General features: G+C 40.8%; 7 protein-coding genes across 10 annotated transcripts; 4 read left to right on the top strand and 3 right to left on the bottom strand.

Moving 5' to 3' along the window:
• Nucleotides 1-41,584: 41,584 nt before the first annotated feature.
• LOC137298145 (uncharacterized) lies at nucleotides 41,585-47,638 on the top strand. The gene is made up of 3 exons (XM_067830256.1): nucleotides 41,585-41,674; nucleotides 45,677-45,726; nucleotides 46,689-47,638. Exons 2-3 carry the CDS (start codon nucleotides 45,685-45,687, stop codon nucleotides 47,538-47,540), a joined length of 894 nt encoding a protein of 297 aa, XP_067686357.1. The 5' UTR covers nucleotides 41,585-41,674; nucleotides 45,677-45,684; the 3' UTR covers nucleotides 47,541-47,638.
• An 8,476-nt stretch (nucleotides 47,639-56,114) lies between these two features.
• LOC137298707 (uncharacterized) lies at nucleotides 56,115-56,711 on the bottom strand. Its single transcript, XM_067830988.1, has one exon. It carries the CDS (start codon nucleotides 56,709-56,711, stop codon nucleotides 56,115-56,117), a length of 597 nt encoding a protein of 198 aa, XP_067687089.1.
• Nucleotides 56,712-57,345: 634 nt separating this feature from the next.
• LOC137298706 (uncharacterized) lies at nucleotides 57,346-60,607 on the bottom strand. The gene is made up of 3 exons (XM_067830986.1): nucleotides 60,592-60,607; nucleotides 57,981-58,220; nucleotides 57,346-57,890 (listed from the first exon to the last, which is right to left on the bottom strand). Exons 1-3 carry the CDS (start codon nucleotides 60,605-60,607, stop codon nucleotides 57,346-57,348), a joined length of 801 nt encoding a protein of 266 aa, XP_067687087.1.
• Nucleotides 60,608-71,403: 10,796 nt separating this feature from the next.
• On the bottom strand, nucleotides 71,404-89,240 carry LOC137297914 (EGF-like domain-containing protein 2). 2 transcript variants are annotated; one of them, XM_067829906.1, is made up of 11 exons: nucleotides 89,154-89,240; nucleotides 83,821-83,891; nucleotides 83,150-83,275; nucleotides 81,672-81,800; nucleotides 81,084-81,292; nucleotides 78,964-79,106; nucleotides 78,054-78,202; nucleotides 77,532-77,619; nucleotides 76,703-76,865; nucleotides 73,798-73,942; nucleotides 71,404-73,107 (listed from the first exon to the last, which is right to left on the bottom strand). In XM_067829906.1, exons 1-11 carry the CDS (start codon nucleotides 89,165-89,167, stop codon nucleotides 72,989-72,991), a joined length of 1,356 nt encoding a protein of 451 aa, XP_067686007.1. In that variant the 5' UTR covers nucleotides 89,168-89,240; the 3' UTR covers nucleotides 71,404-72,988. The 2 variants fall into 2 exon arrangements, with proteins under 2 accessions (XP_067686007.1, XP_067686008.1); XM_067829907.1 differs by lacking the exon at nucleotides 89,154-89,240 and adding an exon at nucleotides 85,123-85,200 and having other exon boundaries at nucleotides 83,821-83,880.
• A 2,510-nt stretch (nucleotides 89,241-91,750) lies between these two features.
• Nucleotides 91,751-95,802, top strand: LOC137298470 (uncharacterized). Its single transcript, XM_067830748.1, has 5 exons — nucleotides 91,751-91,883; nucleotides 92,546-92,917; nucleotides 94,205-94,386; nucleotides 94,806-94,931; nucleotides 95,636-95,802. The coding sequence occupies exons 1-5, from the start codon at nucleotides 91,814-91,816 to the stop codon at nucleotides 95,762-95,764; spliced, it is 879 nt and encodes a 292-aa protein (XP_067686849.1). The 5' UTR covers nucleotides 91,751-91,813; the 3' UTR covers nucleotides 95,765-95,802.
• A 591-nt stretch (nucleotides 95,803-96,393) lies between these two features.
• LOC137297913 (uncharacterized) lies at nucleotides 96,394-101,362 on the top strand. Of its 2 annotated transcripts, none has more exons than XM_067829905.1 (5): nucleotides 96,394-96,552; nucleotides 98,552-98,929; nucleotides 99,187-99,368; nucleotides 100,015-100,140; nucleotides 101,156-101,362. In XM_067829905.1, the coding sequence occupies exons 1-5, from the start codon at nucleotides 96,492-96,494 to the stop codon at nucleotides 101,285-101,287; spliced, it is 879 nt and encodes a 292-aa protein (XP_067686006.1). In that variant the 5' UTR covers nucleotides 96,394-96,491; the 3' UTR covers nucleotides 101,288-101,362. The 2 variants fall into 2 exon arrangements, with proteins under 2 accessions (XP_067686006.1, XP_067686005.1); XM_067829904.1 differs by having other exon boundaries at nucleotides 96,439-96,552; nucleotides 100,950-101,360.
• Nucleotides 101,363-108,153: 6,791 nt separating this feature from the next.
• Nucleotides 108,154-141,369, top strand: LOC137297639 (programmed cell death 6-interacting protein-like). Of its 2 annotated transcripts, XM_067829532.1 has the most exons (18): nucleotides 108,154-108,371; nucleotides 117,042-117,096; nucleotides 117,262-117,331; nucleotides 118,709-118,836; nucleotides 119,562-119,715; nucleotides 120,444-120,553; nucleotides 120,957-121,073; nucleotides 121,890-122,112; nucleotides 124,068-124,191; nucleotides 125,075-125,252; nucleotides 125,858-126,079; nucleotides 130,117-130,276; nucleotides 130,530-130,678; nucleotides 131,645-131,779; nucleotides 132,582-132,771; nucleotides 134,589-134,711; nucleotides 136,867-136,965; nucleotides 139,146-141,369. In XM_067829532.1, the coding sequence occupies exons 1-18, from the start codon at nucleotides 108,169-108,171 to the stop codon at nucleotides 139,442-139,444; spliced, it is 2,739 nt and encodes a 912-aa protein (XP_067685633.1). In that variant the 5' UTR covers nucleotides 108,154-108,168; the 3' UTR covers nucleotides 139,445-141,369. The 2 variants fall into 2 exon arrangements, with proteins under 2 accessions (XP_067685633.1, XP_067685634.1); XM_067829533.1 differs by lacking the exon at nucleotides 136,867-136,965 and having other exon boundaries at nucleotides 108,159-108,371.
• The last annotated feature ends 1,410 nt before the right edge of the window (nucleotides 141,370-142,779 follow it).

The following is a 142,779-nucleotide window of genomic DNA, read 5'->3' as shown; positions in this document are numbered from 1 at the left end:
TGGCTGGAATATTGCTGAGTGCGGCGTAAAACTAAAATCATTTACATATCCTTAAACATATCCCTCTGTCTGTGTCCGTGTGTGTCTGTGAGTGTACATATATATGTCTCTATGTCTGCATCTATGTCTGTGTCCGTGTGTGTATATGTGTTTGTCTATGTCGGCGAGTCTCTCTCTATGTCTTCATATGTGTCTGGGTCCGTGTGTGTGTATATGTGTATGTCTGTGTCGGTGTGTGTCTCTTTCTGTGCCTGCATATGTGTTTGTCTGTGTCCATGTGTGTCTGTGGATATGTGTATGTCAGTGTGTGTATCTCTCCATGCCTTCATATGTGTCTGTGTCCTTGTGTATACGAGTAAACCGGTATGTGTCTCTAAGTCTGTATATGTGTCTGTGTCCGTCTGTGTCTATATGAGAGTGTATCTCTGTGCTGTCTTCGTGCTTAAATCTTTGTATGCGTGTGTCGGTTTTTTGTTGGGGTATTAAGGGCATGAGCAAGTGATATACTTGAACGTTCATTGCCTCAATACCCTCACCGGTAAGTAGGATCGATATACGTATTTGCTAACTGCTTCAAACAGTTTATAGCATCGAGACCACTTTACCTTGCGCCAATTCATATCAGACTGAAAACTGAACAAACGGATAATCCACACCAGACACAGTCTTTTAAAAAGTGTAGCAAAGTGCTTTGAAACCTATTCAGTGCACAACGGAAAGTCACACAAAGAGGAACGCCTTCTATCGAGAGAGGCTTTCTCTCAGGTGTTCACATATGTTCTCGGGGATTGTTTAGGAATCCTCGACTTTGTTGGGGAATTTCCGGAGAGTGTTCAGACTTTCTCGGGGAGAGTGGGCAATCACGGTCAGTGAATACTCTTCACTTGCCTGGCACAGCGTGAACATACGCCGTCATTTCCCACAAGGCAGTTGATGCTGAGTTTAATTTTGGTCTGCAGCAGGCAAACGGAGTATACTACTCGGCATTCATAAAAAATGAACAAGAAAAACAGCAGTGAAAGTTGTAATCATATTCGATATCGCACGAGATGTGCATCATCCAAAATGAAATATGTCAAATATGCACTGCGCAATAGGTATGTGTAACACATGGCAAGTCTATTGCATAATATATAATACATTGAATAATGGTCATGCAGTATGTACAATATACAATACGTTACATGGAACACGGAATGAAATGGGGTTGACATTAACAGAACAAGTGCATTATGACAGATACTTATATACAATTGTAATTCGGCATGAGTCAGTGGGTGGGGTTATGAATACCTCACTCAAAAACAGTATAGTCCTAGTCAGATATAATTATTCATTTATTACCTAACGCTTACACCGTGGCAGAAAACCCTGGCAGGAATAAGAAACTTTATTCTCATGTTTTACTGATTAAGATGAAAAATGCAGAACTCAAGAACTCAAACATAACAGACTCGTAAGAACACATGATCAGAAACGCCAGTCAGACCATCACTTGAGATGACACTGACATTGTGTTAAAGTCACCGATTGGTGGATAAGAAAATTGCTGGAGGTCATCTGTATCCACCGTGCGAAACCTGGAATCAGCAAGAATCATGGTGCTTTTCTGTCAAATGCTTGGTGCATTAGAAAATAGACTTTTACTGGCATTTTATCGTTGTAAGCTTCCAGTTAACTGTACATGTTTACCCATGTTTACGTTACTCCTAAGCACTGTACATGATTTGATGAGTGTCTTCCTTTTGACCGTTTCCATAAGTGACTTCCAGTCAATCTATATACTTTTCGTTGCATGAAATTTCTGTACGTACCAATCTTTAATGTGCCAATACCAGTCTATTGCATAAATATGCTACTAAACGCGGTACTCAATCTTCAACTCCATCTCAGTGGTTTTCTGCATACACTATACATGTTGTTTGTAAATCATATTCTATCATTCAGCTGACGAAGGGACAAGAAGTAGCCGAGAAGTGTCACACATGATCAGAAACGCCAGTCAGACCATCACTTGAGATGACACTGACATTGTGTTAAAGTCACCGATCGGTGGAAAAGAAAATTGCTGGAGGTCATCTGTATCCACCGTGCGAAACCTGGAATCAGCAAGAATCATGGTGCTTTTCTGTCAAATGCGGTACTCAATCTTCAACTCCATCTGAGTGGTTTTCTGCATACACTATACATGTTGTTTGTAAATCATATTCTATCATTCAGCTGACGAAGGGACAAGAAGTAGCCGAGAAGTGTCGTGTCGTACGCTGTTATGCGTAGAGTTACCGCAATACCTATTACCAAAAACGTACCGTCAAATTATTTTGTTTCAAATTCACACGATTTGTCAACAGACAAAAATTGTGTTCCATGCCGTGTGGGCAAAAATGAGTTTGAAAGCCCTATCCAAATATGTAATGAAAAATACGTGCTAAACTCCACACCATATAAGTTGATACCAGAGGCTTGTTCTTTGTTTACTATTCAGAAGGAATCATGAGAATTACGATGTCAAATGGACCATATACATTTCTGTCTCTTTTATGATCACGATATGGCTGAGATATTGCCCATGTGACGTTAAATATTAACTTAACTCACTCTTTTATGAAATGGTGTTTTTGTTGTTTTTTTGCTTACGGCTACCAACGAACATAATCTAACCAAACATGACTTATGTTTCAGGACAATCAAACTATTGACGGGCTTTTGTCAAATATTCAAACCTCCTGCCATTAAATCGTGAACATTTAATTAATAATTTGCTAATGTTTTGGCGATAACCCTAAGTGAAGGAGTGTGCGTGCATTATGTTCCAGCAATATAACTGCGGGGAAACCAGAGATGGGCTTCACATACTGTGCCCACGTTGGGAATCGAACCCGGGTCTTTCGCGTGACGAACAAGCGCTGTAGCCACGAGGCTATCCAACCGTCTCTCTGATAACGGAAGGTACACCTTTGTTTGTACCGAGAAAACTTGGCACGACGTTCCATAAGGGCATTAGTTTCCTTGTCTGTTTTCTACCGCCGCACTCATTCAATATTTAAGCAATATAGAGGCGGTCCGTAAATATTAGTCAGGACCACACAATCTAGTTATCGATGTACGCAACTGGAATACGATAACATGCGTCAACCAAGTCAGAACACCCTCTTTGCGATAAGTACGGTTTGCTGAAGACCATCCTGATCGGGATCTTCATCAGTCCAGTATTTGACCTGGTTAACATTTATCAGAAACAGGTTAAATAGGAGAATGAATACGATAACATATTGGTGGACACATGACATCAGAAAAATGGTCTAATATATATACATATATACTAAAAGGTATTGCTCAGTATATTGGCTTCGCCACAACGTTCTCCAGAAATGAACTCGATGGAACTCTGGAATCATTTTGTTCATCGGACCCGTGAAGGTCACGAGGTAGAATAGGCCTTCAGCAACCCATGCTTGCCATAAAAGGCGACTGTGCTTGTCGTAAGAGGCGACTAACGGGATCGGGCGGTCAGGCTCGCTGACTCAGTTGATACATGTCATCGGTTCCCAATTGCGCATATCGATGCTCATGTTGTTGACCGCTTGATTGTCTGGTCCAGACTCGATTATTTACAGACCGCCGCCATATAGCTGGAATATTGCTGAGTGTGGCGTAAAACTAAACTCACTCACTCACTTTTGATCATCGTCTGCGGAGACAGCGTGAACTGCATGTTCCCGTGAACCGACAGGAACTTGACACAGACGTTTTTGGACTTAGGGACAGTGTTCCTGCTGACGTTATCCTGTTCGACGTCAGTGACGTGCGTTGGTGTCTTTTGATGTCCACGGTGGTCACACTCGTTATTGATGACGTCCCCTGACTCTTCTCATTATGTGACCAGTTGTTGGAATGAACTCTAATTTGTGAAATTTGGACCTCATCAGTCTTTCTTAATGAGTTGTGGGAAAACACAAGACCAGTATTACAATCAATAGGTTGATATTCCGGGGCGTGAGGAGTATTCGGATGCTTGGTGAATGGATTATGTGTTTTTCCGCACACCTGGTCTTCAGGTGCATGAGATGTATTCGGTACAAGTATTTGGTCTGTGTTGTGGTAATGCGAGGTATTTTGAAAGTGTGAAGCGGTATCCGAGTACATGGAGTGGCATTTGAATGTGTGAAGTGGCATTCAAGTACATGGAGTGGTATTTGAATAGATGGTGTGGTATTCGAGTACATGGAGTGGTATTTGAATGGATGGTGTGGTATTCGACTACATGGAGTGGTATTGGAATGACTGTGGTGGTATACAGGTTGCTGTGTGGGCCGTATCTTTGTATAACGAAAGTTGTAAATGTACCTCCCAGAACAACCTGACTCTCTCAGAGTGACTGAGTGAGTGAGTTAACATTTAACGTCACATCGGCAGTATCTCAGCCATATCGTGACGAGAACATTTAATTCTGAAATGAAATATATGCCTATTATAAAACCTGTCAACCAAGGACAGTAAAACAACTAGACTATCACAGAGTAGAATATAAAACTAGTAACTATACCTAAAACAATTTATCTATAGAGGACAATACAATATAAAAATGGGCTATAGATTGCTAACAACTGAAGGTAGATCACCATACTAGGGACCATGGGGACTTACAGTACCTTTGCTACCTGCATGGACCCTAGCTGGATTTACATCATCCCCTCAGGCGTCAGCAATTCGGGAAATCTAGCCATTCAGTAAAAAGACACTTATTCTACGATTAAAAACATGGAAAGTTTGAATTTACTTTGAATGTTTGTGGACTTACGTACCCTCTCAGGAGGACAATAGTTTTACAGTACTTCAACCCCCTTTGAGGATACACCCACTAACAAGCACAGTTACCAATTTAAACTTCCGATAATAAAAAAATATATATTTACAATTCATTTGATAAATCTAATTCTTTTAAAAATCCAAAAATGAAATGAGAACTGATATTAGTAAAAAGGTCCTTCATACTACGTGATTTATAATAGGTATCCCTTGTGATGGAATATTCCACGCAGTCAAGCAAGACATGCTTGACCGTGATTCTTTCATCACAAGGGATACAAAATGGAGGATCCTCACCTTTCAAAAGGTATTTATGCGTATATCTGGTGTGACCAATACGACATCGTCGCATAATGACCTCTTCAAATCTGGACTGACAGCCCAAGTAGGTGTAACCAATATACGGGTTTATTTCATGTAATTTATTTATACCTACTTGGGTGTCCCACTTCTTTTGCATCAGATCACGTATATAAGTTCTAATGTTCGCTTTGTAATCTGAGTATGGAATAAGAAGTGGTGTCACAGATTTGTTGAGTGCTGCCTTGGCAGCAAGATTGGCCATTGTGTTCCCTGAAATGCCTACATGGCTGGGTAACCAACAGAAGACGATGTCGTATTGGCCAGTAGCAAGATTATTATACAATTCAATAATGTCAATTAAAAGTGGATGTTTACATTTTTTAATCGCCTGAAGGCAAGAAAGAGAGTCTGAATAGATTATATATTGCTTACGTTTAGGGTGTCTTTGAATATATTTAAGAGCTGTTAATATGGCGTTAGCTCCTGCTGTAAAAATAGAACTATTATCTGGTAATCTAGAAGATATTGTTCTGGATCCAATGACAGTAGCACAAGCAACTGCGCCACCGTCCTTGGACCCATCTGTAAATAAGGATTTATAATTGTTATATTTATGTTTCAATTGATTATATTCTTGTTTATACTGTAATTCATTCGTTTCTGATTTTTTAAATGTAGTTAATGTTAGGTCAACCTGTGGTCTAACCAACTGCCAAGGGGGAGAAGAAAGAAGACGGAAGGGAGCTATACTGTCCAGCTCAATACCACCAGCAGCAATAAACGGTTTTATTCTGAGCCCAAGAGGTGGAACATGAGAAGACTTTTTGCTATATAAATCCTCATAAAGAGGATTGAAGACACAGTTATATGCAGGGTTAGATTCGTTAGAGTATAGTTTTGTGGTATATAGTAAAGATAATTTGATACGGCGTGGTGCAAGAGATGGTTCATCGGCCTCAACGTAAAGACTGTCAATAGGTGAAGTTCTGAGGGACCCAAGACAAAGTCTTAGACCTTGATGGTGGACAGAATCAAGAAGTTTAAGATTGCTTTTGCAGGCTCCACCATAGACGATGGAGCCATAATCAAGTTTAGAACGAACGAGTGATCGATATAGATGGAGAAGGGTAGCTTGATCCCCTCCCCAGTTTGAATTTGAAACAACTTTCAACAAGTCAAGTGCTTTCAGACATTTAGTTTTAAGTGATTTAATATGTGGTAAAAAAGTTAAATGTGAATCAAAGATTAGCCCCAAAAATTTGGCTTGCTTCACAACTTTAATGGGCGTCCCATCTAGAGACAGTTCAGAGTCTTTATGTGGTTTGTATTTACGACAAAAATGTATGCAGTTAGTTTTCGATTTGGAAAATTTAAAGCCGTTTTCAAGACACCATTTATTAATCTTGTTTAAACACAACTGCAATTGCCGCTCAATGGTATGCATATTTTTACCACGACAAGAAATATTAAAATCATCCACAAATAACGATTCAGTTGAATCTGATGCTAAAAGGAGTGACAGATAAAATACTGCCTTGTGGAACACCCTGATCCTGATTGTAATGATCAGACAGGGTAGAACCCACACGGACCTGGAATTGTCTGTTATTTAAAAAGTTGGCTATAAATTCAGGCAAACGGCCTCGCAACCCTAAGTCATGTAAATCTCTTAAAATGCCATATTTCCAAGTAGTGTCATATGCTTTTTCAAGATCAAAAAAGATGGACACAGCGTGTTGGTTGTTAATTAGTGCCTTTTTAACAAATGATTCTAAACGCACTAAGTGATCGACAGTACTTCTGTTTTTCCGGAAGCCACATTGTATATCTGTGATAAGGTTATTTGTTTCCAAGTACCAAACAAGTCGATTATTTATCATGCGTTCCATGGTCTTGCAAACACAGCTAGTTAATGAAATCGGACGATAATTGGATGGATCGGTATCATCACGCCCAGGTTTAGGTATTGGTACTACTATGGCGTCACGCCATGAAGGAGGAAAGTTGCCCGATGTCCAAATATCATCAAAAATATTTAGGAGACTTTCCAGACAGGATTCTGGTAAATGTTTCAGGAGTTGATAATGTATGTTGTCAGTGTCATGAGCTTGGTCAAGAGCAGTATGGAGTTCATGAATAGAAAACGTTTCATTATAATCTTCCCCATTATCAGAATTGAAATTAATAGTTTTCTTTTCTTGTTGTTTTTGATATTGCTGAAATTGAGGTATATAATTAGAAGAGGAAGAATGTTTAGCAAGGGTTTCACCTAGTTTATTAGCAATATCTGATTTATCAGTAAGCAATTGATCTCCATGTTTAAGATGATGGACAGTAGATTTAGTACCTTTACCTTTGATTTTCTGGACCATGTTCCATACCTTGGACATGGGTGTCCGAGAATTGATTTTGGATACATAATTTTGCCAAGATTGGCGTTTGTTCTGTTTAAAAGTTCTGTTTAGCATTTAAAATCTTAAATTTATTTAAATTATGCACCATAGGATGGCGACGGAAATAATGTTCTGCCTTCTTCCTTGCCTTTCTAGCTTGTTTGCACTCATCGCTGAACCATGGCTTTCTTATGTGTGGAACTACAGAGGAATTTGGTATACACTCATCACCTATGGAGTTCAGTTGATCAGAAAAGCATTTAATAGCATCTGGAACGTCAATAAAACGTTCAGGTTTAAGCTTTTCAGCACACAGTGTTTCATATAAAGCCCAGTTAGCCTTTTTAAAATTGAGTATATACTGCAGGTGAAAAAATCAGAGGAGCTTCTGATGTTGTCCAAGTCAAGTCAGTTTGACAGCTTGCGGTTGATTTTGTAGTTGCTTCCGACGATGTTCTAGTAATGGAAGCATAGCTTTCTTTAGGTTCAGAACTTTGGACCAGTTTTTTGGCATCTGCAAAACTAATGTTTCGGGTGAATTTTAGTTTGTTGATCTCCATGTGATACTTCCAGACAGGACATTCTTTGGAAAACGATGAATGGGCACCAGTGCAGTTCGTACATTTCTTAACGTTACTGTCACAATCTTCTGTTGTATGTGACTTTTCACTACAGTGAGCACAAACAACAGACTATGTGCAGTTATTAACCCCATGGCCGAACTTTTGGCATTTGAAGCATCGAAGAGGGAATAGAATGTACATTTCAACGTTGATGTTACAGTATCCTGCTTTCAGTGATTTTGGAACATTTGGAGAAGAGAAAGAGAACAGATATGTATTTGTGTTTGCAGTAGCATCATTTCTACGGGTTGCAAAACGTTTGACATATAGGACACCTTGATCCTTCATCTCTGAGGCGATGTCAAGTTCTGACACGTCAGCAAACAAACGTTCACGGTCCCTGACAATTACTTTGCTCGTGTTAAGTGTTTTGTGAGCCGAGATCCTAACTGGAATACCGACAAAAGATTTAGTACTCATAAGATTGGTGGCTTGCTCTCTTTTTGCACACTCAACCAAAAGGGCACCGGAACGTAATCGCCTAATGTTTTTAACATCACCAGCGATGCCTTGTATACCTTTAGCTACGGCAAGAGGATTCAACTTTAAAGGGGTCTTGTCAATAGTCTCAACAACAAGAAAACGTGGCCAGTAATCAATTGAGTTGGGCAGTCTGTGGTCAGTTTCAATGGGATCAGTATCAAGATGACGTTTGCTCTTTTTTTAGGGGTTTCGTAAGCCATGTTTAGTTAGTTAGATTTCATCATCTGAGCTCCCCACCCGCCACGAGGTATCACAAGGACAATGCTGAATGCAAGTGGGTCTCCGACTTGCAGCACCAAGGATACCCGGATGATATACTCCAGCAGAAAAATTAAATATAACTAATCCACCAGTTTGGCCCATGAGCCATCGCCTTCTGGCATAAGACTCTAGGCAAAGGTAATACGATCATAATTCAGAATTTTAAAAAAGTTACAAATCAACAGTAGTGCCAAGACCGAATTTCAAAACAATTCCAAATGTCAAAATTGTGCAATGACACATACACAGTCCATGCACAGGGCTCGGCATGACCAGCCGATTGGTTGAACCGGGCCCATTCAACCACCCGTCTAGGTGAAGTAAGGGCCGAAGTGGTGTGTTGGGCAAATGGAACACAGTTAAAAGCCCAACTGCCCTCAACCACCAGGATCCCGTCCTCCACCGACACGGGACGCAACCCACGGCAAACAGGTTGCCCAATTTAGTCGCCTCTTACGACAAGCAATGGGGTGCTGTGGACACATTCTGTCCCGGGTCCACACGGGACCTCTCTCCGAGATTATGATCAGTCACAACCAATATTCCCTGACAGTCCATTGGTTATAGAGTTACAATGAATGCATGTGTAACTACTTACCGCTTGAATAACTGTGTGGTCCAATTTGACTAGAAGAAACGACGGTTGGATTATTCAGTCAAACTATGCATGAATAATCTCTGTTCATATCTCAATGAACCGGAAAAACACAGTCAGTCTTCATAGAATTTTCAATCCGCTTCGAAGTTTACGTTCATGTTGAGACCGCTCTAGAGAGAGGACACGACAAACTTGCAACAAAAAGGTTAGTACACCATGTATTTAGTTACGCAACATCTCAGTGTGGCTTCTTGTACGGTTTCCAAGCTGGTACGGTGTTAGTGTAGTGGTTTAGTATGAAGTGTAGTGTAGTATTACAGATAGAACCGGCACTCCACTACACTATCACCATAACCATGACCTAGAGCCTATTACTTCATATATACAGTTGTAACCATGACCCAGTGTCCATTGCTTCATATAGAAAATTGTCACCATGACCTAGTGCCTATTACTTCATATATACAGTTGTCACCATGACCCAGTGTCCATTGCTTCATATAGAAAACTGTGACCGTGACCTAGTGCCTATTACTTCATATATACAGTTGTCACCATGACCCAATGTCCATTGCTTCATATAGAAAATTGTCACCAGGACCTAGTGCCTATTACTTCATATATACAGTTGTCACTATGACCCAATGTCCATTGCTTCATATGGAAAATTGTCACCATGACCTAGTGCCTATTACTTCATATATACAGTTGTCACCATGACCCAATGTCCATTGCTTCATATAGAAAATTGTCACCATGACCTAGTGCCCATTACTTCATATATACAGTTGTCACCATGACCCAATGTCCATTGCTTCATATAGAAAATTGTCACCAGGACCTAGTGCCCATTACTTCATATATACAGTTGTCACCATGACATAATGTCCATTGCTTCATATAGAAAATTGTCACCATGACCTAGTGCCTATTACTTCATATATACAGTTGTCACCATGACCCAATGTCCATTGCTTCATATAGAAAATTGTCACCATGACCTAGTGCCTATTACTTCATATATACAGTTGTCACCATGACCCAATGTCCATTGCTTCATATAGAAAATTGTCACCAGGACCTAGTGCCCATTACTTCATATATACAGTTGTCACCATGACATAATGTCCATTGCTTCATATAGAAAATTGTCACCATGACCTAGCTTCCATTGCTTCATATATACAATTGTCAACATGAACCACTGCCCATTGCTTCACATATACAATTGTCAACACGATCTTTTGCCCACTTCTTCATGTATGCAATTGTCAACCTGAATTAGTGCCTACTTCACACATACTGCAAGGAAGGAGTTCACCGTACGACAATGTCCTGGTTTCAAAGCCTTTGTTTTCACATCAACGCACTTAAGGCCAAGAGGGACTAAAATTAAATGCGTGCGTGCTTGCTTGCTAGCTAGCTTGCGTGCGTGCGTGCGTCCGATTTCTAAATATGTCAAGATGATTGTATCGATTACATTGTGACTAGTAAATTAATAATATGAATAATAATGTTAACAAAATCTTCCCAAACATGTTTTTGTGTCAAGGGATAAACACATCTTCAGTGAGAAAAAAGATACTTGTTTACAGATGTCTTCTGAGAACTCTGGGCCCGGGACAACTGAAGGAACGGTATGTTTCAAAATTAAACTAGATGAAATGTCTGCTACGGGAAAACGTGGCCACAAAGACACCCCCTAAGCGTGTTAGAGCTTTATAAAGAAACATCAATATCGGGTGACCACAATTATTGCGAAGAGACTAGGGAATGTTATTCCAAATGTCTGCCAAGAAACCGGCTCTCTGCCTGTCGCAGGCATCGACCCATTTAATATTCCAAACATGTCCTGTTGGTGAGAGGACAGGAGAAACAGACGCTAAACGTTCTATTGGACCACTGTAGAGCCATGCAAGAGCATCGTAAAAATAGAATTTACAGTGTAATTTACAGTGGGGTGTATTCATTACAATGTATTAAGAAGGGAGTATTTGATGTTAGAATAAGTATATTGTTAGACGAATGAAACAAATACTCGTACTTGCAGAATCCTGAAGGTGGTCATCTCTTGCCAACACAGGTATGTTTTAATATCCTTAAACTTGTTAACGGAATAAAATACCCACCATATGCTTTGATACAGGCGGGGGAGCCATATCATTGTAAACTGTATAGGGAATGTTGAGTCAAATGTCAACCAATAGATCAGTCCAGTCATCACCAGCTGGTCCTGGACCAGTCACAGGCGTCTCGCCATTTATTCTCCAAAATGTTCTGTGGGAGAGAGGATTGGAAAAATGGACGCCCAAACTTCTCCCGTAAAGCCGTGCAAAAACATCCTGAGTCGTCACCTTAGAGCTGCAGAGTTGACCTCATAAATACGCATTGGGTTATTTTATGTCAGATTAACTTTATTGTTGAGTGAATGATTACAAATATTTGTGTTGCAGAATGATGCTCCAAACGCGGCTGTTCAACAGGTATGTTTCGAAGGTCCTTAAATTGAACATATCTTAATCTAACAAAACAAAATAAATGTGATTCTCATAAACGTTTGTGAATTTTATTGAAAACAATAACATAATATCAGGTCATTCGTCGATGTTTCATCAAAATAGACTTTTGTCAGATAATCCGTACCTGGAAACAAAACATCGACACTCCCTGAAAGAGGAGTACCTCAGTAAACATTGTCAACAATTACAAGCCTGCTGACTGTAATTAGCCACGGGAATGTCGTTTCAAATGTCAGCAAAGAGATTGGTCTAAGCGGTGCTGGTTTTGTCTGGTTCGCTTGTAGAGGTCCCTCCATTTAATCCCAAACATGTTCTGTTGGGGAGCAAACAGCAGAAATTGTCGCCAAAGCTTCTAAACGTCCTCATAAACCCCATAGTGCATGAAAATCGTGAATCGAGACGTTATCGTTATGAAGATTACTTCATAAATACGTTTTGAAAGATGCATTATTTCTTGTCAGATTACCTTTATTGTTGAGTGACTAATCACAAATATTTGTGTTGTAGAATTCTGGTCAAAACGCTGCTAAGCAACAGGTATGTTTCTTTAGCTGAACATACCTTACGCTAACGGAGAGAAATATATGTGTTCCTCAAAAAATGGTGTGAATGTTATTGAAAATAGTTACATCATATTAGGTAATTCGTCAAGTCAATATCTCATCAAAATGTATTCTTTCGCATACTGGGAAACACGATACAGACACTACCTAAAGAGGGGAAGTGTCATGTGTCAATAAATGTATGAACATGTGACCAGATTAACCTTTCTGTTGAATAAATAAAACGATTAGTTGTTTTGCAGAGGGGTATTTAAAATAGGGATAGCCCTGGGTCTCGTCTCGTCGTAGGCAATCTTGGTAACTAATACCATACATGTTCTGTCGTCACAGCGGTCTCTGGGACCCGTGTGTTACCGTGCAAGAGCACGGTGAAGCAGTCCTCTGATGTCCTCTTGATTTATAGTGTTACATTCATCAATAATAGCCGCCCAGAGGTTATTGAGGATGCAATGTGACGTTGAAACGTCTGGCAATGACATCACAGACGAATTCACCTGGTGAAGATTCTGTTGTGGCCATGACATGGCCTGGAACAGACGTGTTCACTTGAGGAAAGTTCAAGGGCTCTGTTGTGGCCATGGCATGGCCTGGAACAGACGTGTTCACCTAAGGAAAGTTCAGGACTCTGCTGTGGCCATGACATGACCTGGAGCAGACGTGTTCACCTGGTGAAAGGTCGGGACAAGCCATGTCCATGAACAACGGTTAATACGAACTGAGATCAGTGGTCCCTAGATTAGGCTGTAAAGGAAATATTGTGCAAAATAAACCAAATCTGTTCCGCAACTTAAAAACAGATACTATACTGCGGATATTTACAACAGATAACATACCTAAAAGTGTTGATTTATTTGTCAACGGACGCAAAAAATAACGAATTAACATCGACGTCTATTTCCAGGTGAGATTTTTTCTGAAGCTCGCCGATGTCGTTGGCAATGCTCTGATCCTTGTTGCATTTGCTTGCCTGTTCCAAAAGGGTTGGGTTAAAATTACAGACTACGTGGCAATGCTGGGTTCGGCAGTCTCACTCCTGGCTAGTACTGGATTCCTGATAGTAGATCGCAAACAACACTACACCGGTCAGCCCAGTGGTTCAATACTGAAAGAACTCTTGGAAAAATGTTCTCAGGATAGCGACAGCGAATGGATGAGGTTCGTTACTGCGGATTTCTTTGAAACGACGTTCCACGTCGTCACTGCCGGCTGGGTGATGAGCAGCTGCATCAAATCTCGGGCTGATCAGATGGAGGACGACATGACAAGTATGTCCACTTTAGGACAGTGTAGCGAAACACTGGAAGCCCTCATGGCTTGTGTATCACTTGTGACATCTGCAGCGTTCTGCATTCGTCATTGCTTGAAAGGAAATTCTGAAAGACACTCCAGAAGTGGGGAAATGAGTAGTAATGGATAAAAAGTTCCTATAACGACAGTTTCAGGACAGCCAGCTTCAAATATTTCCAAAGGTGAAAACCGTTTTCTCAAGACAAGTGAGACTTAACGCATTAATATTTATTGTGACGCTAATCTCCGTTCTTAACCTTCATCACCGTCGCTTTGTGTAGCGACTTTTGAGCAAACCCGTACTGCTAGTACTGTCATTTAGTCCTGTGTATGATATTTCTATCAACCTTTATTGGTCATCCCCGTGGTCGCGTCTACCATCACATCAGTTAGTCCAAGTGCTATTGGTTCTTTATCTGTCAATTGTTGTTTCTCCAGCTATTAACTGTTGTCTGCAACTATATACATGTTCTCATCTATATTTAGTGCTATAAACTTTTTATGCATAGTTTATGTTTTATGAATGTGTATTATGTAAACAATAGTAATTACCGTCCCTGTGAATGCTTAAATAAAAATGACATATAGATTCTGTTATGTTGTAAAAACATTGACTGTCCATTGCGTACAAACGGTTGACCTTCAAGAAAAACTTCTGCAAACCGACTAGTTTGTTTTTACACCCACCCAAAGGCCGGAGTTACGAGACATAGCCCCGGCAACTCAGCTCATGGCTACCTCGAGAGTATGCTTCTATGGTCATCTACAGAAGTTTTGCTCGTCTTTACGAGTCAGTTCCCCAGTCGACTTTTACCCGTTGACTACTAGTATATTAAGAATGCATGACGAGGGGTACCTAACAACGGACACGTGACGATGGTGTATTTCAGCACATTACATTCATGCTCAATTGCTTATCTCCACTTCCTGGCGAAGGTAGTGGAACACCTGAAATCCCTTGAAGTTCCCTTCTAAAAGTAGCGGACATAAAAATACACTCGCCCACGAGTAGCCTCCCTGTACCCGCGCACATGTTCAGCTGATCGGCCATGATTGTCACTCTCTCCTTAATAATCACCTGACACGAGAATTATAGGAATTCGGAGTGTCTGTGAGGGGCGGCTGGGAGGGCTTTCGTCATGAGTCAGGATAAGTATAAAATATCAATTTTATTCAGAAAATTACATTATTGCCCTCACACTAGCTTCGCACATGTCGTATGACACACTTGCTTGTGTAATAATCCCAATTTGCATTCAAGCAAATTATAAGCAAAACGTTTAGTGAAATTTAAGAGCTTGTCAGTTGTTTGTCTGGCAGTCTTCCTGTTTACCCTTGTTTAAAGGTTGTAAAATCTGGGTCCCGCTCCACAAAGCTTACGAATGAGTGACGAGAGTCCTCTGGACAAGGACCCTGAGTGACAAGATCCAAGACATGTCGATCCTCACTCATGCTTAATTCCTTACAGAATCCGACGGAAACTGCGGTTGGTCAGGCCACGCTGGATTCTGCTGGCTGTCAAAAATACGTCCAATAATTTTCCCCCTTAACGGGTGGATTAACGATAATTCGTGATGATATCCAAAATAACTAGCGTTCTGCTAGTGTCTGATGTAACTGAATGTCAAGATATTCCCATCAAGACTAGTTCCGACCCTTCTTCATGTACACGTATCTCCATGACGAGTACAGGGTCATAATCACTCATGCTAGTCTATTCAAGACGTGCGTATGGACTCTCCACCACTGAACTCCGCAGAGCGTCTGGCTACCACAAGTCACATGACAAATCGGGTGAGTGAACTCAGCGCCTTCGGGGAGCCGTTACCTACAAGAGGCCCAAATTGGTGAATGCCAGTGACGTCCTCCGTGACTATGTCACATAGGTAATGGTTGGCAAACACCGTGTTTGATTTCCAAAAGCAGCCCTCCATTATAGTTGATAGCGTGTAATTCCCATGTAGCTCCAGTGTAGAGGCCAAGGCTCTGACTTCATGTGGGTTTGGGGCTCGCGGAGGTTCCAATCCTGCTGCTTTGTAGGCTCTCAATGTAACAGCTCTGATCCATACTGAGATAGTGTTGCGGAATACTCCTGCAGGTGTCTCAGTAGATATAGGGATTAACAGGCGCTTGAAACGTTGTCTTCTAGACTTGGTACGTGCGATGTATATCTTCAATGCTCTGACTGGACATAATAAGTTTTGCGTATCATGAGGTCCAAGGATTGAAGACATGGCCGGTATGCGGAACTGTCTGTCCAGTTTACCTGGCAGTTGATTTTTCGCAATAAAATCCCATCATAGACCCAGATGAGCTGACTCTTGGTGACTTGCATCAAACTTCGTTCGATTGAAGTCTAGAGCATGAATTTCTGACATTCGTGCAGCTCTAGCCAAGGCAAGTAAAAACAGCGTCTTCTGAGTCAGCAGTTCATTTGTGGTCCGGTCGAGCGGCACATACGCATCACTTGTGAAATGTTGGAACACAACGTTTAGTTTAGATCCCATGCTGGAGCTCTAAATCTATACTGTTGATCTTCCAACTTGAAGGAGCATAACAAAGCAAGTAGCTCGAGTATTTTAGTCTGCTTGGTTCCCGTTTCCATGGTGACGACTGAGCTGAGAGCTGCCAAGTATGTAGATAATGTTTCGGACCTCTTGAATGGCGTAGATGGTATCCATAATGTGCTATCTGAAGATGTGTCGCCTTCATCGCCATGAATCCTTCCTTCCTGGCGTATGCCTCAAACCGTTTCCACTTGACATCATACAGGGTGCGAGTGGATTTCCGTAAGGCTAAAGTAACTGCTTTCAATGCTTTCATCAAGTATCCTCTGTGCTTTATACGGGTCTTGATAAAGTCCATAAGTTGGAATGTAGATGGTTTGCCATGCGCCTGTTTTGTGTGAGGATGGACGAGAAGATTCTTCTAATGTGGTAATTGTAGCATTGGTTGTCCTAACTCTTCTAGTGTTGGAAACCAATGTCTCTTTGGCCAGTAAGGCGAGACCAAGATCAGTTGTAGCCCCTCGAAGATCTTTTGGTAGCAACACTGGAGGGGGAAACGCAAGCGCGTCTACTCCTTCCCACAGGATGCTGAGAGCGTCCCAGACTAAGGGATCTGGTACCAGTGACACAAAGATTGTTGTCTGTTTGTTGAACCTTGTTGCAAATAAGTCTGTTTGCGGCGATCCGAATGTCTGGCTGATTAGCTGAACGCTTCTCGATCTACTCTGTTGGTGCTGGACTAAGAAGGCGAGATAATGCGTCTGCCATGATGTTGCAGATTCCTGGTATGTGACATGCTTTATTTGGAGATTTAGATTGTCGACCATGTCGAAGAACTGAAACGTCAGGTGTAGTAAAGACAGAGATCTTATTGACCCTGGCTTGCTTATGTAGAAAGCCACTGCTGGGATGTCTGTGTAGATCATCCGTAGCTTGTCTGTCAGTGTTGTCGTCCAGTGATAGATAACATGCATCACTACTTTCATCTCCAACTGGTTGAAATAAAGGGTTAGATCGTCCTTCTTCCTGATTCCTGCTGCAACCTCGTTGTTTAGATGGGCACCCCATCCATGGTGAGACCTGTCTACATAGAGATGGTTGTTGAATGCCAACTGAAACATATAGGTTCCTGCACAAACATTCGACAGGCGAGTCCCCTATTGCAGATGTCTCAAGATATCCAACGCCCTAAACCGATCAGGACGTAAAACCGTGACTCAGGAACCGCTGTCATAGACGTAGTTGTAGGTGTCTTCGGCTGTTCATAATCTGAGGTGACATGAGGAGACCGAGTAGACATTGTCACTGTCGTAGTGGTAACGGAGAGAGTAGGACTTGTTCTAATATCGGCTTGAACTCTTCTGGGACAGCGATGTATTTCAAACTAGTGATGAATCAGATCCCAAGGAATTTAGATTTACAAGTCATCCAAGCTGAGTTACTAGCCTGATAGTGACGTCCAACTGTAGAGTGAGCTGACTTCTCTCATGATGAGCGTGTATGCCGTGAAGATGTGTCATTCTTCGCCTTCAGGTCATCCACGCTGTTCATTATGAACGAGCTGACATTTGAAGGAAGTCTGCCTGTCCGATCAGAAACCGTCATTCATTGTTGCAAGCCTTGAAATAGGCAAACGTTGAATCTGCTGCTAGAAGACCTCTATGCCGTCTGAAGAGTCGAATGACGCCGTAAACTACTAATCTAGTGTGTAATCAACATCTCTCCATCGTCGAAAGCCTGTAACCGCATGTAAACCACTTCCTTACACTGGAACAATAACACCACATTCTGCGCAGGCCGTTGTCTCTCAGAGACCAATTGGATTGTAGACGTCACCGGTGTAGCAACCAACTGATCATCGTGATATCTTCTTCAGATGGTGATACCGTTGTTAGCATTCAGGTTTGGCAAGGAGGTGTCTAGATGAGTAAAAGTGCGCGAAAAAACTCTTAACTTAAAGCTGATGCAGACAGACTGTCTTCCAGGTCCATATGTCAGAACTTTTCCACTGCAGATAATATTGTCATCTCTTGTGATCGGAGGTGTAATTTGCAATGGTATGTTGTAGCCGTCTTCATAAATCTCCATGACGCATTTGTCATTGAAAATTCCCCAAATCTTCCAGTAGAGTTGAAGACGACCACCCACTTGAGATGATTGTATGGGAACGGCTGGGGGTAAAACCTCCAGTCGTTCCGAACCTGATCTTTCATGTTTCCTCCTCCTCCTCCGTCCCTAGACGAACGACCCGACATCTCAGGGCGCTTGTTTCCTCCATAAGGGCAATGAAGGGAAGAAAATGACTTCTCCCCTCGAGCGTTAAACTTCTTATCCCTCGCTCTCTGTACCCTGGAGACCTTGGACTTGCTAGTGTAACATTGATTTGTCTGCTTAAGTACTGAAGTCAAAGTGTCGATGGATTTGATCATCTTCTTGAGCAACCGTCCTTGCTACCTCTTCAATCTTCCCATCAAACACAGCAGATGCAGGCCACAGGGCTTGATACAAAGACTTCGTGAAGTTCTCACTCCATGACGAGGCAGACAAGAGTCATTAGATTTAGATTTAGACCCGCAGTAGTAGAGGCTAGAGATGTTCGGACATAAACAGCTGATCTTTCTTCTGAGTGGCAAGTGCTGACATGATCATTCTCTCTTCCTTGTTGGCAGGATTGCTGAACTATCTAATTAGAGTTTCGTTTATTGCTCAAGATAGAGCTAATCCGATGAATGTTCGTCTCATAGTAATGTCGAGTTGAGCAAGCCTCTTGTTTTCTACCTTGTAGGATCTCCTGCGGGCTGTGCTGATTATCTTGTAACCTTCGTCTACATCAGGTGCTCTGATGAATGGCTCCATGTGATGAAGAGCGAAACGACGAACGTTGAACGGCAGCACATGTTGTTGTTGAAACTTGGTTGCTGATTTAAACGCCATAGATGATGTCTCAGGGGTCGTAGATATGGGAGCTATCGGCAGGAACATTAACGTATCGATGTCATCATTCGTCATCTTGTATGTTAAGTTCATCGGAGTTCTTAGATGGTGATGGTAAGCCATCCGTGATCAACGATGTGACTTCCGAATCCGAGAAGAGGGCAGGCTCCGGTGACGACTCTTGGTAGTGTCTATCTTCATCCCTCCTAGACTGAGACGAATTCATTGAATGCTGACGATCCCTTCTATGTCAGTCCAAGTCTGAAAGGGACAGTGACTGCACACGGCGCCTTCTATGAGCTGGGGAGAAAGAAGAAGATCTTCTGCGTTGACGAGTAGATCCGCGAATGCACTCTCTATTTCGTTTACAGGTCTGTACAAACCTGAAATCGCGACCGCTGTTATGAAAACTGAAAGCTCTATGTTCTCACAATCTACTATCATTTAGGTTTGTCTCCTGCTTTGCCTAGTTTCCGAGTTACAACCCTTCTTTTCATAGACGATTTTGTCAAAATCACTTGGTGTCGCTAGGTTGTAATCCGTGTTAGGTGGTATTAACCTACACGTTATTTGTCATCATTCACTTGATGCTCACTTAATGAATTTATAACAGGTATAATTAGTGGTAACGCCACTTACCCGACAAAGGTCCTCATTTGGCATTTATTGTGTCTTGATCGATCAAAGGATTAACCGATAACACGCTGATTAATTACTTTTATACGGATTTCAGTGGGGATTATCAAAAGGTAGTGTTTATGTATGTACTTTTACAAACCTATACTGAATACACTCTGTCGTGCATGTGTCTATGTAAAAACAACACCCAATAAATTAATTGATTGCTCATTATTGGCTAACTAAATTACTTTTTTTAAAAGAATGACGCACATTATGCAATTAGTTGCCAAGTGTGCTATCTTGGGTGACCAATGAGACTATACAGCAATGTGAAACACCTGAAACGATACAATTCGTATATTAGATTGTTCAAAGACACATCACTTGGGAAATCTGCAGATGATATACATATCACTCGTTTTTGTGGATATTGATGGATACATTCCTCGAACAAGGTAAGAGCCTAACATTGCTCCTATAACTTTAATTTGTTTTAATTTTAATGTTTGCATTTTGTTTTTACTAAGTTGTCGTAGCTTTCAACAGAATCATTGTTTTCGTCGTGAAGTGTAATGATACAGACGACATACACTAGGGCGTGCGTGCGAATTATGATTCATATAGGCAAACCATAAAATGTCATGATATTACGTTCCTGTTATACATTCGCAGATCGCTTCTTTTTGTTAAGTTTCAAAATGCATACAAGTATGATATTAAAGTAATTAGGATTATGAGACCAAATATAAAGACGTATATTGACAAGTGTCTACATACTGGTGAGTGAACGTTATGCAGTATTCAGACTGTCCATTTTGTTGAAGAATATTATGATTGAGTAGGTGCATGTTTGAAACGATACAAGTATATAAGTATCACTGGAAATAGTATTCATATGAGAAAAGTATGAGATATATTGTGAATCATCCCATGTGCAAGGTTAATAACAGTGAGTGAATGAGTGAGTTTGGTTTTACGCCGCTTTTAGCGATATTACAGCGATATCACTTCGGGGGATACCAGAAAATGGGCCTCACACATTGTACCCATGTGGGGAATCGAACCCGGGTCTTCAGCGTGACCAGCGAACGCTTTAACCACTTGGCTACCCCCGCCCCAGGGTTAATAAGACAGGATTCAAATAGAACTAAAAAGAGGCATCTCATTATTGTAATGAAATACCTCGCTAATTTCCGAAGCTTCCTAAACCTGCGGCGGGAGAGTCTACTTTACTTTCCGAAATTGGCATTCGTTTTAAAGGCGTTTCAAGGTCAGATCACTACGTCACGTCTTGACTCGACAAGGAACATCGCCATTGAGAGATGCTGGAGATTACCAATCTTCTGTTGCCAGGCGTCTGAATGTTAGTCTGAGCAAGATGTAATGACTTGCAGCTCGTTGCAGCCAAACAGGTATAAGAAATCACCGGCCCCGTGCAGGCAGACCTCGAGTTACTACTACAGCTCAAGATCGGTACATAAGGTACTACAGTTGAGTGATCGTACTCCCATGGGTGAGAGCTCAACAGCCAGGGCACCTGGACTTCAGACGATGTCAGGTCAAACTTACGGGACAGGTTGAAAGAGATTCGTTTGAGAGAAAACCCGACGTCAGGGTCGTGCTACGTCACCACGTCAGCTACGTCATCACCGTGCTCAACGTCTTCGCTATCTAGAAGTGTAACATTTGTTTTATAGACACTGCCTTCTTCTAAGCTCATGCACTCATTCATCATGTAAAATGTCATGCACTATTCATCATGTAAAAAGTCTATTTATGGACGAGTTATACATGTTTGAAAATTTTCGCAACAGATTTCTCGTGTATGCGTTTATTTATTGGGATAGTGTATCACAATGATAACAGTCCATTTGTATGACGTTTTCCCATTATCACGTTCAAAGCCGACCTAAACTGTCTTTGGGTTGTCGGGTGGTTAAGTGATATCTCATTCTACTTGGTATCCATCCACTGTTGGCTGAACAGAGGCAGATCTCGAACAAATTCATCAGCGTCGGATAGGACTGTACCATGAAACTGTCAGGAGCCATACTATGGAACATAGTGATGACCCATTCGAGGACATCACCTAATGTTTCTGCCGATGTGGCTTGAATTGTAACAATATTTCAGTTTCTCACAACCTCTCATCTTGATATGGGCGAAATGTCCTAAGTGATTAATGTGTATGGTGCTGGGATTCGAACTTAGGATAATTGTTATCTGGTGTGACTAAGAGACTAACTCTGAACAGCAAATTGCCCCGCCTTGAATGACAGGGCTACCGTGTGCCGTGATTACAATGAAAAGTTGCGCAAATAATTGTCTTGCTGCTAAAACACACTTCATTGGCTAAATACATTTATATATAAAATAATTCTCAAACCAACAATGAAGATTTGCATTAAGTTCAAGAAAAGCAGCCAGACTGCCATTTCGAGCACTACTTCATTTTAAAAACCATTGGAAGTAGCAAAAAGACAATTGAAGTATGAAATAGACTTCAACTTTTCCTGCGCATGCGTAGATTAATTGGCTTTCTACGCATGCGCACCGGTAATCGAAAAGGGCGACAACGCTACAAAGCGACAATGCGACATTTCAATATGTCGCATTGTCGCGTGTCGCGTTTTAGTAAATGTTTAGTCTTTTCTTTACACATCTTAGATAGGGCGACAATGCGACAACGCGACATATTTTGACCTTGAAAAGTGTCGCTATTTTGCGTGTCGCACTTTGGAGGAACGGAGAAAATGTTATTCAAAACACGACACGCGACATCGCGACAATGCGACAAATGGGCGAAATGTCGCGTTGTCGCGTTGTCGCGTTGTCGCGTTGTCGCATTGTCGCATTGTCGCGCTTTGATTAATTTTCGCCTCATTTTGCTTGTTTCTGAGAAGGCGACAACGCGACAATGCCCCTTCTCGGATTCCATACGTCACTGTAGGGCTCTGGCGACAGAGTTACGTAACCTGTCTGTGGTTTCGTTTGCGGGTGAGAGAAAAGCAGACGGCTTTTCAGCAACTTTTAAGCGCTTGGTATTAATTAACCACAAGTTTTTTTTAGAAAAAAAAGAATGGTGTTCCGTTTATGTTTAACCAGAAATCTTTCATATGCGGTGGTAAAAAGAGTTTAGTTGTTCTTTACCACACCCACAATAAAAAGGTACATTCAGGCTACATTGCGTTTAATATAGTGGCTGATTCGGGCCATCGCTATATCGCCCTGTGAATTCTGCGATAGTACGACACGACATTGCGATATGGCGGCACGATATAACGATAAAGTGATAAAACCAAAAGCGATATCACAACACGAAGTGACGATAATAAGACATGATATAGCGATAACAAGACACGAAATTCCAACAACTCGACACGACATTGCGGTAACTAGACACGAAATGGCGATAACACGACACGAAATGACGATAAAACTGGGCGACATTGCGATACGACGATAACGCGAAAAGGAGATATTGCGATATAGAGACGCGATATGGCGACATTGCGATAACGCGAAGAGGAGATATTGCGATATAGAGACACGATATGGCGATATTGCGATAACGCGAAGAGGAGATATTGCGATATAGAGACGCGATATGGCGATACAGCGATATGGCTATATTGCAAAAAAGCGATACAACGACGTTACGATATAGCGATACACTGCGATATGGCAAAATTGCTCCCTTTCCATTTGTGAAATGTGGAAAAGCGGATAACTTTATTCGATTTTAGAATCTAATATGTGGAGTATGTAATGAAACATCTAGTTAATAAAACATAATGTATATGATTAATGTACTTGGGTTTCAGTCTATCTCTATAGATATTTATAGATAAAGAAAGTCTGGGTCTTGCAGTTGTTATAGCATGATGCCTCTGGAAGACGATTTGGAAAGAAACAGTTAAAAACATGTGTGGCCATGGTAATGTACACCAAAGGATTAATGAAGCTGATTTTCCGTTTTTCGAAAGTCTACGTCTTGCCGTGTCAAGTTAATATTTAGTAGTAATGTCATCTTTTATATCAGTTCAGAATGCACAAAGTGCAATTTTGAAATTTACTAGTATACCTCAACGGGCTGGGCTCGTTCACAGCACATCATCCTGCCGCCCACTTGTGTCTATTGAATGAAGAACGTGGCTTTACGTGTGCATTCTAGTAATATCTCATCTTTGAAAGTTGTAAACTTGCCCCTAGAGTCAGATGGTGCTTAAGGAACGCTCGTGTGTGCATTTAGTTACAACACATATACGCGCTACCGATGTTAATCAACCGTTTGTCATATGCCTGAAAACACATGCACAATGTAACTCCCAAAATGGCATGACAGCTTACAGCTTAGAAAAAAAACTGAATTTATTTATTTATTTATTTATTTATTTATTTATTTATTTATTTATTTATTTATTTATTTATTTATTTATTTATTTATTTAAAATCAGAACCTTATCTTTTACTTGTAAAGTTAACACTTTCTCGATTTGGTTGTAGCTTACACGTTCGTTTTAAAGTAGGACAATGATAAATTTGTGGGCGTGGCCGATAATACCGCTTATACGGTATGTTGCCATTCCAACTTCACAGTACTGTATACTGCGGTACCCCTTTCGCAAACCGGTTCACCCGATACGATCAGTGGTCATATTCGTGATGTAGCCCAAACTACTAATAATATTCGTATTTCCTTTATATCATTACATATTAATAGACTCCGTACTGGGTCACCGTATGTTCCTAGTTTAGATAAATGATTCACTTGATGGTATCAAGCAACATACTTTTACTTGCTGATGATACCTCCCCACTGATGGTTCAGCCATAGCGGTTCATAGAGTGTTTTCTGAAAATCACCTGGGTTCATTTTAAAAGAAGATCTGTATTTCTTCCGTGCCTGAAAAACATCTTGCCAGTAGAGGTTATCTACTTTCTTAAACAGGTCAATATTAGCTCCTAACTGGAGATCCCATAGGAATGTTGCAGGGGTTGTTACAGTTAACTCTAGATAGACATCTTTTTGGGGCGGCTATTTTAAGTGAATCAATAAAGGAGTGAATATCTGTCATCCTACGTCCTCCTTCCTTATAGTCTTTTTTCAATGTTACTCTCCTGATTTTATCTGGCTTTCCATTGCATATAAATGAGAAGAACGTTTGCTCCAAGTCTTTAAATAACGTAAAAATACGAACCAGAGTAGAAAGAGCTAGAGTTTTATAACAGTAATTTTCCCCATACGAGTCAAATTCCTTCTTTGTCAATTTCTTAAAATCTTCGATATTGAAGTCATTCTTTTTTAATATTCATGACCCATAAATCCTTCAGATTGACATTCAAAACTATACCCAAAACCTCAAAATTTTCAGAAGCTAACGTGTCTTCCCTGCAGATAATATCCTTACTGTTGATCACAGCCACTAGCCATATTGCTTTAGTCTTTTCCACATTCATTTTCAAACCTGAAATTTTATTTTAAAAAAGAGAGAGAGTGTGTCTATAGCAGCCTTGAGACAAGTATCAGTGCCATCGAAGAAAAGTTGAGTGTCGTTTGCGTACTGGACTAATTTATATTCCTTATAATTCAGCACAATACCCTTGATATCTCTGTTCTCACGAACGAATGCCTAAAATTTCAGTATTAAAGAGGAAGGAGTACCGTGAAATTGGATCACCTTGACGACAGCTCTTGAACTAGAGAAGAAGTCGGATAGGTGGCCGTTTTGAATGACACATGAAGTCGCATAACTTGTCAAAAGTGTGATCTATTTTAGTATATTTGCGCCAGATCCAAACTTCTTCATGGCAGCGTAAATAAATGGTTTTGAAACGGTACCGAAGGCCTTTTCAAAATCAATTAATAACAAGAGACCTTTGATATTTTGTTTTCTTGTCTCAAAAATGATGTTATATAGAAGTCTAATATTTTCGCTAATGCACCTACCTGGAATAAAACCAGTCTGGTTTCCTGTATTAAGTAGCCTAGAGTACATCTCAGTCTATCAGTAATACAAGCACTAATCAATTTATACACAGAATTTAGGAGAGGTATAGGGCACCAATTTTTTAGCAGTTTTCTATCCTTTCCTTGCTTGGGTATACAGGTTATTATCTCCCTGTTCATAGTTAAAGCTAGATGGCTACTTTTAAATGTTTGATGTATATAACGGAGGATCCATTTACCCAAATCATTCCAGAAAAAAATTTAAAATTCTATTGGATATCCATCGATACCAGGACTTTTATTATCATTTTTATGGACTTCAGAGCCTTCAGTATTTCACTCCTATTAATCGGTTTTTCTAATTTCTCCGTCAAGGTTGCCGGAAGACTTGGAACATTAAGTGTAGCTAGAACTATATAGCTGAGAGAAGAGAGTTCATTGATTTACTGATAAAATTTCTATTTTTAAGATTACAAAAATATTTTGTGGGTTTTTCCCCATCTTCCTGCTACAATTTTCTATTTCTGATCTGAATACCTTTGATACATTTGTTCCTTAATTTTCTTAAGTTCTAACTTATATTTAGATAGCACTGACAAAAGAGCTTCATTACGTTTTTGGAAGTCATTACAAATAGTATCTTCAATATCAATTATTTTAGCTTCCAGATTTTTTGTACTGTCTTTGTTCTGTGTCTTTAAGAAGGTACTGTAGGAAATTGATCTAACATTCATCAACAATGTTTCTAGAAAAAGGCAGTCGTCAATAGTTAGAACTAGATTATTATCGCCAATATTCTTTATATCTTCAGTGTTTAGCCTCTTCTATCGCGGTCCTAACTATATTTATATAGTCTTTATCTCGAAGGAGAGAGGTGTTAAATTTCCAGTAATCTTTTCCTCTTGTATTATTATTATTCGTAAAAGTAAATGTTATAGCTGAATGATCAGATTTGTATCCAGGAAGAATTTTAGCACCTATAGTCATATTACTTACGTTTAGGGAGACCAGAAAGAAGTCCAGTCTGGCTTGCTGTCTATGATTTCTTTTCCACTAAGTATATTTCTTCGTATTATCATTTAGGTCACACCAGACGTCTATCAAACTGAACTGCTCAAATTTCTCTAAAATTATATTTCTAGCATTTGGGTTGTTAATGTGTTTATACTTCTCAAGATCTACAGTTGGGTCAAGTACAACATTGCATTCGCCTCTGAGAACGATAGATTCGTTGTCAAATGCATCAGTTTGCTCAAATATATTTCTGTAAAAGCTTGGTTCATCTTTATTTGGGGCGTAAAGAGTGGCCTGAGGCCTAAGGTTAGCCTGATACCATCAGTTCTAATATCAACCACAATAAAATTACCATTTTCATCTTTCTTACATTTACGTACATCAATTTCCGTCATTATTAAACAAAATTGCAACACCTCTAGCGTTTGACCGAAAAGAAGCTATGATACAGTTTAATCCCAATCCATTTCTCATAGTATTTTCATCCTTCTCAGAAATATGGATATCCTGCTGATATACAGCTGATGCTTTACGCTTTCTCCAGATGTTCATGGTCCTTCTTCTGTTTTGCTTGTCGGCTAGTCCCCTACAGTTTGCTGTTACCATTTTGATTCTGTCATCCAGTGTCAAGGTGAATCATAATGTTTGAGAAAGAGAGAGTACTTAGTTCTGCTATGCTAAATCGACGTACAAAACATCCGAACTGTATTTGTATCTGCCTACTGAAATGCTTTTTAAGTTTATTTGAAAGTGAAAGAAATAAACTTTGTAAAACAATTAAATTATTACCCCAGAAGCAATAGGTTTAACTACCAACCTGTGCTCTTAATAAATTAAAAGTAAAAGATAATTAGTTAATACAAGAACAAATAGTTTTGAAAAAAAAACAGTAAAACTGTTCTCGTATCTTGGGCCTGACTTCATATAATCATTCAAAAACGTGAACCAAATATTGTGTATCAGTGCATTTCAATTCTACAGAGATTACTCGATATTATCTATCAGTGCATTCCACCTTGACATGAATTAATCAGTACCATGTCTGTAAAAGTGAACCAGATATGATACATCAGTACACTTCACTTCTACAAAGACTGGCCATTCTACAGATTTATCATATTTTGTCACAAAGAGTAAATAATTAAAAGACAATCCATAATGAATAACACAGTAATTTTGTAACATCTCGTATTGTAAATAAAGCAATGTGCAAATTTGAGAACATCAAGTAGAACAATCACGAAACTATTGTGTTGTATTCACTAAGAGATTAAAGGTGCAGGATAATTTCAAGTGAGATGCTTAACAGCACTTATTGCTCTTGGACCCTTAAAGAGCAGTGAAATTATACTGTCTACAGTAGGGAAACATCAACTTAATTACCCACTCATGGGCCTCGTTATAGTCAAGAATAAATAAAAGAGTCTCTACATGACCATCATATGCCAAATCGGACATAACTTCCAATATTAATCCTGTATGAACCGTGTTAAATAAAGTAAACTCTAAAGAGGTGTAGAGTTGACTGCTGCGATGCCCGAGGTTGCTGACGAAGTCTACGAGTGAGTGAGTGAGTGAGTTTAGTTTTACGCCGCACTCAGCAATATTACAGCTATATGGCGGCGGTCTGTAAATAATCGAGTCTGGACCAGACAATCCAGTGATCAACAGCATGAGCATCGATCTGTGCAATTGGGAACCGATGACATGTGTCAACCAAGTCAGCGAGCCTGACCACCCGATCCCGTTAGTCGCCTCTTACGACAAGCATAGTCGCCTTTTATGACAAGCATGGGTTGCTGATGGCCAGTTCTACCCCGTGACCTTCACGGGTCTCGAAGTCTACGAGTGAGTGAGTGAGTGAGTGAGTTAATATTTAACGTCACATCGGCAATATCTCAGCCATATCGTGACGAGAACATTCAATACTAAAATGAAATATATGTCTATTATAAAATCTGTCAGCGAAGGACAGTAAAACAACTAGGATATCACAGATTATAATATAAAACTAGTAACTATACCTAAAACAATTTATCTATACAGGACAATACAATGTAAAAATGGGCTATAGATTGCTAACAACTGAAGGTAGATCACCATACTAGGGACCATGGGGACTTACAGTACTTTTGCTACCTGCATGGACCCTAGCTGGATTTACTTCATTCCCTCAGCCGTCAGCAATTTGTGAAATCTAGCCATACAATAAAAAGACATTTATTCTACGATTAAAAACCTGGAAATTTAGAATTTACTTTCACTGTTTGTGGACTTACGTACCCTCTCAGGAGGACAATAATTTTACAATACTTCAACCCCCTTTGAGGGTACAGCCACTAACAATTCTAGTTACAAATCTAAACAACCAAGAATTAAAATACATCTATTTACAGAACATGTTATTCAAAATTCAATCAAAAAATCAATTTCTTTTAAAAAAACTATAATTAAATGAGAATTAATGTTTGTAAAAAGATCCTTTACAGTTTTGACATTGAAATATTTATCCCTTGTGATGGAGAATTCAACACAGTCAAGCAGAATATGCTTGACCGTGACTCTCTCATCACAAGGGATACAAAATGGAGGATCCTCACCTTTTAAAAGATATGAATGAGTATATCTACTATGGCCAATACGACATCGTCGTAAAATAACCTCTTCAAATCTGGACTGACAGCCCAAGTGGGTATAACCAATGTAAGGCTTTATCTCATGTAATTTATTTATACCCACTTGGGTGTCCCACTTCTGCATCAGATCACGGATATAAGATCTAATGCTCGCTTTGTAATCACTGTAAGGAATAAGCAATGCTGTCACAGATTTGTTGAGTGCTGCCTTAGCAGCAAGGTCAGCCAATGTGTTACCAGAGATCCCTACATGGCTGGGTAACCAACAGAAGACGATGTCGTATTGGCCAGTTGCAAGATCATTATACAATTCAATAATTTCAATTAAAAGTGGATGTTTGCAAGAAATGTTTTTAATAGCCTGAAGGCAAGAAAGAGAATCGGAATAGACTATATACTGTTTACGTTTAGGGTGTCTTTGAATATATTTGAGAGCTGTTAATATGGCGTTAGCTTCTGCTGTAAAAATAGAACTATTATCTGGTAATCTATACATATGGAAATTAATTAAGCAACACCAAATTCAAAGACACATAAAAACTTAACAAAGTTTAACGAAGTAATTTTGATGATTGATTATTCAATTTTGATGTATTGACATACAGCATGAGCTTTTCATGGGTTGATATGACGCGCGTGAAGCTTGCACAGCGCACGTGCATTGCTTTAACCTCAACTTTCGAAAAATGCACTTTATCCCTGGGGTGTTTACAAGCGCAGGTTGTCGATTGCATTCGGTTTTTCATTCATTTCAATGTCATGGCACGTAGGAAATTATCAGAGGCCACTCGTTGGCAAATAATCGGCATGAGGAATGCTGGTATGTCTCTAAGACAAATCGGGACTCAAATCGGACGACATCATTCCATAATTTCAAAACTTTTGAAAAAATACCGGGCCACTAATGAAGTTAAAGACCTGCCTAGACCAGGAAGACCCAGGAAGACCACAGTCCGGGAGGACAGAGCTTTACTGAGACTTGTACGGCGCAGGTCCTTCGACTCGAGCTCTCGGTTGAGACAGGAGTGGCTTCCAGGGAGACCCATCTCGAACAGGACTGTTCGGAATCGTCTGAAAGCTGCAGGATACCGGGCAAGGAGGCCAATCAAGCGACCCAGACTGTCTCCAGCCCATAAGGCAGCCCGACTGGCCTGGTGTAATGACCGTTTGCACTGGAACATTGCCTCTTGGAGGAAGGTCCATTTCTCAGATGAGAGCCGGTTCTTGCTGCACATGGTGGACGGTCGTACTCGGGTCTGGAGGCAGAGGAACACAGCAATGGCTCCACGGAACATCCAGGAGACTGTGGCCTTTGGGGGAGGTTCCGTTATGGTATGGGGGTGCATTTCCATGAACTGCAAGTTGGATATCATTACCATCCGTGGCAACCTTAACGGTGTTCGTTACCAACAGGAGGTTCTTGACAGGGCTGTGGTACCTCATTTTGAGAACCATCCTCTGGCAACGAGACCCATATTTATGGACGACAATGCTAGACCTCACAGGGCGCATGCTGTAAATGATTTTTTGCGGCAAAATGCAATTGACAGAATTCCATGGCCTGCCATGAGCCCTGACCTCAACCCCATTGAACATTTGTGGGACTTTATTGGCCGTCGTGTGAGGCAGAGAGACCCACCAGTCCATAATCTCAACGAATTGACGGCTGCCCTGCATGAGGAGTGGAACAGGATCCCCCAGAATCAGATCCGGAGACTCATCCAAGGAATGAGGAGGCGTCTGGAATCGGTGGTGCGTGCGCAGGGAGGACACACTAGATATTGATGAAAGTCGGTGTGCAGACTCTCAGATGACTGTTCTTTCTTTCCATGTGACATTTGTGTTAATACACCTGACAACAACGTCTGTGGATGAATAGTAAATTGTGTCCATTTTTTCATGAATTTAAGACAGTTTTAAGAATTTGGATTTCGTTGCAATAAAGCAAAGTCTTGATACTTTTTCCCTTTAAGTTGTTTGTCAGAGATCGTCTGTTGAATAAAAAAGTGTCAAACTATATCAACCCGGCATATTTTGATTGTCAGAACACTTCAAAGTTGCTCCAATAGAAAAAATTGGGGTGTTGCTTGATTAATTTCCAGGTGTATAGAAGATATTGTTCTGGATCCAGTGACAGTGGCACAAGCAACTGCACCACCGTCCTTGGATCCATCTGTAAATAAGGGTTTGTAATTGTTATATTTATGTTTTAATTGATGATATTCTTGTTTATATTGTAAGTCATTTGTTTCTGATTTTTTAAATGACGTTAATGTTAGGTCCACTTGTGGCCTAACCAATTGCCAAGGAGGAGAAGAAAGAAGACGGAAAGGCGATATACTTTCCAGCTCAATGCCGGCAGAAGAAATAAATGGTTTAATTCTGTGCCCAAGAGGTGGAACAAGAGAAGATTTTTTGTTATACAAATCCTCATAAAGGGGATTGAACACACAGTTAAAGGCAGGGTTAGATTCATTAGAATATAATTTAGTAATGTATTGTAAAGACAATTTTATACGACGTTGAGCAAGAGATGGTTCATCGGCCTCAACGTACAGACTATCAATAGGTGAAGTTCTGAAAGACCCAATACAAAGTCTTAAGCCTTGATGGTGGACAGAATCAAGAAGTTTAAGGTTGCTTTTGCAGGCTCCACCATATACGATGGAGCCATAATCGAGTTTCGAACGCACGAGTGATCGATATAGATGTAAGAGGGTTGCTTGATCCCCTCCCCACTTTGAGTTGGAAACAACTTTCAACAAGTCAAGAGCCTTCAGGCATTTAGTTTTAAGGGACTTAATATGAGGTAGAAATGTTAAGTGGGAGTCAAAGATTAGTCCCAGGAACTTGGCCTCCTTTACAACTTTGATGGGAGTGTCATCTAGAGAAAGTTTAGGGTCCTTATGTGGTTTATATTTTCTGCAGAAATGTATACAATTAGTTTTGGATTTAGAAAATTTAAAGCCGTTTTCAAGACACCATTTATTTATTTTGTTTAAACACAACTGCAGTTGCCGTTCAATAGTATGCATGTTTTTCCCACGACAAGAAATATTAAAATCATCCACAAATAACGATCCATCAATTGAATCGTTTAAAACTTTTGATAAACTATTTATCTTTATGCTAAAAAGTGTAACAGACAAAATACTGCCTTGTGGAACACCCTGATCCTGATTGTAATGATCAGACAGGGTAGAACCCACTCGAACTTGAAACTGTCTATCATTTAAAAAGTTGGCTATAAATTGAGGTAAACGACCTCGCAAACCGAAGTCATGTAAATCTCTTAAAATACCATATTTCCAGGTTGTGTCATATGCATTTTCTAGATCAAAAAAGATAGACACAGCCTGTTGTTAATTAATTAGCGCATTTTTAACAAATGATTCTAAACGCACTAAGTGATCAACAGTACTTCTGTTTTTGCGGAAACCACACTGTATATCAGTTATAAGGTTATTTGTTTCCAAGTACCAAACTAGTCGATTATTTATCATGCGTTCCATGGTCTTGCAAACACAACTAGTTAATGAAATCGGACGATAATTGGATGGATCCGTATGATCACGTCCAGGTTTAGGTATTGGTACTACTATGGCGTCACGCCATGAAGGAGGAAAGTTGCCCGATGTCCAAATATCATCAAAAATATTTAGGAGAGTTTCCAGACAGGATTCTGGTAAATGTTTCAGGAGTTGATAATGTATGTTATCAGCAATTGATCTCCATGTTTAAGATGCTGGACAGTAGATTTAGTACCTTTACCTTTGATTTTCTGGACCATGTTCCATACCTTTGACATAGGTGTCCGACAATTAATTTTGGATACATAATTTTGCCAAGATTGGCGTTTGTTCTGTTTAAAAGTACGCCGTGCTTTAGCATTTAAAATTTTAAATTTATCTAAATTATGCACCATAGGAAAGCGACGGAAATAATGTTCTGCCTTTTTCCTTGCCTTCCTAGCTTGTTTGCACTCATCGTTGAACCATGGTTTCCTTATGTGTGGAACTACAGAGGACTTTGGTATACACTCATCAGCTATGGAATTCAGTTCATCAGAAAAGCATTTAATAGCATCGGAAACGTCAATAAAACTTTCAGGTGTAAGTTTTTCAGCACACAGTGTTTCATATAAAGCCCAGTTAGCCTTTTTAAAATTTCGTCTTGATGATGGAGGAACATCAGATGGAGTTACAGCTTTTAATATAGTAGGAAAATGGTCACTTCCACATAGGTCATCGTGGACTGACCATTCGAATTCATTTAGTAGCTCAGAATTTGTCAGTGACAAGTCGAGAGCAGAATAAGTCCCTGTACCAGGATGTAAATATGTACTGGAACCATCATTATAAATACATAAATCATTTTCCCTTTAGTGTTTATATTTACACTACCCCAGAGTGGGTTGTGCCCATTTAAATCTCCCATTATAATACAGGGTTTTGGGAGATGGTCATAGAGAGCTTGAAGATCAGTTTTGGCAAACGTTGAAGACGGCGAAATATAGAGCGAGCATAGTGTAAACGCTACATGTAAAGTAATTCTCACAGCAGCAGCCTGCATATTAGTATTTAGTGAATCAGGGCTTTGAATAACGTTTTGTCTGACTAGAACGGATGACCCACCAGTGGCTCTATCACCCGGAGGTGAAAAAGAATGATATGCATTAAAATGACGAAGGTCAAATGTATCTGTTTGTTTTAAATATGTCTCTTGGAGACATATCGCTGAAGGTGTAAAATCTTGGACTAATAGCTGTAATTCATGTAAATTAGTCCTCAGTCCTCTACAGTTCCACTGTACAATATTAGTGGAATAAACTATCTTTTGGGGGGATTTATTGGGGATCTACCCCGCACTCTTTTGGAGGGCGACAAGCTATGTGCCTTGGCATGGGCATTTTCAGAAACGTCCATGTCCTCAAGAGACCCGTACTTATTGAACAACTGAATTTTGTTCTGTGACCCTTTAGGAGCTCTGCCACTTTGTTGTTTTGGAGCATCAGGCTTTGACTTCGGTTTACCTTTTCCAGCTTGCTGACTATCAGCTGTCCACTGAGACTTTGAGTGTGACTGAGATGATGATTTGTTATCAGAAGAAGACTTTGAAGTACTGGGAAGTGATTCTTCGGTCTGTGATGATATAGCAGGGTACAAAAGCTGTGGAGAATCGCAATTTACCCAAGTCAAAGTAGTTTGGCATCCTGTGGTTGATGTTGTTTTAGAACTAGATCCCGATGATGTTTTTGTTATTGTAGCATAACTTTCTGAAAGTTCAGATCTCTTTACCAGTGTTTTGGCCTCCGAAAAAGAGATATTTTGGGTAAATTTTATTTTATTGATCTCCATTTGCTCTTTCCAAATAGGACACTGTTTAGAAAATGAAGAATGGTTGCCTGAGCAATTGGTGCATTTTTTATAATCACTGTCACAATCTTCTGTTGTGTGTGTCTTCTCACCACAGTGAGCACACACAACAGACAATGTGCAAGTATTCACACCGTGTCCATATTTCTGGCATTTAAAACACCTGAGCGGGTTGGGAATGTACGTATCAACTGGAATGTTACAGTAGCCTGCCTTCACTGATTTGGGTGCATTTGGAGATGAAAACGTAAACAGGTACGTATTCGTTTTGATGGTTTCATTGTTTCTCCGCGTTGAAAAGCGCTTGACATAGAGCACACCTTGATCCTTCATTTCAGATCCTATATCAAGTTCCGACATATCATCCAACAATCGATCACGATCTCTCACAATACCTTTACTTGTATTCAAGGTCTTGTGGGCAGAGACCGTGACCGGAATGCCCACGAAAGATTTCATGTTCATCAGGTTCGTTGCTTGTTGTTTTTTCCCACATTCAACTGGCAGGGCACCCGAACGCAAGCGTCTAATGTTTTTCACCTCCCCTGCAATACCCTGAATACCCTTGGACACAGTAAAGGGGTTCAGTTTTAACGGTGTCTTGTCAGGTGTCTCAATCACAATGAAACGTGGCCAATATTCAATCGATGCAGATGGTCTCAGGTCAGTATCAACAGGGTCAATATCAAGTGGACGTTTTGTTTTTTTAAGAAGCATTTCGTAGGCCTTGGTTAAGGTAATATGGTTCATCATCCGAGCTCCCCACCCACCACGGAGTATCACAAGGACAATGCTAAAGCAAGCGGGCCTCCAGCTTGCAGCACCAAGGATACCCGGATGATATACTCCAGCAGAAGAATTAAAAGATTAATAATTCTACCAGATTGGCCCATGAGCCACCGCCTTCTGGCATAGGACTCTAGGCAAAATACAGAACAACATATTTCAAATTCAAAAATGTTTTAGATTATAAAGCCAAGTCCAAATTTACAACAATTCCAAATGGTATATGTGCATTGATAAATATAATAATACCCCATGCACAGGGCTTGGGATGACCAGCCGATTGGTCGAACCGGGCCCATTCGACCACCCGTCTAGGCGAAGTCAGGGCCAAAGTGGTGTATTGAGCAACAGGAACACGGTTGCAAGCTCCTATTGCCCTCAACCACCAGGATCCCTTCCTCCGCCGACACAGGGCCGCAACCCACGGCAAACGGGTTGGTGGACCAAATATACTCCCGGGTCCACTACGGGGGTGTCGGCGAGCTCTTGGCGTTACCCAGCACCCACCACGAGGAGGTGGCTCGCCACGGGTGCCTCGAAGTCTACGATGTCTGATGATGCTCATAAGGGTTCTGAGGCGTTGATGATGCCGTGAGGGTCGATCTAGATGACGTTGACTACGTCCATATCTTGCTCTGTGTTGTTCTTGTAGGGGGGCGATCTCGTCCCCAAACGGTTCCTTCATCGAAGAATGTTGATTCTGCAATGATTTGAAAGACGAGGACTTCGACTTCGACGACCTAGATTTCACTCGCCAAACTCGGAGATACGGCTGGCATATCATTGGAAAGAATATCATCAGAAATAGACAAACGCTTACCCGAATTTATATCACCAGATTTTGACATGGCTAAAGCAACCTGACTTTGCCTGTCCCTAGCACGTCTATGAACAGACCGTATGTATGAGGTAAATTCTGATTCACATAAATTTCTGCAAAATTTACACCGAGTATGAGAAGAACACATGGGCTTACACGCCGCACAAATTATGTGCGGGTCAACCACCGACAGCTGTAATCTACACTGTAGACACGAGTTCATCAACTGAGTTTAAGTCTCAGTTGATGAAATACGTGTTAAATAAAGTCATAATAATCACAAAATTGATAATGATGATGCGTATACAAAAGCCAAACTCCCCATACAACACAAATGTAGTTAAAGAACCAAAGGAATGAAAAAATTATCGCCATATGCAGGACCCCAGGTGCCTTCAGACGCCCTCGTCGGGCGATAGGGAGAGAGTGACAATCATAGCCGATCAGCTGACCATGTGCGTGGGTACAGGGAGGCTATTCGTAGGTGAGTGTATTGTTTCTTTTAGAAGGGGAACTTCAAGGGATTTCACGTGTTTCACTACCTTCGCCAGGAAGAGGAGATAATTAACTAAGCGTTAATCAGGACAAGGGAAAAAATCATGATTTTGCAAGAATTTCGTATAATTTCCAGCAATACTTTAGCCATATCGTGACTAATGAACATTTCGCTGTATGAAAACAGCACTCGATACACAACCTTGATGAAAATTCTACATTGTATAGTCTTCTTACATATGAAAGGGTGTTTTATTATGACTTTATTCTGGTCATGTCTTCATACTGTAAGTCTGAAAAGGAGTTGCCGATAAGTTTCCTGGTCTGGTATTGATACATGAAACTTCAAGCTATTTGGTGTCATTAATTGTGAACACCACAAATAAAACTCACGTCCAGAAATATTCATGGAACACTTTAGGAATATGAAAGGCTTAATGTAACAATTGTGTTTGTATTTTCAGTACATGGGGGCCGACAATAGCGAGTCGCAACGAGAACTTGAAGGTCTCATCCAGCAATCATCACCACCTGAACAGAGTCAAGAAGGTGAAGAACAATTTTCCCCACAAGTAGGGTTTAATGAATATCGCCTGCATCTTGTTACCTGTTTCATGTTGTTATCTACCGAATTGTAAACTATGGGAATGCCAGGTTTTACTGACATACTTCATCATGTATCCAAACCTCAGGACAGCAGAATCTAATTGTACACGGGCCCTTTTCTAGTTGTAGTTGAGACTTAATCTGGAGCTTCAACGAGGAGGGAATCGAATGATCCTCCGACCACGGTAAGTGCTTTGTATATGGGTGGAGACTACGTTTTGCCAACATTACCAGTGTATGTTCAACCACCAATCAACTTTGGCAATTACCTAATTTATCCAGTATTGTGAACTATGGGAATGCCACATATTGAACATTGAGATATGTCTTTTGTCAGTTCTTATTTGACACCTCTATCAATCATATTAAATGGATCATCATATAGTACAGTGATATACTACATAAAATACCGTGGCGTTTAAATTAACAACTTCTGTAATCATTTCCGCAAGTATTTGTGGGTAACAGGGAAAACCGTCGAGAAAAACCGTAAGTTCTGCCTGGTCTAGTTGCGCCTCGTGTCGACGTTTCATTATACTACTCTATATTTTGAAACCTCGTCAATCAAACAATTGAAAAGTTGTGGTGAAAGTGACTTTCGTTGTTATAAAGAATACAAATAGATGCAAATAAGCGTGCATTCCACTTCGTTCAAAAGATATTTCATGCTAACATTTGGTTTGGTTGTGCATGTGTTTGTGATGGGTGTCGCAGAGTCGGGATAATCACCGGAATTATGGCTGCATATTAGTCATTTGGAACCACGGTTTTTGTTAAAATATTTACAATTGGTGGTTGTTGTATATATATTCTCCTATGTGAGATCGGTTTACTCTTCCGTGACAAAATGACAACACGTCCGATTGGGTAGCAGGTTCTGGTGCACCTCCTGGTATCCTTCCTTGCAAATGGCAGCTTAATACTTATCCACCGCAAGATGAGATACGAGACCAAAACGTGTATCAAGAATCTTTATGAAAAGTATGAAGAAAGGCGGATTATGCATGTGGAAGAAGTTCTAAAGACGATCACTCCCCTATCACTGCATCACTAAGTTTCAGTATTGTTACGTTTGAATGATCATCGCAAATATTGTCAAAACTCTGGTCTCCAAGGTGAGCAATTTGATCCCGTGTGTACGATCGACCAATACAACTGTGGGTGCTGAACAGGCTGTTCTCAAACGCACGAATATAAGAGGAGTACCAGTATTTCCAATCATTTCTTCTCTAGTTTAAACTTCCTATTGTCGCGTGAGTTCTTGGAGGGTACTTACAACATGGTGTGCAGGTTGGGCAGGTTATCAGGCAACGTCAGGGCAATTTCTGATCGCATTCACAACAGGATCCCATCCACATTTTACAGTATGAGTTCATGGAAGCAATTGTAAGCACGTGTTGATGTGACAATTGCAAGCGTCTTTTTGATAAAGAGTTGTGTCCTTGTCATTGACGCTTGCAAAAAACATTGAAAAGGCGTGACAATTTAAAATCAGACGTGTATTCAGCTTTGTGCTGAAACTTTAGAGTAATGCTGCTGGGGAAACAATGTATATATTTCATCACGGGTAATTTGTATGCGTGTCACGAATTAGTTCATATTGTAACTATTAAAACTTCTCCTCCCTGGTCCGCAAACGTTTTTTCTAAGTGCAAGTTATGTTTATTTGTTGTTTAACGCCGTCCTCAAATATATGACTTTCTGCAGATAATTAAAGCTTGGGGTGAGAGTCCACTGACTGACATCATGAACTCGGGCGATCTGTGCGGTTGAGATGATGATGTGCATTCAACTGGCACTCTAACCGATTTAAGTATCACCTCTTACAGCAGGCACAGGGAGCAGGGGACAAACTGGAATCTGGAGGCCAGAGAGCCTAAGGTTCCGCAATGTCCTGTGCAGAGTCGGTCTCACGCACTGCCATAGAAGACTTAGTATATGAAGTTACGTTGGTTTCATATAAATATTAACACACTTCCGGCACCTTCGTTTTGTTGGGATCTTATATAACATCCTCTCTCAGAATTTAAAAAGATTATTACTTGCCTCTACAGAGATACTGTCAGTGCAAATAATGCATAACGTCCATCACTTTCCACACTTTAGACGGTCTAAACGTTAGACTTTTTAGATACCCATGTAGAACATTTTGATATTGCTAATCATATTCTAAACATGTAAACTAGTATCACGGAAAAGGTATTGTACTTCTCTCTCTCTCTCTCTTTTAACACACATCGGTGGTTGATAATTACCAAGTACTGAATTAGTTTCTTGAGATCCTCGCACTCAGTATCCATAGAATTCGATAAGAAATTCATTACAGAACAAAATAACAGTATATAAACCGTTCCCATTATTATCCACCGTTCCGATGTACCATCCACCTGGTTCTGCAGGTATTCCCAGCATTAGCTATCAGCTATCAGAGTGATACCATGTCTGATCAGTTCATCAGATCTATACTTCAGTTATGAAACCTAATTCGGCATTGAATTTCAGTTAACAATTAACTGCTTCAATGATTTCTAAAAGTATTATTACAGTATTTGGGTCTCATACATCATATTACAGAAACCACTGAGTATAATAGGAATAGAGTTGAACTAATGGATGGATGGATGGATGGGTGGATGGAGGGAAGGATGGATGAACTGTTTATCGCCGCTCTAAGCAATAGTCGAGCTATGTGACGGTTGTTTGTAAATAATCGAGTCTGGACAAGACAATCCAGAGATCAAAAGCAAGAGCATCGCTCTACTCCTTCAACTGGAGAATGCTTAGGAACAGCAACGTCTGCTGACGTGCATGTCTTTTCAGAATTGTGGCAAATAGCCTTTTGGAATTTGAGCCAGTTGAAATCAGACAATGAAAATTATAAACTTTGAAATGTTCCGGATGGCGGATCTGACACCAACCTAACCAGTATTATTCCAACAATTATCTAATTGATCCAGCTGGATTACATATAGATGGACTGATATTTCTAACAATATCAGTGTCCTTACTTCGCATGTTCAGGAAGGTCACTCGTGTTTGAGTCTTTCAGCTGCAATAGTTTTCTCCGGTACTTGAAGGAAAAGTGTAGTAACCGAAGCTTGTACGGGAGCATGAAGTTAGAAACGGATTCAAATGTGAATATTTTTTCAGATTGCGAATTCGAATCCCGATTGTGAATATTTTTTCATGAATCGGATTATATACCTACCTCCTCTTACATTCCTGAACATGCGAAGTAAGGCCACTAATATTGTTAGAACTATCAGTCCATCTGTATGTAAAGCAAATGAAACCGTAACTATAATCCCAGTGTTACGCGTGTTGGTCAGGAGGCCTATTCTGGGAAAACGTCTGTCATGTTACTCATTCGTCACAATAAGCTTGTAACTATCACAGACCGTTGGTAAGCATTGTGTGTCAACAAGTATGGTTACATGGTGCCTGTCATCGCAAGCACCCTTGTGAAAAACAATTTCTTTCAACGGTTTTGTTGGAAGATCTCAGTTTCACTAGGCATATCCGAAACATGTGAATGATATTTAGCAATGTTTAGCAAAATGTATGTATGTATGTATGTATGTATGTATGTATGTATGTATATGTATATATGTATGTGTGTATGTGTGTATGTATGTACGTACGAATGTATGAATGTATATATGTATGTATCTATCTGTCTGTCTATCTATCTGTATGTGTGTATGAACGTACGTACGTATGTATCTATCTATCTATCCATCTATGTATCTGTGCGTATGTATGTATGTATGTATGTATCTATCTATCATATATATATATATATATATATATATATATATATATATATGTGTATGTATCTGCCGCCTATGTATGTATGTATCCATCTATCTATCTATCTATCTATTTGTCAGAGAGAGAGAGAGAGAGAGAGAGAGAGAGAAGGGTCTATTCCTCAGTGTACGCTTTATGCAGCTGGCATCACATTTCCAAACATCCTGTGACGTCACATAAGCGGTGGGCAAGGCTCATTCCACTCAACGTCTCTGTCTTCTGTTCTGTGTACTGCGCCAGGCAAATCCACTGTTTTCACCGTTAAACTCTACTTCTTACAGGTATGTTGCTAATTACATTCTACTCACACATTTGTACCTACAACTGTTTCTGTACTTCATGCATCAACCACTAACTGAATTAACAAGAGTTATATTTAGTCAGATTGAACAATAATAAAACTAACCCAGTGTCACCACGACCTGAATATTTTGGGTCAAGGCTAAAACGCTTTTATCCTTTGCTGAAATGTGCTCCGTTGTGAACACATCGGTGCCAAGAAAGGCAAAGAAACACATCAATGTATGTTTCGAAATAGGACAGTTTTTGTTGTATGTATATTGTGCACTCTGAAATACAGAAATGTGTTGCACAAAAAACCTATTCGCTTGGTTGGCTACAAGTCGATAAGCGACATCCACAGCGTGCACCCCAGCTGCCTCCTGTGCATGTCAGCCCTTATACGGCACAACAGTGTTGATTCCCACCGTCAGGAAAACGACAATTTTGGGCAATTACCTCAACATTACCTAGTGACCTGAATAGCAATCCAACAAAACACCATTATTACCATGACATATTATTTGTGATTATGTTGTCACAGGCTCGCAAAACCGATTTGTTACGGTCTTTTCAGACCGCACCGTCTTCTCTCAATTGTTTGTCTTTCGTCGCTGTTCGGCAAAGTCCGACGGTAGTCGTCCGGTGTTATCACGTTCATTGCTGGAGAATTGATGACCCGTAAATTTGATACCGTAGCTCTTCAAGTCAAATACCCGCTATGGTTCTAGTAAGAATATGTCTGTGTTATTTATTCCAGCTCTAACGGCTTTTACATTGTCTGTACAGCATATTACCTTGAACCCTTTTCAATTGTCCATGTCTGTATATACATGTCAAATGCACCTCTTTTAAATATTTGAAGAAACTTTAATTCGTTACCAACACCAACCAACATAACCAAATCCATATGAAAACAGTAAATTACGCTGATATGAAAAACATAGTTATCACAACCACATTTATCGTAACACATTAATATACCACAAGCCTTTTTGGAATTCTTTGTTGATGTTTGTCACAAGTTTAAGCTAGTATTTTATGAAACGACACTGTGCATTTATATACAGTGGGTAACGTCCACTTTCACCATAAACAATCACATTTGGTGTTTGGGGACCAACGTTTAAGAACTTCTCAATCTTGTAATATTTATTGTTACCGCACACTTCGGCATCGTACAAAAGGATTGGTTGAATTTGAGTATCAAATATTTTGAAAAACACAGAATAGTCAACATTATCCAGTTTTTGTAAGTGATGTAATACTTTTACTTTTGATAAAATAAAACAATAGGATATAGCGTGAAAATGTTATCTACTGCTGAATATCCGTTTCTAAAGCCAGCCTGGGTTTCTGTAATTTTGTCAATCATGCATTAAGTATAGATGCATATATTTTATAGAAAGTGCCAAGAATAGGTATTCCTCTATATTTGTCGGGATTATCTCAGTCTGTTGCCCTTTTTATTAAGAGGGATGATAACTGCCTTTGACCACTGGCACCGAAAAAGCCATCATTGAACAACTTGTTGAATAATTTGCTCCAATCTGCATAATAACTGCTTCTGAACATTTCAACATTCAAATTATGATGTGACCATTTCCCAGGGGCTTTACCATTCTTTAAGTGCTGGATTGAATTATGAATTTCTAAATCAGTTATGGATGATTCGAGAATATCTAAATCAAGATCTTCAAGTAGTTTATCATCTGGGACAGATGTATCATTATTAGTGGCAGGTAAATCTATGCTTTGCAATACATTCTGATCAGACCAGCTGTCAAGTTGAATGTTATAGCTTCCGCTGTCACGTCTAGAAATATCCCTCAACTCCTTGAATTATTAACGGTATCTTTAAGAATCTTTCTTTTTCTGTTGTGGTAATCATTTTTTTTATATTCGACAAACATTTTTATAATTGTTCCTCATCTTGCAGTAGGCACGTTTACTTTCACATGATTTATGACGCCTAAATCGTCTCGGATGTTGTCGTACTTAGCTTTTTTATATTTCAGATTATAAAATCCTATTTTAACAAAAGCTGGCCAACTTTTAAAAGATTTTGTCATACCTTCAGATGCAGAAAGAACTGCTTTCACAAACATATCTAAATTGTTGTTAAGGTTATCGTCAACGCCATCAACCAAATCTTGTAGTGAAGTACATGAGTTACGAAGGGAAATAAACAAATCCGAAGCCATATTATCATTCCACGTGCAAGTAAAGCTTCCCTCGTTACGTGATGTGGGTTTCAGAGATACTAGTATATCATCCATATGCAGTATATCACAGGCATATGTTTAGATTTGACTCTAGAATCGACTATAAGACTATCGACATGTTGCATATAGAATAATTGAGCAGTACCAAAAAAAGAAGTCAACTACACTACAACCTTGTCGCGATATGTAAGTAAACTGCCCTGTATTGTCACTAGGGGTTCTGCCATCAAAAATATACAAATTATGAGAAAAGCATAAGTCAATCAGTTTACGACCAAGGGTGCTTAGATAAGTGTCCCATGATTGTCTCTCATTTACTGGCACAAAGGCTTTCTCTGAGAATGCAGCTTCATCTAGACCGTGATGGTCGAGTGAGTGTGGTAGGTTGTTACGCCCCCTTACACGAGCGTTCAAATAGCCTCAAATTATGACGTCACATCAGTGGTCCGAATGGTCTATCATCCACTGGTCAATAATCTCGATAGTGGTTGTATCTTCGGCTGCAACATGAAAGGTTGAGCCGATGGGTGGTACATATGTTGCAAGTACAATATCTTTATTGTCGCCAACTGAAATTTTAGCTAGCTTGATACAGACAACATTGTCAATATCTACAGGAATGTGTTGGCATTTCCTAGCCGGAGTGTTTTTCAACAAAATGATCGCTCCGCCAGATAATCTTCCAGCCTTTGCCATTGTATGTGCTTTAGACATGTACATGTCGCAAGAAGAGAAGTGGGTTATTGCGGTTAAACTATCGAGAAATGTTTCCACAACACAAATGAACTCAACGTTGTGTATAAGCAACAAAATCTGGGTTATCGACCTTTGACAGAAACCCTCTACATTCCACATTAGGAATTTAAAGTTAAAACTGCAGCTGGAACGTAGAATGCATGCAGTACATCGTCATTCTCTGCCGGACCGGCTCCTTAGATCCCATCCATTGGGACGTTGTGGTCAGCAGAGGATCTCCCGGTGACAGAGTGGGGGCAAGTCTCCAGGTCGATGCCGTGACTCCGGTACTGGTGTAGGTACTGGCTATCGAACACATCATGTACATCGATATCTAAATATCGATCGATAATCGATAAGTATAAGAGACGTATCTTTGAACAAGATAGATGCGAAAAATGAATATATTACACATCATAGGTGAGTGGTGACATGAGTTCCCATGGATTATTGACAAACTGCGTCCTGAACATAATTTGGCTGCAGACCATGAATAATGTCTTACGCTTTATTGAGTAAAATTTCATATCGATAATACTGGCAATATTCCAACAATATCAGGGATCCGGACACCAGAAATGACTTCAGACAGTGTACCCATGTCGGGAATCGAACCCGGATCTTCGGCGTAGTGTGACATGGTTCAGTATATACTTCAATTTGCCCGTACTCTTAGAAGACATATCTGTGACGTGGTCAGACTATGGATGGACTTATATGAAATAACAACTCCACTGGTTCGCGGGTGGTGCTTAGAACTCCATGTCCTTTGCAGATTGTATTCTGTGAATGTCTTGTACGATCGAGTTTCAGAGTCTGTGTATTCTATAACCCATGGGGCATTCTGTAAGGACATGCTTTATGGATGATCAGCTGCTTTATTCAGGTGGTGCATGCGACGTTCGGACACAGATTCTTGTGCCGTTTTCAATCAGGTGACACGTCGCATCACCCGAATAAAGAAGTTGTTCATCCATAAACTTTGTCCTTATCTGACTCTCCATCTTGGAACATCCTGCTTAATCGTTGCATATGTCTTTTCAGCTGGAGCTATGGCTGCACCCGAAGAGGTATCGCTTGAAACAGTTCAACAGGTAAGTGATTTGTGCAATTTGTTGTCCTTTCAATATTCCTACTTCAAAATACTCATGAGGAATTGATTTCAACAACCCATCTTGTCGAAAGAGGCAACTAACAGGCTTGTCACTGTATCCCACTTGCGTAGATGTGTGCTCTTGACGTCAATCACTTGATTGATCCAGGCTGACCTACACTCGATTATTTCCAGATTATCGTCATTTTGTCGGAAAGCTGTAAACAACAAACAAAGCCTAAATAACTACAACAAACCATTGAGGCATTAATCCAAATAATACACACCGGCAATACATATTAGAGCAACGTCCCACATATTGATTAGAACAAGTGGAGGCAAGTCAGCTGTTTACCTGAAAATGAAGTACGGGGACTTATGGTACTAGTAGACGTTAAGTTTGCCGTACATGTGCATCAAAGTTTGAAATATGGTCCATATGTCTTGGACCTTGTCAGTCTGGGCCCTTGTCCTTGTCCCAGCACTCGTAGCGCCACGTCATTCGTGAACTTTTGTGAGTGTGAGGGCAATACCTGATTTTGCAAGAATCTGTCTTATGACACACTTGCTCGACAGTAGTAATTTTCTTATTATCCATTTTATTCATGTAACTTTTTACAGTAAAACACAATAAGCAAGTGTGACAGGCCACTTCAATGACGCCAGACACAGTTGTTTAATGGAGTCACAGACGAAATACAGCACCAGGGGTTACTAGGCAAAAAGTGATCTGACCACATACGATATTTAAGACAACTGGTTATGATTGAACATATGAGTAATAATGTTTAGCTGCCATACAAACAAACCTCCACAGTGTACATGTATTAATATCAAGCGATCCTTCTACAATGACTTGCACCACAACGCCTGGCAGATGATAGTGAAGTCAGGTTACCAGGTTGAAGAAAAACAACAATGAGAAGTATGCTAATCTGTTACAATCTATTTTAAATATTTCAGAATCAAGATACAGTACCTCATCTCCAGGCATGTGCAGATGACCTGCATGACAAGCATCAGTGTAGCAGATGCTGCGATATCATCTTCAGGTTACTTGGTTCCCTTGGAAACGTGCTCGTCATCATAGCGTTTGCATTTCTGTTCGAGGAAGACAAATTCAAGATATCTGATAATCTAGCTATTGGTGGTGCAGCTGTATCACTGCTGGCAAATATTGGAAAACTAGTTACCGAACGCAAGCGGAGGAGCGACAACAGGAGATGCATCAAGAATAACGTCCTTCCAGTGGTTCCTGTACAAAGAGTTGCTCTTGATGAAATCACACTCATGGCATTGCAATCTGAAGAGTCGGCACTGTCGTTTTTGATGACGTACTGCAGATGCATCTGTTGTCGTTCTGTATGCTCCGCGTGTTGTTGCCAAGAGCCTTGTCTCAGGGATGATCCGCTGGAGCCTCTGTGTACGACGGATCCGTGTAAGTGTCTGTGCTGTCGATGTACATGCCCATGCGCACCCTGCCCAAGTTGCTGTCAGTATCTGTGTTCCTGTCTCGCCTTCCTACCGACGTTTGAATTCATGGAGAGTACCTACAACATTGTATCGTCCGGCTGGGTGTTATGCAGCAATGTTAGAGCCATAAGTGATCGGGCTCAAAATAAGAAATCACCCACATCGTTCCAACAACTAAGTGTGGGGAACCAAATCTTAGAAAGTATTGACGTCTCATTTGCCATCTTTTCTTTTCTATTATCTCTTGTCATTGTCGTCTTGACGTGTTATAAGTGTTGTAGAGGAACAAACGAGCGCCCTGTTGTGCAGATCCGACATTTGTCAACAGAACTTATGCGATGATCTGTTCCTTTTAGCAGATTTTTTTCTACCTGCCCGCAGATGATTTAGCTGTTTGTGGGGATACAGTGCATAGATCAGTAGATGAGCATTTAGTACTGAGCACCTGTAATTTGACTGCACAAATAGAAAGTGGTAAAATGTAACACACGTTATATTTGGAATTTGGGAAAGTGCAGATTCTAGCACTTGTGTTTGCTTGAGTCCCATCCGGGAATCAAACCTATACCCTTGGAGTCAGTCATGCACCTAATCGCCAACACACAAGTGACTGAGTGCGTTAGACGGCTGACAATGTGTCCTGGCGATTAGGTGTCTGGCTCTGAGGGTGTGGTAGCTTAATGCCTACAATTTCTCCTCATGTACCAACCGTACAAACTAAGCTTCACCTCCATCAGTCGTTACTACAGTTTCTTTTTCCACGCCAGCTGTACGTACTGCAGGTACTTCACATTCACCATCTGTCCTTACTACAGTTTCTCCCATACACCATCTGTACGTACTACAGTTAGTTCCCATACAACATCTCTACTTAGTACAGTTACTCCCATACGACAGTTTCTTCACATACACCACTTGTGGTTACTGTAGTTTCTTCTCCTGCACTAGCAAATCTTACTCCTATACCAGCTCTATCTACTTCAGTTTCTTCTCTTATAACAGGTGTACTCTTATACCTGCTGGAAAGCATTTAAGCGAATGTGGCTTTGCTTAACATGCGTGTATGTAAAGTAAAGTAATCCCCATTTGCTAGCAGTTGAGCTTGGACGATCCAACTTCTGTAGGCGTTTAGGTCAAGAGACATTATACTGAATAAAATATCTATCATTTTATTCATCCCTCGCAATGAAGTTTTAACAAACACATAACTTTGATCTGCGTTGTTTGTTAATGGGTGTGGTTGACGACATGCCGCCTGTCACACTGTGACCATCCTGGTTGAAAAACAGATTGTCAACAGGCTCGTTTTAAATGGTGAATAGCATCAATTTAGCATCACTAGCTATTTCAGAAAGTAATTTACGATCCACTAATTCACCAAGCCCCTAATCCTTTAATTCCTTAATCTATCAACCCTTTATTCACTCAATCCAGTATTTGTTCCTGTCAGTATTACTTAAAATCCCTACACAAGCCGATATTTATCGACTACTGTCAGTTAAGATTTTGTGACTTAAAGACTTGTTCACTCCACGATTCCAGATACAACTTGACAAGTATGTGCACACTGAAGCTGTCACTCTTCAAACTGACAAACCTCTCTGTGTGAAAAGAACATTATCATTCTTAGTCTTTCAGTTTGGCCCTGAAATGGTAACAGTTCAAAATACGGACCCAAGGGCTATCATTAGTAGAAAGGCCCGGACTTATCCACGAGTGTTGCTAAAGAAGTCCTCAATGCTATCTTAATGTGCGTGCGTGCGTGGGTGCGTGCGTGTGAATCATGTACACAAGAAGTATGATTAACAGTTCAATGAAACTTTAACGTCGGGATTCAATATTTCTTCTTCATCACTATCCATTTCGTATTTACAAACAGTGTTTTGCAACATGGCCTGCTGCCTGAACAAATTCATAGGACGATGTCTGTTCTCTCTGGAGCTGATCCTGCAAACAGCGAAGGCGAGCTTCTAAATCTCTGTAGGTTCTTTCCCTTCGGTGGTGCAGGAGCTCCATGTTCCAGCTGGGCAATTCATCTTCTGTTCATGGCATCGATTTCCTATATAGCTAATGAACTCAAAGATGTTAGGGTGACTGTGTCTGATCCTCTGGTTTGAGTGAGTGGTTAAAACCTTCGAGATGATTATTCGTTTGTGGGTCATCTGTTTCCGAATGGTTCCTCACAGGGATAGGGATGTCTGCTAGTTGGTTCATGGCCTCCAGTCAGGTGTCTTGGACAAGTTCAGGAGCTCGAGGTTAAAGGGAAAGGCCAAAAAAGTCCTCATTCTGCTTGTATGTTATCACAAGTCCTGAGTCCTGAATTTCGTTTAACAAGCACTGCGCGTAATGAAAATAACAGCCTCTCACAGATCTGTTATGGAGCTCACCAAAGATAGCCTTGTGAACAATGTCCTCAGTGTCCACCTGGATAGTCAGAGGTTGAAGAGGTCTGCCACTTGTTTGTTGAACAGTGTCCTTCAGCACACGACAAAGTCTACAGTGTGTAGCTCGTTGACGATCAGGCAGAAACCTAATAGAATCATAGTATTGCCGGTAAGAGAGTGAATCACGTGCAAATGATGGCAAAGTCTTGAACACGAATAGAAAGTTCTATCCATAAAGAGGACATCCGCCTGCTGCAAGGTTGAGGGTGCTTCCTCTATAGAAAACACCAGCAACTTGTCACCGTCTCCGTCTTAAACAGCAAAGAAAGCGACGACCATCAGATGTAGTAGTCCAGTCCGATGTTTGGGCAATGCGGTCTTCCTTCTGTGTCTGCACAATGAGGACATTACACTGGGCATGTACAATAAGTTTACAAAGTTTTAACCTCCAAATATCAAAAGAAACAATGAATACAAGAGCCCACTTGGTTTCTAATCGTCATAGGTATTTGAAAGAGTAGACCATTCGTGACCAACTTATTCCGGGACAGCCCGAATAGCGATGGTGACCGTGTGGAAGGATTTAATATTGGCGCATGAACATCAGAACTACTTTAAACAGGAACGATAACTCTATTTCTGTTTGATGTTTGGATGGTACTTAATATCAATGAAGTACTAATAGGTTGTATTGCTGTGTTTGTTTTTGCTTATTTATTTTAAAGAATTAAACCTCCTTGATACAACTAAAAGAAGGACACAAACATATCTCTTAATGACAGATACTGAGGTAGTTATCAGATATTAACCTTATATTTCCAATGATATTTCTGAAGAGGACGTATTAATCACAGATGGTATTTGTTTTATTGAATATGCAAATGAAATATATATTTAAAAAATGCCTTTTACCAAAGCAGATACTCAAAAATAACTTATTTGGTCAAACTGAATATTCGAGTAAATTTGTTGTCATACCCCAAGTGGAATATTAACTGAATTCACTGAAAAATATGTAAATGACCAAAGAAGATATCATAAAATATTCACACAGATGGGAAATTTATGCCCAGTGTTAAAGATTACTTACATGTAGATTTAACATCAGTGTTTTGAAACGCACAGCGATGAATAAGTACTTTTCCGAAAACTGTTGGAAGCGCACGTACAATCACCAAAAACATCCCTTCAATATCATCCTAAAGACACTCACTTGGACCAGTGGGAGCCGTTATGTCAACAGATACTCGTGAGTGTATTTGAATCCCTCACAGTCAATTGCATGATTTTTATCAAATACCTCACATTTGACAGTTCAATTATGTTAGCTGCGTTCATTGTACTTTCAATATGGCGATATATTTTTTATGATTTTTTAAACAATAACATCATGACATAAACGAGTTAAGTAGTCGGGATTATTTTTTGAAAGCACCGCATCCATTAGTCCAATGCGTGTGTTCTGATTGGTTCGTTGTATTTTCGTACATAACAACCATGGAGTAGAGGACGAGTCTTCTTGGTGGTTACGGAAAGGAGCGACTGGTGACGAGTGAGACTAGACAAGCAGATAAAATGCAGGGGTGCTACATTATGTGTGTACATGTATTTGGATTAGGAGTCAAACTGGGAGTAGTCATAATGGGAGTACATGTCGGCATAATGGGAAGATACCCGATATACAGGAAGTTTAGGATGGTGAATTACACCAGTTGGGCGATTGTTACTTCCGATTGAATAAAAGCATACACTTTGTTGGAAAAATATTGGGTAATTAGGTTTGAGGGCCGCTTACCCTAAAACTTCAACTTTTTTTCATTTTCATTTTCAAGCCCTAGTTTCAGGAAGCCACTGGCCACAATTCAGAAAAGACATGCATGTCGGCGCAGGATACTGCTCCTTCAGTTTCAACCAATTAAGAAGGTCGATGCCCAAGGTGTTAATTACTTATCTGGTCCAACCCCGATTTTTTACCGACCGAAGCCATATTGCTAAACTAGTGCTGAGTGCGGCGTTAAACAACACCCAGTCAATATTTAGTTCAACTTTTTCTCACTATACTCAGTGCTTTCAGTAGTTTATTTGATGCATGAGCTCCAATTTCTATAATAATGTTGTAAGAATGTATTAAATGAAATACTGCAGTAAAATCTTCACATTGAAATGTATTTTTTCCACTAGTGTAATTTAGGTTTCATAAATTGTTGCATAGATTTGATGAATTAATAAAACATGGTTGTTGACTAGATTACTTATTTTGAAAGCTGTGTGGCTGTAACATCTTCACCTCTGATATAGGGGAATGGGTGGCTCAGATGCATAAAACATCATGGGTTTGAATTCAGGATATGCCAGCGCCACCTGTGTCCACTAGTCTCATTGTAGACCTATAAGAGTGAATGAGTTTAGTTTTACGCCGCTTTTAGCAATATTCCTTCAATATCACGGCTGGGGACACCAGAAAAAGGGCTTCACACATTGTAACCATATGGGAAATCGAACCCAGGTCTTCAGCGTGACGAGCGAATATTCTAAAAATGATGTTAGATTTATATCTCCTAGTACTTTTAGGTGCCTTAATATGCCAAGTAGAACCCTACGTGCTTGCACAGATGCATATTTTGCATGAGTCGACAGTGAAAGAATATTTGTAAAATATACTCCAAGGTATTTGTATGATGTAGTTGTCTCTGTGACATTGCCCTTATAATACCATATTTCCTTTTTTATAGTTTACCTCCCTTTTTGAATGCAATTATTTTTGCTTTATCCGTATTTACAGTCAGAAAATAATTTTGGCAATAGGTTTGTAATTCGTTTATTTGTTTCTGTAGGTCATTTATGGTGCTAGAAATGAGTACAATGTCATCTGCAAATAATAAGAGAAAAGGTGGAACATATCGGGATGCAACTGGATCCCATATGAGCAATTTCTCTCAATCTGGGCGGCTACCTCGTTCATGAACACTCAGTCATTGATGGCCAGGTGTTCTAAAATTCACTGCATTAACAAGGGATTAGGTCTTGTGGCGTACAAAAGAGCAATCATTTACCATCACCCACCAGTTATCTGCCCTTGTGGATATTTCCAAACTTTGAAATTTTGGGAAATCTCATATTTATGATGTCTAGTTGCTTATGGTGTCTATTTTCACTTTCACACGACAAATTTCGGATAAGCCAAAAAATATGTCATTGTCTGAATAGGTTAATGAGACTGATGGTAAAGTGACAAAGAGCAAAGCTTGCCTTTCTTTTTCTGGTCAGTCTAGTTGTGAATTATGCTCGTAAACAGTTAGAAGTCCAGCCCCACTCAACCAAGAAAAGTGAGTGAGTTTAGTTTTACGCTGCATTCTGTAATATTCCAGCCATATGGAGGCGGTCAGTAGTGAGTGAGTGATTTGAATTTTACGTCGCACACCGAAAATGTGTGTCGGGCAGTATTAACTGGGAATCACGACCTTATTGTCTAGGAAATATCTTTCAGAATTAACATATTATCATATAAAGAACACTTTTCCACGTACTGTATTTGTTATAACTATGTACTATGTGCTATGTCTTCATTATAACAGACATTTAGCGATACACTCATTGAAGTCATGTTCGATGGTGTTCTAACAGTGTGGCATCGATATACTTAATACAGTCATACTCGATGGTGTTCTAACCGTGTGGCAGTGGCAGACTCATTCCAGTCATACTCGATGGTGTTCTAACAGTGTTGCAGCGATAGACTCAACACAGTCATACTCGATGGTGTTCTAACAGTGTTGCAGCGATAGACTCTTTCCAGTCATACTCGATGGTGTTCTAACTGTGTGACAGTGACAGACTCTTTCCAGTCATACTCGATGATGTTCTAACAGTGTGGCAGTGACAGACTCAATACAGTCATACTCGATGATGTTCTAACAGTGTTGCAGCGATAGACTCAATACAGTCATACTCGATGGTGTTCTAACAGTGTGCCAGCGATAGACTCAATACAGTCATACTCGATGGTGTTCTAACAGTGTTGCAGCGATAGACTCAATACAGTCATACTCGATGGTGTTCTAACAGTGTGGCAGTGACAGACTCTTTCCAGTCATACTCGATGGTGTTCTAACTGTGTGACAGTGACAGACTCTTTCCAGTCATACTGGCTTTTAGACGTTACTCAAGAATTCAATATCCATGGAGTTTCCTACGTTAACTGGGGCGGTGGAGTAGCCCAGTTGTTAACGTGTCTGCTCGTCATGCCGAAGATCAGGGTTCAATTCCCTTCGAGTAGTATGTGTGAAGCCGATATCCCCGTGTCCCCGCGTCCCCCGTGGTAACACCAAACTCACTCACTCGCTCACTCTTACGGTAAAAAAAAATGTTCGATATCTATTATTTGCATAAGACCTCGCTTTGAGAGACCGTTATCGTAACATGCACTGGCGTAATCAGTAACCATTCACAACACACGATCACAGATATATATAGTACAGAACAACCTGTAAAACATCATCAGTATCAACAGTTTCTCAGCCAAACTGTGTCAACAAGAGCACCGACGAAGCAGCCTTTGGTGAGGTAGGTGAGTGTGATTGTAAATATGGAAAAACTTTGCCTTATATTTATGAAGGCTGTAAGTCTCAGATAATACCTTTGAACACCCCTCTCCTTACTAAATCGTTAAACCAAGCTTATACATAGCCAGTAAGATGTAATTAAGCGTTTTATGTTTGAGAAAGACACTTTGAACATTAAAGTCCTCGCCTTCAAAAGAAACGACCCATTGTGGTTCATACGCACAAAACCACACCACCTCTCCAAACGCTCTAGCTTTTCTTTTTATGTAGCTCCTTTTGTCATTATCATGCACCATTTCTCCATACGTTGTTGCCTTTCCGCAGGTTATCTGGTGGCTCCTGTTCGTATGTTGTAGCTTTGCTCTTTACGTTGTAGCTTACTGTCATTATGCTGTAGCTTTAACACCCTTTGTTGTAGCTTTACATGTTTGCTTTCTATCCCTATGGTATAACTTTTTAACTCTAATTGTAGGTTTTTGTCCTATTGTACTTCTTTACTGTAGATTCCTTTCTCTCCATCTTTTAGGCTACTGTCTTTAGGCTTTCGCTCCTATATATTACTTATGTTGTCGCTTTCATTCCCCTTCTCTGTCTGTTGTAGGATGTTCTTCTTTGCAGTTTTCTGTCCTGTTATGGTTTCCCCCTTACATAATGGATTTCTATCCTACACGTGAAATCTTTTCTGTCACTAGTGTAGCTTTCTCTGGTGTAACTATGCAACTGAGCTTGTCTCTTTGTCTCCTTATCGTACAGAGGTCGTATTCTCGAAACGGTCGTAGCCCTCAAAATATTTAACTTTTGTCGTAGGCAGTGTTTTAGGAATGGGCTTAAGAAATCCGTAGGGCTACGAACGTTTCGAGAATATCTAGCCAGCTTTTTTATTTTTGTTGAAGCTTTCTCTCCTCATGCTCGGAATTTGTCTCCACCTCTTGTATCTGTAATTACACCTTTCTCCCCTTATGCTGTAGCCTTTTATTGTTAAACTGACTCTCACAAAGGAAGAAGAATGCGCATTCATATGAAAACATGTGCATATCATACTGGTATCAGTGTATCCACGTAGCAGAACAAATAACGAAAAATGAACTGTGGAAAAATAACGCATGACGTTACATGGCCACCACCGCGGATTTCACGCTGTCTGTGAATCGGGTCCCTAATTCGTACGTCTTGGTGTAACGTGATGCGTGGCACCCCAGCCAATGTCCGTCTGTTTCACGCACTCAAACTCATTGTGTGATGTCTGACCACTACAACCCGTGAAGACTCGGGTTAGACTTGTCTTCAGCAACCCATGCGATTTGTAAGAGGCGATATATCGAACCCCAAGAGTGTATATTGTCTGGTTATAACTCGTACACAAACCACAAACAGAGAAACAAACAGCCAAAACATAATTGATAACTCCATTTCTGATATATAGAAATGTCCAGGTTAATATGAAAATGCCAGAAAGCCACAACTCATACATTAGCAGTTAACTCTCCACTCGTTACCATAACCACAGGATACCGAAGGGACACATATGATAAGGCGACATTGCCACAATGAGACATAATAAATTTGTCGCATGACTACGTTGTCGTTTTCTCGTCGCCCATTTCGATTACCGGTGCGCATGTGTAGAAAGTCAATTAGCCTACGCATGCGCAGAAAATGTTGTACTCTATTTCAGATTGCACTGGATTTACATGTGAAATTTTTCAAAGGCATTTAGAAGTTGGTGAGGTAATACTAGACACTATTATGGATGACAACTTCTTTAATTCTTTTAACACGACGTTTCAAGGCTAATTCTTGCCCCTTCGTCAGGTGGATAATGAGCATAGGTAACATTGCAGAATATATATAGGTATACGTGAAGCCAGAGAGGTAAGATGTATATACAAGCACATAAATGTAATTAGGTATGTACAATTAGGTATGTTTTAACAGTACATGGTTGTTTACACAACTGATAGATTGAGAGTCTATGAGTCCTTGTTGACACACCAGGCAGAGGGTAGGTACACGCCTTGATCTCTATTGATCTGAGGTTCTAATCTTCTGATGTTGATTGCTTCCCAAAGGTTGGGGTTGGTTTGGCCACTGCCACCTCTTCCATTTGCTCTAAGGATGTTTTTCAATGTCTCATCAGAATAAAAGGTCACATCAACACTGACAGTTTTTCTGAGGAGTCGACTGATTTGATGACTTATCTTGCCTTGGTATGGAATGTTGACTCGGATGGGTGCTGGTTCAGGCTTAGGGAGGCGGTCGTTCTGATGCTCTAGAGTTGTGGCTATGGTCTGGTCAACGAGTTGTTTTTGGGTATCCATTGAGGGTGATGAAAGTTCTCTTGAGGTGGTCAATTCGTCTTGGAGGTGGGCTAGGTCACAGATGGCTTTCGCACGTCTGGCTAGGGTGGAGAGTATGGCTTGCTTTATTTGTGGATGGTGGTTGGATAGGTAGTGGATATACTGGTCAGTGTGGATGGGCTTTCGATAGACAGTGGGAACGATTCTTTCAGATGAGTTGTCAAGGGATACGTCTAGGAATGGCAGCTTGTGTTGGGCTTCTACTTCCATCGTGAACTGGATGCGGGCGTGTTGTTTGTTAAGGTGGTCAAGGAGTTCTGCAGGGTTGTGGTTGGGACCAAGGATAGTGAAAGTGTCATCAACTTTTCTATACCAACATAACGGTTGGAATGGCGATTTAGATAGGGCAGATTCTTTAAAGCAGGTCATGAAGATTTCAGTTATCAGCGGAGAGAGAGGTGAGCCCATGGGTAGGCCATGGATCTTCTGTTAGATGTTGTTCTGCCATGTGAAGTACGAGATCTGGAAACAGCTAGACACAAGGTTGATGATACTGTCAATGGTGAGTTTGGTGTCAAGGGTGTCAATACAACTAGTTACCTCAGCACGGAGAACATCAAGAGCTTCAGGTAGAGGGATGTTTGTGAACAAATCAACAACATCATAGCTGACTATACGGCCAGATAACTTAGCGTCCAAGAGTTTTTGCACAAAGGAAGAGGAGTCACTGATGAAGGATTTACCTTCCTTCCCCAAAGGGGCAAGCAGTCTGGCAAAGAATTGGGCAGTGTTATAGAAGACAGACCCCGTGGAACACACAAGGATTCTCGTTTTTACAGGTTGTTTGTGAATCTTAACGGTTGCACGAGCACATGGAGATTGGCAGTTGATAGGACTTAACTTATTATACACAATTAATCTGGTTGCTGTCATGGAGAGTCTTGAGAGTTTTCTTGTGCTGGCGTTCAAGTTTGGCGGTGGGATCTTTGGGCAGGATCTTGTAAGTCGAAGTGTCACTGAGAGTTTTGTTCACAAGGTCATGGAAATCAGGAGTGTCCATGATAACGGCTGCCTTGCCCTTGTCTGCCTCGGTGATGGTGATATTCTTGTCGTTGCGGAGCTCGTTGATGGCTTTCCTCTCTTGTGGTGACAGGTTGCTGCGTTGCTTAGGAGACTGCTTGATGAGGTCTGCTATCTGGTGCCGGAGGTAGTCAATGTTGCCGTTGGGAGCCAGTTGTTGTAGGCCGCTCTCGATGCCGATGATGTACTCGTCAGTCTTGATGTTACTGCAGGTGGGGACGAACTTCAGGCCTTTACAGAGGAGGGATGTCTGGGCAGTGGTCAGTTGTTTGGAGCTCAGGTTGATGACAGTTTTCTTGGTGTAGGTTTCATGCCTGATGGTTTTGCCGATGGGTTTGTCTGCTGCTGGAGGTTGTTGAACTTCGTAGTCTGGCGTTGTTTAATCTTGTCATTGAGGGAAGCGTAGTCAGGGACTGGACTTTCTACAGGAGGTCAGGGCTGAGGTCTGGTGAAGGTTACTCTCCAGGGATGCTTTCTTCCGTCTGAGTTGTTGCACTTGGACCTTGAGTATTCTGCTACTGGCTTGATGTAGGATCTTGAAGATAAATGGGTTGTCGGTATGGATGGGAGATCGGCGTTTGAGTCCATTAGGTACGGTGTTGTCGTCTCTGCAGCGGAGTAGGAAGGTGTGGTGGTTCTTGGTCTTGACGATCTTAGAGTTGACAGAGGAGTTGAAGTTGAGGAGTCGGACTGCTTCATCTGTAGATTTACATATGGTTTTCAGGTATTGATGTCCTATTTCGGTTGCAGCTGCATCAGAAATGTGTGTTTTGATGGTTGTAAGAAGGGGATGTGCGGGAAGAACGCTGGTGGTGAGATGTGTTTATACAAGAACTTATTGACTTAAATCAAGCTATTTATTTCACTACTCCCGGTCTTTTGTACATACAGGTATAAAAATAAGTTGTAATAGACATAAAACAATGTATTTGGTTTGATTTTTCGTTTTCTTTAGAGTGTGTTTATATTATCGGTAACCGTACACCCAAAGCGGAAATTGGCCAGTATATATTATTACACGTTCTGCGCATGCGCACAGCGAGTCTGAAATTAATGTGAAACCAATGAATCGAGGCTGCTTCTTTTCACTTAATGCAAATCTGTTGTTGTTTGCTTTGAAAATTATTTCATATATTGTAAATATATGTGTCCAGTCGAGTCTGGTTTAGCAGCAAGACAAATTATTACCGCTACCATTTATTGAAAGCATAGTAATACAGAACTGAAAACTGAAAGCATAGTTGAGCACAACTTGGATCTGTTGAGGTCAATATGTTCCTGACGCGGAGTATTTCCCTTATGACTTTTTTAAAAGGGAGAGATGTTAAATGAACGTACCGCTGTAATAATCGCTGTTTATAATATTGCTGTTTACCATGTATTAAATAACTAGCTGCCCATCAATCACAGGGACTTGCATCGCTTGGAAACGGAAGGAAATATATAGTGGGAATGGCCAGTTATGGCCGACCAGTGAGTAGGATTGGTGAAAATGCTTGCTTGCTGTCGAGAAAATGACATGTAGATGTTGCAATAAGTTTTCCGACCCGCGGAATGCCGCAGCCGATCGAATCCAGCCCAACGCTGGTGCTGTCAACGTGACTGGAATGTTAAAAGGTGAGTTTTCGCTGTATTTGGTGCTCCATTACTTTGACAGGAACATGAAGTTAGAAAGGGATTCGGGATTCGGGATTCGAATCCCGAATCAGAATATTTTGTTCACATTCGGGATTCGAATCCCGAATCTGAATTTTTTGTCCAGATTCGGAGTTTTGAACATTACATTATGAATCCCGAATCCCGAATCTTCAGAAAATATTCAGATTCGAGATTCGAATCCCGAATCCCGAATCCGTTTCTAACTTCATGTTCCTTACTTTGACGTGAAATTGCGAAGGTAGCTGCTAACGATGATTCGAGGCGTATAATTTTTGAAATAATGATCCGATTGTGACCATTTATAGCTCATTTTGCAGGGAAATGATCTGGCTTTCGATCCGTTGGCCTCGACGGGACCTTAAAATAATTTACGCGGTGTTATGTAACTTTGATCGAGGAGGGGGTGGTTTCTTCGTCACATCCCTTTCCTTTTATATAGTACCAGGCTAGGTCTGCACACCTATATGTCTCTCGAACGCCCTTTCTAAGCGATACAAGTCCCTGTGCCATCATCATTTCTCTTTATTCTTGTCATCTATTCAAACTGTAAGTCTGAACTGGAGTTGCTGTTAGGTTTCCAATGGTCTGGTATTGATACATGTCATTAATTGTGAACACCAGTCATAAAACTCACTCCCAGATGTATTTATGGAACACTTTAGGAATATGACTTGTAGACAGGCTTAATGTAACAGTTGTGTTTATATTTTCAGTACACAATGGCCAACAATAGCGAGTCGCAACGATTACTTGAACGTCACGTCCACCAATCATCACCACCTGAACAGAGTCAAGAAGGTGAACAACAATTGTCCCCACAACAAGTAGGGTTTAATGAATATCGCCTGCATCTTGTAACCTGTTTCATGTTGTTATCTGTACGAGGTTTTACTCACACACTTCATCATGTATCCAAACATCAGGAAAGTAGAATCTAACTGTGCCGTTTCCTTTCCTACTTGTAGCTGAGAGGGAATCTAGAGCTTCAATCAGGAGGGGACCAAATGATCCTCCGAACACGGTAAGTACTTTGTATATATTAGATACAAAATATGTTCATTGGTGGAGACTACATTTTGCCAACATTACTATGACCAGTGTATGTTCAACCACCAAACAACTACTTTGGTAATTACCTTATTTGTCCAGTGTGTGTGTGTGTGTGTGTGTGTGTGTGTGTGTGTGTGTGTGTGTGTGTGTGTGTGTGTGTGTGTGTGTGTGTGTGTGTGTGTGTGTGTGTGTGTGTGTGTGTGTGTGTGTGTGTGTGTGTGTGTGTGTGTGTGTGTGTGTGTGTGTGTGTGTGTGTGTGTGTGTGTTATATGATATTTAAACAATATTTTCAGGAAGTAGACAATTTATGGTTGACTACAAAGAAAGCGGTAGAGGAACATCGCTGTAACATGTAACACACTTGGTTTTGTTACCATTATTGCGAAAATGACAACACATCCGACTGCGTAGCAAGATCTGGTGCAGCTCTGTCCTTCCTTGGAAATGGTAGCTTAATATTACTTATCCACCGCACGATGAGATACGAGACCAAAACGTGTATCAAGAATCTTTGTGAAAAGTATGAAGAAAGGCGGATTATGCATGTGGAAGAAGTTCTAAAGACGATCACTTCCCTATCACTACATCACAAAGATTCAGTATTGTCATGTTTGAATGATCATCGCAAAAATAGTCAAAACTTGGGTCTCCAAGGTGACCAATTTGATCCCGTCTCTACGATCGACCAATGCTACCGTCGGTGCTGCTCTAGTTTAAACTTCCTATGGTCGCGTGAGTTCTTGGAGGGTACTTGATGTCTGCAGGTTGGGTGTTATCAGGCAACGCCAGGGCAATTGCTGATCGTTTTCAACACAGGAAGCCCTCCACATTTTACAGTATGAGTTGGGGGAATCGCTAGCGTCTTTTTGATAAAGAGTTGTGTCCTTATCATTTACGCTTGCAAAAAAAAACTTAAAAGGCAAAACAGTGTAACATCAGATGTGTATTCAGCTTTGTGCTGAAACTTTCGACTACTGCTGCTCGGGAAGCAATGTATATATTTCACAACGGGTAATTAGTATGCGTGTCACGAATTAGTTCATATTGTAAATATTAAAACTCCCCCCACCCCTGGTCCGCAAGCGTTTTATCTAAGTGCAAGTTCTGTTTATTTGTTGTTTAACGCCGTCCTCAAATATATGACTTTCTGCAGATAATTAAAGCTTGGGGTGAGAATCCAATGACTGACATCATGAACTCGGGCGATTTGTGCGGTTGAGATGATGATGTTACACAGTACAATCAACTGAGACTCTAACCGATTTACGTATCACCTCTTACGGTAGGCACAGGGAGCCGGGGACAAAATCGAGCCTGGAATCTGGAGGCCAGAGGGTCTAAGGCTCCGCAATTTCCTGTGCAGAGTTCCTTGAACCCTCCAGAAACCTGTGATCGCGGGTTCGAATCTAGGTTCCGCCCTATTACATGTCTAGGTTTGTCGCAAAACACCCATGCTCGTGACTATCACGTCATCAACCTCTCAGGCCAGCATCGTCTTGGGTGTATATGCGATATGACAGGAATGGCTTTCAAAGCGATGCCAACTCACACTCTCACTCTCTCACTCACTTATTCAAAAGTTTCTAAACAGCTGCAGAGGAAGAGAATTTGGGTGAAAATGGGAAATGATTTCTCATATAGGTCTTAACAATATGGCATACTCGCGAGTGTGTTAATTTCTTTATTATCCATTTGTATCTAACTTTTTTATTTCTAAACAACAAAGTCCACGTAAAACGAAATCACCTGTTGTCGCTTGATTGAAAGGTCAAGGCACTATGGACGTAAACTCCCTGTGTAATGCTACTAAGTAAAGAGCGCTATATATTGACTAGCTACTCTCACACGAAGACAAAAATACAAACACATTTTTCAACTGAAAGTTAATCATTATCATCTTAAGTATATGTTTGAAACATTGTTAATGGGAAAGTTTTTCGTCGTCAGAAGCGACACTAAGACGACACCGAGCAACATGGCGACATTTTGTGGGCTCGGTCTCACTCACTGCCATAGAAGACTTAGTATATTAAGTTACGTTGGTTTCATATAAATATTAACACAATACCAGCACCTTCGTTTTGTTGGGATCTTATATACAACCACTCTGGGTATTTGAAAAGATTATTCCTTGCCTCTACAGAGACACTGTCAGTGCAAATACTCCATAACGTCCATCACTTTCCACACTCTAGACGGTCTAAACGTTAGAGTTTTAGATACCAACGACAGCTCTCACTGGGAAGCTGATCCATAAGTCTGGTGTCGATTTCGTGCTCCAAGACGTTTGCACCCTGGAATTGGAAGGCACCATCATATGGTATGAATACTGCTGAATGGGCGTTAAACAGCAAGCAAACAATGATCCTGAGCTTAATACAGCAACCTAAAAGCTGCTTAAGGCATTAAGAATTGAAAAGTAGATTACACTTTGTTTTGTGAACATGATAATATTATTCAATACTGTTTTTTTCAATGTATACTTATGTCTTCTATTTAAACTCTCTATGTCTATGCTTTTTGTGTAATCGGTATTGACTGAATTATCTATCCCTTTGTTTAACCCAGGCCAGATATATTATGTTGAGATAATATTGGTACCATATTTGAGGCCTGCTATCTATGGTATGATTAGTGAGGGGTCTATTGTACACCTACAGTTTGGTGATATGCAACTGTAAAATCTGCACTGTACTTGGCATATTGATTGAATCCTGAATATAGAATGATGCTGTTTTGAATAAAATTACACTAACGAAAATGTGACTTGTAGGTGGGCGGTATATGGGTATATTCCTAGTATTAGCTATCAGCTATCAGAGTGATACCATGTTTCATCAGTTCATCAGATCTATACTTCAGTTATGAGACCTAATTTGGCATTGGATTTCAGTTAACAACTACCTGCTTCGATTAGTTGAACTAAAGCATTGATGGGGGGAGGGAGGGAGGGATTAACTGTTTAACGCCGCTCTCGGCAATAGTCCAGTTATATGGCGGTTGTTTGTAAATAATCGAGTCTGGACAAGACAATCCAGAGATCAAAAGCATGAGCATCGTTCTACTCCTTTAACTGAAGAATGCGTAGGAACAGCAACGTCTGCCGACATGCTTGTCTTTTCGGAATTGTGGCAAATAGCCTTTTGGAACTTGAGCCAGCTGAAATCAGACAATGAATGAAACATTCGGGTTTGCTGATGTGAAACCAATCTATCCAGTATTATTCCAACGATTATTTGATTGAGTGCCAGTGATCCAGTTGGTGTAATTCACCATCTTAAACTTTCTGCTTGGTTAGGCGTGTAATATTTACCTACATTGATAAAATTTACAGGTATTTATTACTTACCATTACTTACATTAACATAAAGTACAGGCTGTCGCAGAAAATCTTTCTGAAGCACGTTCGACGTTCCACATTAGAATGATTGGTTCGTATTTTGAACTGATACGGCTGAATGCTGAACTAAACCAAAAAGAATAATATGTACAGTGTCCTTTTCGTGGCGTTTTGTTGGTTAGTGTCAGTTTCAGTCTGTACATGCATTCCAAGTTAGCTCGGGACAATTCGTCCACTGTTCGTGTTCGTGTTTCGATAATTATCTATTTAATTAGTCTCTTGATCTAATAATGACTTCATTGAATAAAGAGATGATGAAATAGGGAGTTTAAGGATTAAGTGTTTGATTGAATGCCGGTTTGAAAAAATTAATGACTTGAAGGATTAGCGGATTTCGAATTTATTTGGAATTTTCATGAGGGTTTGAAGGAATGGTGGCTTGAAGGGGGGATTAGGGAGCTGAAAGATTAGTGCTTATGGACACTTGACGGTTATGGGAAATCCGAGTAAGCCAACATAAGACACGAAGACAGAAAACCAATGTGGATGACGACCATGGGAAACAGTTCCCAGCTGCTGGAAAACTCAACACTTCTTTCCCCTCCCTCCCTGACTGGAAGTGAGTGAGTGAGTTGGTTTTACGCCGCTTTTAGCAACATTCCAGCAATATCACACCAGAAATGGGATTCACATATAATACCCACATGGGGAATCGAACCAGGGTTTTCGGCGTGACGAGAGAACGTTTCACCACTAGGCAACCCCCACCGTAGAATCATATGAAAGCAATATATAGAATACATGTGCAGATGTAGCTCTTGAAGGTTCCAAGTAATATCGAATGATAACGAAAATGTTTGCCGGAAGGAAATTGGTCGGGAGACGAGCAGGATGGAAGCGGAAATCTATGCCGAAATGGCAAAATCATGTGAAGAAGTAAAGGTCGTGGAATTGCCTTAACAAGGTTACAGAGACGAATGAAATGGTAACGCTGCCCATAAACCCATTTAGCCAAACATTGCTAAATATCATTTACATGTTTCGGATATGCCCAGTGAAACTTAGATCTTACAACCGTTGAAAGAAATTGTTTTTCACGAGGGTGCTTGCAATAACAGGCACCACGTAACCATACTTGTTGACACAATGCTTATCAACGGTAGTTACAAGCTTATTGTGACGAATGAGTCACATGACAGACGTTTTCCCAGAATAGCCTCCTGGCCAACACGCGTACCACCGGGTTTACAATTATGGTTTCATTTACTTAACATATAGATGGACTGATAGTTTTAACAATATTAGTGGCCTTAGTTCAGGAAGGTCACTTGCGCTTAAGTGTTTTCCATCTGTAATAGTTATCACTGGTACTTGAAGCATAACTGTAGTAACCGTAAGTTGCTGTACAAACTACAGCTGTTGCAGGAAAAACTGTAGTGACTACATTTTTTGCAGGAAAAGAACTACTACTGGTGTAGGTGCAATAGCTACAATTGTTGCAAAAGAAAAACATTTAGGAACTACAGCTGTTGCAGGAAAAGAAAAGCTGTGGCAACCGCAGCTGGCTCAGATGAATCTATTGCCAATACGGCTGGTGCATGAGAAGATGGAGAGAGTTGTTTGCAGGAGCTGATGCAGGAAACTCGTTTGATTGAAGATGGAAACTAATAAATACAATAGAAGTAGTCCAAGATATGAAACACTGTATTGGCTGAGAGAGGGAAAAGTCGTAACTTGTAAGAAAAAGGAAACTGTCGTAATTGCATCAGGTGAGGATGCAGAAATTATTGTTACTCATCCTTACGGTATATTTGTAACAAGTATCGACCGTTCACTAACGGCTTCGTTCTAAACGTTCAATTTGACCAGGCATTTCAAAAACAATTGAATTTTAAAGATCTGCGAATCCTTCAATCTCTAATCCTTCACAACTCTTTGTGTATATATGCTTTTACTGCCTTTTTTGTCAAGTAAGCCAGGAAAACATTTGCCAACTGATGACTTACCTACGTAGAAGTAAATATCAAAACACATTTAAACATTTTCAAAACAAAAAATCTTGGAAGTGAAAATACAGGATAGAAGAATATTCAGTGCATGAAAAACAGCTACCTAGGTCAGTTGGAATGAATGTACAGGCTGGTTGCAGATGAGGACCGGATTAGTCCATAGGTAAGATCATTTGACATTTGACTCACCTCTTCTAATTGACTTGTTATTGTTTCAGTGTAGGATTAATCTGTTAAGCGTTTCACGACGAATGTGTTCCAGGTCTCTTTCCATAGCCAACAGCTAAAAGCCAGTCTATCGAGACTTTTCCGTGTGTATGCGTGTGTGTGCGTGTGTGTGTGCGCGCGCGCGTGCGTGCGTGCGTGTGCGCGTGCGTGCGTGTGCGCGCGCGTGCCAGTCTATCGAGACTTTTCCTTGTGTGTGTGCGTGTGCGTGTGTGCCAGTCTTTTCGTCTCCATACCATGCCTGACTGGTTTGACTTATGAGCAAACCTGCAAATCTAAATGCGGAATCTGATGTAACGCTCATAGGTTTTAGGGACGCATTTTTACCTTATAACAATACTCACTCACTCACTCACATATGCACTCATTCATTCATTCATTCATTCATTCATTCAATGGATCAAACAGTTGCGTTTGCGAAAGGATGAAAAGGTATCCTGCACCACTGATGGCACACATCATATTCACCTCTAAATATACCAACCAACCTTATTGTGTGTACGGCCACTCTATACAAAAGAGTTACATTTAAGTAAGGTTTCCATATATATTGATCCCTTGATTCCTTCAATGGACTGTTTTCTCCTTTCATTGTTTTCCCTTCATTTATCATATGATATATTACAATCAAAGTTTCAGTTAAATGAACGAACCGCTAACGGATTTTTATGATAACTTCTAGTAATTGTTCCGGCAAAAGAAGACTCATAAAGGTTATATATAAGTAAAACTATTTTTTAGAGTGGAATGTAGTTAATAATAGTTTGAATACGAGTTTAACGTAACCAAATGTTTGAATTAACCAGACAAAGACGAATTCGTGAGAAAACAAAAGGTGTCTTATTATGTCCTGCTCATATAACGTTACCAATGGCAACTAAATGTATGTGTTTTGCTGCATTTCCCTTTTCATTATTATTATTATTATTGCTGTGTATATTATCGTGGAACGCTTTAAAACTACTAGCCTACAGTAGCTCATATAGAATTGCGAATGCACTGGGTTACACTCAATCCTTGTCAAATGCAATCCCAATCAACAAGGAAGATCAAAGTGTAGGATGTATCTTGACATTTGGGTCAAGTACTGTCATGTGGATTATGTTTTGGAGCGCATATTGTTTGCTGATAAGTTGCTGGGCCATGTCAATCAGATCTCACGACATCTATACAATGAAATAAGTAGTCTTTGTCTTTTGCTATTGATGTTCAAGCGCACATCAATGATGCTATCTAGATTGTGTGTCTGATAAACGCAGCTGTCTGTTGATGTTTTGTCTGGTCATCGTAAATTCTGTTGAAGGGGCCGCTGAACATGGAGAGTCCAGAATGAGGGAACGCGTCTATGTTCTTTCTGGTAAATGCTTAACTACCTTGGTTGTTACCCTAGTAAACTAATAATTAAAACTAGTGAAGGTCCGTGTTAGACGGCGTCTATCGGGATCGGCGTGTCGGGCTCACTGATTTGGTTGGCACGTGTCTCGTGTCCCAGTTGTGTATGCATATACAGAGAGTTTAATACCCCTCTACTTCTACATTGATACGTTTTCAAGACGCATATAAACTTTCACGTGATGACAACCATGGAAAAAATGATGTTTTCTAACCATTACGATCCTTTGATTCATTAAAAAGACAAAATGAAGGGAATCCATGTTGATTTTGTTATGCTCATTGAAAAAAACGCTGATTTTCAAAGAAAACCATGTCCTTACAAGTATGGAGCTGGAATGTTTAATGTTAATTTTCCTTTTGAAAGTGAAAATTCAAAACGTTATTTTACTTGCCCTACACGATTCTAGGTCAATAGCGAGTGTGAGTTCCATGTGACTGTATGACACCTAGTCCTCTCCTCCTCATACCTCGTTTCAGCCTCCAGATCCTCTGAAGGGACAGTCTACTCCATTCCTCGTGTAAAACTGTTTTCAACTGGACCAGGCTATGTACAGGAGGATCCCTTTGTTGTACACAACGACCAATCATGTCTCAGAGTGAGTGAGTGAGTTTAACTTTACGCCGCGCTCAGCAATATTCCAGCTATATGACGGCGGTCTGTAAATAATCGAGTCTAGACCAGACAATCCAGTGATCAACAACATGAGCATCGATCTGCGCAATTGGGAACCGATGACGTGTCAACCATGTCAGCAAGCCTGACCACCCGATCCCGCTAGTCGCCTCTTACGACAAGCATGGTCGCCTTTGATGGCAAGCATGGGTTGGTGAAGGGATATCCTACCCCGGGATCTTCACGGGTCAATCATGTCATGTCTCAGATATGCTCCAAAGGGTTGGGAAGATGCTCATTCAACCGTGAGATATGGCAGGGGGTGCTTAACTAAATTCTTTGCGTGTAGATGCTCATGATGTTGATCACTTGATTGTCTTGTCTAGACTCGATTATTTACAGGTCGTCGGAATATAGCTGGAATATTGCTGAGAGCGGCGTTCAGCAATAAACAAACTAACCAAACAAATAATTCAGTTCAAATCAATATATCACACAAAACTCCACCAATGGTGGTACATGAGAATATAATATCACTATAGTCATATAAATATACACATGTCAAGATAGCAGATGAAAGCGAAAAAAAAAGTTATGTATCTTTCCAGACATTAATGTCCATAGCAAGATTTTAATGCGGCCTGTGAATTACTTCGGCCAGGCTGTCGAGCTGATTAATAATCAATGTCCCACGCACTGCCTACACGCCCTCGGGCCAAATTATAGAAAATTTCACAAAGCGCGCTGACACACCCACCCGTTAAACACGTTAAAACAATGTTATATATGAAAACTTTTATTTTAGATAATTTTGATAAGATACTCTTTTAAACAGTTAAATTTTGCGGAAGTGGCGCGTACCCCAATATGACCCCCTTAACCCACATATACAGGCTTTAATAAGTGGAACATTAAACAATTGTTGTCGAAATACATGTACCTACTATCCAACCAACATTAGAATGAGACGCGTGAAAGCAGAGGGTGGGGCATGCCGTGGACTGATCCACTATCCTATTCGAAGGGGGAACAGGTTTGAAAACTTCTCGCACATGATTTTTTGTGATCCTTGTAGTAATCACTTTCTACGCATTGAATCGGCAGCGTCGTGTTTCTGTTCGAGCATTTGTATACTAGTATCTTACAGAGTGGACACTTAGAAAAATATCAAACTCTGCAGGCATTTGAAACTTATCACGCCACAGTCTAAATTGGGTTCACGATGTCATTCATTCACAAACACCTGAGGTTGCCTACAACGTCATTCATTACATGTGTACTATTTCCGACAGCACACACATTGCACTAAAAAAAAGCCAACGATAGTATTGGCATCTGTAAGTATCTTGCACAAAATAAATGATGAAGGCAAATGTGTTCCCGCGATGGGTACCAGAAAAATGCGTACTCGTAATGAAGGGGGGACTGAATTTGAGAAGTGCACAATTCGTCTGTACATTCTTCACAGCTATACAGTAACCAAGACAATACCAACAGTGACAAGCATTATGAAACTGTCTACTGATGATCTGGGATATACACAGGGAGTAGGGAAACATTGCGTAAATCTTTAAGAAAAATTGGAATCAAATGGCTGAAAACTCGTTCAGACAGACAGAAATAAAATATCAAACTCTGCAGGCATTTGAAACTTATCACGCCACAGTCTAAATTGGGTTCACGATGTCATTCATTCACAAACACCTGAGGTTGCCTACAACGTCATTCATTACATGTGTACTATTTCCGACAGCACACACATTGCACTAAAAGAAAGCCAACGATAGTATTGGCATCTGTAAGTATCTTGCGCAAAATAAATGATGAAGGCAAATGTGTTCCCGCGATGGGTACCAGAAAAATGCGTACTCGTAATGAAGGGGGGGACTGAATTTGAGAAGTGCACAATTCGTCTGTACATTCTTCACAGCTATACAGTAACCAAGACAATACCAACAGTGACAAGCATTATGAAACTGTCTACTGATGATCTGGGATATACACAGGGAGTAAGGAAACATTGCGTAAATCTTTAAGAAAAATTGGAATCAAATGGCTGAAAACTCGTTCAGACAGACAGACAGACAGACAGACAAGATATTGTTGCATGGCGTTTGGGATATGTCAGAATGATTCGCCTGAACCGTCCAATCGTGTACATCGGCGAAACATGGGTACACGTCTATCACACGGTATCAAAATGCTGCCAAACTGAATAGATGCGAGCAGTTTGCGGTATTCGGGTTCTGTTGTCGACAGGTCCAAGATTAGTTATAGCCCATACTGGTACATGTGATGTGGGGGGTTAATTCCTGATGCTTCTTTGATATTTAAAGCCAAACAAAGAGTAGCGATTACCATGACGGAATGGATTTCAGCTATTTCTCTAACTGGTTGCAAGAAGAACTTATTGCTAATCCGCCCCAAAGAGTTATAATGGCCAATGCCCCAAATCACATCAAACAAATAGACAAAGTTTCAACAACTGCCAGTCGAAAAGATGAAATCAAATCGTGGCTACAAAGACATGATATACCTTTTACACATTCAATGTTGAAGGCTGAATTGCAAATTAAATTGGGCGAATTTGAAAATTGGATTGGGTCCCAGAATTTAGATCTCAAGATGGCTTCTGTACAGAGGGCTTGCGAAGAACGATTGTCATCTGTTGGCCAGAAGGAATGGTCAGACTTTTGCAGACGTGGGATGGATAATTGCGGGTCGTTACAGGCACCGAGGACTTGTCATCCGACTTCTCATCCGACTTGGCGTCGATACTGATGACAATGATATCAGTGATATTGATGACGAGTAGCAGATTCAAGAGACTTACATGTAGAAATAGCAGATAAACTTCCAATGAGAAATCCAAATACTAAGTTTTGTTTGTTTTATTTATGAGTATCCCGTTTTGAATTTACATATTAGCTCTATTTCATTCCCCTCGAAGACAGCACAAACGTATTATCCATTACATATTCACACACAGAGAACCTAGGCTAGGGCAGTAATTAGCATTTTGGTGTGTGTTTTTGGGGACGGGGTTTATCGACAAACAAAACCAAATTTGAGTGTTGTATTGGGTTGTGTATGGAAATCGTCAACCTGAAAATAGCAAATAGAACCCTTTCCAGTAGATAGAGAGTAGATTGACACGCTTCACAACACTTTATCACTTTACATACTCTCGGCCCCTTAATGGTAAAATGGACTGCACTGCTTTTCAGATTCACGGGTTCAAATGACAGGTCGGCAGTATTCTTAAGTTCGTCTCAGAGTACTTACCCGAGATGACGTCTTTGAGTGGGTGTGGTGAACACAAGGAGAGTTCTATGGATTTACAACGTCTTTAACACGATACGTGCGACGTTTCGGTGTAGCTTCTAATACTGATATCACATCACTTGCTTGAAAAGAAGTGTTAGAAGCTAGACCGGAAACGTCGCATGTATCAATTAGAGAAGTTGTAAATCCACAGAACTCTCATTGTTGTCACTCGAGATGGTATGTTAGGATGTCGGATGTTAATAGCTTAGTTGTCACTAATCAAGTTAAACCATAACCAGTTGTCAATGATCAACTCAAACCATGTCAGGTCACACATTTAATCATTCATAAATTATTCACATTGAAGCACGTTCAGCACATGACAGTTTGGACATATAAACCTTTTGCATTGATATTCTAAGTGTTCAGTGTCGTGAAAGATTTTTGGTCATTTGCAGTGTTTGTTTGTTTGCATTTTAACGCCACTCTCAGCAATATTCCAGCTAAAAGGCGAATTGTGAGTAGTAAATAACCGCGTCTAGACTAGACAATCCAGTGATCCACACCATGAGCATCTATCTCTGCAATTGGTATACGATGACATGTGCCAAGCAAGTCAGCGAGCCTGACCACCCTATCCCGTTAACGTTAGGCGTCTTTTTGCGACAAGCATGGCTTACCGAAGACCACATTCTAATCCAGATGTTTGTGGGCCCGTATTAAGGCCATGTAATTACGGAAGTTACGATCATCGCTTTGTGCATGTGGATCCAGATACAGTAGTAAGCATACTCTCCAAAATACTGTAGTTCCTATAAAACACATGCATGAATTCCCTCCTTGAACTAGATAAATCATATGATCGTATGATGTTCTTTAAAGGAATATTTACACGCTTCTGAAACACTAACAGGAGATTGATATAGGATTTTAAGGCCACTTCAAACAACATTCGGTCACATCATCTTAATGTCGGCGGAAATGCGTAAAATATGGTGGCTGGGTATGTTTTTTCACTAAACAATATCTAAAATTCTGTATTATACTAGTAACTATAGACACGCACTACATTAAACTACGTATATATCAAACATTAAATTGTTGTTACCAATTAACGTATATAACGACTGTATTTATTTCCCGTCCATCTTGCAGTATAATTCAGTCGAAATGCATATAGCGAACAACGTTTATAGCGAATTACACACATTAGGTATTACAATAGCCCTAATGAGTTCGCTATATCCGGAGTTTACTGCATTTTGTTTGAACAAATAATGACGGTTATCCATAAGGCTCTAGTGGATGTCAAAACGTTGACTTATGCTGGCAATGCGTCATCTCTATGTTGTTAACCATTTCCATAATGCTGATTTGTCCAAAACCGGTTCATGTTTCTGCATAAAAGTATGGCCGATTCAAAAATTCACAAAGTTAGGTGAAGTGATAACAAGCGTCTGGTAATATCGGTGCCATCATTGGAACAGCATGGGAATCTTAGAAAATAGCGTGACAAACGACGTGGTCCTGTGCATAAAGCGCATGTCACAAAAGGTGTATTGTGCATTGTAAATAACCGAGTCTCGAAAAGGAAAATCCAGTGATAAAACAGCATGGGCATCGATCTACGCCACTGGGTCCGATGACGTGTCAACCAAGCAGGCGAACCTGCCCGCCCGATTCCTTTAGTCGCCTAAGACGGAAAGCATCTTTAGTCGTCTCTTACGAGAAGCATAGGTTGCTGAAGACCAGTACTAACCCAGATCTTAACGGGTGACAATTAAAAACTCATAAAAGAATGGAGACATGGAATTCTGGATAATCGAGGCTGGTAAGGATATTCAACATGGAAGTTAATCTTCTTTGGACAAGGTCCCATGATTTTAAACGAATCATGACAAAATGTACCTCATACTCTTATATACAACCCTTTGATAACTGAACACAACACAAGAACAATGGCCGAACCAACTATGTTGAAGCTCAGCATGACGTCACTTCCTCTGTTGCTAACGAAGATGCCTTGTACTGAAAAAAAACAAATGAACACATCTCAAAACTGAAGATTATCCAATCTTAGTAATCAGTAATCAGTAAAAGTAATCAGTGATGAGCTGATCATTGGATGCATAAATAGATGCAGTTACATGTCTTGTCGTGAAGTGATGAAAGTATTGCATTAACAATTTGCATATTTGTCCTCTAGGGTGAGGATGAAGGTCACAGTTTGAGGAACTGATAACCAATTAGCGCAGGTCTTTCTAACTGCTGATGAAAGAGAATATGTCGGTCTATGGAACAGACAAACTTGTGTTTCAGAAGTGATGCTACTTAGAACGTTTCAGGAAGATGGTGTTTATGTACACCCAAATTTCCCACAACAGTATGATCGATATATTGATTAAATCCCGATCCTGTTAATCCCCTCCTAAGCATAGGCTGCTGAAGACCAGTACTAACCTTCACAGTAATTATTAAGAAGACGTTTGAATGAACTAACTCTACAGGAATATTGGAATATTGTTTATGTCGCTTTAAGTGCCAATATCACCTGGGGAACTCAACAATTCAAATATTTTACCCATGTGGGGAATCGAACCGTGGTCATCTAACGGGACCACACATTTACGGCGACGTAGCCAATTGATTGAAACGTTTGCTCATTGCCCCTAACAAGATGTGGAATCCAAAACTCTCTACAGTGGGGTGAAAGCGTACCTTGGGTACTGTTTGTGCTCGATATGCCGACGGTCATCACACGGTATGTCGTCCGGACCGTCTTCTCCAGGAAAATGTCGGACTGTATTGCTCTCTTCTTCCTGCCGTAACCGGAGTAGGGCTGGGACTCGCTACCACACTGGACCTGTTGACGAGACACGACATGTTCTCAGCAGTTTTGTTTTAGGCCTTTTAGGCACGTGTTGTGCCGTGAATTGACACTCTAGACCGTTAGTTGAATGTTGCCTGACCTGTTGCGCTGTGAAGGGGCTCTCTAGACCGTTAGTGCAATGTTGCATGACCTGTTGCGTTGTGAAGGGACTCTCTAGACCGTTAGTGCAATGTTGCATTACCTGTTGCGTTGTGAAGGAACTCTCTAGACCGTTAGTGCAATGTTGCATGACCTGTTGCGCTCTGGAGGGACTCTCTAAACCGTTAGTGCAATGTTGCATTACCTGTTGCGCTGTGAAGGGACTCTCTAGACCGTTAGTGCAATGTTGCATGACCTGTTGCGCTGTGAAGGGACTCTCTAGACCGTTAGTGCAATGTTGCATGACCTGTTGCGCTCTGGAGGGACTCTCTATACCGTTAGTGCAATGTTGCATGACCTGTTGCGCTGTGAAGGGACTCTCTAGACCGTTAGTGCAATGTTGCATGAACTGTTGCGTTGTGAAGGGACTCTCTAGACCGTTAGTGCAATGTTGCATGACCTGTTGCGCTGTGAAGGGACTCTCTAGACCGTTAGTGCAATGTTGCATGACCTGTTGCGCTGTGAAGGGACTCTCTAGACCGTTAGTGCAATGTTGCCTGACCTGTTGCGCTGTGGAGGGACTCTCTAGACCGTTAGTGCAATGTTGCCTGACCTGTTGCGCTGTGGAGGGACTCTCTAGACCGTTAGTGCAATGTTGCCTGACCTGTTGCGTTGTGAAGGGACTCTCTAGACCGTCACTGTGATGTTGCATGACCTGTTGCGCTGTGAAGGGACTCTCTAGACCGTTAGTGCAATGTTGCATTACCTGTTGCGCTGTGAAGGGACTCTCTAGACCGTTAGTGCAATGTTGCATGACCTGTTGCGCTCTGAAGGGACTCTCTAGACCGTTAGTGCAATGTTGCCTGACCTGTTGCGCTGTGGAGGGACTCTCTAGACCGTTAGTGCAATGTTGCATGACCTGTTGCGTTGTGAAGGGACTCTCTAGACCGTTAGTGCAATGTTGCATTACCTGTTGCGCTGTGAAGGGACTCTCTAGACCGTTAGTGCAATGTTGCATGACCTGTTGCGCTGTGAAGGGACTCTCTAGACCGTTACTGCAATGTTGCATGACCTGTTGCGCTGTGGAGGCACTCTCTAGACCGTTAGTGCAATGTTGCATTACCTGTTGCGTTGTGAAGGGACTCTCTAGACCGTTAGTTGAATGTTGCATGACCTGTTGCGCTGTGAAGGGACTCTCTAAACCGTTAGTGCAATGTTGCCTGACCTGTTGCGCTGTGGAGGGACTCTCTAGACCGTTAGTGCAATGTTGCATGACCTGTTGCGTTGTGAAGGGACTCTCTAGACCGTTAGTGCAATGTTGCATTACCTGTTGCGTTGTGAAGGGACTCTCTAGACCGTTAGTGCAATGTTGCATGACCTGTTGCGCTCTGAAGGGACTCTCTAGACCGTCACTGTGATGTTGCATGACCTGTTGCGTTGTGAAGGGACTCTCTAGACCGTTAGTGCAATGTTGCCTGACCTGTTGCGCTGTGAAGGGACTCTCTAGACCGTTACTGTAATGTTGCATGACCTGTTGCGTTGTGAAGGGACTCTCTAGACCGTTAGTGCAATGTTGCATGACCTGTTGCGTTGTGAAGGGACTCTCTAGACCGTTAGTGCAATGTTGCATGACCTGTTGCGTTGTGAAGGGACTCTCTAGACCGTTAGTGCAATCTTGCATGACCTGTTGCGTTGTGAAGGGACTCTCTAGACCGTTAGTGCAATGTTGCATGACCTGTTGCGCTGTGAAGGGACTCTCTAGACCGTTACTGTAATGTTGCATGACCTGTTGCGTTGTGAAGGGACTCTCTAGACCGTTAGTGCAATGTTGCATGACCTGTTGCGCTGTGAAGGGACTCTCTAGACCGTTAGTGCAATGTTGCATGACCTGTTGCGCTGTGAAGGGACTCTCTAGACCGTTACTGTAATGTTGCATGACCTGTTGCGTTGTGAAGGGACTCTCTAGACCGTTAGTGCAATGTTGCATGACCTGTTGCGCTGTGAAGGGACTCTCTAGACCGTTACTGTAATGTTGCATGACCTGTTGCGTTGTGAAGGGACTCTCTAGACCGTTAGTGCAATGTTGCATGACCTGTTGCGCTGTGAAGGGACTCTCTAGACCGTTACTGTAATGTTGCATGACCTGTTGCGTTGTGAAGGGACTCTCTAGACCGTTAGTGCAATGTTGCATTACCGATTATCATTATCATGCTCAGTTTGTTGGCAGCATATATTTTACCTGAGACTGGCTGACGTCAGTGGTGAACAGTACCTCTGGGCCAATAAACACGGCAAACCCTTTCCCATTTTCACTAGCAGTCTCCTTATATCAAACAAAGTGAGATGCTAGAAGATAAACCCATCCAGCCTCATTAGAGACACAAATCACAAACACACGCTGCTTCACCAGCAAATAGGGGCGGTGGGGTAGCCCAGTGGTCAAAGTGTTCGCTCGTCACGTCGAAGACCCGTTTTTGATTCTCCACATGGTTACAATGTGTGAAGCCCATTTCTGCTGTCCACCGCCGAATAGATCGACGTAAAACACAGCTCACCCACTCCCCGACTCACCACTCACCCACTCACAAGTAAAAACACACGGGAACATGCGGTACAAGATACAGTACGGAAACCTCACAACAACGGATGACTTACCGCTGCACACGTGGTCGCCTCCGTGCACATCTTGACAGTGCACGTCATCGACACCGCGTCCTGATTGGTGAACTTGAAGGCGTCGTAGACGAAGCTCACCGTGGTATCAGACTCCTTCCTTGGTTTCTGTATCATGACGATGTCGACGTCGCTGGACGGGCAGCTGGAGAGATACACTGAGTGAGTGAGTGAGTGAGTGAGTGAGTTTAGTCAAACGCCGCTTTTAGCAATATTACATCAATATCACGGCGGAGGACACAAGAAATGGACTTGACATACTGTACCCATGTGGGGAATCAAACCAGGGTCTCCGGTATGTCAAGTGAACGAATTAACCACTGGGATACCCCACCACCCCTTAATAGTGGAAGTAGTGGTGATTGAGTGGTCAGACCTCTCACATTGTGAGATGGCGATCATATTTCTTACTTTTAGTGTGGATACGAATCCTACAACAAGCCCCAGCCTACCCCTAAAGTATTAGCATGTGTGTTTGCTAAAAACGTAATCTAAACTTTCAAAAGGGTTTGTGAATTCACAAACACTCCCGTTTGATGCAGCGAAGGCAGCTGCCCCCTATCTCGACTATAAATGCGAGTGAGTATGGTTTTATGCCGCTTGTAGCAATTATCCAGCAATATCACCGCGGGGACACAAAAAATGGGCGTCACACACTTAACCCATTTGTGGCATCGCATCGGGTCTTCGGCGTGACGAGCGAACGCTTTGACCACTGGGTTACGCCACCGTCCCTCGACTGACTGTACGCACGAACTTGTGTAATATCGGTGTTAACGTTGTGTGTCCAGAGAGTATAATGATCTCTCACCTGGCCTCGATGAATATGACCGACTTCAAGTCTCCGCCATTCAGTGTGTTGCTGGCTACACAACCTTCGACACGGAGGGCGTCAAACTCTGGAACATCATCCAGTGATTGAGTGAGTGAGTTCGCTATGAGTGAATGAGTACGAGGGATGCACATGCAAAACACACATCGCTACATGCCGTATATCCTATAATAAACGCTCAGAGGGGAAAAACTATATTTAATATTAGTTACCTTGGAAGCGACTTAAAACACGGCTTTAAACCATATGAAACACCTATTTTCCTAATTTCAATAGAATAGGTGGCTTTTGCAGCCTTTTCCCTTTTAGGCAAAACACTAAATTGGCAACATATAGCGACTTAATTGTACAGAGTGCTCATCGGCCAACGGCTAATACCAAACACTGGTTGGTGTTGTCAGTTCCAAATATGATTATTCAACAGTTTGCCGTGATATAAGTGGGCCAATTCTGCCTGCAGCGTAAAACGACACAAATCTGATATCAGCATGTGTTACTAACTAAGTAAACCAGCGGCTGTCATTTCTATGGTAGCGTTGATGTCGTCGCCCAAGTTAACGCTGCCTGAGACGGGGTTGCCTAAAACCGTCAGCGTTAGATTCACGTCTTCATCCTTGATGCTCATGTCCACCCCGACAGGACTCAAGGTACTAGAGTGTAGAAGCAGACAATATGTCAGTGGAGAAAATCTCACATATGTTATACAGAGTGGCAATATATGTCGTGTTCACTTGCTAGGTATATGTCAACCTCGTTAACATGTGACCAGCTATGCAGATTTCATGTATGTCCATGAGAATTGCCGACCTTAATAGCTTCTTAGTCATTCAGCTGCATTTGAAATAGGTGATACGGGAAGCCGACAGACAGCTGGAAGATTGCGGACAGACCAGCAGAAGGAAGGTCATGCATAAGGATAGACGGACACCCCGGACACCCCGACCAGCCAGTCCAGCCCATCTACTGCTCGCGTGTCTTCCCTGTCTTACTTCCCTGTAAACTGTGTGTAGACTGTGTGTAAACTGTGTGTAAACTATTTGCCTTAACGGGGCGATGGGGTAGCCTGGTGATTTAGGCGTTCGCTCGGCACGCTGAAGACTCGGGTTCGGTTCCTATCATAGGCATCATATGTGAAGCCCATTTCTGGTCTCCCCAGCCGTGATATTGCTAGAACATTGTTGCGTAAACAAGAACTCAATTACTTACTATTCGTCCTGCCTAACAGTTGTACTGCAAGAATACCAACACCTGTTCTTTGTACGCCACTACGCAACGTGCTGTCTGAACAACGTCAGATAGGTTACGATTTCTCAGTCCTGTGGGGTTCCCTCCCATCTGGGATTCAAACTCACACTTACACCGTGAGGCAACTAATCAACAACACACTCTTATTGTTAACCCTGTGTAGTACCCGTCAATGTCGATGTTGCTGAGTTGGAAGGTGACTGCCGTGGTGTGGGTGTCGTCGCAGATAGCAGTGACCACCTCGTCGGACGTCAGCACAATGCTGTTGCTGGCAAACAAAATGTAAAACTTCCGTGTGTTGGAGTCGGTCTGAAAAAATAGAAAACTTTAAGTATTTGCTGCAAAAACTGTTGCCTTGCGATTTATTTTGAAATTCAGGACACAAATCGATGACACGTGTGCCAGAATCAGTCTCAAATTTTGGACAAAGGCTATTGGCTAGCGAATAAAGGACATTCTATTGGCCTTTTAACGTGGAATGCAGTGACTATTATGAGCTACTTCGGTAAGGTTCATAAAGCTGATACATCCGTAGTGAATCCACAGAGGTGCACTAAATGGCTGATACGAAGGGATGTCAATATGTTTTGAGCCTTGAGCATTTTTCATACCCAGGTGTCACAGCCTATGGTACGACATTGAACCTTGGGGTGTAGCTGATGTGATATATAAGTTTTGGTATCCTACTCTCAGAAGTTATTGAAGAGCTCACATTGACAGAAAGAGACCCCCTTCACGGCAGTGAAAATGAATACAATTGAGTATAGAGCAGCAATTAAGTTTTTAGTTCTTGAAGGAAACTCGGCGAAGAACATTGAAGAAAGGCTTATGGGAAGTCTTTCCCTTCATCTGCTACCATCAAACGATGGGTCAATGAATTTAAGCATTGACAGAGTGCATAGACTTGTGCTGGAAAATCGTCGAATCACACTCCACGAGTTAGAGGAGACCACAGGCATTTCACACGGATCCATCGAGACAATTCTTCATGAACATCTCGTCATGTCTAAGGTGTGCGCAAGATGGATGCCAAGAATGCTTACAGATGAAATGAAGCAAATAAGGGTCACCATAAGCAACTCCATGCTAACCAGATACAACAAGAATCCAGAAGATATTCACTTTAGGCTAGTAACCTGTGATGAAACCTGGATCCACCACTATGATCCTGAGAGCAAACAAGAATCCATGGAATGGAAACATGTCACTTCTTCCAGGACCAAAAAGTTAAAAGCCTCCAGATCAGTGCAGAAGGTAATGGCGACAGTCTTCTGGGATAGCAAAGGCGCCATCCACATACACTACTTACCAAAAGGAAGAACAATGAATGGGGAACATTACGCTAACTTGTTGAGGCAAGTGCGACAGTCAATCAAGGAGAAGCGCCGGGGCAAGATCAGACGTGGTATTCTTCTACACCAGGACATTGCTCCAGTACACACCTCTCACGTTGCAGCCGCTGCTGTCCATGAATGCGGGTACGAAATCTTGCCACATCCCCCCTACTCTCCAGACCTGGCACCAAGTGATTTTCATCTGTTCCCAAATCTCAAGAAACACTTGCGTGGTTGTAGATTTCAGGATGATAATGAGCTTATTGCTGCTACTGAGGCTTGGTCTGAGGACCAAAATGGCGCCTTCAACAGATGGCATCAGCGACTGGCAGAAAAGATGGAACACGTGTCTTGACTCACAAGGGGACTATGTTGAAAAATAAATGGGGTTCATACCAATATTTTGTGTTTTTCTATGCAAGGCTCAAAACTTATTGACATCCCCTCGTACATGATGGCACATCTTTTTTCTGACCGATTGTGTCCTTTATTGGTTATGGCTGTTCATATTCCAGTTGGGGTCAAGTAACACTATCAACAGAACTTATGAGAGTCAAGTCAAGCAACTTGCGGTCTATCATACATCATTCAGCTATACCTTAACTGCGCAAGATGCTGTGAACATAACTCACTCATCTGCATTATGGCCTGCGACGCTTTCAATAACTACTTGCTCAAAGCTACTTGCGGTTTATCATACAACAATCGGCTACAGTTAAACTCCGCAAGAAGCTTTGAACATAATCTCGCCTCTGCGTTCTGAACAGCGACACTGTCAACAGTGCACTTGGACGTCAAAGCTACTTTGAGTCTCTTATACATAAATCAGCCATTTGTAACTGTACATGAAGCTTGTGGACACCGACACTTTAAACGGAGCTCTTCGAGATTATATTTATACCAGTGAGCCAGCAATACATAGACTGCACAAGAATCTCTAACCATTACTCACACTGGCGTTGTGGAAAGCGTTCCCACACGTGCTGTGAATGTGAGTCAAGGTCAGTTCGTACGTCTGGGTCGTCCCCGATACTAGGGCCATGTGACATGCCGTAAGTTTGACCTTCCCTTCAACAAAGATCGTGCCATTAAAACTTGGGACATGCGGGGTTATCCTAAGCGTCATCCGAGGCGTTGGTGTCGAGACACAGATGATGCTGTCTGTAAACAGAGATTTGAAGCTACAGAAGCAGAGGGGCATTTGTGACATATTCGTAAAGCGTCTTGGGCATGCAGGAACTATTGAATCCCATGTTCAACCTGTTTATGTCTCCAGGTTTCTCATCCAAATGCCTGTGTTCATGGTTTCACCAAAGTAGTAAATGTCTCAGACTTGCATCTCCTTTCAAAGGAGTGAGTGAGTGGGTTTAGTTTTACACCACACTCAGCAATATTCCAGCTATAGGGCGGCAGTCTGTAAATAATCGAACCTACACCAGGCAATCCAGGAACCAACAGCATGAACATCGATCTACGCAGTGACAAACAAATGCGTTTCTTTCATACGGATATTGGTTCCTTCCACTTTTACTGAACTCACATCTCAAAGTTTCACAGTTTGTCCCAAAGTAATTCTCCGTACAGTGACACTTGTATGTTGACGAGTCTGAGCTGCACGTAGCGCCGTTTAGACAAGGACCGGATGAGCACAGACTTTGTTCTTTTTCAGCTGGAAAACAATGCGTCAAATTCAAAATCCAATCCCGAAACATAACGAGCCCCTCATCTGAACCAAACTGAACACATCTGATATTACCCTGGTCGAAAGGTAGGGTCCCTGATTCAATTTGTATGAAAGTTTGCAATGCTAAGTAACCTGCTCAAATTTCAGCCATGGGAGAAAGGTTTAGATAACAGTTTGATGGAAGAGGATAGTCTTGACAGCAGTTCTATGGGTGAAACAGACTGTGGAAGTAAGGTGTGGTTGAATGTGACGTTGCTAAATTTCAGCCATGGGAGAAAGGTTTAGTTAACAGTTTGATGGAAGAGGATAGTCTTGAGAGCAGTTCTATGGGTGAAACAGACTGAGGAAGTAAGGTGTGCTTGGATGTAACGTTCCTGAAGTTACTTTCACTGTCAAAGGGGGACTACTCTTCTTAGCTACGGCCAGAAACTGCGACTGGGAATGTTACCAATGTGAAACGTGAGTTGATTACATCCTGCATGCTGTGAAGACATGAACTTTGCATTATTGTGCGTCGAAGGAATGTCTTAAGCAATGGCGTATGCGTAGATCAACCGTTCTTGTCCATGATCTTTTGAAAGGACGTGTGTTGCCAGTTGCACCCATGACCTTCGCAAAAGTCCCATGTTGGAGATTGTAGTATGCTTTTGGTTCTGACTGTCATGAGTGAATTTGATAACATTGAAATCAAATAGTAGCTCGGAAATGGAATTGGATCTTTATCGAAAGAATCATCATTACATGTTTATGTTGGAAGGGAATCCCGGCCTTTATCTATCTAACGGTGATTATCACATAAAGTTTTAATAAATGAATTACTAGATTCGTGTTATATTTATTTTAACTGTTTTTCAACTGTTTGTGATTCAATCGCGAAAATAACAGCCAGGTGTAAAGGTTGTTATTTCTGGAACGAGTAACAGGTTCCTGTTCGATTGAAACACAATTAACTTTTAAAAAGTGAATTTTAATCAGGAAAGTAGTCCGTCATGACTTGACCCTAGGTCACCACCAAATCGATCTCACACATGTGTGATACCAGTTTTCTCACATGAGTTTCTCACACACGGGTGTGTAAGAAGTATAAATTCCAAAACCCTGTGGTTAATGATGATGTGTATATATGTGTCTCCGTTATCAAATCACCATTTATCCCATCGGGTAAGATCCAGCCTGACAGGTTTTGGTCGTGTCCCGTGATGGTTCCATGATTTGTCAGCACCAAAGCGTTGCTTTCACGTTTTGTAAAGGTTTACTTTGTGTTTTCCCCACCACGTGAAGCCTCAGCTTCAAGGTATTTTCCGGTTTTTTAATGTCAGTTATGTGACTCTTACCTTCCACGATGCTGCAGTCGACTCCGCTGTAAAGCGCAGAGCACTGACAGATGCCGTCATCACCCTGGCAGTTGGAGCCATTGAGACACATGCTCTCGTCTCGACGACAGTCAAACTTGCCTACAGCTGTCGGCGCGCAGGAAGGGAAACAGGATCAATTGTACTTGGATTTTGGTCCCAGTCAAACTATTTCTAAAGTCATCTTTAAACATACTACCCAAAAGATGTATTTTACGGTTCGTTAACAGAGATTTATTAAGAATTCTCATCGAGGGTCAAAATGTCATCCCATTGGCACAATATATGCAACCTAATCTTATTCTTATATTGTTGCTAAATTCGGCCTAAAATCATACAAACACACTACCTACTAATCTTGGTTATGGTTCTCTAAATTAACAACACACGAAAACTATCAACAACCGTTGAAACCACATACAAACACACGCACACACACACGCACACGCACATTCAACAGACATTCTTTCAGACTTAATTGGGTAACTTGATAAGTTTATTTTTAAGCCGCGTTTAGCAATATTCCAACCATAACACGGCGGGAGACACCTGAGGTAGACATGTGGGTGTTGGGAGTGCCTAACGAACAATAATATTATTGAACCACTAGGCTACCCAACCCCAACGCTCCCTTCAGACTTAAACTTGCTTACCTGTGGCTGCTAATGCAGAGAGTACACACACCAACAGCTGCACCATTCTATGTCTGTAATCTGAAACAAAACTATTCCATGCCCCTTGAATCTATCAAGCACAGCAATACAGGTATAGTGCTGCCAAATCGTTGAAAGAAAATCAATGCAAGCACCAAAACAAATCCTACCCCAACCCAGCAAATCTTGTTCTAAAAAACACCACCAACAAGCAGACCTCACTCAGTTATCCTCCACCCACAAAGCAAGCCTCGTTCATCAGCCCTCCACACTTCAAGCACAGCTCGTCCATCAACCCTCCACCCACCAAGCAGGCCTCGTTCATCAACCCTTCACCCACCAAGAAGGCCTAGTTCAATTACCCTCCACCCACCAAGCAAATCTCGCCTCGTTCGGTAACCCTCCTTCGACAGACAAGCCTTGTTCAGTTACCCTCCACCCATCAAGCAAGCCTCGTTCAGTTACCCTCAACCAACCAAAGAAGCCTAGTTAACAACTCTCTCCTTCAAGCCTCATTCAGCAAACCTGCGTCTAACAAGCAAATCTAGGCCAACAATCTTCCTTCCGCGAAAGGAACTGCATATAACTACAAAATATCCGTCGTTCATCGTCCATGTCCAAAACAACAACGAAAGCATCATGCATGATTTGTTGCATGTGCCCACTGTGGATTCTGCCCATACGGTCCAGAGACTGACAACCCCAATAATACCCACCGATCCAGTTGCAGACGACTTCCTTGATCTTAGCCATCATGAAATTTTAACAAGACAAGTACCGATTTGTCTCAGTGCTTGCATTCTCGTTGTTCTGTTCCAGTGACTCCATCGTTAACTGGGTGGAGGGCATATTTATCAGAACAATAAAGCTGGTAAGATCGATGGCACCCCCTGCATAATGATAGAGGTTGAACGCTACCTGTTTTATGTATTCGAATTTTACAACGGTTTTCATCACTTCCAATTATACATTTAGTAATCCAACCCAAGGACATTTACAGTATACGACTAGATCACAAGGTTTAAAAATATTATAATGTCTCCTAATGGTTGAGCTTGGTGAAGTAAATGGGTAGATTGTATGAATCCCATTATCTGAGTCCCAACAGCGATATGCAACGAATATTTGTATCGATTTACCTTTAAAAGTCATTATGTGCCCAAAGCTGGGGTTCATTTTATCATTCATCAGGCTTTTTCGGTTAAAATTCTGAATCTGTAGTACAAAGAAATAATTAAACGGTCATGTCGAACATCGATGCCTAAGGTCGATTTTGAAATTCGCTCTTCCCCTTGAACTTACCCCGACTGTGGTGTCACGCCACTTAAGCCTGGTGTCACTCCACTTAAGGCTGGTGTCACTCTCCTTCAGGCTTCCTTTTGCATGTTTATATCTGCATCACTATCTCCCAAGTACGTATTGCAACGACGTTGTGGTTCACTTACTCCCGCGTAGTTGCCGGTGTTCTTACTGCTGGTCGACAGTCAGAGTCATCATTGTAGACAGCCAGCAGTGTACTACGTCTACTACCGCTTGCTCTACTTTTCTATCCCTCCGGTATACAAATCGATATTTGTAATACGATTAGATCGATGGGTGATGCTGATTTTGCAGTTAATGTATCAGCTCTATTTATCTTTCTACTCACATCGCTGTTTCTGTCATCAGTATCTATTTCCCAGGTAAAAAAATGATCACGTATTAAACGTGGAGTTTCACAAAAGGTGAAGCTTTGATTTAGACAAGTCAACACATTTACGAAATATTTTCTGTACCATTCCGAGTGTAAGTTTATAGATCACATCTGACAATTATCGTTATTTTAATGTTGGGAGGCACCATAAATGGTTTCACCCACATGGGGATACGAACCCGGTCTTCGTCCTTACGAGCCAATCACGTTACCCATGGACTCTCGCGCCATGGTATAACGCCGTCACGCCGTTTATCTATATACCTACAACATGGGAGGACTGGAAACACTACATATTGGCATCACTGATTATTATTTGGGAGTCGGACAAACGGACGCTATTACTAATGAAATAACACCCATAATTGTGTATGGACAGTTACCTCTAGTTCACAATATATCCAAATTAATAAGTCCGGTCGAAATTTGATATTTTATTGTGAAAGAAAACTTGGGCTGCGAGACTGATACGAAAATGTACACGGCAGGTACGCAGACCACTTTGATGCCCTTGTTATCATGACGTCACAATCAGATGACATAATAAATCTTCGCAACTACAGCTGGTAAGTTTTACATTACACACCTAATACCAAAGGGGCAAATAAATATCTGAACACTTATCATTATGTAACATCATAACAGTATTATTGTGTATTTTATGTAATTAATACGGCAGTATAATTTTCTGAAATCTTTATTTCTTCAATGATTTCAGATTTGAAACATATGATAATCATTACACACAAAACGATATCCGATTGCAAAAGTCTACATTTATATGTTTTTTTCATTATTGCACAAGCAGTGACTCCAAGCCCTGTGCCTTTTACGTTAAGTTAATTCAATTTACAAACTGAAAAACACACACATAAAATCTCACTTTCGTCAGTCTTGGAATCAAATATATGAACAAGAGTAGATGAAAATTCCATAAAACATTTGTCGACATATTTCATATTAAAAAGAACTCGGATGAAATCCGTGTATCGTAACTTCACAGCATCGGAATTCATTGGTGTAAAACCAGTTAATTGGAAAATGTAGCCTTATGGAATAAACGTTGGACGGGATAAAACCGTAAAGTCTAAACGAATTACGAATCTGCCTGTTGCAGAAAGAGGAAACTTTCATTTGACGGCAGTCAACTTCCGGTGTTTCCGGAATTAGGAGAAGTCCAGCACCTCATCACGCCGCTTGCACGGTGGTGGTATATGTCAGATTAGTTGATTTCCAATACTGACTGGGGCAAACTCATGGGTAAGTGACCCATATAAAAAAGTGTCCTGTGATTTGTTTTTTTTCTGTTTTTCTTATGAAAATTGAACTTATATTAGAAAAGTGCAATACATGTTCCCTCTAATAACGATTCGTTCCAGTGAAACCATTTTATATTATTCTAGGAAGATCAATTACGCTTTCTTTTGCAATATCCACTCTAAGAGTTTGAAAGATATATATATTATAAACATTAAACATCTGACAATGTAGCATGAGCCGTGTTCAATGTTACAGTGCCCATTTGCTGTCGTTCTTCTATCTGACAATGTAGCATGAGCCGTGTTCAATGTTACAGTGCCCATTTGCTGTCGTTCTTCTATCTGACAATGTAGCATGAGCCGTGTTCAATGTTACAGTGCCCATTTGCTGTCGTTCTTCTATCTGACAATGTAGCATGAGCCGTGGTCAATGTTACAGTGCCCATTTGCTGTCGTTCTTCTATCTGACAATGTAGCATGAGCCGTGTTCAATGTTACAGTGCCCATTTGCTGTCGTTCTTCTATCTGACAATGTAGCATGAGCCGTGTTCAATGTTACAGTGCCCATTTGCTGTCGTTCTTCTATCTGACAATGTAGCATGAGCCGTGTTCAATGTTACAGTGCCCATTTGCTGTCGTTCTTCTATCTGACAATGTAGCATGAGCCGTGTTCAATGTTACAGTGCCCATTTGCTGTCGTTCTTCTATCTGACAATGTAGCATGAGCCGTGGTCAATGTTACAGTGCCCATTTGCTGTCGTTCTTCTCAATACAATTTTTTAAAGTATATTTTTTCCATGTGCTTCCGCCTTTCTCAAGTTTGAGAAGATTCTGCAAGAAAGCATGTTTGTGTGTGACCGAAGCATGTTGTGTTTGTCTACAACCAACCTTATTCCAGTTCACCAGTGACTGGGTGCTTCTGCAGGCAATAGGAATAGCGTAGGCCCGTGAAATAACTTAACAGTGGGACGTTGGTCCCAAGGATATCAGTCAGATAGTGCATCTTAGTGGCTGTGGAGCAGTAAGAGGCATCTACGTACACAAAGCCTTTGGGGAGTCAGAGCAGGACTACCCAGTGTGTGTTGTGTGAAACACTCTCGGAGATCATATGGCTATAGTGGATAGACGTGCTTACTCCCTTTGCAAGCACCCGGTGTCAACAGTGAAACGTTGGTCCCACGGGGTCATTCAAGCAGTGCACAACCTTGTGTCTCAGAGGCAGTAGAGGCGCATCGACACACGCAAGTGTGTGTAGAGTACCAAGTGCTTCTGGGTGTTGAAGGTCATATGGTTATAGCATGGTATACCACCATGGAAGTACCTTTTCGCACACACCTGGTGTCAGAATCTGACTGTTAGTGATCAATGCAGATTGCTTTTCTCTGCGATTTTGCCCAAGAGCTTAAAAGTCGTCTACAAACTGAAACTGGTTGTTCTTCATCGTCGGTGATGTGTTGTGACTGTGTCTGACGTGTGGTTAAGGGTTGGGTGTGTGAGGCGGTAGGTGTGTTTGTGGGTGGAGATGTGGTAAGTGTGTGGGTGTCTGTAGCCGGTGTCTTAATGGTCGGGGTTGGGTATGTATGGATGGCTGTGCGTTGGTGGGGTGAGGTGAATAAGGATGTGTGTCGTTGATGAGGATATGGATGGTTACGGGTGTTGGTTTTACAGTTCACTGGGGTAAAACACGTGCTTCATATAAAGCCAAACACGCGCTTGCAGATCGTACTCTTAGAAAGACATATATGGATCTTCCAAAACTGACTCAATGTATACAAAGAATTCTCAAGACTGTTGCTTATCTGAAAACCGCCGACTGCACCAGGACGTTAGGAAACATGTACTTCATTCTATGTTATCTCGATCTTTGTATTTTTGGTAGATAAGAGAGACGAGGTTACATGAATATGACCTGCAAGGCTCTCAAGGTTTCTTTACTTTATCTTTGCACATGTACATATATCACGCAGACGTAATTCATAATTAGATATTAGTCATTCAGAATTCGTCTGTAGTTTACATTGACAGGAGTTTGTATTCAGTAAATTAATTGTCGGATGAGTGGAATTTTGGAATGTTAACCCTAGTGCTTCCGGTGTGTCCTGACCAGAATAGCCGGGGTTATTACAACAACTGGATGACAGGCAATAGTTGGTATTATGAGTTTACGCGACTTTTAGCAACATTCCAGCAATATAACGGCAAGGAACTCCAAACATGGGTTTCAAACATTGTACCCCTGTGGGAAACCGAACCCGTGTTTTAGCCACTAGCCACACAAATACCTTGTCAACAGGAAATGGCTGAATCGTTATTAGAACGTAAACATCAATGTGTACATTGTCCAAAACCATTTCATCTATCGAATGTTTTCAGCAACTTACGCTTGTCGTCGCATCCCGTTGACCACTGAATTACCTGGTCCCGACTCGATTATTTACAGGCCGTTTCCACATACTAGTAGCTGGAATATTGCTGAGTGAGGCATAACAACAGATATCTGTCCGTGATGAGATTTTCTGTCATTCCTTGTTTCCCAATAAGGTGCACGTAAGTGTTTGTCTCTCTGTGTGGGACCGCATATTTCTCTTTGAGACTGAAAATACGCCTTTAAGAGGCTTACTACTACCGAAAATGAAATTCAATGTAAAATGACGTAAGGTTAGAGAATATTCGGTCTGTGGAAGACATTCCATTGGGCTTAGAAGGGCGATGAAAACTGCGTGACGCATCGAAGAATACTGACGAGGGCGTCGATAGCATATCTACTTTGATCCTTTTTCTTTTGCATACTGTAATTTAAGACCGTGTCAAAGATTATCTGTGTTAAGGCTGAACTTCCAGGTCATGGTCACAAAGGGCTTACTTAAAATCATTTCATTCACCAGGACTCTTCCCATCGCCGAGTGCATTATTGTTGACATACTCTGCACCAAATGTTCCGGAACATTAATGCTGATATTTCACGTTCGACCTACCCAAGAGGTAGTTCCCTCGAGACACAGTCTCACATGCAAGACATTGGATACTGAATTCGGCATGGAGATACTGCAACATATTATGAAAATACATTGACCCTCTCTCTTTAAACGTCATTTACATACTAGTATGTTATATCGCCCCTTATAGAAAATTAGCTTTGGTGTGAGTTCAAGTACTTGCTACATGAGCTAAATAATTCATTGCCAGATTCTAACCGTATGTGTTGAAGCGTGGAAAACGCAGCTTGCAGCCAAGGAATATACCAGCAAGGCCCTTGGCATCATGCACGAAGTACACGATGTGAAACTTTGCCACACGGGAGAACAGGCAGAGATGAACAGCAGAGTTGAACAGTAAGGACGCTAGGGGGCGAGCAACAAAACCTCGTAACGTTACGAACTTTCCGGTACTTTCCTGTGACTTCTTGATTAACGCCGCTCTCCAATATTCCAGTTATAGGACGGTGGTCTGTAAATAATCGAGTCTGGACCACACATTCCAATGATCAACATTACAAGCATGGATCTACCCAACAAGGATACGCAAGTCAGCGACCCTGACCACCCTATTCCGTTAGTCGCCTCTTACGACAAACATGGCTTGATGAAGACCAGTTCTTATCCAGATCTTCACGGGTAGCCCGAAGGAATGAGGACATTGCTGTGGTGGAGCTGTCTTGTAATGTTCAGGCCAAGCTGGTGCCTAGCTGAGACCGGGGGCTATTCAAGACATAGGTTGGAAGAAACACAGAAATCCATCAGTGCCAATCCATCAGTGCCAATCCTTCTACCAAAAATAAGAGATGAGTTTATCCACTTCCCCTTATATATATTTACCTGGACATATGCACTCACTACTGCTTCATATTGATGCAATAAAAGACTTATTATCCCTTGCGAGCAGCTTCGATTTTCCAAACAGAAATATTGGCAAACTCCTGTACACACATAGACTTTCATGCCCTACAATATTTCGGTACGTTTCAGTTCCATATGTAGGTACACGCGTCCATGAACAAGGGGAGAGGCTGGAGGGCACAGCCTCTGGGGACTGAAACGCATGTGTGTGTATATACCGACGTCAAAAGGAAAGTACACCAAGTATTTCTGTGACTATACGCATAAGTCTGTTTGACCTTTAAAAAGCTATACACTGTTGCAGGTCACTCAAGACCCGGGACGATGCCTGTAACGTCCAACCAGGATGATGTACGAATTGGTATTTCAATATCAGGATCAACGTTTTGACCCTGTCCTTAATCCTGGACTAGCTTTTCAACATGACAACGCCACGGGCCATAATCCAGTTTTCAGGAGCTTGCTGTTTACAGGGTTGATGTCATGGACGTGCGTGCCCGTTCCCGTTCCCGTTCCCGTTCCCGTTCCCGTTCCCGTTCCCGTTCCCATTTCCGTTCCCGTTCCCATTTCCGTTCCCATTTCCGTTCCCGTTCCCATTTCCGTTCCCATTTCCGTTCCGTTCCCATTTCCGTTCCCATTTCCGTTCCCGTTCCCATTTCCGTTCCCATTTCCGTTCCCGTTCCCATTTCCGTTCCCGTTCCAGTGGGGATTAGCTGGGATGTCCGCCACAAACGAACCAATCCCACACCTTGCAAGAGTTTTAGCAAGAGCTCGTTGACAATAGTAGTTAGGGTGTTCTAACAGGTTCTGTTGCTCATGAGAAGACGTTGGCTTACCGTCACGGCTGCCCTAGGAGGCCACTCGTTAATGACCTCCTCTGTTTGATCAGTGTGAAGTTCGCGTTAGAGGCCATAGAACATCTTGCATTCCTTTTCCAATAAAATGATGATGTAATCGCTTTTCATCACTTCTCATAATTCTGCTGTTACCTGAACCATAGCTGCAAAAATTCACATCTATTTTCATAATTTAAGATACACACTAATTCATAATGAGATTCAGTTTTGCAAGTCTCAAGTATTTAATCTGGTCGAGTATATAATATTGTATATGGCTTGTTGCACATCCAGCAATAGACTCCTGTGTCACAATACCGAAACACGCTGTACACACGCTATCAGCTAAGAAAATAGGGCAGTGACAAAATGGACGGCACCATGATCGTGGTCTCTCTCATAAACCTGTTGTTATGTAATGGTGTCCTGGCCCAACTCGGTGAGTTATCTATTTAACTTCTTACTTCTAATTATCTATGGCATAGTTTGAGTTGTCTGTTGTTTCTGTTTAACCGCAGTAAATGGTATATATTGTGAATACTTACATAACAAATTTGCTGGGGGAGAGCTCATCATGATGTCAGTTATTCCGTCAGTGTTCACATGGGGATAGTGAGACAGTATTTATCTTATGCTATCTCCACCATTGGTGGACACAGGACTGAACAAAAGTTGGGTCTATCACTCCTTGTACAACAATGCCACTTTTAACAAATATTGAAAAACAAAACAGGTTATCGGACGTGTGGAAGCTGGAGAGTCTGTCCAAAATGTTGTCCGCGGTTTCGACGTAAACATCCGCGCGATTTACCGTCTCAAGTATCGATACAACGCTACACTGACCATAGATGACCTTCCTCAGTGCGGTCGTCCTAGGATCACCAAAATCGGCATATCTCCAGTCAACACCAGCGAGATCCGTTATTGTCAACCCCTTTACCTTTCGAAAACTTCAAAATGTCACCAGTCTTGGTAGGCAGTGAAATTTCTTCACTCATTTTTGTGTCTGTCTGACCCTGTTTAATATTGAACATTACATACATATTTTCTTTATACTTGGCTTTTGCGTGTGAGTTTACATTTACCGTTGTTTAACCCCAGGGACCGGTTTGACGTTTACCGTATCCCCAACCGAGGTCACCATGTGTGGAGGCAACAAGACAAGAAGAATCCAGTTCGACTGCAGGGTCACAGCATCAGTTTCGGACGTATTCAGCATAGAACTGGGGGTGAAGACGACCGGGGGCGATAACAGACCTATAGCTAGAATTGTTGGCGTTCAGTACCATTCTCTCATGGTCCTGGACAGGCGTCTGTCATCCAAGATAATTCAAACCAACTGGGGTAAAGGTCGTCTCTCAGTCAGAATCAACAACCCCGAGAGGGCTGATCTGCAGAACTATTACTGCAGCGCCGCATACCTGTCCGCAGCTCTCAGTTACAGTGAGGTCGTCGTTAACGTCCGCGATAAGAGTAAGTCTTCAAAATACTAATGTTATTCGATTGTCCTATTCTGTCCTTACTTTGCTTTTCACGAAGGACGAGCGTCCACAAAACGTGGCGTCTTTTCGAGTTGCCTAACTTTTCGTAAATTATTATCAAATTTGGAGTTACGTCCCCTTTTTGTAGTTCCATGTATCTTCAGTGGCCTAAATCGTCACATAATATTTAGGTCATTATTTCTCAAGTGGTTGGAGTTATACATTTGCAGGATGTAATTAGCTTTTGGCACTGCATTTGCAAGATACCAACATCAACGAATTCCGTAATCACTATGTAAGACGCCATTCTCCCGATATTTTCCGTATGAAACAGATCAATACTCTAAGGCTGTTCCGATTTGCCGGGGAAAATGAAAAATGAACGAAGGTTATAAATGGCTAGCTGTGGTATTCGTTCCGACTCGAGCAAAATGGCGCCAACTTCAATTTTGTATCACGAAGTATGTAATCATTATGTAAGAACGCAAACGAATCTACTACGATAATATCCCATAAATGTGAAAATTTTGCAAAGTCAATAAATGCCTGACAGCAGTCATTCTTCCAACTTGGACACCCGTGAAGATCTTCAGCAACTCATGCTTGTCGTAAGATCAGATCAACGTGATCGGGTGGTCAGGGTCGCTGACTTGGTTGAAACATGTCATCGTTTTCCATTTTCGTAGTGATGTTCATCACTGGATTGACTCGAGTACTAACATACCACTGCCATATAGCTGACATATTGCTGCGTGTGGCGTTGAACAACGAACCAAAACAGACTTTTACAAATTATATCTGCAAATGGTGTACAAATGTGAAAAATGATATAGCACCAACGTATACGTATCTATGCTAGTAGACTACATCCTGGTAAAGACTCTTTGATCTCAAGATCTGAATCTTCTGAATACACCAAAGTATAATCTTACCAGCTGTGGACAGAAGTCCTAGGCACAGCTCCTAGACTATGAAACAGACTTCCTGTAGACATCAAACTTTCACCATCATAAACTGAATTCAAACCAGAACTCAAGATGCAACTAGACTACTTTTCAGGCTATAGTTTCTTGAATCTATTGCACCCTATTATTTATGAACTATAATTCATAGCCATTTTCTCCTGATGCGATAGTCCATCTCTCCTACTTAGTCTCTCTCTCTCTCTCTCTCTCTCTCTCTCTCTCTCTCTCTCTCCCTCTCCCTCTCCCTCTCCCTCTCCCTCTCCCTCTCCCTCTCTCTCAGAATATCTGATGCTGTGTGTTATGGCTGTTTTCAGCCTTCAGGACACAAGCTCCAGACTGCACCAGAAGCAGCATCGACTGGGCGGTCCAACATAAGACTTTAGTAAGTCATGCTGGGGCCGGCAGATGCGTGGATGGGGCAGCTGACAGGTCCGAGGCTGTTGTCCTTAGTTACTGCAACGTCCCGGATGTAAACCAATGGCATCCTGGTCCTAAGGTAGGACTCCTTCTGGTTCTGATCTTAGTCCAAAACGAGGAAAAGAAAGTGTGGAAATGATTTTGGTTTCAAATCGAAACATTTCTCATGAACCAATTCAAACCTATCACCTAAATTTCAGCCGATCCGAAATTTCTAGTTTGTAAGTGAAAAGAGACACTACAAACACGTATGGTTGCACGAAATTCCAATTCCGTATTTGCTAATAAATTATAATTTCAAACTTTTAAAAAATCATATTTCTATATTTTATGACGTGTTTTAAACAGTATAATATTAAGCACGACGGGGCAGACTACCCCGTGTGATGAAACAATATATTCACAATTCATCTACTGGTTACTCCTGTTATGTGATTTTGTCAGTGTATTTTCGTAACGTACAGTGTGACTAATATGATATCACGTAATCGCCCACAGGTAGTAGACGTATGCTGCATGGTGCCGCCCTACACCCCTGTTGCTACGTTCGTGTTTGGGATATACGTGGAGGACGAACATGGCATCGCGGGCGTCTTCCTCGGCTGCACGGATGATGGATTTTCGGTAAGATGTAAATGCCACCCCCACAATGTGGGGCTGGCTGGTTCGTGGGTTGGTTGTTTAACACCGCTCTCAACAATATTTTAGGATGAAAAAAAAAACAGTTTCAGCGGTCATTTAATAAACTTTCAGGACAAAAGGGTGAGGGGCGCACCCCTGTGAACCCCTCTCTGAATCCGCCTATGTATTCCAGCTCTATGGCGGTCTGTAAATAATCTGGACCACACATTCAAGTGATCAGCATGGCCATTGATCTACGCGATGGTGATATCATGACATGTGTCAACCAAGTCACCAACCGTTCCAGTTAGTCGCCTTTTACGACAAGCATGGATATCTGTAGACAAATCCTTACCCGGATCTTCACGGGCGAAAAGATAAGGCTGTAACATGCATCAGGCTGGGGGTTAGCAGCATGTAACACTTAGTCTACGTAAATATATACTTCTCATAGATACAAATAATTCCATTTAAACTGTTAATTTGGTTTTTGTTTAACTCCGCACTCAGCACTAATCCTACCACATGGTAGTGGTCTGTTAATTAACTGAAAAGGACTAAGTGGGCTCGGACAGTCAGACCCTCAGTTCAGGAAAACAAAGATTTGCATCATATTGGGCTTTCACGTGAAAGAAAGCGTTGGGCAAAAGGGGCAATAATATGGTTCAGTGATTGTGAGGCAAACTGGCAAGTTGTTCTGTCGGCAGATGGCGGTTCAGCTGTGTGGACATCCACCAATGATCGTCAACCTCACGAAGGCGAACGCTGGGGAGTTCGTTGAGGATGCAAACAACTACCACGTGGTGCAGGTTCAGGGTTCCACCATCATCGGATGAAGGAAGTATGATAAAGTCCAATAAAACAAGGAAACTGACCTTGGTGCTTTCTTTGTTATTGAGATGCTGAGTTAGTATCTCTGTATGTTTGTTTGCTTGTATACACTGAGATGGTTGTATAATGCGAAACGTGAGCACGCAACCGGCGTGCTCCACCAGTTTTTAGATAAGTGTTTGGCCCAGCCTGGTGATGGACATCATGGTGACCGACCCGGTTTGGATACTATAACATGTATCAACCAATTAAACCAGTGGATACTGATCAAACATTGCATAAGTTCATGTCACCGTGTCGCAATCCTGAATTTTATGAACCTTTTTTTTCAAAGAGCCACTTGCTAACACCGACGTAAAACAACCTTCACTCGCTCACTATATCTGCACGTATGAAACCAAAACGTTATCAATGTCTGCACCTGGTTTTTCTCATATCTATTTTAAATCCTCGAAAATTCAAACAGGACATAGCAAAAAATGCGTGTCAAGAAAAAGAATTAAATCTGCATTATATTTTATAGAGCATATTTCATGTGGATTGTGTGCAATTTGACTGACTATAATTTAACCTTGAAAGGAAAGTTTCTTTTCCAACTCTGATTAAAACTTGGCCGATACTTTTATCTTGTTTTAAAACGTTCCTGAAGTTCATGAGCCACTGATATATATTTTTTTACAAGTAACACGCTTATCTTAGACTTTGGTTCCCTGTCGATGGTAGCAGTACGTAATGGCGGATTTTGCTGTGTGTCTCCTTGTCTTTACGATCGGGATTCTAACAATTCCTCCAGGTATGTGCAAGTCCTCGAGTGACTTTAAGAGTCAGCGAGTCACGGACAAAATTCTAGCATTTTCTAACAGGACGTGTAGGTGAGTATTCCACCTCAGGTATCATTGTGACTTTCAGGACTTGCCAGCTGGCAGTTACTCTTCTGGGTCCACAGAGAGTTCATAACGTTACGATATGTCGTAACTCCATACTTTATCATTGGCTTACGAACAGCATAACACTGTGACTTGTTTTGTGGATCAGAGTCTAGATTTTCGAAGCTGTCTAGGTCGTAAGTGCCATACATTAACAGTAACTTACGACTATCTTAGTGCTAAGAGAGCTTCGCAAATCTAGGCCCTGGCTAGCTATTCTCGAAACGTTCGTTGCCCTACGAACTTCTTAAGCCCATTCTTAACACACTGGCTCCGATCAGAGTTAAGAATCCTTAGGGCTACGAACGTTTCGAGAATAAGGGCCCTGGTCCATTTCGGTGACGGAAGCCACGAAATATTAATCTCTGGCTTCCGTCACTAATCCTCTATTAATTGGTCTCCTCAACGCTGTAATCCCCCACCCCCACCCCTGGCTTCACACTAATTACTGGTTATGTCAACAACTCAAGTTATATCCTTTTATGTTGTTGTTATCTCATCTCCTCAATTATGTTGTTATTGTCAATCTCCTGAGCAATATCTCATGTACCTGTATATAAGCTGTTACACCTTGTCCTCCCAAATGCTTGAAAACGGTATAAGAATCCATACCGAAACGTCGCTATTGTGAAAATAAAGAAGTTGATCATCCATAAAATTTGTTCCGTCACCTTCAGAGTGCATGCCTGTCCAGAGTCGCCAATTTTGCAGACGCCGGTAAGTCTCGTGACCAACGCGTGCTATTCCGGGTCAAGCCGAATAGCAACTCGTGCCCCTTTGGGAAGGATTTCATATTGGCGTATGAACATTAGAACTACTTGAAAGAACGATAACTCACCCCCTGTTATGTGCGAAAATACGACAAACCAATCAGAAGGCGCGTAATGGTTGCGGCGCTTTATTAAAAATATTCCCGACTACTTAAATCGTTTATGGTACATGACTTATGTTATTGAGAGCACTAAGAAAGTACCAAACAGAAATCAGATGTCTAATGTTTTTGATAAGAATCATGCGATTGACGGTGAGAGATTCAAAGACACGAACGTGTTTTAATTGACATAACGAACTGAGGGGACTTCTGGCGATCTGGTGGGCTCGTTGTGTTGATTGTACGTGCGCTTCCAACAGTTTTAAGAAATGTAATTGTAAATCGTTATGTTTCAAACCAGTAATAATATATCTGTGTGTAACTAATCAACTTTAATCTTTAACATTGGGCATATATTTAACATCTCTGGGAATAATATATTTTGACCATTATTTTTGATCATTCATATATGTAATGCTAATTTAAATTCCATTTGGGGTTTGACAGCAAGGTTACACAAATGTTCAGTTTCAGAAATATTTTAAAGTCATTTTTGAGTTTCTGCTTTGGGATTTGACTTTATGTATATTCATGTATATATTATTTCCATATGCAAAAAACAAATCCCATCTGAAATTATTAAACCCTTCTCGGAAATATTGGAAATATAATATAATGGTGAACATCTTGTAATAATTACGACAGAATTCCTCCATAAGGTTTTTCCACTTCTTTACTCTTTGAAATAAGTAAGCAGAATCAAAAACTGCAATACAACGTATGAGTACTTCGGTGATATCAAGCAGAGATTATATAATAGATCTTTGTATTAAGTATGATTGGAATCAAACAGGAATAGAGTTATCGTTCCTGTTCGGAGTAGTTAAAAGATGTTCCTACGCCAGTATGAAATCCTTTCTCGGCAACAGGAGTCGCTTGTCTCAAAATAACACGAGCTGGTTACGAATGTGCATCACGCTGGCACTCTATGGCGACACTAAAACACTTTTCAAAGCTCCGTTAAACCAAACTCACTAACCTTTTCTCCTGTCCAGGTCATGCCGCGCCTTTCACCGTCACCCCTTTGGAGTTGGAGATGTGTGGGCCACAACAAACGACCTCCATGACCTTGAGCTGTCGCCCTACCGTGCAGGGAATCACTCAGGTCTTTGCACTAGAGATAGGAAAGACGGCAGGTTCGGTTAAGACCGCAATGGCGCGTGTCACAGTGATGGCATCTCATGTGGACGTCTTCAACCAAACTCTTCGGGCTCGAATGACCACCAAAGGCTCCATTTCCGGTGGCAGAGGCAGTCTTGAACTTCGGCTGAGTCGGCTTGTCGACGACGACGCCGCTACCTATTACTGCAGTATCGCATATATGACCGATTCTGTCGCTATGCAAGAGACGATGGAGACGGTCATTCGTCATAGTAAGATTTAGCTAACCCATGTTTTACCCGTATACCAATTATTGGAATGGCATTTATGATCTAATTCTTAAAGTATTTTGTCAACCTACGTTTTAAAAATAATAGTTATGACCTAATACTACAACATGTTATAACACATGTTTCACTTGTCTGCCAATTTGAAGATCCCGTTGTTTAGTTTCCTCGCTATCCCATCTCTAATTGTTCTGCCCACGTGAACAAAGGATGTACCACTTGTTTCTTGTTGTTTGTCTCAGCCCTCCAGGGAACGGTCCCGAGATGTGACGGTTCGCTGGTTTTGGCAGCCATGCAAAATAACACCCCCGTGACTAGCCCCAGGTCAGGGAAATGTCCTAACGGCGTGGCTGGCCGGTCAGAAGCCCTGATGTACAGCCTCTGTAACTCTCCAGATCTAACAACCTGGACATCAGGCCTAAAGGTGAGGCAGTATATCCTCCTGTGGCCAGACCAGCCGAAATAAACGCTACACTTTTCCTGCTTTTGTTTATTTTATTATTATTATTTATTTATTATTATACTTTTCCTAATCATAATTTTGTGTAGTGTGTGAGTATGGTTTTAGCAATATAACAGCAATACGGTGGGCGGACACCAGAAATGGGCTTCACATATGGTAATCCGGTACAGTCGCACCCGTGTCTTCGGCGTGGCGAGCGAACGTCTTAATCACCCCGCCACCCCGCCACCCCGCCACCCCGCCACCCCACCAACACCCCCAACCTATTCTATTCTCAACTATTCTAATCACTTGGGTAACTAGCATGGTTTGCTATATTGAATCTGTTCTAATCTCTAATCTACAAGAACCCGCATTGGGTTCGAGAAAACTATTCTAATCGTTAGGGGGACAAGAATGTAATATTAGGACCTATTTTAATCACTACAAGAAGAACTTGCATTGGGTTCGAGAAAACTATTCGAACCATTAGGGGAACAACAGAGGAATATTGGAACCTATTGTAATCGCTCATCTGCCATGGAAAACGAGCATTCGTTTTGGATGATGAAGTATGAACGTACAAGGGGAACGAGCATGGGCTCTATATGCTTTGTTGCTGTTGTAGGTGACAGACATCTGCTGTCAGGTCCCCAAGTACACGCCAGTGGCGACATTTGAGTTCGGATTCTACGTACAAGACGAGCGCGGGATGGTTGGAATATTCATGGGATGCACCGACCAAGGATTTGAGGTAAAGTCCAGGGGGTTTCAGAACAGCAAGAACTGACTTAAATGTGTTTTCTTTTCTTGTTTCGTTTATGGATATACGACTTGACGAAGTGACAGAACAAGAAATAAATAATTTAATGTTCCAACTGTTTCTGCGAGGTTTTCTGAACTTAAAGTTAATACTGAAAAGACAAGACTAATATGGATAGGATTCATGAAAGGGTCAAGACACAAGCTTTGCAAGGAGTATAATCTAGATTTGTCACAATCAGTTTCTAGGTATCAAAGTTGACGTTGATCTAGAATCTATTGTAGGCATTAGTTAATCTGACAAGCTTGGGAAAATAGAGCGAGAGATAAAAACATGGGAATTAAGATTGTTACCACCTATGGGAAGAAATGTTGTGTTGAAATCACTACTACTATCAAACATAAATCATCTCTTCTCATCTATACCAAGCCCGCACTACAGAACACTCTGCCAGTTTGCTGCTGCAAGCGTGGCACAGTTCTGGCCCATCTCAATCTAGCACGTCGTTGTTTGCACGGCAAAAATCATGCCCTTGAAAGGTTGACAGACACGGAGACCATGAGAGCGCAGTCGTATGGTCAGTCTCTCTGCTGACTGGATGCCCAAGGCTGTTCTTACAGTGACGCATCGGTTCCTCAGGTGAAACACCCGTAAATACCGGTCTTCTTGTTGGGTAGTGGCGTTCGGTCCGGGTCACACTGTACATACTCCTTGTCACGGACCGTCCCTTAGATACATCTTCTTTTGTCCTTTTGTCCAGTTTCTTTTGTCCTTAATTAACGCCACGCGTAATATTCCAGCTGTATGCCGGCGGTCTGAAAATAATCGAGTCTAGACCAGACAATCCACTGATCCCATTTGACGTGTCAATCAAGTCAGCGACCACCCGATCTCGTTGGTCACATCTTACGACAAGCGTGGGTTACTTAAAATCTTCACGGATGCCGCACTACAATGACATATGGTGATATGTCTGTACTTTGACCAATCAGCTGTTTCGTTTCAGTTCATCACCCAGTTATGTGGACACGCTCCAATCAAACTAACCCTCTCAAAATCTCAAACTAATGGCTACATCGGCAACGCGGACAACTATCATCTAGTCCAGTTTGGCACATCTGGTAACCCTTTTGGATAAACTTCCTAGCTGTTTCACTGGCATAACCATGTAAAGAAATGCTGATAATAAAGTCTTACATCCTAGAAAGCAACATACATGTTGTTATTCTTGGAAAAGCGGAGTAAAACACAAGACAGGACTATTGAGAAGGGGGAGGGGTATTGCGATGACGGTTATTTATTGCAGCATACTACTGCTATAGCGATGTTGCATTGCGTCCAACTATTGCAATACTAATGCAACTACTGGAATACTAATGCAACTATTTGAATACCAATGCAACTATTGCAATACTAATGCAATTGTCTTGTTCTCTTTGAATTGTCTCATTTGAAATCATTTCTCAAGTCAATATATACTAGTGGTTTGTATTTGAAATATAGACAATAATCTGAAATCCAGATCACATAAACAGTTAAAACAATCTCATTAAACCTGCAAGTCTGCACCAAAACAATTAAAAACAATACAACGTAAACATTTCATAAACCTTTCGCCATGCGCCGTTATCAACGAAAGTCAGTGACCGTTCACACATACTATGGACGCATCGATAGTTTTTTTGTTTCTACCATCGATTAACTACTATCGGAGACTCAAAAATTGCAATGCATCGATAGAGACTCAAAAATTGCAATGCATCGATAGTTCCATGCATCGTTACAGCCCTGTAAAACATAACCAGCTCACTATTTCACTGACCCTGTAAGATTGTTGGATGGGTTATTTATTTTACTGAAGGCTCACAGAGCGCAGTATTCCATCCATATCATTTGGGTCTTTAAAATAACCTTATCAGGCAAGTCTTTGAGGGGCATTTAGAAGTGAAATGCATAAGAATGAAGATTTTATGGATGTCAACTTCTTTATATGAGAACACAACGTTTCGGAGTTAATGCTTACTCCTTCATCAGGTGATTGAGAATGGGGTACAGAGCTGGAAGCCAGTATAAACAAGCGCTGATTGGAACCCGACAGTTATGATAACAATGATAGAAGTCAGGATAGATGACTTGGACACCCACCTCACCATAGACAGCATCATCAACCTCGCCCGCAGCTGCTTTGACACCTCCTACTTCACATTCAATGGTAAGATATACAAGCAGATCCACGGTCTCCCCATGGGCTCACCTCTTTCTCCTCTCATTACAGAAATCTTCATGACCTCCTTCGAGGAAGCAGCCCTCTCCACAGCTCCGTTCCAGCCCCTCTGTTGGTACCGCAAAGTCGACGACACCTTCACCACCATCGCCAATGACAACGACCCCAAAGAGCTCCTCAACCACCTCAACGACCAGCATCCAAGAATCAAGTTCACCATGGAGACTGAGACCAACCAACACCTGCCCTTCCTTGATGTGTCCCTCCACACCACAGACGATGGACTCAGAACCTCAGTATACCGCAAGCCGACGCACACCGACCAGTACATCCACTACAACTCCTGCCACCATCCTCAGATCAAGCAAGCTATTATCGCCACCCTTACCAGACGTGCCAAAGCCCTCGGCCATCCTGATGCCCTAAACAATGAACTGGACCACCTCAGAAAGACATTCACCACACTAAACGGTTACCCTCCCCAGCTCGTCACAGCCACCATCAACAAGACCCTCAAGGACCGAGAACCCCGCCTCAAGCCCTCTCCATCACCCATCAGAGTAACCATACCCTACCTTGGCCCCATCAGTCATCAAATATCACGCCTCATCAAGACCAAAGCCAGCATCGATGTCACCTTCTCCAGTGGCAAGACCATCAAGACCTACCTAAGAGCCAACGGTAAAGGACCCAGCTGTGAACACCCTAACCCGAGAGGATGCATCTACCAGATCCCTTGCAACTGTGGCGACCTATACATTGGAGAAACGCTGAGACCAATCAACACCAGAATGAAGGAACACCAGACCTCTGTCAGCAAACTCGAACAGAAATCGGCCATCTCTGAACACATTCTCAAGAACCCTGGACATTCAATCCGATGGGAGGACACTAGGATACTATCTACCAACAACAACAACTGGCGCCAAAGGAAACTGCAAGAAGCCATCGAGATCCGGAGACAGAAACCAGCAATCAACCGTGACCAAGGAGTGTACCTACCAAGTGCCTGGGACTTATTGATAAATCAATCTCATGTATAGCCAATCTACCCGTGTACATCCTTATCTACTTGTGTTTGTACATCATCTACCCCCATGTAAACATGCCCATCAACCCTCATGTAGTCATGTACATCATCCTTAATCCCCAATCATGTGTTATGTAAACATCATGTGTTATGTAAACATCATCCACCATTCGCTTCCATCCTTATCCCCAATCATGTACATCGTCCTTACCCCCTACCTGTGTTATGTAAACATATCCCATCATCTGTAATGTATTACCATTGGCTTCTATCATTGTTATCATAACTGTCGGGTTCCAATCAGCGCTTGTTTATATTGGCTTCCAGCTTTCGTTAATTCATTCCACTTGTTACTTTGTTATTGTTTTACCTGTACATATAAATATAGCTCTGTACCCCATTCTCAATCACCTGATGAAGGAGTAAGCATTAACTCCGAAACGTTGTGTTCTCATATAAAGAAGTTGACATCCATAAAATCTTCATTCTTACCTTATCAGGCAGTTATTGACACCATGAGTATCGATCTGTACAGCTGGAATAAGATGAAATGAACCAATCAAGAGAGCGAGATTGAGTAACCGATTCCGTTTGTAGATCAGTGCATGGACGCAGCTTCCATCTCCAAAAATGTGCCCGGGCTTACACATAATTGTTTCTAAGATGGTTGGGCACGCCCTCAATACTATCTAAATGGACACTGAAAACCAGTGATCCTCCCACTTTCTGCGTGTCCAGATTGCTACGCCAAGAAAGACTTGTCTGATGCTGTCCAAGTGTCAGAATTGGACCAACATGAGGTCGACGTGCACATAGCCCTCTCACGTAGACTACGTCTCACAGTTTGAGGATTGATTTCCCCACTTACCCCCGGATTGTTGAACTTGTCCTCTCTGATGGCTGAAACCGATTTCTCCGATGGGTGACCTACACGTAGAGGTCTTGATATGGGGTTGTGATGCGTGGTTGTCCCGGACTTTCACGGTCACGTGGGCTGCCTGTCTGTTGAAGACGCTGCTAGCGTCCGACTTACAATTGTGGACATGCAACAGTTGAACTGTCTGGCCACTGCACGGATGGATAATCCAGCACTAAGCATACCCACTGCTCTCTCTCTCTCTCTCTCTCTCTCTCTCTCTCTCTCTCTCTCTCTCTCTCTCTCTCTCTCTCTCTCTCTCTCTCTCTCTCTCTCTCTCTCTCTCTCTCTCTCTCTCTCTCTCTCTCTCTCTCTCTCTCTCTCTCTCTCTCTCTCAGACGCAGGGATTAACATCGTGAGCATCGTTCGACGAAGCTGGAAAACAGTGACTAGCATCAAATAAATCATCCAGTCTGATCACCCGATCCCGTCAGCCGCCTCGAAGTGACAAACGCATATTCGTCTCATACCATTAATGTAACGGGGACACCCTGCGAGGCCGACATGTGTACCAAATAGAAATGCAGAGGCGTGCGCCAGGCCGACTTATCTATGTCCTGTGAAGTACTGAACAGGCATCCGCACCCACAACAATTTAACAAGCGTGGGTTTATGAAGACATATATCAGCATTTATTTATTAATGGTTAAAAGTCGCTATTTGGACCTGGGTGTGAGGTAAATAGCACTTTCAGGTTACTGTAGTACTGTAACCCAGTGTTTTCAAGCTGTGTAACAATGTCAGGATATGAAAGGAAATATTCATTCACGTCACGTACTGCGTGACAAGTATTCGATGAGCAACGACCTGACAAAGGACCCCAATTTGCTTCTATGGGATTGCCCTCCAGAACATTCCATTTGAAACAACAGGGGGGCAGGTTGTCGTCGGAATTTTGAAATGTTCAATTCCTCGTGCGAATCGTGTCGTGATGGTGTCTTGCTTAACGAAATCGCTCTACGAGACACGTGTGGTGTAAACAGTAGCGATATTGATTTCACGCCACGGTCAGCATGTATTTCACGTGCTTAATCGCCAGTCTACCAAGTGTAGCAACCAAGTGTATTCGTCCAGATTACTTGTCCCGCCTGCTTGTCACCAACGCGTTCACTGCTCTGGTTTCTCTAATATAATACATGTATTATCTTTTAAAAAACTAGAGGAATTTCATTTTTTATTTACGATTAAAAATATTTAGGAGATTTGTCGGAGTCAATCAGTGTTGATATGATAATATTGAATGTTTTGAGAGTTCAACACCATTTGCACTTCCTTACAACCATAGCTATTTGGAATGTAGTCGCTTTTGAAAGATGATTGGTGTATCTCGTGTAATTTGCATGTGTATGATTTTCATTTCAAATAAACAACTAGAAACGAACACTAACAAAATTGTTATGCAAGATGAGTGTCAAAATTAATGTTCTAAGTGATTTCTCGACCTTCTTCAAGAATGGGTCCCCATGCACGTCTATGGGGCTACTGCATGATGCAAGTGCATATCATGCGTTATGTTTAGGGGTAGTAATAGAGGGAATTGGTGGTGCGTTTATAAGATGTCTGTCATTGAAACGTTTGTTAACGTTTACACTTCCTTTCCAAATTGAAAATTCACGTTCCCCTACTTGTTTTGAAGAGTATACATGTATTTATGTTACACATTCTTGTCGAGTATACCTGTCAAGCAGTAATATGAAACTTGCATCCTGCATGCCGTCTTTTCCTCGTTCAAGGTGTGTGTTGCTTTGGATTTTGGGCTGCTGCATGCTTTTTGTTTTTCCATGGTTTGGTTTGTTTGATTGTTGTTTTCGGGTGGGGAATGGGCATGTTTTGTTTATTTGTTTGGTTTTTATTGTATTGTTTAATTTACTGTATTCTTTCACGAAGTCTTCTCATTCTGTCTATGATTTCACCGCCACCATATAGGTGGAATATTGCAGAGTGATGCGTAAACATGAACACACTCACTTTCTCATATTTCTTGCATTTTGACGGTTCATAACTCGGTAAACAATTTCCCTTTTTGACAAGTTTTACGTTTTCAAACAAAACTTTGTATTCGCATTTTAACTAGTACATAAACTGTTCCTATCCACTAGCAAAACGTTGTCCAGGATTATGATTGAGTGAGTTGAGTATTACGCCGCACTCAGCAGTATTCCAGCTATGTGGCGGCGGTCTGTACATAATCGAGTCTGAACCAGATAATCCAGTGATCAACAGCATAAGCATCGATCTCCACAATTGGGAACCGATGACATATGTCAACCAAGTCATCGAGCCTGACTAGCCGATCCCGTTAGTCGCCTCTTACGACAAGCATAGTCACCTTTTATGGCGAGCATGGCTTGGTGAACGCCTATTTTACCCCTGGACCTTCACAAGTCCTAGGATTATGAAGTCAGTAAACTTTACAGACACACCTTTAACCCGATCCCGGTTGTCAGTCATCTTCGCGTCGCGTGGGATGTTGCCGCAATTACTCATCACGTAGGTCTTCATTCCTACGTGTTAGTGGCTGGATACTGGAATGACGTGCGTGATCACACCGAGATATGCCTGCAAAATAATTCATGGCAACCAACCTATTCACCTATCAAGCAACAGCTTTTGAAAATGTGATGTGTACCATTTTCGCCCTGTAAGCTTTCTGCTCAAGTCTCGCCATCTTCCCGACCTCTTAGTATAGTATATAATATATATTATCAGTGAGTGATGATGTTTTTGCGTCGCGTTATGATAATTATATCCGAGCAATATCGCCGCAAGGGACACTATAAATAAACGCTTCACGTATAGTACCCACGCTAGGAATCGAACCTGGGATTTCACTGTAGTGCTCAAGCCATTATTTTTTTCGTGTAAGCCCGATTTGTTGCAAAGCTTTACATTCTGATAGTACTATATGCTTGCCCAACCTTCCAACCTTTTTAGCAATAAATCACGCGTAAGCCCTGGCTCTTTCATAATGGTAGCTACGTCCCTGGCGAACGCTTTAACCATTTGGCTACCCCAACGCCTCAAATATGTACTTATATGTGAATATACATTGAGTCCGCGTTCCACGTGATATTCGGGACTTTCTGGTCCATTGCTTACAGAAAACAGAGGAGGAATATATTGGCGGAGGAACTATTACGGAAAATACTTTATAAATGTTGGAAATGCTTGTTCACAACCACTCGTTTATTGACAACAAATTGTTGTGCATGGTTGTTAATTAAATCTCTCTGCGCGATGAAGTTGAATGTTCATTGCCTCGAATGCCAAGATAATGAATGATTGTTTGTTTGTTTGTCACTGTATTTCTGTCTGCCTATCCTTTTGTCGCTTGGGTTTGTGTTTCTTCTGTGTGTATCTTTGTTTGGTTTTGTTTTTCTTTTTGTTTGTTGTTGTTTTTGTTATTGTTGTTTTGTTGTTGTTTTGAGGGGGGGGTGTTTTGTTTTGTTTGATGGGATTTTTGTTTGTGTTTGTTTTTTGTTTGTCTGGTTGGTTTGGGGTTTTCTTGTCGTTGTTGTTGTACTGTTTTGTTTGTTTGGTTTGCTGTTTGTTTTGTATATATCAATATGTGATAATGGTATGATTTATATGAGCTTCGGCCGTTTCATAATATATATTTGTCAACATCTGGACAAGCTCTGTGGGAAACACCTACCTCTAGCTTGTTTGGGTAAAAATACATCTTGCTTCAAAGCTTCCGATACATGTAGACACGTATGTCTAACACTCCAGTTTGTTCTGAATAACATTACATATATCCACGATGTTGTGAATCAGGTACCTCGTGTGGTGACGTCACCGGGAAAGTTATAAATAGCCCACAGTAACATGTGATCACACTTATCCAAGATGGCGGCGTTCTTGGCAGTTCCGTTGAAAAAGACCTATGATGTTGATCTTGTAAAACCTCTCAGAAGTTTTATTCAAAACACCTTTTCGTCTGCTGAACCCGACGACTACAACCATGCCCTCAGCGAGTTCAACAAACTTCGAAATTTGATGATAAATAAATCTGTAGACAAACACGAATCAGCGTTAGAAGTGCTGTACCGGTAAGTCATTTCTTGTTTGTCAAATGTTATTGTGAAATCGTTGACGATCCGCGTAAACTACAAAGGGTATCTCGGTATATCTCTTATGTTTGTAGAAATAATAAATACGCTGCTATTTTACGCTGCTATTTTACAAACTATTTCAGGCGACATGTTCATTAAACTGTTTCGTTGTGTTTATTTGAAACAGGCGGAAGTAACATGAAAATAAACAAACTCAGTACTGTTGTTCACTGTCATGTGATCTATGTCAAAAGTTGACATTGAAAAAACATCGAAATATAGAACATTTTATATCAAGTTATAATAATGATTCCATAGTAATAATAGATTAGTGAAGTTACTTAGAATACCAATTTACTGGGCCATTTATGGAATGGAAATTCATATGTAAACTTTTACAGCATGATAAATTAGATATTGTGACATATTATTTACACATTCACGCAGTTGAAATTTACAGTTGATAATTGTTTGACAGTTGTAAAGTAATTAGTAATGTTGCCACCCAGTCATGTTAATCAGACACTGATACAGGAAACTGGAAGTGTTAATTAATAGTTTTCCACAGTTTAGTGGTTTGAATGGTTTAGCAGTTAACTCATAGTCATAACAGTAATTTTTAAACCTGAAACACTTTATGTCAAAAATGCTGTGACAAAACTGTGACGAAACTAACGTTACGGCTACCAACAATTCCACACATCCAGGATATGCGTCAGTGTTAGGATAGTGAGGACCTGTTGTCTGGAAAATGTCATGAACATGTTCATGTTTCAAACTCCACATGTGTTTAGTGGTGTTTCAAGGATTGTTGGGTGATTGGGGTAGCCTAATGGTTAAACCATTTGCTCATCGTGTCAAAGACACAGGTTCGATTCCCCACATGGGTTAAATGCTGAAATATTGCTAAAAGCTGCAGAAAACTCACTCAAAGATTTTGAGCACATGCTCATTTAGTTTAGAGAATATGACCTGCATCACTTTGGGTATTCCTCTTTCATCAGTCTAACAGTAACAGGTTGTGATCTAAAAGTAAAATTTCAATAGTACTCAGAGCAGAGTTATATCAAAGTCACTACATCATCAATAAATAAACTCAGTCTTGTGAGCTGCATGCCTGATCATTAAAACTTTATTAGTGATTGAAAGACATCTGATTTACCGTATGATACATTTGTGTATCAAATATAGTACCTGATTCACATGGCTGAATTCAATTACTACTGAATTAATGATTAATAATTGATCGAAAAGTTTTGATGTCCTGTACATACTTGTTAATTCGGTTGCGTTGTAGAAAATCTTGTCTGTACAACAGAGGGAAATGAAAGGAAATCACTGTGGCTGATAAGTTACATGGAGGTATTTTGAATATTACATCAAAACAGACACAATAAATGCAGGGATTGTGAAAGAGAACTTTGACAGTGGGCAATTTTCAGAATTATCAGCCATTTCCTAAATTTTGAATGGGCCACTCTATCAATAGTAAACTTCCAAATTTTAATGGGCAATTTTTCATTCTACATGTAATATGCAAAATGGCCCATGGACCCTGCTTTTCCAAATTCCTGTAAATGTGAGAGCAATGATTAGGAAATAAGATTTAAGATCCTGTCAAAATGTCAAAGCATAATATATATGTGCAAAACTAAACTGCAATATCATCTTGTTTATTTTGTGTGGATAATGATAGTTTCGTAGCATTGTAGTGTCACAGGTCTAAGTCACCCTCAAGCTTGTATTGTTGTTGTAAATGATTCTTGGTTGAGTTTTGAGTATTGTTGCAGGGATTTACCTCGAGTCCTCATACTCTTAATTTTCAGGGGTCCTGGACATCAACACAGGTCACAGACATTTAAATATTAGTATCAATACTGTTATTGTATTTTGAATCATGATCATCTCATCATATGTTACAATAACAGGGGTGTGGAAATACAGTTTTCATTCACTTGTCCACGGACAAGTAAAGTGCCAAAATCCACTTGTCCGCAGCTAAACTCTACTTGTCCGAATTATGACAGTTAAAACTACAATTAAATCAACATTACCTTGACTATACTATGGCATACATTGTTGAAGGTCATCAAACACGTTTACTTTGCACAAGTTCTTTATTTTAATGAATTTGTTTGCAACACAGTCACTAAATCTCTGAATTCTTTGAAATTAGGAACTTCCATTCACCTAATGGAAGCAGCCAGCACAGATGTATCTTCTACCTTCTGTCTTGCAATGTCACAAAGTATTTAAGTCACACAATAGGCTGGATCAAAAAGTATTTAAGTCACACAATAAGCTACATCACTTGCTGTCTTCCAACTTCTGTCTATCAATGTAACTCAATGCTAAACTGAATATCACATATTTGTAATAAGGCACTACTTAGCTGAATCATTTCTTTATTTTCCAGCTTCTGTCTAGCAAAGTGTCTCTATGGTAACTTCACATCATCAGGCAATGTTTAACTGAATGACTTGCCATGATTTTCAGCTTCTGTCTAACAAGGTTTCACATAATAAGGCATTGTTTAGCTGAATCACTGGCCATGTCTTTTAGCTTCTGCCTGGCAATGTCTTCCCCACCCAGTGTGTTAACAATGGCATCTACAAAAGGCTGGATAGATTCCTGATCTGTCACATCAGAACAGCTTGCTGTACTGGCTTGGGTAGGAACTACAGTAGCAGCCCTCTGACGCTTTCTGTGAGTTATGTGTCTATGTCCAGATTGCAACCAAAATTCAACAGCTTGAAGTGGATCAAAGTCCTCAAGTTGTGTATCACTAACAATGATACGCATTTGGTTCTGAAGGTTTTGTTGGGTAAGGCGTGTTCTGAACGAATTCTTCACAAAATTCATATTGGAGAACAAGCGTTCACATGCAGCTGTCGAAGGTGAAACAGTTACCAACATGTTTAACAGGACCAGAATGTGTTTAACACTCTCTTCCTGTCTTTGCAGAATGGAAGTGTAGACTGCCAGGGGGTGTGATTTCCTTTGCATTGAGACTTGTACTTTCAAGGTTTGCCATTCGGAGGGAATGCTGGATCTTTCTTCGTCTGTCAAGATGTCACTGTATTCATCACAGAGAGTTCCAATTTCCTTGCACCCATAAGTGCTCAAGTCCTGAAGACTGAATGGCCAGGTCCTGAAGTCAAACACTTGAAAGTTGGAGACAGGGGGTCTTCCCAAATCTGAAAACCTGTTCAGAATGTATGTGGCAACTTTTTCAAGTAGATCATGAACATCTTTGTCCTCTCCAAAGACAGGGAGATGGCCAGTGAGTTTTAGCTTCCCATCAAACAGGGCAGATTCCTTGTCAAAAACACTGTAGAACTTGGACAAATTTTCTCCTGGTTCTTTTGACATAGCAAGTAGCTTCATGTACAGGGTATCAATGGCTTCTTTAACCTCAAAGAGAAGAAGATCTTTGGTCTGAAACAGTTCAGAGGTTTTTGTAATGACAGACAGAACATCAGTCATGAGGTGAATGTACTTGACAAATTTCACTTGCTTCAATTCATTGAGTATGGCCCGTGCCTGGCCTAATTCATCTGCCTTGTTGGATGTGGACAGCACTTGTTCCATATGAGAGACAGTGACATGTAGATCTGCACAAACTGCTTTCAGCGCTCGTAGTTTTGAAGAGACCCACCTGATAGCCTTGATCTCGGTGTACATGATCAAATTTTCTTGAAAAAAACATGCCAGTTTCTGAAGTTCTTGTCGCCTTTTTGGAGAATAAGAATAAAATTTGCAAATTCTCTTGATTGTGTCTTCAAATTTCTTTACATAATCCATGTGTTTTATGCCATCCAACACACCAAGTTCCAGTTTGTGTGCAACACAATGAGTTATAATAACTTTATTGTCCACTAAGTCACTCAGCTGTTTAGCAACACCGTTCTTGGCCCCCATATTAACTGCTGCTCCATCTAAATTCACACAGATTAATTTGGGAGAGTTATTCTGAGTATTTTCAAGATCAAAGCCACATTTCTGTACACCTGTTTTAATTGCCTGTACAACACCTTCAGCTCTGGCATTTTCCAGCTTCTCAATACTTGCCACTGCAGTAACTGGTTCATGACTGACTGGATGCACATAACGCAGTAATATACCCTCCTGGTCAATAACAGAAGAGTCTGTACTGGAATCACTCATAATTGAAACAAATCTCACACTCTGCATGTGGTTTTCAGTTTCTTTCATTAAAACAGCAGAAATAGCATTCTGAAAATCTACACAAGCATCCCTCCCGATGTGGTCATTTCCCAGCTCAAGTCCGTTTTTCTTCTGAATTTGGCATAAAAACGGATAATCGGTATATGGGCGTCCGTGTTTTACAACCGCAAATGCTGTGTTAAAAAGCTTTTTATATCGCTCAACTTCCTTTTCTTCGACTTTTGAAAAGGCTTTCGACAGCGCGCCGTCAGTCGTGTTTTTCTTCTGCTGGCCTTCAAATTTTGACAAGCACGAAATATGTCTGGCAGACATCTGATGGGCCGTTAACGTGTCCTTTCTGTCAACTGATTTTCCAACATACAGTCCAGAGGTAGTGTCTGCAAGTTGAGGGTACAGACGACAAATTTCGCAAAAATATACATTGTCATCGTCATCTGTTTTGAGCCACGTGAATTCGTGCAGCCAACCTGACTGAAATTTTCTAACTCTTTTTTTATCATAATCACGGTCGCGTTCTGATTTAGATTTTCTTTTACTAGAGCCAGCTTCCTCACTTGATCGACTCAGGGTTTGTTCTCTGTGACCAGGTGTTGATCGTATTACAAACTTGTCCATTTTTCATACAACATTCGCTTCCCTGACAGCGGAAGTTTGACAAATGTTCGCGAATGAGCTCATGAATATTAATCAGGGATATAACTTTCAGCCAATCGTAATGCTGCATCGTATCGAATTCTCAGAAATAGCCGAGGGATCACTTCCACGATTTTGTCAACGCGACTGTGCCTTATAGTAACAATTGATTTGACTGGTTCTCTACCAAGGAATTCCCAGGAAGTTATGAAATCCAGCCAACCAGAGAAGAGTTGACATTCACAATTTATTACAACACTAATATTCGTGACCGTCAGAACGAGTGCGGGAGGGGACTGATGAATGAATTTGATCTAGGACATTAATTTTTGGCACACTGTATTTTAATGGAACGAATGAATGAGATTCGGTATTTACTTGTCCGCGGACGACTAACTTGTAAAAACTGACTTGTCAGTGTCAATTTTTTCCCGAGTCGGACGAGTCGGACATAGTAATTCCACACCACTGAATAATTAAATTGTAAATGATACTGATAGCAAACTCAGTCATAACTTATTGTTACTTGATTGGAAATTTTGCAAAAAGTATTTGGACATTTTCTGTATCCATATGGACATGCTAATAAATTTTGTTGCATCCGATGCAAGAATTCACATCATGTAAATTCCAGTTGTTGAATGCGGACTGAGCTTGATCAGCATTATTGGCAAGTGGATGATTTTGATGGTATGCTGTTGAGACATAAGCTGATTGACTATTGGTAGATTTGCCAAGAATCCATTAAAAGGAAAGCTGAATGGAGATTTCAATCAGGATCTGTTTGTACATAACAATACTTCTACATGTGGCAGACTGAAACAAAAATACATCTTAGAAATGTTACAATATTACACTGCCCTCATACATTGTTACTTATCTTCATCTTCAGTCCTGCAGAGCATTTTTCAGTAATACTAAGGCTTGGATACCCTATTTCAGTATCTGTCTAGGATGGTGTCTGCCTGGGAAAGCCACATTTTGAAACTTCCTAAAGCCAAAATTCCAGTACACATCTTGATGCAGCAAATGCCACACAGAGTAATTTAGTCATTACCTTTTTTTTCATATTAGCGGCATCCAATGATCACAATTGATTGAAAATGTTTCAGTGACTTTCCCTTTGTTTAGTTGACATATAATGGGCAATTTCTTTATTCTTGTTGATGTTTTTAGTGAACTTTAATTTGTTATGTTTAATTTTCTCTGTAATCTGCTTTCTTTGAAGATTGTATCACCTTAATTACTATGAATAGAATCTGTTCTAACACAAATTAATGCATGATAATGGGTCATGGATGGGTGTATGGAAATGGGCAATTTCGGCTTTTGCTTTTTTTTTTTCCTTAAATATGTTTATCCCAGGCTGTAACCGTCTGAGATACCACAGTTTCTGTGTACCCCAGAAATGATGTTGTGGGTTTGAATCCCATATCTGCCTTAGTTACATATTTCTACATTTGTCAGCTCCATATCAATGTTCTTTTAACCAGAGTGACTGTAGCTGGCCTTTGGTTCACTTCTGGCTCGCTTCTAACATGAGACTGTTATCAAGTTGTGTATGACTCAGATATTGTTGAGACACAGGTTGAATTTATCACTGAGCCATTTACAATACATGTGTCATCAGTCATGAACAAATACAAGATGACATGGAAGCGTCAAACACCATTTACAGCTTGAGCTAAAATTTCCACCTTGTGATGTAGCTTTTAGTAATAACCAATTGCCTGAAGAGGATATACTCTAATATGTTGTGTTTCTTATTTTACAGAAGTTGAAGTACATAAAATATTTCCTTTATGGGTATCACTTCTAAATGCTATTCAAAAATATTAAACCCATGAAGATCCAGGTTAGAACTGATTATTAGCAACCCATTCTTGTTGTAAAAGGCTCGTAACAGGATTGGGTGGTCAGACTCACTGACTTTGTTGATACCTGTCATTGCATTCAAATTGTTAAGATCAGTGCTCATGCTGTTGATCACTTCACTAGATTATTTAGAGACTGCTGTCATATAGCTGGAATATTGATGAGTGTTGTATGAAACAACAGACCAAACCAAATCAAAGATTAAAAGAAGGATTTATTTGATAATGATATGAGTTCATAAGCACCAGTTCCTTAGTCTAACTGAAGCCCATTTGGCTTTTCAATCACAAAAATATGTGTGCATCACTAAAAAATACACCACAAATCTTGAAATTAATGTTTCTCCAAATTAATTGCCTGACCCTAGCTAATAATGCAACTCCATGTTAATGCAAGTTCACCCTAGCCCAAGTGGTAGCTACTTGACGAAACAATTTACTGATTGGTATTAAGGTGATAATGAGAAGAAACATGAATGCAGACATCAAGTCAATTTCTGTAGATCTGAGGATAGTTGTGCTGAAGCGTGTTGATGCACGCTGGGTCTTGTTGCCCTTTGATGAAGTGGCCAAGAACAAAGAAACCATGTTGTCTGTTTGGACTTGCTGGAGTCAAGAGTGATAGCCAGTTGGGCTTGAGTTGGTAGAACTGACCACAGCACTGATAACTCACTGGATGACCAGTATGCAATTTCTAGTGTCTACAGGACACATTGTTATCAATATATACACGTTAAAACTGCTTTTCAATAAACCATGATGTGAAATAGAATGTTTTTTTCTGTATCAAAGTTCATTAGATAATTTGAAGATGGACAGTAAGTGAAAACGTTCATCTCCTCACTGTTTCAAATGTGACCAAGAAACTTTGTGAAACATTTTTGCGCATGAATGTTAGATGTTCTGTATAAATATAGCTTGTATCTATGAGATCACTGAAACAACCCCACATGATAAAAAAATAGAAATTAGAAATTACTTAATTCACTAGTCAGCCAGTGTCTAGCAAATGTCTGTTTAGTGTAGTTAGCTCCGATATTAGTAATCCATATAAAATCTTAAACTATATTGAAAATAGTGCATCATGTCATTAGTAGACCGAGTCTTTTCCACAGATTGCAGTGTCTAACATACTCAGCAGACTATAGAGTGTGGCTGGCTCCTCTTCATTGATTCTGATAATGAGACTTGAAGTTGTATGGATACCAATGTTGATGATTTTGACTGGATTGAACAGTATGCTTAGGTGATTGCAATACAATGTATTGGTAAACTTTGATAGATCTACCTTTCTTGAATCACAGGATGAAATGTACCCAGGTTGGTTTGTTTAAATTAGTGTGAATAGATAAACATATTCAATATAACCATGATGGTGACAACTTCATCAAGTTTTTGCCTTTGACTAAACAATTACATAAAATATGTATGTCGTTTTTTTTAAACAACTGTGTTTATTTGCTAGAGACTCATTAATATTAATGAGGTCTTTGTTCTCATGTAAACTTGTGTGCATTTTTGTGAACAAGCTGAGACCTTGTGTTGATGTAACCCAAAGAAGATAAGATAATGTGTTTTGTGTGTCCTTTACATGATATCACAGTGTGTGTGTATAATCCATGTCTGGCCTATTTAACTCTTGCTGATACAGGGCAGCACCGAGTATTTAGTTCTAACTGATGCAGATGAAGATTCGCTTGATCATCATCCTCTTCTCCTGTGATGTGGATGAATAGTATGGGTTGAATTTCACTCATACTGTGTTATAGTAAATTACCGTGGTTACATATTTTCCAAAATGAGCATGAAATTTGTTGCTAGAATCCTCAAACACCATACTATGTCTGAGCACCACACCACCACACCACACTTTCTCAAATGTGTTGAAAAGCAAACATGGTTTTCATTTATGCACTAGGTTAAAGTCGGATGTAGAGTTAGACTCTCTGTGATGGGTACATTCTCTTTTTAGGTACTATGACCAAGTTGCTGCAATTGAAAGCAAGCTCCCTATCACAGAAAACCAGGTAAGTATACAGTGAACTGGAGCTAATTATTCAGTGTGGGCATGTCAGGCTTAGCACTGTTAATAGTTGGGAAATAACTACGTTTGGAATCAGTAGTATGGAAACAGTACTTTGATTAACATCCTAAGACAACTCATTTATCCTGTGACTATTTGCGTACTTCAGATCCGTGTGCAGTTCAAATGGAGAGATGCCTTTGACGAAGGTGGCTTCCTGGCAGGGAAAAGAACACTTGGTAATGTTAGAAGCTGCACAAATACCTGTTTGAATAATTCAAAAAGTCAGCTGGAAACTTCAGTTCTGGCCCTTTGTCTTAACCTTCAGGGGTCGATGGGGTAGCCTAGTGGTAAAGCATTCACTTGAACCCTGAACCCTGTTAATTTTCAACAAGTCATTCTATTGTAACCATTTCCTTTGATGGGATGAATATTGTGTAGGTTTTGTGTTGCTATATGTAAGTATGAATTACATCTCATGTATCCTGTATTGGAGTGTTTTAATATACTTTTTATCCCCCTGGCTTGTAATGCAGGGGGATATAGTGAACGCCTCATCTGTCTGTCTGTCCTTCTGTCCTTAATCATTTTGTTTCGTAATCATCAACTCCAAAACTGTTCAATATTTGTAAAACCAAAGTTGATAGATATTATCATCTGAACCTATGGTTGTGCCTTTTGTTATTTACAGATTTATGGCATTTTTATTTTTTTTGTTTTTCCATGGTGTTAGTCTAATGGTGGGGTGGGCTTCATTGCCGAAGCACAACTCAAAAACTGTTCAATATTTTTCTGCAAAACTTGGTAGATATATCAATCAGAACCTGAAGTGGTGCCTTTTGCTATGTACAGGTTTTTTATGCTTTATTATTTTCTCGGTTTCCATGGAAACGTTTTGGACTTCGTCTCAAAATGAAGGGATGGGCTTCGTTCCTGGAGCACAACTGAAAAAACGTTCAATATTTTTCAGCAAGACTTGGTACATATATTAGTCAGAACCAAAAGTGGTGCCTTTTGCTGTTTACACGTTTTTGTGATTTATCATTTCCCCAGTTTCCACAGAAAGGAATCTGATTTAATCTCAAAATGGAGTTATGGGCTTCGAAAACTCGAAATAATAGGAGACAGATCTTGAAGTGGTGCCTTTTGCTGTTTTCAGATATATGGCATTTATTTTTTTCATGATTTCCATGGAAACGATTCAAACTTAGTCTGAAAAAATATCAAGTAACCTTCAGATGATCTGTCCTTTCAAATGTGTGGGAGCCAGAGGGATGTGTCATCTTCTGATGACTCTTGTTATTTTTTCTGGTTTCCATGGAAACAATTCTGACTTAGTCTCAAAATGGAGGCATAGGCTTCGTTCCCAGAGCACAACTCGAAAACCATTTGATATGTTTCAACAGATCTTGGCAGATATATGAGACAGATCATGAAGTGGTGCCTTTTGCTGTTTACATATATATGACTTTTATATTTTTCATAACTTCCCTGGAAACGATTCAGACTTATATCTAAGAAAACATCAAGTAACTGTCAGATGATTTGTCCTTTCAAAAATGTGGGAGCCGGTGGGGATATCATGACTCTTCTGATGACTCTTGTTTTGTCTTCAGCTATTGCCTCCGGGTTGTATGAAAAGGTCTGCATGTTGTTCAACATTGCTGCTCTCCAAACACAAATTGCTTCAGTACAGAATCAGGACAGTGACGATGGACTTAAAACCTGTGCCAAACTATTTCAGGTAGGGCAAAGTTTTAAATATGTGTGATAACATCGCTGCTTATTATTTATAGTTATCAGCTGACTTACTTTGTTGTGACCCATGAATGGGATAGAACAGGCCTGCAGCAACCCATGCTTGCCATAAAAGGCGACTTTGCTTATGGTGAAAGGTGACTAACGGGATCGGGTGGTCAGACTCGCTGACTTGGTTGACACATGTCATCGGTTTCAAATTGCGCAGATTGATGCTCATTCTGCCTGATCACTGGAATGTCTTGACCAGACTTGATTATCTACAGACCACCGCCAAATAGCTAGAATATTGTTGAGTGAGGTGTAAAACTAAACTCACTCACTCACTCACTCACTCACTCACTCACTCACTCACTCACTCACTCACTCACTCACTCAACAGCATACATAACAGCAACATATAATTATCAAATCTGGACCTGATAATCCAGTGGGCATGATGTATTCCATGTCATCGCTCTGAAAAATACAAGTGGGACGGTTGGGTAGCCTACTGGTTATAGCATTCATTCGTCACACCAAATGTGTGAAGACCATTCTTTGTGTCCCTTGCTGTGATGTTGCTGAAATAATGCTAAAAGCAGCATGAAACCATACTCACTCAAGATGCAAGAGTTTAGAAATTTTGCAGTGAAACTAGCATTGTGTTGCATGTATGGGAGTAGCACATATGTTACTCTATTCTGTCAATGGTATTACATTTCTGTGCAGCAATCAAGTGGAATATATGCCCACATGAAGGACATTGTGTTGTCACATGTGCAGCAAGACCCGACCCCTGACCTTAACCCCGACACTCTGGGTGCACTCAGTGCTCTCATGTTAGCTCAGGCACAAGAGGCCATATACAGGAAAGCTACATCAGGTATGTATAATGTGCAGAGAGTGTGCAATATTAACACTGAAAAGGTTAGCATGCAACCTGTAGTTATGTACCTCCAGTACATTTCTATAAACAGAAATATATCAAATTACATAATTAAATAAGGGTAACAGGTACCATTACCCTAAACAACAGACAAGTCTGTATTCCACAATCTCAAACGATAGCAGGTGCAGGTGCATAGTTCCCTTTTGCCTGATTACAAGTGATATTGTGCGTCACAAAATATATGTCACCATGGTTACTCATTTCTTACATAACTTTATCGAATGCATCCCATGAAATAATGTGACAGTTACAGAGTCCTATATGTCTTCAGTTATCTGTTTTCTGTTTTGGGCAGTGGTATGTTTCTGTGTATAGATTTGTACCTTGGAGATGTGTTGATAACCCATTCAACATTTTTGTGATTATCAGGAACTGGTTGTATCAAACCTTAATGATACATTAAGGAGTTAGTCTATCATGAGGGTTTGATGTTGACATTTTAGGTAATGAAGCACTGATACAACCAGATCCTGATAAAATTACTTTGAATTTAATGGTATTTATTGTAAACATTCTACCTTTTCAATTTGGGAGTAATAAAGCAACATTTCAGTTACAACACTTTGACTGTCCATTAGATGTGCAAGTTGCTTGGAATTCGCTTGAATTTTGCTGATGACAGCATTTATGTTTTATGTTCACTTAATTGATTTATGCTGTAGATAAGATGAAGGATGCTATGGTGGCCAAGCTGGCGTACCAGTGCTCTGAGCTGTATGCTGATACGATGAAACTGATGCAGCTTCACTCCATTAAAGAATTGTGGCCCAAGGTGAGGAACTACTTCTTAGTGACAGACTTACCTCCCTTTGACAGTTACCAGAATTGCCTCCCTTGAAAAAGGACACTGCCATTTTCAAAGTGTTTAGGGAATTTTGTTTGAAAGAGACTGCGGAAGGATTATGAAATGATGGATAATAAAGGAGTAATAATTTTCACGTGTGTCATTCTCTGCAAAAATTCATGTAAGATTATGATACAATCCCCATGTTTTGCCACAAAAAGAGTAAAATAAGAAATAGGATGGAGGCATTCTGCATTATTATCTATTGCATTTTTTCAGTGAGACTACATGGTGTATTGTGAAATGTTACAATAACCAGGCAGCACATATCATTATCCAGGCAGCACAAAACACATGCGTTAATTACAGCAGAGTTAACATTTGTATTTAGGAGTGGATCCAGTGTGTGGTGATGAAGCAGGCCGCCTTTCATGGCATGGCCGAGTTCTACCAGAGCAATGTCGCCAAAGCAAACAAGAGCTATGGAGAACAAATTGCCAGGCTAAAGGTTTGTGCATTTCATTCTTCTCCAAATCTTTTAGATGGTGACACGTCACTTTTCTCTTGTTAACACCAATTCTCTGAAAGCCAGAGTGTTTTCTAGTCTGGAAATAATGGCACTCAATTTCTAACAGTCAGAGTGTTTTACCACTGGTGGATAAGCATGAAGCATGAGAGTCAGGGAGTCCTTGCATTAACCCTAATATAAGAAGTTGAACATTTCTTTATTTATTTATTTTTTTATTTTTTAGTGGGGGGCCATAGCCAATGGCACAGGATCTCTGGAATCCCCTGAACCACATCCTCATTTTCATCCTCACCCTTATCTTCATGTTCATCCTCATCTTCATCCTAGCCCTTTTCTTCATATTATCCTCTTCATCATCACCCTTATCGTCATCGTCATCATCCTCACCCTATCTTCATCTTAATCCTCATCTTCCTCTTGACCTTCATCTTCATTCTCCTCTACCTCTTCACCCTTATTCTCATCTTCATCATCTCCTCATCTTTTCACCCTTATCCTCATCTTCCCCTTCACCTTTATCTTCATTCTCATCATCCTCACCTTAATGGGCATTGTCATCTTTATCTTCCTCCTCACCTTTATCTCCATCCTCATCTTCATCTGACCCTTATCTTCCTCCTTATCCTCATCTTCATCCTAACCTTTATCATCATTGTTATCTTTTCCTTCCTCCACACGTGATCTTCACCCTCATCATCATCCTTTTTTTACTCACACCCTTATCTTCCTCCTCATCCATATCTTCATCCACATCTGGTTCTCCAGTATACTCTATGATTCTTTCCTCCATTACAGCATGCCCAGGAGCTGTTGAGTGCTGCTCAGACTCGCGGCGGCCAGACATTCTGCTTCAGAAATGAGCAGGGGAAGGTGCAGCGGGAATTGGATGAGGCTGTTAAGGACAACAACTTCATCTACCATGACAAGGTGCCTGACGTGAAGACTCTCCCTATCATTGGCAAGGCTGCTGTGGCCAAACCCTCACCTGTAGCACAAAGATTCTCTACAAACTTCACAGGTAGTTTATTTACACAGTTTATGACGAGTCTGTGTAGTGTTGTTTACAGATGAGTTAGACAGGATATCTAGAAGTTCAAAACTCTTTACCTTGCTCTTGCCTTAGCAGAGTTCTGTACTCACCATGATCTTACTGATACCATGGTCCTGCTAATATTCTAAGTTAGAACTCACCTCAGATAGTTGTGCTGGTTGTAAGATGATCAAATGCCTCGGGAGGAACTTTCTCCCTGCAGTCCTGTAGATGAAATATTTCTGTAGCACCATTAAACAGAACGTAATTTCCTGTGTGCTCTGCCGTAGATTCCTTTCCATGTTCATGTCTGGTATGTGATAACAAATATGAATCCATAGTATGCTGTGAAAGGTGAATATTTTAAGAATGGGTGGTGTCTGCGGTTTGTAAGTTATTTCTATTTGAATATGATTTTTAAGTGAAATTATCCTTCTGACAAAATAGAATTCTTGCAGTGTCTATTCTAGGACATACGATTGCACGATTCGTGCTAATAATGATCAAATCACACCTCATAAAAATAACAGAGCGCCAACTGTCGTGCATAGTAATTTGCTCTCTACCTGCCTTCAAAAAACATACAAAAAAAGGAATGGCTTTTTTAATTGGAATCGGCCACAGTCAAGTTCGACTGACAACATGTAAACATAACAGAGTAACCTCCCTTGGTTAAAACCACTATCGGCACTGGAAAAACGAAATTCCATTCATATCAGTATGAAAATAGATCACAAGTTTATGATGTGATTAATCAATTAATTGACAACGTTAGACTATGAACTCTAAACATAGTGCATGTGTACAGAGCATGTAAGACACAGTTTCGTCAATCTCTTTGAGAACATCAGTTCGTTAGCCTCGTTTTTGAAATCAGACAGTATTATCACTTGAAGTTGCAGACAACAAATGAATACGAAATTCTTATTTACAATGGTTTGTGGTAATTTTGAGTGAATAATGTCACGCAAAAGAATGAAAGAACTGACTTTTTTGCACAAAATACCACTGAGAAAGCAACAGTGTTTGCCACGTCTCCCTAGACTGATACATCTGTTAAGGAGACGTGTGAATCATAAGGCAAGCAAAAGCCAGAGACTGACCTCGGTCCCTTCAACTCTGAAAAAAAACAACCAAGTGTTTTTCAGAAAAAATGGTTGAAAGAAAGCCTCTCTCAAAATGAGCTTGATGTGATGATATGTGACTATTGTAGCCAAAATAAAATGAGCAATAGTTTCATTGGTGGTGGTTGCAATAACTGTTGTACATCCACACTATCTAGACAAACCAGTGACCACCAGCTTTCACTTATAGCCAAGACGAAGTCACAAACCACAATAGAGAGATCAGTGTCTAATTTTTGTTGATGACAATAAGTATTGAGGGCCCACCTATTTCAATCTTTGATGCCAGCAAGGCTCTTGAGGAATTCAAGATCAAAAAGTGAAGGAGGATCTTTCAAAGATTTTCTTTCAACATGTAACAATCTCAATCAGAAGTTCTGAACTTGACTTTGAGTGGACAGGAAGTGGACCAATTTCAGATTATTTGTAAGCATTAAATAGAGTTTTCAGGATGTGAATCTTAAGGAATCATGTTCAGTTTTTACTTTAGTGGTTCATAATCATTTCAATCATTACTGAAAGAGAATTCAGCTTGAAACTGTTTTTAGAAATTGTTTGTTATTCTTTATTCACATGGTTACAGGTACACTATTTTGAAAGACAGTAATACAGGTGTCCCCTCCTACATTTTCCAAATCCCCCCTCCTTGTTTTGTGAAGGGCGACAAATCCCCCTAGAATTTCAGTTCTAGAATAGACACTGTTCTTGTAAATTGATGATATGTTATGTGAGAAATGTTTAGTTTAACGTTTAATTCCTTGAATCAAAAACAGCCATTCTATGTTTGTGTGACTTATGTCTTATTATTTTGTATTGCAGACCTCTTTGAGAAATTAGTGCCTTTAGCTGTCCATGATGCTATGACAGCATTTGAGAACAGAAAGGGTCAAATTGTCAACATGGAGATCGGGAGGTTGCGAGAAGCTACAAATCTCCTGAATGGGTATGTTTCACTTGTATGATCTTTTGATGTACTCATGTCATGACTGTCACAAGAGGTAAATAATAACCTGTGAATCTTTTTGAAATGTTTTATTGTTCATGCAAGTTCCATCAAGTCTAAGTCTGATATTATATGTACCAGAGCATTGGAATTTTGGATTTATATTTTTGCTGACTGTAATCTAATCTGGTTTTGTCAGTTTCATCCGCTTACATGTTAGTTTTACAGAAATCAACATCTGAAACCTGCATCACATCCGTTATTTCCCTCGTCATATGACACAGTGTGATATAACTGAAATAACTAAGTCTTCTTCAAAGTGTTCACTGACTTTCAAGGGCCACTTTCCTCCCTAGCCAAACTAGGCCGAAAATTTATGGCTCAATCATACTGCCACCAGTGTTTTGTACAAGTTATGTCCCTTCTCAGTCAATCCCACTGACCAATCATATTCCACCTCTCAGATTACTTTCCTACTAGCAAATCGCCTGCATCATATGAAGATCGTCTGATCTGTATTCACGATGTTTAACAGGTCTTACCCGATGAAGGGTGTACCTGGAGCACCTTGATGAACACATGAAAAGATTCCAGCTTGACAATACATTCTTTGAAAATCCTGGTATCAAACAAAACAACAAACATTTTGTTCATGAGCCAGGTGTCGATTTCATTATACAATTTCATTTGTACTACTCATACACACATTAGTCCAGCCAAAATATAACTCCATAATTCCAGCCTGGCAAGGAGGGGAACTGGATTTCACAAGGCAGTTAGCTCCCTTGCCTCATCAAGATGAACTCAATCATGCCAATTCATCTCTTTATTTACTACCTAGCATTGTTTCTTCATATGGATGGTCGGACATGAACTGTTTCAGTGTGCTGACATCACTCAACCTGCCTGCATCCATCGAGGATCTGGCTGGTGAGAAAGTGCCTCAGTCCCTCATAGAGAAAGCCCAACAGATGCAGGACCAGGGTGGTGCTTCATATATCTCCAAGCTGATGAATGAGCTGCCAGCCCTCCTTACCCGTAATAGGGAAATCCTTGACGCTGTGAGTAGGATGTTTGGTGCTCACAACATGGCTGTCAGAGATATAACTTCTGTTTTTTGAAATCTAATTCTCTTTTTGTATTCGATACTTCTTCATTTTGTCTGAAACTGAGCACACAGACTGTCATTTAGGAGATGAACTGTTTCAGTGTCTGTGTTTGCAAACTTGAGATGGTCAAACTATGTGTTAGATTCCTCTCGTATTAATTTGAACTGAGTGATTGGGTGTCTCTTTAGGATAGGTATATCATATGTGTTGTTTCTATTTTGTCTCAGAATTTCCAAGATTGGCTGAATTCTCACCAGATTTTTGAGAACTGTTGCAAAATTGTCAAATCTAGTTTGAAAAGGGAATGTTGATATTGATAAATATTTAGATGTGCATTGGCAAAGTTCATGGTGAGACTTCAACCAGACATTTCACGATAATAATAACACTTTACTGATGACAAGTGGGAACATGAGTGGCCCGGTCAACCAGGATGCTGCAGGTCAGTCTACTGAGTTGCCTCCCTTAGGTGTGCCAGTGACTTGTGATCATCAGTTCAGATTGTTAAATCATAAAAAAATGTCCATACTCGCTCACAAATGATTTTGTGTTTTCAGACTATAGCTGAGTTGGATAGTGAGGAAAAGTCCGACACTCAGCTACGAGAACAGTTCAAAGAAAAGTGGACTCGTACAAACTCAGCCCAACTGACAAAACCTATGAGAGAAGAGGCCACAAAGTACAGCACTATACTGACCACAGCTACACAGGCAGATGCTGTCGTCAGGGAGAAGTTTGACAAACACAAGGAAGGCATTGTGTTGCTCTCCAAGCCTCAGGTAAATTACTACCTTCCATAGGCAACAGTTGGATTTTGTCTCAGTGGCTATGGATAATTGTGTATATTCATTTTATGAAAGGAATTCTTTTCCAGAAGAAGTCCTCCTTGGGGTACATATATAGCATTAAAATGTTAATAACATTTTAAAATGCCTACGACAGTTGTAACAATATTTCAATAAATATTTTACAAAAAAAAACAACTCATTTTTGTCTTGTGCGACCACCCCTACAGGGCCCCCACCTGGGCCCCCAACAGCTGTGTGGGGGGATCATGTCGAGGAGACTATGGAGGAGGGGGAGGGTCGGGGTGGGCCAAGCGAGTCTTCTTTCTCGCTTGGCGCTTCGCTGAGGCAGGTACAGGAGCGGCGGCGCCTGGCCCTGTGGAGTTTCGGCTCCTGGGCGAGGTGTTTGCTCTGGCAAAGATGGCGGACACCCGGCTTCGTATCCTTCCATCTATTCTCGCCGAGGCAGTAAACCCCCTTCTGTCGGGTTCTCAGTCTCGTTTTGATCTACTAGAACTGGATTGGAGATACCTGATAGGGGACCTCGGCTTGTACAACCCTCCAGTGGTCAACCACTGCATTTATGTGTTGGTCGCCCTGGCTGGTTCCTCAGGCAATTCCATGGCCTCGGCAAAACAGGGGCGTCGGTTGCCACCCTTTACTTCTAATGTCACAGCTCTCAAATTGGCTTACCGCTCATTTGAGAAGCAATACTGCAATGCTGCACAATGTTTAAAAGTCACTATCCACGCATTCCAAGCATTGTCTGATTTCGAAAACGAAGCTAAAACGAACTGATCTAAAAAAGATCGACGAAACTGTGTTTTGCAAGTGCTGTACATAAGCACTATATTTAGAGTTCATAGTCAAACATTGTCAATCAATTAATTAATCAAATCATAACTTCATCGAAAAATGTGATCTATTTTCATATTGATATGAATGGAATTACGTTTCCCCAGTGCCAATAGTGGTTTTAACCAAGGGAGGTTACTCTGTTATGTTTACGTGTTGTCACTCGAACTTGACTCTGTGGCCAACTCCAGTTTAAAAAGTCATTCCTTGTCAATATAAAACTTTTTTCATATGTTTTTTTGAAAGGCAGTTAGGGAGCAAATTACTATGGGCGACAGTTCCGGCTCTGTTGTTTTTACGAGGTGCTATTTGATCATTATTAGCGCAAATCGTGCAAGCGTCATAGAATAGACACTGGGCGCGTAAAGGTAAAGGTAGGGGAAAGGGCAAAGCTGCGACGTCCCAGCAGCCTTTTTCGAAGAAAGGGAAGTCGGGCAATGAGACGGCAATGACCTATATCCTGAAACAGGGCGGTACGGTGTCTCCGTCCCTCCTACGAGAGGCTAGGCAGTTTCTGCTGTGGTGCATCCCGTTTATCTCACGGGGTGGACAATGCTCTCTCGACGTGTCCTGGCCCCGCATGAGTGAATGCATCGGGAGATATTCGAGACTATCTCTTGGTTGTTCAGGTCGTTCCAGATGGATCTGTTTGCCTCCGGGGGTACGAACAAGACTCTGGTGCTTTGCTTTCGGATCCAAGAGCCATCACCCAGGACGCTTTCCAACTCGACTGGACTCTACCGCTGATTCCCAAAGTCCTCTCTCAGCTTGCCACCCAACCAGCTCAACCTTTAGTGCTCCTTGGCCACTGTCAGGAATCACATCCAAGCGAGCGGAATTCCTGCACCACTTGCAAACACAATTCTGGCTTTGTGGAGGGATTCAACAAACGTTCAGTATGAGGATAGAAGGGCCTGGTATGCGTGCTGGTGTGTCGACGGGGATTCTTGAAGTTGAAGTACTGGAATTTTTACAGTCTTGGTTAGAGATGGGTTTAGCCACGTCTACCATCCGAGACTGTTCCACGGCTATTTCAGCGTTTCATATTCCTGTCTACAGTGCTCTCTTGGGGCAGCAACCTGATGTGCAGCGCTTTCTAGCAGGTGTGGATAGGATCCGTCCGACTGCCTGGTGGATTAGTCCCCTATGGGATTTGTCAGTTGTTCTTGACTGGCTGTCTGGTCCTCTTTTTCACAAGCTGTCATCTCTTTTTCTCCAGCTGTTAACTTGGAAGGCTGCCTTTCTTGTGGCGGTAACGTCTGGCAGGCGGGTAGGCGACATTCAAGCAATGTCAGCGGATCCTGCTCTGACTGTCTTTCACAAAGACAGAGTCAGTATTAGACTGCCGGATACTGACCATCCTAAGATCGCTGGAGCTTTTCATGTTACAGCACCTATCGAGCTACCTACGCTCATGCAGCCTTCCCTATCCAGTACCTTGCTTCGATGTGCTGACATCTTAGATGTCCATAAAACTCAGAGCTTATATCAAAAGAACTGTTGATATCCAGAAGGATAAACAGTTGTTCTGCTGTTATGGCGAGGTGAGAACTGGTCTGCCGGCGAACAAGCAAACCATCTATAGGTGACTTGTCTCGGCCATTTGTATGGCTTACAAGGGTTAACCATACCTAATGGGTTAAAAGCTCATTCGGTTAGGGCAGTGGCTACATCACAGGCTTATGCACTGCCCATTGAGGAGATCTGCTCAGCGGCTATTTGGACCCAGCCGAGCACGTTCATCCAACACTACCAGTTGGACAAACGCTCGCAGGAGCGTGCTCAGTTTTGCCAAACAGTTCTCAACAGTGGGAAGGGCCATGACTCCCCCTAGCTGAATGAGCTTTCGATCTCATGACCTTGTTTAAATTCTTTCTGGTGGTTGGTTCCACAGAATCATTCTTATTGGTGATGGGTATTTACTGGTGGTGGTAAAAAAATTTTCATTATAGCATCGACATACGCTATTATTTCTTTTTATGCATTGTTATTCCTGGCACTGTTTCGCTGGATTTGGGAATTTTCAATGTAGAGAATGGGGCATGGGCATATATCCGTTAATTTGAGCTCCTTGTCTGATTGACATCAGCGTTCTCGGTGATTGGGTAAGTGTTTTCTCTATCTCTCACAGCTTCGGCAGTGTATGAGAGTGTGTGAAGGGTACACAGTAGCAGACAGAATGCCTCTCCCCGACTCAAGTTTGTTTGGAGTCTGTCTTATGATATATATGTTCCCCAAGGAGGACTTCTGAAAAAGAATTATACAAACCTGCAGAGGTTATGAATTCTTTGAAGAATGTCTTCCTTGGGGTACGGCCACCCACCTCCCCACATTCTGTCTGACTAGTTCAGTATGAAAAGTGAGGTGCGAGGTAGACAGCGAGAGTTACCTGCTCTTGACTGTTGGTTACCCAGGTGGGGGCTCTGTAGGGGTGGTCTCACAAGACAAAAACAAGCTTTTTGTTTTGTAAAATATTTATGAAATATTTTTACTGTCGTAGGCATTTTAAAATGGACATTTTCATGCTATATATGTACCCCATTGAGGACATTCTTCAAAGAATTCATAACCTCTACAGGTTTGTATAAATTTTACAGTCCTGTGAGGACACTGATGCTATTTACAGGGATATGGTTATGTCATAACTAAGAAGGGTGATTTGCTGAATGTACTTGTCTCTTCTCTTTGGTAGAGTAAGTCTTTAATGTTAATAAGTATTTTTCTCCCTATAACAATTTGGTCTAAACTTCATCTTCATTAATTCATGCTTGTCGTAAGAGACTCTTTGGGGTAGTGAGGTCAGGCTTGCTGATTTGGTTGATGCATGTCATCATATCCCAATAAATGTAATTGCTCATTATGTCAGTCTAGGCTGTTGGATGTTTCTGTCTCAGTTTTCACAATTCACCATCAAGTAGCTGAAATATTGCTGTTTGGCCATTCAGTATCAAAGTAGAGATATAGCTGGAATATTGCTGAGAGACATGTTAAACAACAAACCAAACAAGACCAGTATGAAAGGAACATATATAATTTATGTTTTTTGCAATAACTGACTGTGGATGATGATGATGATCATCATGATGATAGTGGTGGTGGTGGTGGTGGTGGTGGTGATGATGATGATGATGATGATGATGATGATGATGATGATGATGATGATGATGATGATGCAGGCAGAGCTTGAGGCCTCGCTCCCAGCAGGCAGTGGTGGCAGTGGCTTACAATCCAGCCCTCCAGTCAAAGAGCTGCGGTCACTCATGCAGCAGGTGGAGACAATCAAAGCTGAGAGAGAAGCCATTGAAAGCAGCATCAAGGATGCCAGCTTTGACATGGGTAAGGATGGGAGCCATGGTCACTGAAAGAGACCACTTCACATGCACAAGAGAGATAGCTCCATATATATGCAACTTCTTTATTACAATGAAATTTCTGTGATACAATGATGTTTCTGAAGTTAGATGCTAGCACAGTTATCAAGAATTTGATGTAAATCTGCCAAAACCGGAGATTTCCTGACTCTTAAGTGATTGTTCCATGTATACACTATTTTAAATGGGTTCAAATGGATGTGGTGTCTGTTCAATAGTGTCATCCTTCATGTCGGCCCTGGCTAGTGATGGTCTGATAAATGAAGAGAGTATCTCAGTAGCAGAGCTTGACCGTGTCTACAGCCCTCTGCGGGAACAGGTGTCAGACAGCATCCACAGACAGGACAACCTGCAGGCCAGGATACAGGTACACTACATCTGTCTTCACACTGACTTGACAGCAGTCCATACAAAGTGATCTACACTAACAGTTGTAGAATTCCATTTTCTTTGTAGAAACCTCAATGGCTGCATGTTCTAGATTACTGATACAAGAGATGCACTGAGAGCAAGATCTTAAATCCCTGTTTGAACTCAATCCAAAACATATCTTAATCTGTACTTAACAAGGAATATATAATATTATATATGACAAAGTCTGATTGTCAAACAATAGATAAACCCATTCTTTGATTGATCAGTGCACCTCAACAGGAGACAGTATTCTAGTTGTCCTCAGTGTCTGTAGTTAGCCATGATTGAATAACACAAAACTGGTTACTATTCATAAGCAATATTTACTTCCTATTTGTAGCAACAGAAGCATTTAAAAACGGTTTACAAATATAGCACTCAAATGCATGAATACTCAACATGGGGTCTCATCTGTGGAATTTTTGTAGCAATGTTGTGTCAATGCAGGTTTCAGAAGGCATGTAAGATCATGTAATTAAGATACTAAGTTTGCTTTTAGTTAACTCATGATCTCAACTTCACTACATGTTCACTGTTAATGTTTGCATTCTCCCAAAGAGTCTGTTAGTTTTGAGAGGTCCACTGTTCAACAACTATCTCACTTATTTGTTTGAGACTACCAGTTTCTAGACAGGACAATTAATATCAGTATAACAAGAAAACATGGTGCTGCTTGTATTGGTACAATTTGATATGATTAAACCTTGTAATTGGCTTTCACAGCGTTTCCTTGCAAACAAATATTGGAAAGCAGCATTGTAGTATGACTCAAATTGTAGAAGGTATAATGTATTGTTGAAGTAGACGGAAGTTTGGTTGCAAGTGCAATCCACAATTTCACAGTGTAGAACTTAGAAGGTAATGACTGCTTTCAGTTGGACAGTATATAGTCTCAACATAACCTGTGTTTGACTTACAGAATGCCAACACAGACTTCTGCAATGCCCGGTCCTCCAACCAGTCAGCTGCTGCCAGAGAAGCCAAACTAAAGGAGCTTCAGGCTGCATACAACATGTACACAGAACTCAAGGGTAACCTGGAGGAGGGAACCAAGGTGGGTGTCTCGGCAGGGTGAGGCTGCATGGTCAAGGTTAGGCGCTAACTTGCTGCATCATTCTGTGCTGGTTGGGGTTGGGTATTTGGGGCCCATACACTGCCATGGTTAGGAAGAGTATTCTGGTTGAAAGTTGGATCCATGGGATACTTAGGGGAGGAAGAGTGTGCTGGTCTAAAAGGGTCTGTCAAGGTTTCATGAGGTAACTTAGAGAAGGAAGAGTGTGCTGGTTTAGATTTTGGCGTCATGCATCAGTGAGACATTTAAGGGGGGAAGCTTGTTGTGGTTTAAAATGGGCAGTTATGGATCCATAGGGCAATGAGCAGAGGAAGAGTGGGTATTGGGGGACAGAAAGACTGATTAAAAGTGGGTAGATATGGATCCAGGGTATTAAGTGGAGGGAGAATGTACTGGTTAGAGTTGGATGTCTGGGATCCAAGTTGACACCTCCAAGTGGAGCAAGAGTGTGCTGGTTAAATATGTTTTGGATCCAAGCTGTATTAAGTGAAGGAAGTTTGTGCTGGTTAGATGTGTCTTAGAATTAAGTGGAGGAAGAGTGTGCTGGTTAGATATGTCTCAGAATTAAGTGGGGCAAGAGTGTGCTGGTTAGATACGTCTTGGATCCAAGTGGTATGAAATGGAATAAAAGTGTGCTGGTTAGAGTCTTGGATCCATAGGACCCTGATCAGGGAAAATGTGTCATTCATTATGAGGCTATATAAAAGTCCCTGAGTTGAGTTGAATTTCCCACAATCCCAGAGGAAGTAGAAGTGAACCATGTTGATCCTGTCTGCTGTTCCAGTTCTACAATGACCTGACTCCACTTCTAGTCAAGTTGCAGTCCAGGGTGATGGACTTCTGCTTTGCCAGGAAGACAGAGAAGGAAGAGTTGATGCAAGATGTCCAGAAGCAGATCGCCAATACCAAGTCCCAACCTGCACCGCCCACCCCCACTTACCAGGGAGGACCTGGTCAGTCCACATCCCCTGCAGGTAGGTTCACCATGTGTTGTGTCCTTGTGTGTCCATTAGTATGATGGTCAGAAGCAGTATCCAGTGATCTGACACATTGTATAACTGAACATTACAATTCCAGTTACAAGTAATTCAAAATGGAAGAAATTAAATAAATAATACAAATGAAGATACAGGTTGAAAACCAAAAGGATATTATGTCATATTCCTTTCAAGATATGTAACAATAATACTATTATTTTTGTAGTTAGTTGTGACATGAATAGTATATGCAAAGTAAAGAAACAGTTTGGTTATTCAATTATTTAGTAGTTACTGTATCATAGGTTTTTGGACGCCATACGTTTTTTGGAAGTAATAATCAGTTTGGAAGTAATAATGGATTTGTTTTACACAAACATTGCACATTTTTTAATGATAGCTTGTTGGACATATTTTCAAATCATTCAAGCGATAATCGGGACATCAATGTAGATGCCTTTGTGTCCAAAACCCATTGCACAAGGACATATGTATCAGTTCTGGATAGTGTCCTCAAATTCCATTTCTGTGTTAGTGTGTGTTGTTTTCTTTTATCTTCTACCTTTTTTGTTCACACTGACATCCAAACACTAACTTTCTTATAGACTACAACATCAAAGAAAAGAACTCTTGTTTATGGGGACTGTTGTACAGAGCTATCATAGTACAAATGTGGTCTTAGCTTTATTACCTAAAACATGCATCAGCTGCTATCAGCACTTGGGTTACATTTTTACAGTAGCTCTCTGTTGCACTAATATTTCAACATAGTATTAGCATATGTTTCCAGCATGAATATTATTCTTAGAATAGAGTGTCGAGATAAACTTCTTGTTTGGAAATGTTGTGATACTAATATTATCGGATACTCCCTTTGAACTGAAGTTCCATTTCTAGTCATGATATACAGACATTCACAAAACCAAACACAAATCTTATTGAAACATGAATATATTCACCTTTTGCTTAATTTAACATATCTTGGGATTGTAAGAGTTTTCCATTGGTTGAATCTTGTATTGTATCTCTGCCTTAAATTAACTGATGTTAATGATCTTAGCTCTGGGACTGTTGCCTGATATCTACGTTACTTGTTTCTTTTAACATGAAACTCCCAGGCTGTGGTAGAGCTGTGATATCTTACTAAGCCACATTAAACTCGTCACTGCTACATTCTGTTGTGTTTAAGATTACAGCTAAAAAAAATGTCAGTTGTTTTAAATTGCAAATAAACTTTCATATTATTAATTTTGAACTATAGTGTGTTAGTATCAAGCATGTCATGTACTAACAAATTATCGTCTGATCTTACTGTAGTGATAAAAATGTCAACTTAAGAATGTTCCAGTTGTTTTAAGTACATGTAATTATTTTAGCTCATCTAAACATGTTTTATATTGTGGAACAAAATGACTTCTCATTTATTCATTTGTCTGTTTTCATTCAAAGTGTTATGTTTGTTACAATTTCCAAAAGGGTTCATTTAGTCAGAAGTGAAAATTGTTCAACCTAATCCTTATATGGTGTCAGATACGTGTTACTTTCTTGCCTTGAATTATTATAATAATTATTATCACAGGTGTTGTTATAAAAACAATACAAAGTGGAATGATGCCTTGATGCCTTTGTACACTGCCATTATTACTTTTGGGTCATATCCTTGAAAAACAGCTTGAAATGTACAGGTGAAGACAGACAGACCTAAATGAAGCAGAAGTTGTTTTCCTTTATTTCATGATAACACTCTTTCCTTCTTCAGTTACCTTTTGTTGTGATTTTCTCTGTGTGTGATTTAGTGTTGCTTTTGTTGTTAGCTCCTGCTTCCAGCAGTTCAGGGACTAACCGTGTCCCCCCACCCCGCCCCCCTCCTCCGACAACATCGGGGGTAGGGCAGTCTGGTGTGCCAACAGCTCCTCCTGGTCCCGCCGCTGCAGCGGGTACGAACCTCTTCATTTCATTACCCCAGTAGATTTTCCTTTCTATTTTATGCTTAATTTGTTATAATTCTGTTTTTGTGCTTTGTCAAATGTACTAAATGGTCTTTGGTGTGAATGACCTATGATTGCTGGGTTGGAGGGTTTTAGCTTATTTACATGCAGCTATATGTTGTGGAAAGGTGTTTACATGACTGACTACTTAAAGTAAGCTGGTATATATGCCTTGTCATAATTTGAAACAGGTGCAGCTTATCTCTTGGAATATATGACTTTCAACTATCATGTACCAGGAAAAGTAATTTGATGTGATTGAAAGTAAATACATCAATGAAATATTATGTCAGTCATATATAGTCTGGTTCATAATTATTGAGAATTTTTCTTCTTACTTTGAGCTATCCTAACACCTCAACTGATTCACTGATACTTAAAACTAAGTAATGGTATAAGGGAGGTAACTCATCTTGGCCTACTGAGTATAGTACAATTAGAGTTACCTCCCCTGAATTTGTAGCAGACGTCATTTTCCTCAGCACTGTCAACAATGTCTGCTGAAGATAAAAGAAGGTTGATTTTTGAGTTGTGTAATCAAGGAATTGATGATGTAAATACATTGGCAGAGAGAACAGGAACTCCTCTTTCTACTGTGTATAGGATTAGGAAGAATTTTAAAGAGGGAAAGGATTTTGGGCACCAGAAAGGAGCAGGGAGACCCAGAAAATTGGACTTCTCAGATCGCGTCCGGCTGGGAATTTTAGCGTCTAAAAAGCAAAGGGCAAGCATCTCCAACATCAGGTATGAAATGATAGAAAGGGAATGAACAGTTGTATCAAAATCTACAGTTAGAAGAAATTTTATTGATCTTGGATGGGAGAAAAAGACTGGAATTCCTTCTCCTCTCATGAAACAAGAACATAAAGACAGGCGTGTTGAGTGGTGTTTGGCACATGAAAACTTTGACTGGGAAAATGTGATTTTTACTGATGAAAGCTCAATATGGGTATATCCCGATAATGTGAAAATATGGACAAAGTCTGCGTCAGCACCGTTGTATCGACGACCTAAATACAGCCCAAAGTTTCATCTATGGGGAGGGATATCCTTATTAGGAACGACCCCGCTGTGTGTGTTTGAGGGAAATCTGACAAGTCAACGCTACACTAACATATTAGATAATTTTCTCCTTCCAAGTGCACATGTGTTTTATGGAAATGACTGGATTTTGCAGCTAGATAATGATCCTAAACACACCGCAAAACATGCCAAGCAGTGGTTTCAGGAGAAAAATGTGACTGCATTACCATTTCCTGCATATAGTCCTGACTTAAATCCCATTGAGAACATTTGGGGGATGATGAAGGAATGTGTGAATCCAAAGGGGTTGACAAAAATTGAAGACATGAAGAGAGAAGTGGTCCGATACTGGGACAGCATAACTCACGAGACACTAACCTCTCTGATAGGAAGTATGCCTACCCGTCTTAGACTGTGCCGTGAAGCTCAAGGAGACTTGATAAAATATTAAATTGTTACCTACACAACATGAAAATGTCAGTTCACTTTCACAATACATTCAATTTTATCTGATTTGTTCTCGTTTAATAATATGAAATGCTTTAGCTATTCTCAATAATTTTGAACCATACTGTACACTTTCAGAATTAGGTATTTCAAGAGTAAATTTCAAGTTTGTTGTAAAGACAGCTTGCTCGCTGTTGGCAGCAATGACACTGGTCAGAAAAAAAGTAGCAGGGAAGGAGCTTGGTAGTTTCACATGCCTTATCCACATGTGGTTGATATCTGATCCTGTAGTGGACAATTCTTTCATTTCTGTGCATGGTTCTTGAACCAAAATATAAACTTGACACAGCTAAAACTATTCTGTATTTCTCTGAAACACAAATTCAGGATTTGATGTTTTGTGTCATCAGCTTGTTAGTTCTTGCTCTTCAACTCTTTCTCCCCACATTCGTCTTGTTTTTGAGATATTTAACTTTGATATGAAGTCTTTCAAGCAAATGTAGATGCTCTCAAGGTTGATGAGCTACAGTGCAGCATCATTTTTGCCATATATATTGCATGGCATTGTACCACTAAATGAGTTCCTTGTTCATTGTCTTGAATTACATATGTTCCTCTGATACAAACTTTCCAGGGTCAGCACCTCCCCCAGCAGGTGCCCCTCCAGGCACTGCCCCTCATCAGACTCCCTACCCTGCCCAAGGTTACCAACAGCCCCCAGCCCAGAACTATGGTAGGTGGCCCTGCCATGACATGTGATTGCTTCTATGTCAGCTGGGTCAGTCTCTACAAGTGTGTGCATCTTGGCATGACATTAACCCATGACCAATCTTTAACTGACCATGTCATAGTATGTGAGTTCTGTCCCAACTCTTAGATCAAGCTTTCAAGCCTGTTGGTGTCTGCATTAACACATGACTAGGGCTATGTTCCACAAACCAGTTATATTGCTTCAACTGATCTTGTCTGTTGGGTCTGTGAATCTAAGATAACTGTGGAACAGATGTTACTTTGTGAAACACACCAAAGGCAGTGAGTCTGATTGACTATGACAGTTGTTCATGTGCACCTTAACAGACATGACTGGTCAACATGTTCCTGGATTCTGGATCTTGTATAGTAAAGCCATGGTCATCACTTTGCTTGCTGTGGTAGTGGTACTAATCCCTTCTTGTACTGTTACACCCTGCTATTCATGTGACATCTGAATTGTATGGTCATCCCTAAGGAGATGGTTCTTTAGTTGTTGCATGTGCCAGTAAATTGTGTTTTCAGAGTGTTGTTAGGTCAGGTGCATGGCTTGCTATGCTAATGGTCATTGGTGTTTTGCTCCTGTAGCACTTGAATCCAGTGTGGTCTAGATCTTATAACAGGAGAGTCAAGACATGGACACCTTGACGTCCATGTTAAACTTCCAACACTGTTACTACAGTAGAGGAATGGGTGTGATTGTGTTTAGAATCACGCTTTGTTTCAATGTGCACCAACTCCATTTTCTCCATGTTCAGTTTAAGGGTGTCAGGGTGTACCATGATGTCACGTTTGATTCTCATGAATGCCTGGAAGTATCTGCAGTTATGTTGAGCTTTTGCATCACTGCATTACGGCAAAGTGGTGATGTTTCTTCTGCATGCCCTCCTAAAATCATCCTTGAAGCATGACAGCAGACATGTCACTAGTTTCACGTTCAATATTACCTCCTCTCACTGTGTAGAAATAACTTGCTCTTGATGTAACCTTGCCTGCTTGCTCCCTGTGAACCTAGCTGTTCAGTAGCAACAATTATTGCCTGTTATTCCTAACCTGCATGTTTGTTGTCATTAAAGTTTTAAACTCAGGAGGTAAGCCTGATGTATTCAACATGCAAGATGCAATTTGGTACTAAATTATGTAATGTTTTACAGGTTGAACATCAGTGTGTGTGTAAACTATCTCTGATTATTCAGTGCATCATGTGCTTTTATGATCTCTGTGATTGATCTTTTTGGCCCTGAACTTCATTCTAAGGCTTAGAGGCTGAAAATTTCATGACCTTTCAAAATAGAATTTTCTTCAGTGAGTGAACTTGCAGTGATATCAACAGGAGATACCTTGTAGCAGATACATCTGGAACTTATTGTACTGGAGGTCTTCCCTATACTTACTACTCAGGAAGCCTGTGTCCAACGAAGACTTACTTTAAAGAACTCTTGTGAACTTTTTACATATTCAAGTTTTTGTCAGATCAATCCAAAAGTCACTGTTAAAAGTGATTATTGATTGGATGTTGAGCAAGAGAGCCTCTGTTTTGATTTACTGAAAAGGAGACATAGCTAGCGATGAATTGTTGTAGTGAGCAAGTGAGTGAGTTTTGTTTTACGCCAAACTCAGCAGTATTCCAGCTACGTGGCGGGAACTGATGACACCCGATCACGTTACTTATCTCTTATGATAAGTATAGTCGCCTTTTGTGGCAAGCATAGGTTGCTGAAGATCCATTCTACACCAGACCTCCACGGGTATGAATTGTTGAAATTAAAGGAAGTTGGTCATAATAGAAATGATAGCCAATAGTCCAGGTAATCAAGGATAGACTTTGATTAGGTTTTGCTTTTGTTTTTCAATGCAAACATGAGAGAGTAATGTTATCCATTCAAGACTTGATAAAAAATGAACAGTGCTCATTCAGTGAAATGTTTAACCTCTCAACTTCTGAGGTATAGTTAGGCTTTTCAACTTGTATGACAAAACAGTAATAATGCTTGGACATGCAAATCTGAGTCTGGCCATGGGAAGAACTTCAAACTTTCCAGCAATGAAAGGAAAAGAGATTATATGTTCAAGAGCCATTCATGTTGAATGTATCATGTATAATTCCAGCATGACTACCACTGTTTGTTGATTCCAATCTAACATTTGTGTATATATTTACAGCAGGGTACGGTGGAGCCCCTCCTCCCCAAGCAGGACAACCCCAGGGCTGGCAAGCCCCCTACCCTCAATACCAGCCTCCAATTGCCATGCCTGGCTCCTACAACCCATACAACCCATACATGAGCTACCCTCAACCACAGCCAACCTATGGACAAGGATACCCCCAACCCCCTCAGTACCCCGGGCAGCAGCCACCTGCTGGGTACGGGGCTCAGCCTCCCCAAGGCCAATACCCAGGATACCCCCAGCAGGGATACCCACAACAAGGATACCCACCAGCTGCCCAACAGTGGCGCTAAGCATGATGGGACATGGCTAGGGGAGGGAACTCTTTTTAGAGTGACGGTTGCGGACAGACCTGTGATTGTCTTGGAACGTAACACACAAACATGTTGTGATCTTTTTCAAAAGTTGGAGAAATTGTGTTTTATACTCTATCATTGTTGCTTGAAGGTACATTTGGATTAAACCCTATGTATAGCTGTTAAATAGTAGATAGTTTATTTTCATAATCTGAAAATAAAATGATCAGATTAGAGTAATACTGAGAGTAAATCAATGTTATGAAATGAGCCAGAGCTGATAATCTCCTATCTTTTCATATTACTCCCAATTTTATGCTGAACACTCTTATCATGTTTGAATTATCTCCCCTCGACCATAATGAAGACACGTGTTAGCAATAACTTCTGTTGACTCTGAAGACTAGTCCAGATCATCAGTTGACAGTATATGATCGCTGTCCAGAACACAAGTAGTAATTAATACTTTCCCCATCATTGAATGTTCATCCTCGGATCTCAATATCAAATTTATAGACAGACTCTTTAGTGTTGAGTTCTTTTTTCTGGTTCTTTTTTTTTCACAATATTCCAATGTTATTGACATAGTTTAAAAGTTTCAGTGATTGTGACTGAACTGTTGTTTCATCTCATCATGCAGCATAATTTTTTTAATCCCCCAGAATGAATGAATATTTTTGTGCTTTGACTGCACTTTAACAATAGCATGTTGATGTGGTATAGCTGCTTTTGTTATTTTACTTGTTTAATTATCGATGGCTTGTCACTGTTTAATATAGGCATGTATGCACTGTCTTTCGTGCCGTGGTACCATGATTTGTTACAACATTGTGGTTGATGGTGTGATTTTAAATAAGGACACCAAGTCAACTTTTCCACCATAACACAGTTTAGATTACCAGTACTTATTATGCTCTGATTACAAACACTGCTAGCTCTGTGTTGCTTGTTGTGCTCGTGATGACTTCACACAGACCGTTGATACTGATAGGGGACTCCATACAAGCATCAGTATCTTTGACTTCTCATTTGAGGCAGTGGATTATTTAGTAATGTAAGAGAATGATGCAAAACACTTTACACCATCGCATATTGATAAATAAATCAGATGTTGAAAGCAACAGGTGCTGTGGTTCGGGAAATTATTACACACTGTCACAGCATGACAACAGTTGAAGGAGAACACTGAAATTCTCTCTTTTTCATTACTGTTTTGGGGATGGTAGTGATGATAATTATTGTAATAAAAACTTTAGTTCTAAGTTTAAGAATTATTTTTCCTTTATAAGTAAGTACATGAGATGATGTATGTTAGAAAAAGAACACATTCTGTAAAGCTGCAATCTAAGTATTGCTTGAGAAGCTGAAGTGTCTAAGGACAGAGTCAGCTTATGAATTTCAGCTGTTTATGTCACTACCAGGTTTCACTATACAGGTACAAGTACCTTTTTTGAGCAACTGACATTTTGCATTATGAAGGTATTTTTGTACCTGTACCAAAGACATACGTATGATTTACTTGTATTTGTCTTTACCTGTACACAAATGTAGTCCTGAAACATTGAAGGAAAAATCAAAATCAGCTCCGTCAATATCAGCTGATAAGAAACAATTCCGATCACACTTCTGTCAGCTATGGTTGTTAAGAGTTTTCCTTCGTTTATCATCCAGTCTCTCACTTATATTTTCTGTGATGCAACTATGTGCTCTTATGCAAACCGCGTGATGTTACAATAAAACTCTTCGATCATGTCTGTATATATTGGCACACACTAGCCTGTATATTTCCTGTTGCCTGTAAGTTGGACAGGGCTAACTTCTGTCCACTCTGCTAAGCTGATATCAGTTGATGTTGTCATTTTGTACATATAGGAAGTGTTATCAGCAAGACAGGTTTCTATTAAATAATTCATACAACACAATGTTGGCTTTGTTCTTTTGTGGAATGTTTTAAGATCGGTCCTGAGCCTTGTGTGAATGAGGGCGCGATGTTTACACAGCTTTAGCAATATTCCAATAACGTCATGGCAAGGGGACATCAGAAGTGGACCTCACACATTGTACCCATGTGGAGAATCGAACCCAGGGCTTTGGTGAGATGAGCAAATGCTTTAACAACGAGGCTACCACTCAGCCCTTGGTGAGGATTTGTTGGTTACAATGTCTACTTACCATATGTCTAATTACCATATGTCTAATTACCATATGTCTAATTACCATTTGTCTAATTACCATATGACTAATTACCATTTCTCTAATTACCATATGTCTAATTACCATTTGTCTAATTACCATATGTCTAATTACCATATGTCTAATTACCATATGTCTAATTACCATGATTACCATGCTAATCATGATGATGCCTACAAATATTTTCAGAAGAAATTGCCAGATCCTCTAATTCACCTGCCCGACAGTTGGGTTTTAATTTAAACGTGTATGAAGATACTGTGTTTTTGTCAGGGCTGACAAGTTTTACATCTTGCCAACCCAGAGGTCTGGCTGAACTTTTGGGGAGTTTCATATCCTGTATGTGTCAAGAAACTGATTAAATCCTGACATTGTGTCAATTCAGGTTTTACTCCATCAAGTTATCATGGCAAAGATACTGTTCAAAATGACAGAAGTGCAAACTCAGTGACGCACAGTACTTTGTGTATTTTCTAGAATTACCTCGTAGCCATGCTAATGAAATCATCGGTGAACCAGCTTCTGTAAAACTCACATGGCTGGTGACTTTGGAATCACTCGATTGGAATCATGCTTTTAGATCAATAGTTCTTTCACAATAGACCAAATGGTTGTGTGGTCTTGTTATTGCAAGATTTTTAAAAATGTATCTTATCCTGAAAACTGGTATAGAATCAAAGCATGTGGTGGAGTAAATTAGTGATGCATTGATATCCCCACAAGCTATTGTTGGTTTTAATGACCCCAGCACAATTATACAAATGCAGTACTGCTAACAAGGGCATAGTGTAAGACAACACATTCATGATACAATAAGTAAAACTAATTTTGATTGTATGAAAATATCCATCTCACATGAAGTTAAGCTCCACGTCCTAATGCCATTTTCCAGTGTAGATCAAGATCTATTTAGTGTCAGTCTGAGACTTCGCGTCTTTGCGATTAGCATGATTTTCAGTAATCACTGACTCCTGCATTGATCCTTCTCAGATCATTTCAAGGGATGGGACTTGGATTGAAAGCTCTCTCCAGAGATGTGTTGGATGGACATCCTAGAAATAATAATGATAATAATAATAACAAGGCAACTTGTATAGTGTAACAATCCACACAAGTATGCTGGAGGTTCTTAAAAGAAG

This window comes from Haliotis asinina, chromosome 10 (assembly GCF_037392515.1).
Source record: "Haliotis asinina isolate JCU_RB_2024 chromosome 10, JCU_Hal_asi_v2, whole genome shotgun sequence".
NCBI classification, from domain to species: domain Eukaryota; kingdom Metazoa; phylum Mollusca; class Gastropoda; order Lepetellida; family Haliotidae; genus Haliotis; species Haliotis asinina.
This window is presented reverse-complemented; position numbering and strand designations above follow the sequence as displayed.

What these genes read in the sequence shown, in the direction of transcription:
- LOC137298145 (XM_067830256.1), top strand. Translation starts at nt 45,685, where the DNA reads ATGGCTGCACCCGAAGAGGTATCGCTTGAAACAGTTCAACAG. An exon ending in CGCTTGAAACAGTTCAACAG is followed by an intron (nt 45,727 to 46,688) that starts GTAAGTGATTTG and finishes TAAATATTTCAG; the next exon opens with AATCAAGATACAGTACCTCA.
- LOC137298707 (XM_067830988.1), bottom strand. Translation starts at nt 56,711, where the DNA reads ATGGAAGTAGAAGCCCAACACAAGCTGCCATTCCTAGACGTATCCCTT.
- LOC137298706 (XM_067830986.1), bottom strand. An exon ending in GAAGAAAGCATCCCTGGAGA is followed by an intron (nt 57,891 to 57,980) that starts GTAACCTTCACC and finishes AAACAACGCCAG; the next exon opens with ACTACGAAGTTCAACAACCT.
- LOC137297914 (XM_067829906.1), bottom strand. An exon ending in AAACTGTGAAACTTTGAGAT is followed by an intron (nt 81,293 to 81,671) that starts GTGAGTTCAGTA and finishes CTCTGTTTACAG; the next exon opens with ACAGCATCATCTGTGTCTCG. An exon ending in AGCAACATCGACATTGACGG is followed by an intron (nt 78,203 to 78,963) that starts GTACTACACAGG and finishes TCTACACTCTAG; the next exon opens with TACCTTGAGTCCTGTCGGGG.
- LOC137298470 (XM_067830748.1), top strand. Translation starts at nt 91,814, where the DNA reads ATGGACGGCACCATGATCGTGGTCTCTCTCATAAACCTGTTGTTATGT. An exon ending in TGGTGTCCTGGCCCAACTCG is followed by an intron (nt 91,884 to 92,545) that starts GTGAGTTATCTA and finishes GTTTAACCCCAG; the next exon opens with GGACCGGTTTGACGTTTACC. An exon ending in CGTTAACGTCCGCGATAAGA is followed by an intron (nt 92,918 to 94,204) that starts GTAAGTCTTCAA and finishes GGCTGTTTTCAG; the next exon opens with CCTTCAGGACACAAGCTCCA.
- LOC137297913 (XM_067829904.1), top strand. Translation starts at nt 96,492, where the DNA reads ATGGCGGATTTTGCTGTGTGTCTCCTTGTCTTTACGATCGGGATTCTA. An exon ending in GATTCTAACAATTCCTCCAG is followed by an intron (nt 96,553 to 98,551) that starts GTATGTGCAAGT and finishes TCTCCTGTCCAG; the next exon opens with GTCATGCCGCGCCTTTCACC. An exon ending in GCACCGACCAAGGATTTGAG is followed by an intron (nt 100,141 to 100,949) that starts GTAAAGTCCAGG and finishes GTAATATTCCAG; the next exon opens with CTGTATGCCGGCGGTCTGAA.
- LOC137297639 (XM_067829532.1), top strand. Translation starts at nt 108,169, where the DNA reads ATGGCGGCGTTCTTGGCAGTTCCGTTGAAAAAGACCTATGATGTTGAT. An exon ending in ATTCTCTACAAACTTCACAG is followed by an intron (nt 122,113 to 124,067) that starts GTAGTTTATTTA and finishes TTTGTATTGCAG; the next exon opens with ACCTCTTTGAGAAATTAGTG. An exon ending in ATAGGGAAATCCTTGACGCT is followed by an intron (nt 125,253 to 125,857) that starts GTGAGTAGGATG and finishes TTGTGTTTTCAG; the next exon opens with ACTATAGCTGAGTTGGATAG.